Genomic DNA, 144,179 nt, shown 5'->3' with positions numbered 1-144,179 from the left:
CTGTTATAAAATATAGCCTTTAGGGATGAACATGCTTCAAAAAAGCCTAATAAGCAAACACATTGTATTAGTTTTCCGCTCGTCTCTTTACAGTCTTCAAGGGATTTCAAGGGTCAAGCAAAGACTAACCATCTGCCCTCCTTCTCCTATAATTAACATTAATGATAATTCAAACAGCTCAGCAGAAAGGATCCAAATGTACTCCCCTGTCTGAGTCAATTAAACACATAATATATCCCGCCTTCTCCAATTTGCCACTGACGTGCCACTTCCTTCCTCCAACTACCCAATGGCACATTGTCTTGGTCAGCATGTCTTTCTTAAACACGCATTGATTCGAGGCGTCGCCACATTAAACATTAACCGGGGCGCCTGAGCATCGTGTCATGAACACCAGGGGCAATTAATAGAGCAGTAATGGCCGGGCGACAGATCACTCAGACAGCGCTGAGTGATGAGCGGTCTGTTACCACCTGTTCAGTGTGGAGGGAAATGAAGTCGAACCTTGGCACCCCGCTGTGAGACGCTGATTGAAATTTACAAGGCTACATGCACGCCACTGACAGCCATGTCGGATTGGACTCTTTGAGGAAGGCCAGACGCGTAACAAGTAAAGCATGTCGTGCTAAAGACTGTAGGCACAGGATGGGCTGTGCGATATAAGTGAAGGCTCAAGAGAAGAGTAGAAATAACTTATTAGCATTGTGGCGATTGGTCACGCACTAATTAGACATGATATCCAACACACACAAGGGGAACAAAGTAAACATTAGGGTGTTTGATGATGTATATTACTTATTTTTGTGCCCAGAGTGAACTTTAAGTATTTAGGTATGTACTGTATACAAATGCTTTTTCTCTCAGACAACTCTTGGCTTATCTTAATAAAAATCTGTTTATTGCTTCTATCATGTCAGATAATTGTATTCCATGTACAGTAGCTCAGTATTTTCAACACTTCATAGACCGTCATGCAGTGTTTTACCAGAGAGCCATAAAAACAGCCTCTTGTTCTTAATGTCTTCCCTTCTTTTGTCATTTGCTCCCTCTAACCAGGCTTGACAAGTCTAAAGTGGCCCTGTTTGTTCTCCTTTATCAGGCAGGCAGCTCCCGGCCTCTTGTATTCAACACACACTACAGTGGAACCAGATGTCCTTTTGCCGGCGGCACAACTTTCAAGTTGACAAGGTCCCCCCAGAGGATGGGGGATGGATCGGTGGCAGGCAGAATTTGTGACTAATAGCCAGTTTGATGTGACAGGGCCCCGCCGTCTGGGGAAATTGAAGCGCTCTCCGTGTCGATACCTTTTGTGTCTCGCTCAGTTGTAGGTTATTGTTGGCCAGGCCTTGGGGACCGAGGGCCGGGTAGTTTACATTGCAGACACTACGTGGTCAGCACCAACTTTTTTATTGTGGCTATTGATTGGTCCTGGCCGCCCCGCTGTGGCTAATTTGCTTGTTAACATCAACCTGAAGTGTCCCAGCCTCCATTTTGTCCCTCACCACTCCTTTATCTCCACACACTGTCAGCTCAGACACTTTTATCAAGCCATCTTTTTTGTTCCTCTCCAGTCCAATACACAGGGCCTATTTATTAAACAACTAGTTCTTAAGCTGTCATTTAATCAATACAGCTCCCCCCCCCTCTCACTGCCTAGAATTAAACACGAGTTAAACACAAACCAGGCATAATGACCTTTTTATGGGGCCCACTCAACCAATGAAATTAACACCAGGGACTGACCATTTATACCTATAAGCCTGTGTAAGTTATTAACTTCAGAAAATATCATTTTAAATGACAACACATGGCAGTCAGCGGGGCCACACACTTTCTGCTCCCACCCTCGCTGTCATATGTTGAGTCTGTCAGCGCGCCGAGGAATGCCGTGGCTTTCTAACTAACAACAGACTGAATATATCTGTGAGAGAGAAAAAGAGAGAAGGCATGAATTTTATATTAAATTCCTTTGGCTAATCCAGTTCGCTGTTCGGTCCAGACTGAGTTTAGGCAAAATATTAATAATGCATTGAAAGGAGCTTATTTTCTTCCTGCTGGAAAGGGTTTAAGGAGACTGGTACTTTCTCAAGTTATGCATCTTGGTTATTTGTAAGCACCCAATAACTAAGCAGGTGACAGTTGATTTTATGAGATCTTAAGCCCTTCAAAGCCTGAGAACGCCCCTGGTTGGATTTCCTAATACAATAGAGAGATGTTATGAAAAGGAGATAATGAATTGGAGGTATATTTTCCTCTTGTATCTTTGCAACCTTGAAGACTGCTGCCTGAGGCACTTCCTTAACCTTTTACAAGCCAGTTTACGTTTTAGTAAACAGCAGCGTCCTCTGATTGTCTCATCATATCATATTCCACATTTTTCAATTCAAATTCTCATATTATCAAACTTTGTTTTGTATTAATCTGTCACATGATGTTGTTGATCTACCCACTGAGGGAAGCACTAAATGGATTTGCCTGGCACGGACGCATGTGAAAAACAATAAACACTACTTACTGTCACAATGTTGAACCGCTCTCACATGCCCAACAGTGTTTTGGACTATTTCTCAGTCAGACTGCACTAGTTTAGCTGTCTTTGCCTCGGCTCTGGGAAGTATAATTTGCGTTTTGTGAGCCGCTGCTGTCCTGTGGTAGGGGGACATGGCAGGGAAGCTGTCTGATACGGCGCACTGTCTGTGCCCCCCAGCATGAAACATGTGCACAGACTCATCCCATGTCTCCCTCTGTGGATGGTGTAAGGTTTCCCAGCATGCCGCAGCCTCTGAGAACAGGGGAGATCCAGACACGGTGGCGAAAGCCAAGGGTGACATCAGCAACAACTGCCGCGAGATACCATAGAAACATCAATAATATTTATTTTGGCATTTCAAGTCAATCCTATCAGGGTCATTGTTAAGCTATAAGCCAGGGAGAAAGTTGGAAATATTAGTGTGAGAAAACCCACAATCACAATACTTAGCAATTATGTTGTCATAACAATAATAATAATAATAATAAGTTACACGTTAAATACCTTTTATAAATCAGGGTAAACAATATAAATCTAATCCATTTTATTTATATAGCATATTTAAAAACAACAGAGTTGAACAAAGTGCTGTCAACAACTGTATAAAAACATAGCCTAAATACAAACAGACAGGACATGAAACAAACGTAAAATACGAGACAATGAAACCAGATCAGAAGCCACAGACTGAGAAACTCTCCTACATGACGTAAACACAATACAAAACACTCGTAAGATAAAAATGTACCCAAATGCACAAGTGTCACCTGGACTGTAAATGCAAGGGAAAATAAGTGGGTTTTTAAATTAGATTTAAAAACAGGCAGAGTTGGAGCAAGTCTAATGTGGAGGGGCAATTCATTCCATAATTTTGGAGCTGCAGCAGAAAAGGCCTAACTGCTTTAGCCTTGATTTTGGGACTACCAGAAGTAATCTGTCAGCCGACCTCAGTGACCGTGTGGGTGTGTATGGTTTTAAAAGACCTGCCAGGTACGGTGGGGCTAAACCGTTTAGGGCTTTGTATGCGAACAGTAACATTTTAAATCGTATTGTAAAACTAAAATGTAAAGAGGCGAGTACAGGCGTAATATGTTCACGCCTGCTTGTCCTTGTAAGGAGGCGTGCAGCAGCAAACCAATTAGTTGCTGGTGAGAATTTTAAATATTGTATATTGATTACATTAAATATTAATTCAGGCTGCAAGAAAATATTTTCTAATAATCTGACAATTTATTTTTGATTCAATGATTCATGCTTTTGTCAACAAGATGTCCAAAAATATTTAAACATTTAAAATAAAAAAAAAATGTAAAACAACGTTTGAAAACCCAAATGCCTTTTTATGTCACCAAAGTATCAATCCAAAATATATTGTAATTCAGAAGCTAAAACAAGCAAACTTTTAGCATTTTTCTGGAGTTAGTATTACTATTACAAAAACAATTATCAAATATAATGTCTCTGCTGCATAGCTTTCTGTTTCACACACACAGTGCCAAACATTCCTTATATTGAGGTTCTTTGGATGACATTGCTCTAACTGGACACTAGGTAAACAGTGACCACTTAAATGCCGCCCTAAGGGGGTTGGATACTCTGACCTCACCACGGCCACGACCCCTACCCGACCATAACCCTGACCCTCACCTGACCTCCAACCTCTAGATTTAACCCTAACACCCGCTCTCAGCCCGGCCTGCACCCTCCAACCTGAAGGCCCGTGCCTCCGAGGCACATCTGCTTTGGGATACAGCCTCTGAGCAAGGAGAAGAAAGACGACGAAATCTGACTCCCAGATTAAATCCACTCAATTTCTCAGTGATCCGCTACCGTGAGACAAATGTTGATCTTTCGTCACTGAAGCAAAAACAGTACAGCTCCTTCTCTGGCTCCTCCCAGAATGCATCACGAGCCAGTGGCTGTCTCTGTGGTGCGTTGCTTTGCTGCCTGCTGGTTCGTTCTTTTATAAATTGTCAGGCATGAAATTAGGCTTTACTACAACCTCAACATGGGGTGCTTTTGTCAAGACATAAATAGGGATTTCATGGATAATGTATTTCATTTAAATTGTGTTTATAAGAACATGGATTTCAGGTATTAATCAGACACCAACATATTGGATATAAGGGTTGAACAATCTTCAGTGTGGCTTTATTGTTTAGCTGAAACATTTTGCCATTTTACTTCCTTTGCTGAATTACTTGACTATATTGTCACTGGACCAATACTGATAATATGATTGATATAAAAACTATAGTTAAAGATAAAAATGATGTTGATGCCCCATAACTCTTGTTATAGTGTTTAAATCGTAGTCGCTGCACCAGAAGTCACTTACTGTATAAGGACAAATATGTATATGTTTTTGTAACGTTGTCTTTGCATTAGCCGCTTCACCAAATCTGCCGAAGATTACATCGCTCTCTCCTGTGTTGGGCTTTCTGCCATGGATCGGCCTACGGGCTCATCTCGAATGCGGTGGTCTTTTTGATACATGGGCCTGCGGACTGGCCCAGGAGCAAGAGAACAGAAATACATTTCCCTTCCTTACCCTTCCCTCCCTCTTCTCCCTTCCCCTGTGTCCCTGTGACTCCCAAGCCTGAGCCGTACTTTTCATCCCAGCCGCGGAAATACTCCCCTACGGCTTTTGGCTTTAGTTCCTTTGCAGCCTAAATCTCTGGACCCCAGAGCTAGCATTGGTCCCGGGTTGCATTGGGTGGTCAGTGGTAACGTTGTAGACTTTCAGCATAGCCAGAAATATAAGAAAGAGAGCACACGTTTTGAGAGAGAAAAAAAAAAAGAATAACGCCGCATTAAGCAGACATCCTGTTAAAAACCCTCCCTTTTTGAATCCAGATGCTCATATGGCATCTGACAGTTGTTGGGCCGTAAAGTTCAGGCTTTAAAGCAACTGGCTTTCTGTTTCTGTTTTCAGCTTTAGCCTCCTAGACTGTAATGAAAGCAAAACAGTAGAAAATTCCCACATTATTAAATAAAACATGTCCCTGGCCAGAGGCCAAACATTGTCACGCTAACAGGAACAGAGCACAAAGACTATTCTGTGATAATTTCAACATGATTGGAATGACAGATAACATGTAAAATGTTGCAAGTAATTAAGATGTTAATACAAATATGTGTATGCAAGATGTCAATATTAAAACATTTTAGAAAGCTTGTTCTGGTTATGTGTATGTGGATTTCACAAGATTAAAGCTAGACATGAGTCCAATTTCAAAGACATGAAATACATCTCACCCTTACCGACATGATATCTGGTGTCAATACTACACTTAAATGCCCTGTCCAGACCAGAGACCCGATCAATTTGCGGTCATGTAGGAGTCGGTCCGAGCCCCCCAGGCCAGTGCAGCCAGGGTCACCTGGGGGTCACCATCACACCCCCCTGACCTTGGCCGAAGCAGTTTATTAATAAGACAGCTGTGTGTCTGCATCAGATGATATCAGACAGGGTTTAGCATATTAATATGTTGTGAGACTTCAAGGAAAGATTGAACTGCCGCCTCTACAGTATATCTCCTGCTTCATGAAATCCATTCAACAAACAGTCCAAAACTTAATTTGACTGAAATACCTTAACGCTTTGATGGACAGAAATATGGATGAAACTGTGATGAGAATTAATTGAATTGTTGTAATGTTTTAAGTTAATCAATGGTATATATTACAAATTAATTGCAGCTTAATTATTGTATCAGTTGGACCAACAATAACTATCATGAGAGAAAAGCATACAACTTAACAATTAAAAAGCTTACAATAAAAATAAGGCGTAGGCTTTTTTTTAAGTAATAAAATGTTTGAAAGTATTAATTTACTATTAAGACAGTTGAAGATAACTTGTTAATTCACTTATTGCTTAATAATTTCAGCACCACAACAACTATTCAACCCAAATTGAGGAATGTTTTCCGCATGGTTTGGATTTATATGCATTTTATGAAGTAGAAACCACGTAATAGAACTGATTATGCTGGTTAAAAATGAAACGATTGTAACTCAAATCACCGAGTATAATGACAACAAATATTTGTATTTTATGTACGAATTGCTTACCTGCTATTTTGCAGGAAACATGTTTATGCAATAAGGAAGTGTTTTCTTCCATTCTTGTAATCATGGCTTCAGTGTGCTCTGAGGAACACGAATAGTTTTTACCTCTTCCCTTTCTCCCTTTTTCTTTTTCTCCACTCCTGACGGCCTTATCAGAGGAATCCTGTCTAAGGAATCCAGATAAGCAAACACCAAAAGGAGACAGAGATATTAATTACTTTTCTTAAAGAGCACATTTTCCAAGATCTGACTGGATGAATTTAAAATAAAGATACAAATATCCATTTATCCCATTTTCAAACACTTTTGGGCCAGCTGTTATAATATCAGAATGATAAAATGGTGCTACATTCAAAGTTATATTTCTCAGAGGGATAGTCTTTTTCATTTTCTGTTCCCAAACGTTAGGGAGCTAAACATAATAAGGAAGACAAGATATAGAGGATTTGTAGTGACATAAAATAAGTCTTTGTTGTTGTTTGCTGTGAATTTGATGATTTTATTATGATCTGGCTCAAGTCAAAGACATTGGAAATGGATTCTTTGAGTGATAATATAGTACGTTTCCTTGATAAAAACATGGGTTTGTAAGAGAATCAGAGTCACAGGTCATCTTCTTGAAAATCCCTGCATGAAATGTACAGAAGCTACATTGTAGGAAAATACCATTACTTTGAAATCCACAGTATTACAAAGGGAAAAGAAGAATATAGTACTATGGGCAGATGAGTGGGAAAAAACATGCCCTCCCCCTCCAGTTCCCTCTTTTCCTGCCTGTCTTCTTCTGCTGGTATCCTCAACACCTTTCTCTGGGATTTACTTAGAAAATGAAAGGATTGAGGCTTCACCTGGCTTGACAGACACTGTGCTACTTTATTAAACCTCATGCGCCAACTACGGCACTGTATTAAAATTGAAAGGGAGGCAGTGAGAACCCGATTCCTCTGGATAGAGGGTGGCAAATCCATGGTCAAATCACCTCGGATCTGTCTCTCTCGCAGTCAGCTCTCTCTGAAGCACCGGGAGGCCCTATTGATATTTAGATGACGCTGTCGTATGTATAGGCATTTTTTTTTTTAAAGATATTGATTTTAAATTGCACATTAGGCCTATTCCATGCTGCTCGCTATATCTTAAAGATGGGCCACTTCTCCCTTCCCCAGACGCTATTTTACGTGTGGGAATTTGTATGGATTTTTTGGGTCTTGTTTGCAGTGATGGGGGAGCGAATGCAATAAGTGCTCCATTACTTACACAATCTGTGAGTGCTCAGAAAATTAGTCACCAGTGACCTCTTGGCCTCGCTCTCATACTCATTCGCATTCAAAAGACCTGATGGGAATAAGAATAAAGTCAAACTAATGGGATGATGCTCTGGAGGCTACGCAGCCCTCGCAGCAGCAGAAGCAGCCAGAAAATATTAATCTGCACTCTGTGGGTTATATATAAAATCATTCACCATTTCTATTGATGAAATGTGACAAATATACCGTATAAACTGCAACCACAAACACATGCATTATCGAACTAATAAAACATAGCACCTGGCGCACCATAACACCTTGTGATTTATTTATTTTTAATATTCTCTGCACTAGCTGCATGAACATGTCTGCAAACATCATTTAAAGTTTTTAAAATTGGATTATGTCTGCTTGTCGAATTTGTAAGGTAGCTCAATGTTTAGTGAGTAAAATAGTGACATATGCTTAACAAGTCATATTTAATTTGAAAATATGAGTTAACATAATTGTATTCTAGTGTAATGTCAATAGTGTTTGCCTTTCTGGAAGTCTCAAAAGAGCAATGACCAGTCAGACTTTTGGTGATTTCAATTAATAGAGCCCTAGCTTTTTGGGGTTTTCAATTTCCTATAGTGTATTTTAGGCTTTTGTGCATAAATGATCTGCAAAGGCTACAATCCCAAAGTTCCTTCAAGAGAGAGTTTCTAGGTCGGACCTCTTTGATTACTTCCATAACATAATGACATCACTATGAAACACTCTAACTTCTATTGTCTAGCGCTCAAACACATTGTACGTGATAAACTAAGGGGCGGGGCATCTCTAAGCTGTTGATCAATTGCAACAGAGCCGGCCAGCTAACCAATCAGAGCAGACTGGGCTCTGGTTTCAAACAGAGGGGGAAAATGGTGAAAACACGTTTTGAACATTAAAGCATGCCACTATTTAATAATTGTCCTGTATCCTCATGTGCATAGAGCAAGATCTCAATCAATCAACAAGGAGCTGCTAAAAACTGTAATATCGTATGACGTTAAACTGTAGCTTTGTGTTGAACTTGGCATATTGAGTGTGCGACCAGCAATAGTTCAGTTATATGTATTTGTTTGCAAGGATATATCACACAGAATAAGTAGCCTCAATATATTGCATGCAGGCTTAACTTGCCCGCGTATGGAAATTCATAGGGGAGGGAGGGCAGGTGGTGTAAAACTTAAAGCACTTCCTCCGAGTTATTTTTAATGAAAATAAAGTAGGATCAGCACAAATCGAACAAATGATGAGAAACGACCTGGCAGGAGGTTGTGTTCTCCCTCTGAGGTGATACTGAGGGAAGCGAGGAGGCGCTGGAGGGCCTCCATTGCCCTCCCTTTTCCTGCCTTTGCTTATTTCCCACTTTTTCCTCTCCCTCTCTAGCTTTCTCTCCCTGTCTCTCCCTCTCTGTGCTCCTCTTATCCCCTACACGTCTTTCACCCTCCCTTTCCACTGTCTCAAAATATGAAAGAACTCGCATTGTCTCAGCCCTGAGTTCCCCCCCCCAGGAAGAAAATGCAAGACAAATCACTGTGATGCATCATTTAATTTAATAAATGAAGCTTGAGAAACCTGATCACACAACACACTTGTCTCTAAAGTAGCACAAGGGGACTGACTGTTGCCAGATGCCGCTAGATGTCTCTGAACAAAGAGGACACACACATGTGATCCCTTTGGGTTTGGGGTGACACTGTCTATTCGATGGGTGCCAACAGAGCTCTCACTCTGTATGACTGACTGTACTTCAACATCACAGGCAGAAAGGGAAATATACTCCTCTTTTTGAAGAGCAAGATGGAAAATCCATTTACCCAAGCTGACTCATCACCAGAAGAAGAACAAAAATGTTAGTTTTTAAACTGTGTCTATGATGAAACTTTGCTGTATGTATGGAAATGTGGAGGCCAACCCTTCTAAAAAGTTCAATCTTCATTGATACCAAGTTGTTTAAGCTGAGCAATAGGAAATTACCTGCAACAATAACACTCAGCCCTTAATCCAAAAATAAATATGGCAAATATGGTCAATAGAGTAGAATAGAGTCAAGGTGTGTTCACAAGATATTTAACATCTGAATAAATGAAATGTTTGGATTCAACTTTGTCCAACAATTATATTCTATTTAATTAAAATAACAAAATAAAAGTAAATACAATTTCAAGAGTTAACATAATACTTAATTGCGAGGTCAATCAAGTGCCTAGACATTTGTCAAAGTGCCAATACAACAATATAAGCATTTAAAAAATACAACAAGCAGGATTTAACCCCATCATAAAGTGCGACATTGATGCAAAATACTTAAACTATAAGTTTAACTGAACCTGAAAAACAGATGGAAGAACAGCTCAGAAGTGCTTGAGTTCACTTGTCCTGCTTTCCTCCCTACTGATCTAATAAAACATGGACGGACTATAATTGATACTCTTCATAAATTAATATAAGATGCTTACTTCTGGAAAAAACAAGACTTTTGGAAGATCCATGAGCTTTAGAAATCATAGTATATCTTTTGTTTTCTCCAGCCATGTTAAAAGCTGGAGGCCAAACTTTGCCTTGAAAGTGTTTTATTTATTTATTTAGATTTGGCCAGGAAAACCACCACAGACAGAAGTCGTTCATTTTGTATCTCTGAGGTTTGGTGCTTGGCAGGTAGCGCACAAACGGTATATCTGAGCTTTTTCACGGAAAATAAGTTTAATGAAAGTGGTGAGATTTAGCTGGACCAGTAAGTCACTAGCCAATAAACAAAAACAATAAGTTGAAAGATGCTGAATTGCCTGCTAAGGCTAAGGGGAACTTTAGTGCTATTTCTGTTTCATTAATAAATGCGGCCCCTTTTACATTACCTGTAGTGATTTTAGTCATTAATATAAATAGTTCAGCTTCAAAGAACGTTATTCTTACAAAAAAAGCTGCTATGGACCCATGTTTTTTTATATATTTTTCATTTAATGAGAACAGAACATGGACTGAATTCAAGGTAACACAACTCGCTCTGTATACAGTATGAAGAAAGTTTTCATCTTCACATTGGTTAGTCCATCAATGCGTATACCATGACTGAGAGAGAAAGATCTGACGAAAATTCCTTTGTCATGGGTGGGGAAAGAATATTATTTATGGTGTTGTTTTCGCTTATGTATTCCTTTAATTAAAACATATTGGCTTCCAAAAGCAATATAAGAAACAAATTGCTTTGGCATGGCTGTGGCAGTTGGAGGACAGACTCTGCATATTGGCAGATCAACTGAGATGGGATTTGGAGTCTTTGAAACTACATTTGTGCTTCAGTTCAGTCTATGGTAATGAGGCCCTCAAAGAGTGATATCACCATCCCCACATATTTAGTTTGTAATTGTGTGGTTACAGGCCCCTCTGTGTGTCCATGTGTGCAACATCAGCGCTGGGTGCATGTGTGGAGCAGCTTTGGATTGCTGAGTGAGCATTTGGGGTTTACTTTCACTCTTTACATATGATGTTTAGAAGATTACCTGTTTCACAATGTAATTATTATTGGAGAAGAGTTCATCGGGAAAGAACAACCAATGTGATCCTATCTTTATGTAGTTATTGTTGTAAAGGGGCCCTATTATGCACATGTTCATGTTTCATATTTGTATTTGTGCCTCTACTGTGACATGTCTCCATGCTTTAATGTTCAAATGTGCTGCAGCACCTCTTTTCACCGTGGTAGAGAAACTCCCTCTGGAAGAAACATTGGGATTGTAGCCTTTGCTGACCATTTACATGCACATAAACCTATAAAACACACTAAAGGAAATGTATAACCCCAAAAGGCATAATAGGGCCCCTTTAACTACTTAAATCCAAAATATTAGAAAAATATTCAAAAAGGCTTTTTTCTTTTACCAATTTACCTCTGCAATAATTCTGTGACGTGTAATCTGGTGCTTTTTTGATTTGACAATAACAATTTGGCTGTGTGTGTGTGTGTGTGTGTGTGTGTGTGTGTGTGTGTGTGTGTGTGTGTGTGTGTGTGTGTGTGTGTGTGGGTGTGTGTGTGTGTGTGTGTGTGTGTGTGTGTGTGTGTGTGTGTGTGTGTGTGTGTGTGTGTGTGTGTGTGTGTGTGTGTGTGAGCACATGAGGAAGACTCGATCGGTTGACTGTGACACTTTCAGCTGGGACCAGGAGGAGACAACCCCTCCTCAAACAACAGTGAGGGCTGGCGATACGCTGCGGCGGTAATGGCCTCTTTGAAAACAAAAAGCCCCCCTCCCCCCTCCTGTATTTTGGAGGGAACATATGTTTGCCTGTCTCTACTTCTGTCAACAGCCTCCACTACAGTGGCAGAGACCAGAGAGATCTGCTGCTCGTGTGCTGAGGGGAGGAGAGCCTCCCTGTCAGGCACGGCTGATATGACGACTCATTTCACAGCAATGCCCTGGTGTGGTTTCTCCGTAAACACGGGGTATGAAAAATGCTTTTTGGGAGGTAGAAGTTTGTGGTGAGGACAAAAACATGACATAAGCCCTTCCAAAAAAACGCTTTAACTAAATTGGCAAAAGTTTCTGTTGGGTAAACCAAGTCGACCTCTCTCTACCCCCAACTATGAGTCTCAGTCTTTCTCTACTTCTGAGAGTGGATAGTGAAACCAGATGTTTTTTAACAGATAACAAATGTCAGAAGCAATAGCTGACAGCACACCTGGTACAGTACAGACAGGGTGAGTGACCCGGGTCATGTGAACAGTTTGACTTTCCCAACTCGTTTCTGATGTGTTGCACAATTGATTAAAATGTGTCGTAATAGAAGACAAAAGTTTAAATGGTAAAAACATTTTAAAAAACACTGATATATGAGTAAACCACTTCTAAGGTTAACAACCTATTTAGTTTTGATGATTTAATCAAATCTAAATAGGTTGTTAACCATAGAAGAAAAAAGGACAACAACAATACACCAATTAGGATCACACATATCCCATACACATTAAATCACATTCAATATAATAATCACACTTACTAGTGGCCTCTCCTGATTCCTCAATCTCAATGACGTTAATTGATTTATCCCCTCTATTTATACACATCAATAAACCCCGCGAATCTCCATCCAGATTTAAAGTCACACTCACATAAACTGAACCCCATTAATTCAACCCTCATACACCCAGCACAAACCATGAGTTTACAGCACAACCACTCTAAGTTGCTGAAGCTGTTTTGGTGGCCAAACCCCAACCTTTCTGTAAGGTTTTCCGCCATGCTTGTAAGGCCCTTTGGGCAATTGCAATAACAGTTGGTCGGTCCATCTATCATTGCCTATATCACATAACAATCAGCTGTATTTGTAGGCATAGTTTTTTACAAGGGTTTAGTATGAATTAGCGTAGCATGTCAATATAGTATACTAAGATGGTGAACATGGCAAACATTATGCCTTCTAAATATGACATTGTTGTAGCATTCCCAATATGAGCATAGAAGCATACTAATGTTAGAATTAAGTTGCTGTGTACAGCCCAACGACAAGTTGTATCGAGCACATTACAGAAAGTAATCTGGGGGTAGAACGTGTTACAGACCTTTGCAGCTCACTCCTCATGGCTGCTTGAGGCTACATTAGTTTACACTAGCATAACACATCTTAATATCTTACTGAACTGACAATGATTGAATTGTGTTTATGTTATGCCACATTTCATTTGTATAAGGTTACCCTAAATAAAGATTTCAGATTTAGTTCCTTTATTTTTGCATATTAGTTTTAAATACACATGATTATAAACACAATTATAACCATCAAACACAATACCAACATTGCAATTTGTCGAAAAAAACACACTTTATTGGGGAGCCAATCAATTTCCCTGTGACCCAATCAAAAGACCACCCTTGGGGATCACTTATTGACACCTATTAACAACACTGATGTGTCCATATCACTGTCTCATTTAGGCATAAGTCATATCACACTATTATTTGTCCATGTTCTCAAATTGATAGCACAGCCTCAAGTGACCCTGAGCTATTATGAGGCATCGTCTCTGGTTTTCTTTAGGACTGACATCATACAGTATGTACTGTACATAGTAATCCACCCATACTGATCAGGGCTTGTTTGAGCCAGCACAGAGACCAGTAGGGGAGGGTGGTCTGCTCCCCCAGTCTCTGATGATTGATGACGCTTCTTGTGACACTGACACAGGGGGATCAGCAAAACAACCAACAACTTCTGCATAACTCTGCTTGAGCCAGACGCCAGCCACACTATTGTGTCATCAACACTGGCGCACACACACTGAGACACCAGTAGACACATCCGCCCACCAACTCTCACACATATTGAGTCACTCAAAGAGATGGGGTTGATTTATTATCACTGAGACATAGTTTCTCATACATAATAAACTGGACATGTTTGCACCCTTATAAAAAGGCTGATTATCTTCTGTTCAAAATGGATTGGATTACTCTTACACCTGTGCTCCCAAGCTCTCCATTTTGGCTGTCTTCTAGCCAAAATCAGCTTCTAGCCACCTGTTCTGATGACCATAAGGGTCTCTGGGAACCAAAACATCCACTGCTTGCACTGCAAAAAAAATCTGTCTACTGTTTGGCTAGCTACAGTATCTTGGCATGACGTCTAAAGGGAGTGGACTTTAAGGGAAATATGGTTTACTGGGTTTTACTGGTTACAGTTATAGTAATAACTCGTATAGGCTATACTAAGTTATTTTCAAGACCATCTTGAAATGTAGCAAAATGGAAATAAACAAAGAAAATGGGGAAGTTAATTGGCAAGAATCTGACAAAATGATACATGTCATGATACAGGGGTATTGGTGTAATACACTGGGCAAAGTAATGCATTGAAATGTTTTTAATTCGCACACATGGAGATTTCAAATAACATAACATTTTAACATTTGGTTTATGTGTTGAATATTCCAGGTCAGAAACACAACAATAGAAGTCTGATCCAAGTAAGAAGAAATGACTGAATATGGACATTTTTTGCAGTGTGTTCACTCATAAATCGTCATTTTTCAGTTTCACACTTGCAGCTGCCCTGATGTATGATTTACAACATTAATGTCTTTTTTATTTTATTGAGTTATCAATTTCTCCTCTTAAAGAACTCTAACGAAATCTTGTGACAACTCCCAGCACATATACCGATGACATTTAAAGCGCTGGCCATTAACAATATATCTGGTTGCATTAGGAATGGACTATTTTATAGCTGAGTGCATATCAAATAATGGCACATGGACGTATACAGAACACATCAATATCCCAGCAACAGCCAGCGGGCCACATAGACCTTCCTCCAGTCGTTCCCATTCGGCGCCAGCCATACAGACCCAGAATTCCTCACTTCATAAAAAAGTATTCGGGCCCATTCACAGTGTCCGGTAATCAATACTACCGGCACAGCTGTTGGACCATAAAGCGGCCCTTAATTTTTAACAGCCCCTTCCTCTCTGTCAGTCGGCTTCAGTCTGTACTCTGTAGTGAGAAGTTAGCTCACCTAGACACGGATAAAGATGACAGTGACAGGGCTAATGTGCAGTGCAATGGGATGAAGATGGCGCTAAGAAAGTCAGGGCTTTCGCTCCTCACCCTCACTGTATGCCGATTTGTTTTATTACAAATGTATTTAACCACTAAAGCTAAAATGTAATTGAGCCTTGTTGGCGGACCCTATTTCGGGCTATTTTATGTAGTTTTATTTATCTGAAAAAAAAACATATCAGAAGTTATTGTTGGGGTTCATTGAGGATGCAACTAATGATTATTTGAATTATTAAATAATCTTCCATTTATATTCTGGATTATGTGTTGAATTGTTTAGTCTGTTTTCAAATTTCCAAAAATTGAGATTTTTTTAAGGGACAAAGGGAACTCCATAAATGCTTTGTTAGTCTAAAACCAGAATATTTAGTGTAATATCATATAATATGTCTATATGTTAGGGGCACAAAACAGCCTTTTCTGTTATTTTTGCTTGAAAAAATATTTTTTTAAAGTAATTGCCTATAATCTATATGATGATCGACTAATTGATTAGTCAACTAATGGTTTCAGCTGTATGGTGCCTATTTTGCATCAAGGAAATACTAATTACAATAATTATAGATGATGATTGCTCCCTTAAAGTGAAGGCTTTTTTCCTGGCCAGTGTTTCCTTCTTTACATGAAGCTCAGCAGTGAAATACTGTACTACAATGCAGCAGTGCAATCTGATACGTTTTAGAGGAGACCTTGAAGTAGGCCAGAACCACATCTATCAGTGACTAAATCTGTCCTTGCATTCTCGGGGAAGACTCTCAAGGATGAGGCAAGTCTTCAAAAGCATCTCTTCCTTTTGATGTAAACTTCTGTGACTGGTAGGGTGCCTCTTCAGCCCCGCCGTCTTTTAATTGATTATGTGAGGCAGAGGGCACCGTATTGTAAATGAGGTGATAGACAAAGACCGCAATGCTCAGTAGCTTCACCCTCTGTTATTTTCCGCTACAGTAAAGAAGATCCCGTTGTGTCATTCAGGAAGAGGTCATGGGAACATTCAGTACATAATCATGTGATTATGTACTTTAAAAAATGCACAAGCACAAACGTGAAAGAATATATTCAAAGTAGAATCATTTATGTTTGAATTCGAAAATATTACCAATAAATTAAGCTGCCACAATTTCATAGAAGAAAGTGCAAATCTCCTGTCAGCTATATATGTGCGTCAGAGGCTGCTGTAAATTGCAACACGTGCATATTCATTACACAGGAACAGTTAGTGCACACACACTTTTAGCATTGTCCTTGGACACTCACTGGTAAAACAAGCAGAAGAGTCTGGACCTCCTTTTCCCCCCGGTGGTAAAAGGGACGTAAATGCTAATAGACTGCAGCAGTGGAAATAAAATAAATCTTTGGACTCCTCCCGCAGCTCATGACATTTGACAGTCTTTTATGGTGCGGAGTGAGACATGTTTGGTAGTCGAAGAAATTCAATTGTGGCGTATTGATTCTCAGCCCCCTGTCATTATTCCCAGGTTGATTGACAGGAGAAAATTGGTTACGTTAAGTATTTCATATGTTATAGGGGCTGACATTTGTTTGCCTGCTCCCTATGTCAATGTTGTTAGAGAGATCTGTAGCTTTATGAGATAGCATTATACACTGACTGTGGCTTTTGTGTGATGTTCCGGTATTTTTCCTGACATAATTTAAGATATATTAAAAACCAGCAGAATCTTGAGGTGTTTAATGCCAATATTATTGTCTTCCGCCAGGGGATCGTGTATGTGCATAATCGGTGGCAGCTGTATGCATGCGCGCATATGTGCACACAACAGCACACACACATCTAAAAATATATTCTCTGCATGCTTTTAGCCATCGAGAATGCCAATGACAGTCAAATGGAGCTATTTTGATTGAACTGTGTTGACACTTGAGCATAACAAAGCATAAGAGGGAACATAGTGACCTCATTATGCTGACAGTTGGCTCACCTGACAGCGGTATTTGATCCACATTAGCACTGACATATCTCTAGTTTTGAATTCATGTCAACCTGGTTGCAGCGCCAGTTGGACAAGGATTTGTACTTCTTATCCAGATAAAGTGTCAGTCATAGAAATGTGTTCAGAAGTTTTTTAATACAATCTTGTATTCACTTTTCTTTCTGCGTTAACAGGCAGAACTCATTGAATCCAACTCCTTTCTATTTACTATGAATGGGATCAACATCTATTTGAAGTACAGCTTTGTTTGCTTGGAGAAAAGGCCTTGAATGGATTTGATTGTTCATATTGGTTGGATGATTTTTTCAAGATATATCTTTCTGAAAATCTACCAGTCAATAATCTTTTAGCATACCATGGTATTTGTCCTTGCACCTGTATGTGGTGGTATTTTTTATGAGTGTGGTTTTCAGAAGCCTATAAGAGGGATTATCACATGCGGTTAACAATATAAAAACAAATCAAACTCCAGCGAGTAGAGAGGCGCAGAAATCAAGTAACTCAATAGACGAGCTGTGAGCAATGGGAGTATGTGTGTTTCATTTGTATTATTTTTGAACCAAGTCACAGCATGTTATTATTCAATTAATGAGAACCAAATGCACGCTGTCGATCAGAAGTGATATTTAAAAAGTAGTCAAAAAGGTATCCCAGGTGATGAATGTTTCAGCTACAGCAGACAGATTTCTCTCTTTGAAGAATATCAGCTTTTCAGCATGATTGCACAGTAGACATCACTGTCATGGGAACAATAATGATGTTCATACTGGAGGGTATATGCATGATTAGTCACATGTTAACATTCACATTAGCTGATCATTGTTCCTGCTGGATAATTACCTGGCTACAGTAGAGGTGCCAACAAATAGTAGCAGGTTTCTTAGATGAGTTTTCAAGCTTCAACTTGTAGTAAAGGGTCAAAATAATGTGAGCACACTCAAAAAGAAGCTTATTGGTGGAATACATGACTTCAAGAAAACACAGCAAGATCTGACTTTAAATGGCGTAACAATGAGATTAATACAACTGCAAAAGCCTCTATTTAACACAACTGTCACCACTGGGACTGTATGACACACTTGTCATGTTTATTTGACTTGTTCGGGTTTATTTAAAGACTTTGAGTCTAAATAACACAGACCCACCTTAGACAGGTAACGTCATACATTGTGCTTGCCATCTATTGGCTATTTCAGAGTTTTTCTTTGCTGGTCAAACCCAAAGACAAATGTTTAGATTTTACTTGCCCATCCCTTATGCTACACTGACAGAAGCACTGTCCATATAGATCTCCAGTCCTGGGTCAACATTAGCTCTTAGCTGGACTGAGCAGTGGGGGGGTCAGTGGATCAATAGTTCTCCCTACTTGCGTATCATGTTTTCTTTGTAAAACAAGGTATTTTTCTAGAAGATATTAAGAGTTTGTGTAAGTCATTGAGACTTCCAAAACCTGTACTTTGAATTTCTCAATATATATTTCTCATAAATGTGCCCTACTTTGCAGGTAAATCTAGAAAATACCCCGAAGCATTGACTTCACAAGCTGCACAAAACATCTTATCTGTGCACAGAAGCTCATCCTTAGCCCGGAGCCTCACTTGTTGGGTTTAGTACCAACCTGTCTTCTCTACAGTTTGACGGACATCGCCAGGTGTTTGAGTGGCTCAAGGGTGCGGCGGCCTCTTTAGTGCAGGCTGTTCCATTGTTGTGTTGTAGTTGAAAACATTTCTTTGTAAGCACATGATAACAGGCCTTGGGCTGAAACAATCACAGTGTGGTGGTTTCCCCTTTGTTGTGTGTGTTGATGAAGTGCTGTGGCTTTAAAAAAAGAAACTTTTGTTTGTCAAACTGATACATAGCACTTCTATGTATTACTGTATTAGATGTAGGCTGTGTTCATGGGCCAATAATTGTACTACATCTACAAAGGGCAAATCATTTATAGCTTGTCTTTTTGCCAGTCATTTCATTTCAAACCTTTATTTAACCAGGTGAATCCCATTGAGATCATTGATCTCTTTTTCAAGAGAGACCTGCAGCAATTAGGTTACACATGAAGACAGAAAAACAGAAAACAACAGAAAAACAAAAAGGACATCAATAAATAAATTGGTCTGATGAGTTCGAATAACTTTGATATAATACTGCTTATTTTAAATAGATCACATTAGAGATATTGACCCATCTTTCCCAAAATGTAAGGCAGTTTCCGTGCACAGATTTTGATGACAGAATTCATTTTATTAAATCTTGGCACTGAGTTTAAGAGTAGGTTTTTGCTAGAGTATATGGACACGGGTGTTATTGCAACAATAATCACATTCTAAAAATAATTAATTCATATTATTTGTTATATGCCTCAAGAGGTTATGCCTTCTTCAAGTCTCCATTGAAATGCATTTCAATAGGCAAAATAGACAGGTCAGGGAGCCATATTAACAACATAGCGAAGTTATGACAATTCTGATTTTGGTGAAGTATAGTCAATTCACTTTGGACAAATGATCATATTATATTATCAATCTAAATTGACATATTCAAACAAGACATTGGTCAAATCTGCATTCCTTTTACAGACCACATTAAATAATACGATGATCACATGTGATGACTGGACATCAGGCCTGTTCTGACCCCGGGCTCATTAAAGATGAATGCATACCTGTGGGATATAGACGTCTGCTGGTTTGTCGTTACTAGTCTGTGAATTCTGGGAAACCCTAAGTGGGGGGAAATGTATTTCATGTAATCCCTGGATTAGCATAGCAACCAGCTAATGGCAGGGGATGGACGCCCTTCTTTGAGTTTTTGTGTCCATTTAACCTGAGGCAACATGGTGGGTGGACTGGCTGAGGGAGGACTAAGACCACCAGCTGCCACCGGAGGCTTTAAGGAGGAGGTGGGCAACATCATCCAGCTGGGACTCGTCCGTACACAATGCAACCGCTGACTACAATAGGTTTTACAATTATACAAACATTGATACTCTTATTTTACAAGGAAATGTACTGCAACTGACTCTTATGCAGATTAACACTGACAGATTAATGTAATTGTTAAAGAGACTTTGGGTCAAAAGTGGTTAGAGATTATTCTGCTCAGAAAAAATGAATCCAACAAATAACTAGATTATATTATTAATTATTTCCAATAACAACTTTGGGATCAATTGAAATGGAATAGAAGTTTTTTATTGCAATATGTGGCCAACATTGTGCAAAACTTAAATAGATACAAGTTTTATGTTTTTCACAAACGGCCTACAATTAAATTATTTGGAAACACATCCTTATGAAATGTAATGTCAAAGGTTTATAACCCATTAACATTGGGATTCCCAAGCTTCCTCAAACGTTACTTATTACAATATATTGTAATTTGTCATGGCGTTTTAGGGCTAGACTAAATGACTACTTTCACTAATTACTCGTTGCACTGTTGTTATATTTTGCAGAATTCACCCAATGATATTATGACATTTCTTGAAGAAATTTAACCGGTTTTATAAGAAACACATGACCTAGATGAGAAGTGATTTTACAGTCTCTTACTCACACACTCTTGCTCCCTTTCAAACAGTTAACTATCTGTCTGTCTTTCCAGATGTAAAAATATAAAGGAGAAATAAATGTGTTTTCCTGAGTGCATTGATTGTGCATCATATAGTGATGTGTTAGCACAACTGCATGCAAATGTGTGGTCAAACTCTGCTGTCACTCTACAGTCCAGAAAACTAATATAAGTGGTTTCTAAATTGTTCTCACTTGAGTCGTCAAAAGCTCTCAGAGGGTTTTCATCACCAATCACCACACTGATCTTTTCGCATTCAGGCAAAACCGACAGAAAAAGAATGTGACAGTTGGATCATAGCTGTCCACAAACGATGCCTCATGGCTTGAAGTGTGAGTTCAACCGAGCATAACATTTCAGACGTCGAGCTTCCAGGGAACGACTATTGGCAGGACAAAGTGGAAACCCGGCTAAATGTGAGGGAAAGGGAGAGGACGTTTGGTTTGTACTTTGCAGTTTGCGGATGGCTTTGCGTTCCTCTCAAATGTCAACCAAGACAGTCTTGCAACACTCCGACCAGAAACAGAAGTTGCAGCCTATATTTATTTTCAGCCGGGTGATTATTTATGTACCTGCCATGAATTTTCACTCGAGCTCGCCGTGTACCAAAACCTCCCACGTCTCCCCCAAAACCAGATGGAACAAGACAGAGTAACCACAAAGAGCAAAAGACACTCAATATTCTCCCTTTTCTTGAGTTATGAATTCACCATATGCTGTGCAAAATTATACATGTGAATCCAAAGGCTGAGGTTTGTTTGTGAGAAGCTCTATGAGAATAAACTGCAATCCTACTTTAAGACCACAATCAATTTTACCGGGTAGTAGGCTGGATTTGCATGATAAAAACAATCAAATGTGTGTTTGACAGATGATTGCTCATGGTATCCGGCACCAACTGCATTTCACAACTATCGCTAATGCAGCATCATACACTGGCTTCAGAATCCATTAATAGTATATTCCTATTGAAAAAAGAAATCTCAAGCACCATAATGTTACTCCATCAGCTTATCCTGTTTCAGCAAAGCAACGCTGTGCACTGAAAACACACCATCACTGACAGAGAGAGCCTAATCCAGTGATTGGTTTTACCTTATCACACAACTTAAGGAGTGTACACTTCTAAGCTGACGGATTGAACCTCTGTTCGATACAGGTTTGCAAAACTGAATCTGTTGAGCCTCCAAGATTTGATATGGGTATTTAAAGCTCTGTGAGGCATTAACCGCGGAGCACAACAAATAGCCTGCCTTTTAACAGGGCTAGGGAATCCCGGGGCCAGTTGGGATGCAAATTGAAATGATCCAAGAGTGGATTGAGAAGGTGAGGGTGGGCTGGGATGGGGCTGCGGAGGGTGGATGTGGGAGTGGTGAGGAAACAGGGTTGTAGGAATGTGGGAATGAGACGGGGTGGTATGAGGCTTGTGGTGAGGTTCTGAGGAGTTAGCTGTGATTAGCCTCAAAGACTTACTTATGACTTGAGTGACAACTGTAGTAACAAATAACAACGGAGCCACCATGCTCCTTTTCACCTCCTCCTCTCCCCACGCTTAGGCTGACAGTCATTTGGTCAGCAAACAGTGGATCACTGCTCAGCCCTCCTCTGTTGATGTGTGTGTTTGTGCTGCTGTGTGTTCCAGTATGGCTGTCAACAGTAAGCAGGCTGAGGGGAGAGGCAAATGATGTGCTTAATGTTCCAGTTACACATTCACCATGTGAGGATTCGTGATGTTATCTCAAATTACATTATAATGATTCAAAATCAGCAGTATCATCACTGTCTGATGCAGCTGTAAGGTTTTTTCCTCATGCTTTTTTCATAAGAGAAAAAGGCATATTTTGTCAGCATTATCGCTGATCGTAAAATCGCTGTGGCAGAGGATATTCCTCCACGGACAGGCAGACAGACTGAATTGAAAGCATGTTGGCAAATGTTGGGAGGGAAAGAGACTGGGTTTAAATGATACGTGATAATCAAAACCATGTCGGGCCTTGGCCAGAAGAAGCAGCAATGAAACCAGGGTAGTGGTTGTGCTTACTTCATTCATTGGGTACACAGTCTGATGACCAGAACATCTGACACCACTAGAACAAATGGGATTATTTTGACTCTAAATTGCCATCATGTTACAGTGCAATATCACCCCTGCCAAAACTCACTGACTGTCTTTTAATGTAAACATCCAGGCAGCCATTTTAATTGTTGATGATATCGGCAGTGATGTCATCATTTGCAGACTTTCCTGCTTACCTCCACACACAAACTAATAATATTTGTACTGTCAAGCAGCTATGATAAGAGAGTAACCTGCATACTTTTCATCATTGTAATTAAAGAGGAGGAATTAACGCAGTGGACATGAAAAGAAAAAGACTCCCCCCATTGACCCTGTTAATCAAGATGGGAATGATCTGCCTAACTGGGATTTAATTGCCTTCTGCTGTTCTCTTCCAGCTATAATTTGGTTTGCATTGGCGAGGCTGTGCCACTGTAGTAAGCCAAGCCCTGTTGGCCCATTAAAAGCCAAGGCACTCTGTTTTGGTGTGTGTGGGTATAGGGGGTGGAGTAGGGCGATGGCAACGCACACGGGGTGACTCATGATCGGGAGTCCATGGAAGTCAATGCAAGACTATAAAGAAAGCAGCTTCCCTCTCTAGGGTGTGGTGAGGTTTAAGGGCTTTTACATACAACTTTAAAGAGCCCAAGTTTTAAATCCTAGGATATACTGTTAAATCACATGGGAGGCTTATTGTTTTCAAGGCTTCACATATAAGCGCCGTTAACCCTCCAAATGCCACTGAAACAGGCCCGATGTACGTACGCTCATTATAGAGCATGAGCAATCATCAGCCGGGCAGGTGTGAGTGAAATGCGTCTGTGTTATGGCATACAGTTCATGTCACTCTACTATGTTTACGGTTATTATCCAATATCATATTACGTTCTGTTGAATAAGTGACTCTTGCACTCGCAGGCCTCCCCTCCACCCATTCCTCCAATCTGAGCGTGTCTATGTATGATTGAGCGTGCGTTTGTGTGACCACCAGCTTGTTCGAAACCACCTCTGACATCACCGAGTGCTTTTTGCTTCATGTGCAAAAGCATCCAGCGGGCCGGGATGAACCCTCCTCATTAATCTATCATCAGCCGCGACTGAGGCTGCCTGCAAGACATCGCTGTGTTTCGGGCATGCTGGGAATAAGATGACGGAAATAACATACTTGCTTTGTTGCAATGACAAAAGAAAAACGGAAAGAAAAAAATAATCTAGCGTTTTTTTTATCAAAATACATTACAATTATTGCACTAAGTAACAAAACTCAAATAAGGACATATTTTATGATGGACGATATATCTCACTCTTTTTTTCTAGGATAAGGTTTGATACCCAGACAATGTTAACTGCTACAGAAGAAACCAATTACCTCTCAGTCCCTTTGTCTCTTTGTTTTGTTAAAATAAAACCAATGAAATTGCCTCTCGCCATTTAAAAACTGGTAGTATTCATGCTGGTTTAAGTAGTTCAGAAGTCTAAATCCATGACCCAAAAAACTATAAATTATAATTATAATCCTCGAGAAATATTATTTTCAGTTACTTTTGTTTCATTTTCAAACATAAACGTGGATCCAACCTGTATTTTCTTGCTTGTTTTCATTTACCCGCCCACTGCTCATCCTCCCCAGTGTGATTCTAAGACAGTGTCAAGGAGTAAGATATGATTGTATCATCAGATATCGATCCCAGCCCCAACCTGCTGCATTGCCTGGTATTGATTCCTCAAACTGGCGCAGGAGGCCTGAAATTGGTCCTTGCAGTGAATTTCACCCGTGCTCGTTTTTTATTTGTAAAGAAAACATTCATGCACCGCTCAGCCGTGTGAGTAGAGCCGGTCTCTACGTGCATCACACTGAAGCTTCTGGTTGTTATACGTTCCTGCAAAATATCTAGTTTACTGGAAACCTGCTTTGATGCTTTTCATTTTTATGTATTTAAGTAGAATTGTGATGCCTATGTAGTTGCAACCTTGGGTTTATTGGGTCAATATAATACTTTTATTGCAGCAGCAGCAGCAACATCTTCAGATGCATTTTGTAACCGTGAAGTGCACGTCATGATCATGTTTAACTAATGTTTGGCAAATTCAGAAGCAAAAAGTTATTATTAAGACCTCTATACATTGAAATGGAACCTATTACATGTAGGCAAGGCAAGGGCAAGGCAAGTTTATTTATATAGCACTTTTCAACACAAGGCAATTCAAAGTGCTTTACAAAAAATGAAAGAGATTAAGAAAATGGCATTTAAACATGTACCTGTCTAATAAATGGTAGGTGATTGAATGAATGAATCATGCAACATTGTATACAATGTCTGCATTTATTTCTCAACTGCAGCCCTTACATGATATGTCTTTATTTCTTCAGCAGAGCTGTCTGTATCTGACGGGGTAAAAGCTTTGGGGTAATCGGCTCTGCCAGCGTGTGGCATGGCATGCTTCTCACTATATATCATTTCACTGGAAAATATGACTTTATTGTAGAAATCTGTTCATCTAAAAGCTGAAGGGCTGCAGTGTGAGTCAGTCGGTGGCGCTGCCTGTGCAGCTCTTCTTCTCTGACTTTAATTTGTTTTGAGCAAAGATTACGTAGGAAGTTTTAGGCCTTGATCTATCAAAACTGAAGGAGGTTTGGCTGCGAGTCTGCTGCTGAAAACGGCTACACCACATTTGATCTTGCGCTTAAATAAACATAAAATAGTACTGATGGAAATAAATGCAAATTTACAATTCTTAACAGCAAATAGTAGACACACTGGCACACACATATATTATTCAACAGGCATTTTAAGGTTTTTAATTTGTGTATGGTGATTTGTATAATGCTGCCTGCTTTGAATGTCTTTAACATGCTGTATAATTACAGAAATTCATTATCCAAAATTAGGAATCTAGTATGTTTTTTAATAACATATCAATTTAATTTAAATAGTTAAGAAATTAAACCAAAAACTAAAAACTTAACAGAGCTTTACTACCATCCGCACCCATAATCCTTTGCTACAGTAGCCTGTGTGTGATGTAGCTTAAGTGCTTACACCACTGCTGATAACACCTATTATTCAGAGGAACACCAACTAAACAACATGACCCTGCTCAGCCTAATGAAGTCCCTAATTTAATATGCCACTGTGCTTTGGTGGCAATAGATTCAAAATCTAATCTGGGCCAAAACTGATTAGGCCTATTAAGTGGTAATGGAGCGAGGGGCACTTAGCATGCTCGGAGGTTAAGCACCTTTATCTAAGGCGTGGCTGCTCTTTTGTTGTCCTGTTGTTAAGCTGATTGCATAGCCGCGGCCATCTGTCTACTTGTGTGGTCTTCATCTTCGGTCAGATTCTCCAAACGTGTTCATTTGTAACTCTGATGTTCACACACTCGGATCCTACAGATGCACTCTTGAAAAGGACATTTGAAAATGTTGCACAGAGGCTGAAAAGAGAAAACAATGGATTTGAGAACAGCTACATTTGTATTTCCTACACAAAATCAAAGATTACAAAACAAACTCATAATGGATATGTCATGTGGGCTTTGACACCAGTCAACTCTCACACAATTTGATTTGAAGTGTGTGTACAATAATTTGTAGAAAATATGAACACCTGAAGAAAATCATATTAAAATCAAAGAAAAGTCTTACAAATGTAGGAAGACTTAACATAACATCTGAAGTGTTAACACATGGGAATACATTTTATCAGAGACATATTTAAATTATAAAACCCCTTTTTAAATAGTACAGACTCCAGCTTAATAAAGTATGTGCTTAAATCTCCCCAATGGCAGTAGGCTATTCCGTAGTACTTAAATAGAAGAATAGGCTTTCAGCGTCTTTTGATGCGTGAGTGATCTGCCGACCAACACAACCAGAATGCATTCCTGACGCAGGGAGCCGGCTGCGGAGCCTGCTCTCCGCCAGCTGAACGCTCACTGCCACGGCACGTTTACTCCTCACTCCCAGAAGGCCTTGACACTTTTCTGGCACGTATGAAGGATGGATCATGGGACATAAAAAAAGACAATGTCCTGCAGTGTTGGAAATGTAGGGCCGGACAGCTCACGCAGACTCATACGTTTAGGAGGGGCGACGGGGCCGTTCCTAAAGCTGCAATCAAATACATCTCAATTAGAGGTTTTCTCATAGTATTACCAGCTTCAATTTGATGGGATCAAGACAGACTGCATCAACAAAGGCATTCAAACTTTTGACATGGTATTTGCGTTAGCCCTTTGTGGAGTTATTTCTCCTGTGAAGGTTTTTAACTTTGGCCTAATTCTTGAAAATGCCCAACAAAACGTGGAAAACTACTTTTTTTTTAGCACAATATTGTCTTTTGAATGTAATGATAGGAAGAGTTACTACAGCTTTTAAAGAAAATTAAATCATAAATGAATTATATTTTATGCATGAAACTAAACTTGGAGGATGAGGATAAATAAGTGAACCCTTACTACACTAATATATGAAAGACTTTGCAAAACATCACGGCTTCATTCTTTCTTCTGTGTTTTTAGTTCTATTTTCATTATTCCTTGTTCTTTTGGTGTAGATATGAGAGGCTTATGTCATCTTACCTAGACAATAGTGTTTAATATATTATTTATTTTGTAGGAATTTGTCAGTTATCAGGAATCAAGCAGTAGATTTGCAGGGAGTGATGGTGGGACCATATCTAAAGCAGGTATCAGATGCCATCTACTGGCGGCTTGAGCTGCTTCATCCTTCAACAAGCTGTGTACTATCCACATTCTCACACAGAGTACTGTATTTAAAATATATGGTGTGTTTTAATACATATTTGAGGCTTAAACAGTTTCTTATTATTACTTGACATTAAAAAGTGTAACATAAAACCAGGGCTTTGTTAGAATAAAGTGAAAATTGCATGGAAATATTACTTTTCCTTTTATGATGAAGGCAAATGGGGGAAAAGGGAGCTAGTGGATGAAACCATTATACTATACAGTATACTAGCTTTCTTTGCTAAAAATAGATTTCCATGTTGACAGGATAAATGATTTATTTGAAATGACACATGATTATATATTATATGAACAAATATGTAAATACATTGAGTCAACCCTTTACTCTAAATCATGAGGAAATGTTGAAAGATTAAACCATATGACCAAAAAAAAAAGTACATTTGTTCAGACAAGTCAAACAGAAACTATACAGTTTCAATTCCCAGTTTTAATTCTGTTCCGAACTCAATCAGTTCCCTCCCCCAGCCGCGGCAGTGCGGTCTTATAAGATTTTGAGGCTGAAAGCACAGACACGGAGCAGCTGAGCACCATCCTGTCTGTGACTCCACCATGTGACCCCACGGCCTGTCTATCCAGATGGCCACTTCTCAGCCTGTCTCTCTGCCTGTCTCTCTCTCACAGCTGAGCAGGTCACTGAGCTATTCCTCTGACAGCTCTGAGCCCCGCTGCTAACCAGCACCAAAATATCGAGGCAGGCCTGGGTTGCCTGCAGTTCACTGTGTGAGGGATTAAATCAGGCGTATGCGTGATATGGATGTTTGTATGTGTTTCCACAATAGACAGCTGATGCCAACTCCAATATAATCTTGCACTCAAACTGCTGACGGCTGTTGTATTCTGGCAAAAATTGTTCTTCTAACCATCATGGGATGTTAAAATAGTGATAAAAAACCCAAACATCCTTCAAGCAGTTTTGGAGCACTTTGAAGTGGCACTGTTTAATGGAGGGAGAACTGTGAATGTTATACTCTCTGTACATAAATAACTTTGCCTAACAAAACATATAAAGTGGACATAATGACAGAAGAATAACTGAGGCTTCATCAAGACAAATATGAACCTGATATTTGAATATATAACCTGTATCAAGTTATTCTAATGAAGATAGTAGAACAATTAAGCTTTGTGCACATGTATAAGGAAGCTTGTTTTTGAATATCCCATTTTACACCACCCTCTTTTGAAAAATGGCTCTCAAAAGGTGGGGAGACAGCAGTCCTCAGGTGGGCGTCCTCCTCACTGAACCACGCCCCCGACATGGAGGAACTCCATCGAGACGCGTTTTTATCGTTTCTGGACTTAAGTATAGGCCACTTAACTATCTAAGCTTTCGTAGTGATCATCCCATTTATCTGGGATTATTGCAGTGAATTTACTGTTTGGTCTTCTTCCAGGCCTAAAATGTCAAGTCCAAAGTCATGTATGCAGTAGCTTTATTCGGTAAGACCTTCGCAGATCCGTCCAAAGCTGGTAGCAGTTGATCTTTGGATAGAGCATGAAATAAATAAATCCTCTTTAGCAGATCAATATTCATCCTATTTAATGCTGGATGTGAAACTGCTGGATTTGAGGTGGTAATGCTGATGTACAGCTAATCGTTGGAAAATAAGCAGCGGGGCTTTGCGATCCTCCAGCAGATAGTTTAAACAGGAAGCCGGATGAGTAAATGCCGATTGTCTAGGCAGTGAAAAACCTGGTAGTGATTACTTGTAATTTATACCTTCCAATTAATACGTAGTCTGTTCTGGAGTGGGAGGGGATGAAGTGTAAGGACTCGTGTTGATGAGTATTATTGAAGCGGGAAAATGAGCCGGTGACACATTTCCTGCTGCTGATTCACAGTAATGACATTGTACACTAATGATATTAGTTGACACCTCTTGTTCAAATAGAGAGAGGGGAAGTGAATTGATACAACAGACAAGCACGCTAGCTTTCATTGTTATTCTTACTCCTTGTGTATTTCATTGTATAAAGGGCAGGCGAGAGGACATGACCTCTGGTTGGATTGGATTTTGTCCTGAAGGAGGAACAGGCTCTTCCTCCATGTGTACATTCGCTCTGTGGTAGCAGCACTAAAGCACCTGTGACAGAGTGGGACAGTTGGGAACCCTGCGGACAAGTTGTGATAAGTTTGCAGTGAAGAGTATAAGGCCGGTTCTCATAGCATAAAATACATTAAAACATCAGGGAACTTGACCAGTGTAATTTACGGCTGAACTCTCTGCTCCCTGTTGTGAGGAGCCCCGCCCACGCAGGCCCATGATTTACTCCAATTGTTGTAGCTACTATGAATTGAGCGCTGGAGTCTGCATACCGACTCTGTTCAGTCCTCTGTCTAACATTAGCAGGACTGCAGCTCGCTGTGATGGATCGTAACAAGATGTGCTCTATATCCTGCAACAAATGAATAAGGAAATACTTTGGAAAAAATATGGCCAATGGCCCAATGCTTCTTTGTGTTATGGATTTTTATGATGAAAAATGAAAACTGCTTTAGTCACTTGACTTCACAGCCTTCACATGGATAAGCGGGATTTAAACGTGTTCCTGTTTAATAACATGAAGCCAAAATTAATGTTTTCTTAACATATTATGGGACTCTATATTTCTCATGTCAAACAATGTGTACTCCCAACAGGCATACACTTTTATGGCCTTTTCCTAAACTTGCCACACGTCTGAAAGTTTTGCTTAAAGAAATTGCCATGCCTTTTTTTTTTTACTTATGGTGTAAACCAAAAGAGTTAGTCGAATAAATAACCATAAATCATGGCACTTTTAAAAGCAGGACTGTGAAAAGATGACAGAGACATTAACATTAGGCTGTTCAACTTGTCTTTGCCAATCTGGGATTACAATAAAAACCTAGCGGGTACAACATCTATTCTCCTGGCCCAGGAGATACTCATATGGCTGCAACTGACGTGAATACACAAGCAGTGAGTTTTAATATTTAGGCTTAAAACACCTGATTATAGACCATCATTTTTGAATTGCTGTATCTCATAGTTGAATATTTAAGAGAAAAGGAAGTCTTGGAAAATAAATTCATAAGAGAGAAGTAGCAGGTCACTGAAACTGTGCTGGAAACCAGAGATCCCAGTGCAGAGGGGGGGCGCTGAGAGGAGACCGGCTCAGTAAAGCTGCAGAGCCGGGATGTTTACCAAGGATTTTTGGCTCACGAAGCTGAAGAGCTACGAGAGAAAAGAAGAAAGGCAAGACGAAAGAGGAAGAAGACAAGAAAAAAAAAGATATTTGGCATTTCTGACTTTTCCTCAACAAACACCCCAGGGTCTAAGAGTCTCATTTAAATAAACAAAACCAAGGGGGTTGGATAAATTTGTGGACAATAAGCTTTGCCTCTGGGCCCCGTGCTCTGACAAGCTTCGAATGTGGCGCCGGACTGTGTCTCGCTGAGTCAGAGGGAGAAATCCCATCCTTCAACAAGTTGTTGTGAAGCGATGTTCACAGGCTTCACTGGTGGCCTTGCCCGCCTCTGCTCAACTTTGAAGTTATAGGAAGCAGACATGGGCTGCAAGAAGACAAACCTCCACGTACAAAATGGCAGCTCTGCACAAAGGGTGGAGGAGTGGTGGAAAGATTGGATTGAAACCCCGCCTAGACCAGATTTAGGAATCTGACTCGAGCACCTGCAGGCTGCATCTGCCAGGTTTCTGTCCAAGACCTGTGCAAAGGTCATGACCTCTCTTCAGAGGTTTATGAAGTGGTTTCATCAGGTGTTGTCTTTGACAGCACAGAGAAGCCAGTATTCTTGATCCATTGTAGCTACTGTAAATGACCAGCAGAGGGAGACCACAGCCCTAAAAAGCTCCAAAGGATCCTCGGCAGTAGTTTTAAAATGGACACACTTATTGCAATAAATCATTATTACTGCACGTGTTTAGCAGTTGTAGCTTGTTTAGTTATGTCTTACACACATCAGAAGAGTGGTTTCTGTTCCATTAGACAGAAATTCAATTGTGAGACGCTGCTGTGTTGCCTAATTCTTAGTGAAGGATGTGAGCCTAAAAACAAACAAAGAAAGCAAATACCTTTTTAGTTTCACACTTGGTTTAAACATATGTTCACATAGGCAATATGTTGTTGCAAGAATAAGTAATAATGATACGAAGGAAGATTTATATTTATATATAATTTATATATATTCATAATAATGATCCATATATGTATGGGCTTTTGTCTTTAGATCTATAGTGGTTCACAAACACTATACATTGGGGTTTTGACAATGAAGTATTGCATTGTATGTGATGATTCAGATATACCACATCATTCAATGTTATGCTACTGTTTTTATTCTGTAATTCTGGTGTATTGTTCTGGTCTATTTTATTGTAGGCTAAGAAGTTATTAATTTATAGGGAATACAAATGAAAGTGATTTTGAATACAACAATTTGAACGGCAGTAGGACCAGCGGTTTGCTGTGATGTGTGTGCTACACCACTAGAGACTGAACTGCGTCCACTAAAGAAACTTTATTTTTAACCAAAAACAAAGCTTTGAACCCAAAAAGGGGATTGGGGTTTTGACAATGAAGTATTGCATTGTGTGTAATAATTCAAATATACCACATCATTCTATTTTATGCTGCTGTTTTTATTCTGTAATTCTGGTGTTTTGTTCTTTCATTTCATCACAGCATCCTTTCATTTAATAATCGGATGGCTTTATCTGATGTTTACCAGATGACCTGCAGGAGTTTGGTAACTTGCTTGCTGTGTGGACTAAATCTAGTACAGTAAATATATGTTGCTGTTCCGAAAAGAAGCAGGAACCTGTTGTGTGCAATGTTAGACTGCAAAGGAAATGAACAACATATATATCAGAGACCATGATCACCCTGGTGGGTAATTCATTTGCAGATACAGCTGTATAGAAACAGTAATTATGCATGTGATATGAAAAGATAATGGGATGCTTTGACATAGTTATTTTTTTGTGTGCAAAATCTGCCGCTATAGTTCTGTCAATTTCCTAATTGCAACTGAGGGAGGAGGTTGTCTCTGAACTCAACTGCATGCATTTTATAAAATGTATATTACATATATATACTGAAGGTACTAAAAGCTTTAAATAAACATATTTAATATAGACTGGTATTAATAATACTATGACTAAATATTATCTGACATTTCAATAGAGACAATTTGGTCACATTCTGAAGTATCATGAGCTTATACCCACAAATAGAAACATGTTTTTGACTGTGGATTTAGTCCTTTGTTCTAATAATAAATACCTAAACATGTTTTTGGAGTAGTGATGAACTTCAGAGCGGGCCCCTCTGCGTCTTATCTCCCCTTCAATGCTCAGCCAGGGGTCACATGGGGTCACTGACAGTCTGTTTGACACACTACTCCACAACACAGTCTCCAACTCTTATCGAGACACGGCCGACATTTCCTTAATGTATGACTGTCCATAAAAGGTTAGAGCCCCGAATCAAACCAGCCAGATAAAATATCACATTAGCGCCAAGGCGGGAGAGAAGAGTGCGATACCACCACCAACGCTGTCCATCTGCTGTCAGGTACGCACTAAAAACACCACTCCCTCTTATCAAGGAAATGAATTAGTGCCTTGGCTGCAGTTGGATTTGGCTACAGGAATACATTAACACAAATAACAGATTCAGCGGGAAAGATAAACAGAAATGTTTCCCAGCCTGGGCAGTGTCTGAAACACAGCTGACGAGATGTGCAGTGTTCAAGATTTAAAAGGACTATCCCAAAAAAGTATATGACATGTTTCAGACAATTAATTAATGTGATAAATACAAAATGTGTGAGCTATTATGCAAACGTTTATTCCTGAATTAGTAATGCGAAACAGGAATAATTTCATTCATTTTTATTTGCTGAAATTGACTTTCCAAACGTATTCCTAGACGATCTCTCTCACAATTGTTTAATTCTGCAATGCTTAAGTAACGTCCTCTTACACTGATAATGTAATGGTTATACTGCTATTCTGCAACTTCACTATATTACCAAAGAAAGATCTGAGAATTTCAGGCAGTTAAAAATCTCCAGTCAACAGTTCCTACTCTGATTCAGGGTGAAGACTGCACTTCATAGCATTTTAAATACAGCTATACACTTTAAATGTCTTTCACATCCCTGGAAAGAGTTAATAATTCCAGTATTTGCTCATATTTCATCTCAAGAAATACATTTAAAAAGTTGTTAAATTTGTCAATTTCCTGTCCTCAAAAAGCATGTTTGTTGGCTTTCGCTTTAGGTGTTAACGTCCTTGCATGGGCGATACGACATGTTCTTCAGATTGTATAAATGAGACTCTTAATAACTTTGATCCCATGGCTTCCTGAAATGGCCGGCTTAAACATTGTTCTGCTGTTCTCTCTCTTCCCACAGGAGACTTTCCATCCCATCCCAGATACTGAACGAGCTAGTGTAAGCCTCTCTAAGTCACTCTCAGCTCCGCCGCCTCAGTTTGTGTAAGCCAATTCATGCTGAATAAGACCATGTTAATCTGGGGTTTACAACGGGACTAAGTAACTTGATTTCTCTCCTCTGTTAACCTGAAAATGCTTCGATGGCCAACTGGACTCATGGCTACTGGGTTTTTTGTTGTAACTGTTCCCGAGACAATGTGTTCATGTTTTCATCTCCTGTTGGTTCGTGTTGCCCAAAAGGAGAAGGCTCATACACACAGCTCCGATTCATGTCCTATGTAAAGATAAATGAAATCACAGAGGGCTTTAACTGCTTTAATATCATAGAAGTGAGATTAAAACATACTCCTAGCTAAGTAATGCTGTGATCTTTAAATGGAAATGTACCATGAGGTGAGGCTAATGAGAAAACACATCAATGACTTTATTTCCTCCCTAAAGAAAACACAGGATTTAGTCTACGCATATTTATTTCTGCACCGACCATCGACGACACTATGAGGAGAACTAAACAACCATTTTCGTGCTGCAAATTTCATTTAAAATGTATAAGATATATTTTCAAATGTACAGTGCTACAGACACACCAAAGAAGAGTTTAAAGTATTTGATTAGACTTAACTGCGTCACAAAGCAAGGCTATTTTTATTCTCTGAAATTCCTATTTAGTTTGACAAGAGTTTATAGATCAAACTGTGGCATTTTATATACATCAGCTGTAATAATCTTTATTTTTAAGGCACGCTTTACATTTTCAAAAATATGTTGGAGTCTTGGAAACAGTCAGGGCAGCTGCAGCTTTGAAAACATCAAGTCAATTTTAAATAAAGTTCAAGCCAATGCCTGTAATGTGAGTTTTATGATCCCTCCAACTTAATCATGAGACCTTTTTTGAAAGCAAACCTGGTGTGTGTTAGACCTTGGCAGCTTTGACAAGGAGTTGAAGTTGATGAAAAGCTGTCATCAAGGAATCCTCAGATTCAGGTTTGTGGCTGCAGGAGAGTGGACTAACCAGCATCTGTCTTCACATCGTGAAGTATTACAAGACTCTGATATAACAGCTAAATACACAGGGGAAAAAACATCAATTTACTTAATATGAAAAATTAGTGAAATATATTGTAAATTAAACTGTTTGCTATTGATCAACCCAGTTTCTATAAACATTATATCATTTTCGAAGTACCATATTTCTGTTGGTCTTTTATGGGAAATGTCTGGCGCTCAAAAATTGGTATGTATGTTGAATGAATGAAAGAGATCTGCTTTGTGATCGACTAAAATTAAATCATAAATAATCACAAGAATTCTGCACTTAATCACCCACCCTCCATCTTGTTGTTTCCATCAGTTGGTAAAGCTAATCTGTAGGTATGACTAACTCCAAAACTATGCCTGTTTTCCAAAAACTAAATTCAGGACTTCAAACACACCATGTTTGCTCTCACTGAATCCCTTTCATACAGAAGATCCATCCGTAATTTAACAGACTCCAAAAACACTTCTGCTTGTTAGTCAAGGTTTCCAGACAAAACACACAGAATCATTTCAGATGTCGTTTTTTAACAGCTCTTTACATAAGCACACAAACACTAATCCACACAAAGTGTCCAACATTACTCAAAGGTACTTTCAGAAATGCAGTTATCAGAGGCCCAGTGTGGAGTACAGTCAGAGAACACCCTGCCTTCTGCTGCTTATCTCTGTGGCTCTTCAGTGAGGGTGAGTGTTGGGTGGAGGCAGATGGGGGGGAGATGAGAGGTTGTGTTTGGGCACTGGAGCCTCTCGTGACTGGACATTGTCAAGTGAGGTCAGCTGCAGGGCCGACCCGCGAACTGACCAGGAATGCAGTCGTCTTATCAGTTGTAAAGGAGCTGTGGACCCTCGGAAAGAAAAGTAAATGTCTCTACAGGAAGACACAGATGGATCCTTCGGGATATGTTTCCTCTGCGCTCTGGTTTGACAGATTTAAAGCTGTGGTGCACATACCCAGTGACTCCGACTGTCACGGAGGCTGTGATTTAAGACGTTTCCTTTTTCTTTCTTTTTGTATCCCTTCAGCTCCCTTTCTGCTAATGTTCTGATAGATTTATATAACATGCTGATAATCATGTTAGCTCTTAGACTAGGAAAGTAGCTATGCAGAAGCTCAAAGCTGTATTTCCATTTTCTTTGACAACATTAAATTTCACATTTGTAATTAAGAAAGTAAATAAATGCATTTTATTGCTGAATTCAGTACATTATTGGTGTAGACATGTCTGTTAGTGTTTTCCACTGCAGTTGATTTTCTTCTAACAGTTTAGATTTAGTTTGTCCTTAATATATTTATTGAAATATTTGTCAAACAAGTCTGAGCCATTACATATCTGCAATCAGATAATTGTTGCAAAGCTGATGAATTATGTGAATATGAGAACATTTTAAGAGTCAGTTTATTTTACTTTATATCTGCAGTTTTGTAGGATTGCAGAACTATTTGGTATTTATCACACGCCTTTCATCTCAATAACAAAACTCAATAATGCAAAAAAGATCCAAAATACAAGCAATTGAAATTAATATTCTCACTGTGATGACTTATATCTAGAGCTGACAGTAAACATGATACATTTAGATTTTGTTCAAAAGTTTTGGTCATTAAGCTCTCTGTTGATGTTGCATTTGGCTTTAGGAAACTGTGGATTAACTGAATAGTTGAGAACTTCATCCATGGATTAGATATTTATGTAAATAATCGTCAATTGCAGCCTGACTAATACCCAATTGAGACTACTTTTGAATTGGTGAATGAAGTGGTAAAATCTGATAATAAATGTGAACATATTACTAATCTTGTTAAATGTAAACAATTCAAACTTTAAGGCGGTTCAGATATCAGCTTGAGCAGTTAGTCATCCACAAAACAAAACATGGACAAAAGTCGACTAGAATAAAAACTTTTCCTTTTCTCTTTTTTTATCTGCTGTGAAGTTGCCATATTCAGATTGAGTTTCCTCTCCTGGGCCTTTTCTCATCCCATAATCCCTTGCTCTGTCTCGTTCGTGGCAAGCCTGGCCAATCAAAGTCCTTAACTGGATGATTGACAAGATGTAGGGTGAACCAATCACTGTGGTGACGACTGAGCCCCTCCCCTCTAACAGCAGAGTCACTAAGTCTCTGATTTGTTGCTCAGCGGGAAGCGAGCGCTGCTGGATTAGCACCGCAGAAAACAGGCACAGGGGTCAACACGGTGTGGGGCTCTGACCCCACGAGGGGGGGGGGCAACACCTCCATGTGAACCTCATAAAAAACAGTCCATCAGGAGGTAAAGGAAGCCCCCCCTCATACTGATCTGACCAGCAGCTTTGCATTGTAAAGACTGGCGCGGTGACGCTGTTAGGTGGTCATGACCCCGTCTCCATGGCGCTGAGAAGTTGACAAACCAAAAGTAAATCCTCCAGCTCACAGAGAGCAGATTCATATATAGACTCAATCTGGTTCTTCTTTATAGTCATCGTCAGTGGAATAAAGCGGGCCATGTGTGGTCATATAGTAAAGTCTATAACAAACACATTTGTTTATCTATGGCCCCCATACCTGCTGCACGCTCACTGACGAGGAACTGTCAGAGGGACTGTCAGAGGAACTGTCAGAGGAACAGGGCAGGTGCAGCTTTGGTCGTGTTGCAACAAAAAGACATCGACCCCTTCCGGATGCGTTTTAATTGGATCGGAAGTCATACTGTGACCCAGCGGATGTAGTGTGAATGGTTTACTGATTCAATGTGAAAGAGAAACAAGTAGGCCTCAGTGTCACTGGATAGGTGATGGGTCAGATGGAATGAAAGGGTTATGCAACTGTTACCTTCTTATAGTAAAGTACACATTTGAAGTACTTTAAATCAGTGAAATGTACACTTCTCGTAGGCAAGGCAAGTTTATTTATATAGCACTTTTCAACACAAGGCAATTCAAAGTGCTTTACAAAAAATGAAAGAGATTAAGAAAATGGCATTTAAAATCAGTCATTAAAAAGAAAAGCTAATAAAATAAACATTAAAAGAAAAAAGTACATGGATAAAAGTTACAGTGCAGTCTAAGATATGAATAGTTCAATTAAAAGCAGCGACAAAAAGAAAAGTCTTCAGCCTGGATTTAAAAGTAGTCAGAGTTGCAGCGGACCTGCAGGTTCTCGTAGCACTTAAAAAAAGGTTTGGCTTGTTTAAAACGAATGTACCTCCAGGATTCTTGCTGCTTGAGTTAGTATATTTATGGTAGACTGCACTTATTGTAAGTCGATTTTCAATAATTAAATGTAATGTCATTACCTTCTAGACCAGTATACTTCTACTTCACTCCATTTTTGGAGAAAAAATCTACCATTTACTCCACAATATTTATTAAGCAGCTTTGATTTTCCAATCAAAAATAAATTACTAAATCCAATGCTGTTTCAATAGCAGTCAAAATGTATAAAAGCAAACAAAAAAGAACAATAAAAGCATGTACAGCAGAGAAGGCTCCATGCAACAACATACTGTATATCAACACCTATTTAAATATCTAAAGAGCAACGCATCACTAGAAGTAGGTAATGAGAAGTAAGATTAATTGCAATAGAAAGAAAATGTTGGAGTGATTTTCACACATGTGATTGGATATGAGTTCGACAGTCATAGTCGGTTCCATCACTTTAACATTTGGTTTGAGACGTGTTTGATGAGTGGACTTGATGAAAGGTTTCTTTTCAACTCTCCTGCCAGGAGACAACATTCATTTCACTGTCAGTGCTAACAAATGATCATTACTTTCATCGGTTTTTGCAATTGCCACAAATACAAGCCAATATGTCCTTTGGAAAAATAAATTGGTGTTCTTATCCTGACTTGAATTCATATTTCACTTTAAGTGTTTTATGTTAGTTGTCTCACCCCTGGGCTTCTCTCCAATGTACTAGAAACTACAACAGACAGTCATAATCATGAGCTTGAAATAACACGTATTCACATATCATTTTTATGCGACTGCACATGTATACACTGCACATTACTTGACATTCTCAACACACAGACAACAAATTACACCAGACAACATACCTATCAGCATCACTCTAAACAGATTGCCACCTCGCTGACCTCTGCAGACAGAACATCTAAACACTTGTAGAGCTGTGTATATTACACATGCAGACACACATTTTCCTTCAGTCTAACGACCGTTACATAGATGAATTAGAGTGCCTATATCCTTTATATCCATGGTTCATATGTGTGCTTTATATATTCTGATTAACATGTAAATAAATGGACAGTTTTACCCTTTCAAACTTGCACGCAATAAGCTTATGCTTCTTGGAAGAGTGAGATAAATTAAACCTCTTGCAAATACTTGTTAACGCCTATTTGTTCACGTTTATTCTTGGAAAAATATTATTGGCTAATAAAAGGATTATGTTCTTGGAAAGATTTAACAGCAGCCAACATGTTCTGGTATTCTGTTGCTAAACTCACTGTACTTCTGTCTCACACAAAGCTCAAACTTTATATTTTAACATCATGACATCACTTTTTATTATACACGTATCAGTGGTCAGCAGGGCAAATATTTTCCATACTTTCTTCTGCAACCTACTGATGTGTTGAATTTGTAAAAAGTAATTTAAGTCATCCCAGCGGTAACTTAATTTACTTATTTATCCATATTCATTCATTTTTGCATTTTCAAACTTTTCCATACCACAGCTTAATAAACTGAAAAGTATCTTTAGCAAAATGACTAAGAGTGCAACATTTGAAGTTCCTGGCTGGCAAGACTGGATCTTTTTATACCTAAGAAAGATTGAATCCTGAACCGCTCGATTTCCAACGAGTTGTTATTTTCAGAACTCTTTAAAAAGGACTCAAGGAACGTGTTGTGCAGGGTAACGATGAGGCACAAACAGTCCTGTTTAACATTTCTGTTATTTAGTCCAAAAGTGTCACATCATTTGGAGGCGTGTTGGCACTCTGGTGCTGCAGAGCCAGAAACCTGAGCGATGATCTGCGGAAGCGCCAAGGCTCCTCTCCTTGCAGAGGAGAGCCTGGCCTCATCTGTGACTGAGTGGGTGCTAGAACGCCAAGCAGAGAAGTGCCGGGTCACAGTAAAGGTTAACAAAATCAAGGCAGGGAATTTACGAGCGTCCGTGCTTCACAAGCGATGTCGCCAGCAGCAATGGGGGAGTGTAAAAGACATGGGTGGATGAGAGGATTATAGAGTGTGTACGAGCATGTGTGGGGACGTATGTGTGTTTGTGTGGATTTGGTAGTGGGATCCTCGCCTACTTTGCGAGCATTACATTGTGACAGAATGATGAGGGTCTTTTACTGTGAGTGTGTGTTCACTTCACACATTGTTGGGCCAGTTGCGCTCTGTAAACTGACTAAAAGCAGCTGGACCTGAAACAGCATGTACATTATGAGCCCACTGAACAGGCGCCATCATCTGTCAATCTACCATTTCATTGTTGTTGTATACAGTTTATCTACCCGTACTACATAAGCTAAGTTTCCTCCACATGATAAACATGTCATGTCTGGAATGGCTACAACTACAATCATAAGCTCAAAATGCAATATGTCAAGGAGATACTTCATACTCAACAAGAGAAAGAAAGAACACAAACTGTACGCCACAGATACATTTAATAAATTGTTCAAGCAGTTATGGGTCCGATTCCAAACTCAGGACTAACTTCCTCAACAAATCTCTCCAGAAAAGAAGCAAAAATCAAGTCATGAAAAACTTGTTTTCATATTAACTTGGTTAAACTTACTTAGCTATCTAGCTTTTCAAACGTGCAAGTGTTTATTTATTCAAACAGGTATATTTAAAATGAATTCATTTTAGAAATCCTCAAGGCCTTAACATTTAAGTTGGTGACCATCATTTAAAACATTTCCAGTCCGAATCCAACCAGGGACTGTTGTTTCATATTTTCTCCTGATCCCTCCCAACATTTTCTGAAGTCTCTCTACTGCTGACTGTCTAATGACATAACAGTTTGTTACAAGAAGTTGATTGTAAAGGAGTAATTAGGCAGTTGCTTTTTTCTGAAAACATGTACAGTTTTGAAGGAGTTTGTTTGTGGAAACACTTTATTCTGCTCAAAGTGGCAATTTGCTGTACAACACATACACACAAGAAAACGACATAGACAATAGAGAACAAAAAGCAACAACAAAAGCCATGATAACAACAACATACTGTGTATAACATCCCACTGTATGGCAGTTCAAAATACTAATAAATAAAAACATACATGTTTTGCACCTCATCAATAAGGCTACCACATCTTATTTAAAGGTATTACAAATAACAATATGAAAAAGATAATTAAAAGCTGCCGTTATTATTTTTGTATAATCTATAACAGATTCCAAAGTTGCTTTAAACACCCTTTGGTTGTGAAAGTTGCCTTGCCTACAGGTTAACATGTTTTTAACTTCAAGTCACCAAAAGTGTTATTAATTGAAACATTGCAGTTACACTTAAAGATACACTATTTATAGTATTTTTATGAAATAATTAGTGTGAATGCTGTTACAACTTTAAAATGATCACAAGACCTCCAGCTATAAAATGTGTTCTTCAGATTTTTCATATCTTTTACACTTTTTGAGATATTTAACTTTGGAGCTTGGTAAAGAGGCCTTCTTCAGATTTTAACATGAGTGTGTATTGCGCAGCTCGTTAAGGGTTAGAGTGCGTGATGTCACATCTAGAGTGGAGGAGAGCTTTTAAACTGCCTTAATTCCCAAACCCTACACTCCTGGGATATAATTATATGCTTGAATTGTAAGAAAACCTTTCTTATGTTGAAAACATTTCTTATGTTGAAAAATACAAAACAATTAAGCAAAACAATTAAACAAAATTGGGCATGAAGTGACAAAAACTTTCAACATGTCTCCATTAAGGCCCATTGAAAATTCAGCCTGATCTATCCTGAGAGCAGCAGCTGCACACCTTTAGTAAATCTGCCAAAAAGGCCACATTATTGACCCGAAAGTGCACAAAAAGCACACTTCAGACGCTCAGGGTCCTTGACATGCTTCACGCGTTGACATTTTACCGAAAGCAGCTACCGTTTTTAAACTATAGTTAGAAATGTAAGAAGTTTATTTCTCATTCAGAACAATGGAAATCTCCATGGAAACCTTTGATCTCTGGGCTCACGTACACAGGTGTTTGATAACGTCGTCACCATGGTAACCTTTGATCTCTGGGCTTACACACACAGGTTTTTGATAACGTTGTCACCTAAAACACAAACAAACAGACTGGAGTTTAAAGACTGTCTCAGCCTATTATTTTCTGTCTGATGGAGACTTCATACTGACTTCAAAACGTTCCACATATTTTATACATTATTGGTGACGTTTGGTTTTAGTTCAAAAGTTTGCAGTTAAAATATTCTGATGCTTTTCAAGGCGTTTTTACTTTATTTTCTCCTCTTAATACACATTCATTCACTACTACTTACATTTAATATGTAACTCCTTCAGCCTACTTTCAGCTACAGAAACCATTCAACTATTAAATGATTCAGCTATTTCAGGACATTGAGGCTATACATGTTGTTGTTTATACCTTTTTTAAACCTTTTCTTTTCAATATTAAGCTTCTTCACTATTTTTCCTACTCTTCCAGTTTAACATTTCACTTTCAAGTGTTCAACAAAGTCATTGCAATGCGTTTGAGCTGTAACAATTTTGATTCAAATCATTTCACTTTTCTGCATTTCTCCGCTAAGTTTAGCAACACACTTACTTGGTTTTTGTAGCAACCTGTAAAAGCAGCTACAGAGACCATTCAACTAATAACATATTCAGCTTTTTCTGCATTTTCAGCTAAATTCAGCAACAAATGTTCACAGTTTACAGCATTCGCACGCATTTTCAGCAGGAAATGCATTTTCTAGTTGTCCATTATTTGACAGAAATACTATCTTAATTTGAAAATACCGATATGCAATAATGTGAGAAACACTTCCACACATCACCAACACACACACACACACTCACACTGTACAGATAAGATGCCTCGCCTGTTTTTCGCGGCTGTCTACAAGTGGACTAGGGGCCCTAGATTTTGGGAGACAACCGAGCGATAGGACACTTCATCACGGTGGTTTGTGGAGGGTTCTCAGCTCTCTTCCCCACTGATAGCTGCAGTTTGTCTGGAAGAGGTTATGCTCTGTGATAGTCGGGCAGAATCATGGATGTGTCTCCTCGGACCAGTTGGAACCCGTACAGTATATCAGGTTTTAGCAGCATGTGGTTTCAATTTGATCCCTCGCAAGGCTGCTTTCATTTCTCTTGATCAATGTCAAACAGTACTAATGCTATTATTCTATGCATTATCAAAGTAACAACAGATGATATAAGTGGTCGACTTCCAACCGAGTGCACAGCTGTGGGTTGCATTTGCTCGGTTAATGCCGCATCATATTCTGGCTCCATGAGTGGCTCCTTGCTGACATTTATTTGTCCTCACCACATGTAAAGATATTCATCATTTTCACATCTAATAATACAGAGCATTGAATTTCCCTTTCTTATTTTTACAAAGCTACCTCTGAGCCTGGTGCACAGTAGGCATCAGTCGGCCCGTCCATCTCACCCACTGCGGTGCTGATGGCTGCTCTAATTCAAGCAATATTTTGAGTTTCCAAAAAGCTGTGGGGGAGAGTCTGTGGCTGATGGCTCCACCCTGGGCTGAGCACCATCCATCTCTCCCCCTTCCCATCGCCCGCCGCCCCTCTGTCGAGCGCCGCCCCACTTGAGATCCATTCGGGGAGCATATTTGCCAGATGACAGCGCGCTCTGTGTACCATCCATTATGTCTAAGGCAGATACATTGTCATCACGAGCCTCTCACGCTGGCATAAATCCACGGTCAACAGTAAGTCTAGGTCAAGTGATTTATACACAGGGACACGTCCATACATACACTCGCCGTCTCTTCTACAGACATATATATAAAGGCATGCTCAAACGCACATCTGCCATGCAACTGCCCAATGCAAACTATGAAAACCTGTTACTGTACTCACAAGGGCTGTAATGGGAGTCTTGTTTAAAGTACAGAGGAATCTGGTCAAAGTCTAGCGGAGGTCACTTTTTGAGGAAATGCAGAGCCTTAGGGAGTGAGTGCTAGCAGTTCTCCTCCTCCCCACTGCTCTTCAGAGAGGAGGAGGAGGAGGTGGTACAGTGTGAATTGCACGGAAACACTTATACTCACGCATTTAACACATGCATGCATGCAGTGGGGAAGCCGAGAGTTGTGCACGAACATGGGAAGATGAAGTGCTAAATGTGTTGACTGTACTTGACCGTAATCTCTGGATGAGAATCAAGGAGATGCAGTGTGTCTCCCGAAGGCTTACTTGTAACATGTCTGTAGAGCCCCTGGTAATACTTGAGCATTACAATATTACAGAGGTGGACATCTCTTGAGTCAATTGGTTTTATTCTCAAGGCCACGGCAATATGAAATACACACAGAACCACTGTACCTCCATGATTGAAGAATTGATGCAAGATTCAGTCAATAAAAGGGGGTAGACCTGTGTCATAATTCACATATGAATCTTATAAAGTAAAATAACAGCACAGGATGTAAGCGCTATGGCCTAACTGTGGGTTAAAGGGGTTTCTAAAATAGCCAAATAATGTCCTTTCCATCACACAAACAGACAAGCGGTATGGCAGGAGTATTGGCTGTCTGTCGAAGTCACATCACGGCAGGGAGATGGACTGTTCTCTCTGATATTGTCTACTGTCTGGAGTTTGAAAAATACATCTGACAGTTGCTCGTTTTAGCCATTGTCGTCAGAACCCCCTGTTGTACATCATCAGACTTCAACGATATTGACTTCTGTTGAAGAGATTAGCTGTCAAGCTTTTATTTTGTTAAGGGATCAAGGTCCTCCGTGTTCTTACCTAAATATAACTTTACTCCGCTGCACGTTTGAAATTGCTGGTGCAGGTGGTATTTCATTTATGAGCGTGCTCGAGACCCAGAATGCCTCGGCTTGACCGCTGAGCTCTGGAGGGATTATCTGATGAATTCTTGTTTTACAGCAGCTGTTAGTGAGAAGTCACCGGGGGTCTAAAAGTGGATGCGAAAGCCCTCCACCAATTGTGCCTTGTGGTCACTTTCATTTTTTCCTGGTCTGATAACTTGCCATTATCCCATATATTTTAAAACTTCACATTGCCTGCCAGATATAACCGAACATGTTGAAGGTTTTGATTTAAATGCATTGGAAGAGAAACCGGTGATAGGGGTCATATCAGACTACACCCCAAATTAAATGTCCTTAACCCTGTCTCCACGAGCATCGAGTTAATCTTGATCTTCTCCAAGAAAACTATGCAGCACCTCTTAGGTCAGTGGACATTTTGATTTACGGGACAGAAAGGGCCAGGATTGACAACCCGATAATGCCCACTCAGATTCTTGGAACGCCATTGCCATTCATAAGAGGCCAGCAGACCAAGACTAAATGAGACCAGGATGGAAATGTCCCTTGCGTGCACAACCTTTTACGAGAGGGTCATTCTCAGAACTGTGAACTCTATCTCACAGCCTCTGACCACCACCATTGCTGGCTTAGGGCAGAATCCCACTAGCAATACCAACCCTCCCCCCACCACACTGTAAATCAAACTGCTATCTAAAGCAGCGGGACTCATCCTTACAGCGCTGGACAGTGACATATGGGAAATCCCCAGTGTTGTAATATACAACTGGAGATCCAACTAGACCATAAAGGTCACAGGCCACTCTGTGCAGACTGCGTTTGGATTTGTGTTTCATGGTGTGCAGGCACAGAGGAAGCCGAGCATCAAGCCCCCTCAAGCAAACCAAGCCTTGTTGACAGAGTTAAATAATTGAAAACTAATCTGCTCTGTAAATGAATGTTGGGTTTAAGAAGGAATAAGCCCAAGTACATCAGAAATCCTGCTTCTGGTCATGCCTCTGAAATTGTTTAACCTGTGAATGAAGTGTGTTTAGAGCCCATAATCCAAGATGAATCAAAGTAATAACTGGTCTTTGCTACAAGTGAATAAAGGCTTTCTGGCTCATCGGTATTAGATGTGTATTATATAGAGATTTAAGCATTTATACGTTGCATTCAAAGGTTCATATTGTAAAATATATGGGCAAATGCAGAGGTACACAAACTGTTCTTTCAAAGAAATGAAAACCTATTTACTGTATCTCTTATATTTTGTGTCGGGACACTATTTTGGTGTTCAAGGCATTTCTGTGTGGCTGGCTTTTTACTGTTTTGGCTGTACATATACTGGTGTACCTCCAGACTACTTTATTATTTGTATTAATGGTCACCATTGTCACAAAAAATTGCCAAAAGTATGATTTTTTAAATTCCTTTTTTAAATTGGCAATGGCCATTGAATTCACAGTGTAACTCAAGCCGTGTGACCCTTGAGCCTTTGCATGTGTAAGTGTCTGGTAAATACTTTCTTTTAAATAATCATGACAAAATAAGTATTTTTTCAGAAATTCCCAACCATTAAAAATACATTATTGTGAAAACACACTTTTAAAATGTAGTTTAGCTGAAAAGGTCACACTGCCCTCACTACTCCAGTTACCTCATCCCTAGACATCTCACATTATTATTCAATCCTGTGATGTTATGAGATATGATTTTATCATTTGTGTCAATCACAGACCATTATAGGCTTTCCAGAGGCCTCTCCATGCTGGTGCACTTTATCTGGATTCCAGAAAAGTCTTTGTAGATGTGATTTTCAGCTTTCAGCAGTGATGTGTCTGCAGCAGCTGGCCTCTGTACTGTGCCTGGCATTTCACATGCAAACTACCTTCTTTGACACTTTACACACACACACACACACACACACACACACACACACACACACACACACACACACACACACACACACACACACACACACCCTCCCCCAGACAAGCCTCTCCTGAGTAATGAGACATAGCTGGGCCTATGTTCAACGTCCCGTCACTTAATGTGACATGAATCTCCCTTGCTATATGTGATCGATCTATTTATTACCCTGTTTATGTAAAGCCAAGCAAAGTCTGCTGACGCAGGATTTCTGAAGCCTGAAATATCAATGGCCATCACTCACTTTTTATTGCTTTTTTCTTGTCCTTTCTGGTCTTGTGGCATTTGTTTTGTTGTGTATTGGGGGAAAGGATATAAGATATGGAACAACCCTGCAGAATATCCACAGCTGGCCCACTGCACATCTATTGAATGTGTGGTAATTGCCAATAGCCAAGTCTCAACTGCAGCAAGCGTTCAAATCAGGTCGGGGTGATGTTTTGACACATTTTGAATTACATATTGTACATGTTGATAAAAGCCACATGGCAAGAATATATAAATAGTATGAAACATTTATTCTGAAGAATCTGTACAACATCTTTCTGCCGATGACAGAGGTTTAGTCTGGAGATGGTGTTGATTGTCAGCAGCTGACATGTCCATTATTTCAGCAAGAAGACATTTTTCCACAGGTTAGCCAAACCTGATCAGGGCAAGGTTTTTGGCATTCACTGGTACAACGTTATACGCTATTTATTTTGTTAGGAAATTGTGGATTATTTTCACTTGCTCCTTATTATGTTCTGTTCATATGTTCTTGTTGTAAGGGTATGGAGAGATTTTCATTGTGCTGTAAGTTAACTACAATGCATTCAAAGAACATTTTCTGCCATGTTTTCTGCATGCTTGGTCCAAAGCGGCACACATCCCTGCAGTGTGCACCACTCCTGTGAGTGCCAGTGTTTTTGCATTGCTATCGTGCAGTTGCCAGGCCTTGCTAAGAGGGCTTCTCGGGGCAATCCCAGTTACAAGCTCTGGTGTTAACCCGCTGGAGGACTCTTATCAGCTGCATGTCATGTTCACATTTCCCTGCACTTCCGCCAACTCCCTCTCCGTCATCTCAAACACTCTCCTAAGCTCCACCTTTCAAGGCCACTTTTATCTGAAGCGCTAAAGTGGCAAACATATTTGTCCGGAGCTTTTCCACAGTCTCAGGAGTTAGAAAGTGGATGAGGGAACTTCATAGTTACACAGACCAGGACTCAGAGTCCACATGGAGCCCCAAGTTTCCAGTGTATCCATGGGGCCCTCTGTGCTGATGCCCCAGTTACTTTAGAGGACCAGATAGATAGGTTTATCATGTTTGGATTAAAGAGCCATACAGTTCTCTCAAAAATATGTTTCATGACACATTTTTAGATGGATTGAGATTCTACCGATTTGATTGCCATCGCTTTTCATAATCTGTTACAATAACCATTAGAAATCAAACTTTCAGCATTATGAAACCTGCTTGAGATAGATAATCTCTCTCAGTTAAAACTGAATCAACTTTTATATATATATATGTATATATATATATTGCAACAGTTATTTTACAGTTGCATGATTGCAGTTGCTTGCAGTATTGTGAAAATGTTGTTTGTTTGTTTGTTCCTTTTAGATTTTGAGAAACCTTGTTTTTTGCAATCCTTCCTAAACATAACATTTTGTATTCTTTTTTACACACAAGAAATCATTGTATTAATTCAAAATATGCCTCTTGTGTTTGTATCACCTCGAAATCTACTGATAAGGCTTGATGGACACGGACAAAGTGGGCTTTTAAATCCCAAACCCCCACCCACCATGACTCTCCTCATTACTGGGAACAATGAAAGAGAAGGATGGAAAAAAACAAGCGGTTAAAGTTGTATTGCTTGTGTTGTCAAGTCCAGTCATTTCTTGAAACTTTAGTTTTCATTGAGGGGGGAGTTGGCTTACCTCGCCTCCCTTTGCCTTTGAGTCCTGTCAGGCCTTTTCTGTTCTTCCTGTGGATTTTGGGTCACTGTCAGAGAAACTGAGGGAGGCTGTGAGGGAAATTTAAATGTGGCTTTCCAAAGGCTGCATGAGAGAGAATATTGAGTGGCTGGTTTTCATTTGGGGAAATACAGAATTTGTGTCCAAATTACTGGAGTTCAGGCCATCAACTGATCATATGTAAGTATATTTCTTTCTGTATTCATATTTACTCTATCATTTAATGTTAATATGTGTGTTTTCTCTCCGAGTTGTTACATTTCAATGTGTTTTCATGGGATAAGAAGTAGGTTTTATTTGTATGTTAAGATATTTGTACTCAATATATGATTTCATGAGGTGTAATGGTCTAGTTTTCCCAAATTATTTATATTTAAGTAAAACTCCTTTTTGTCGCTCTCCATTGTAATGACACCTATATTCGCACCTTTTTCCTTCCTTGGGGATTAGGAGCTGTCAATGGGCCCCTCTGCTCCACACACACACACACACACACTCATACCCTGCACACACTGCAGTAGCTGCTCAAATCTCTAGTTCTTAGGGCACTGTGTATGATAGTGACTGGGCGAGCTTGGGGCTTGATTAGTGCAGTTAGCCCTTCTAAGGCTCTGGCTGTTTACAGTGGATTACAGGGAGGGAGGCAGGGGTTAAGTCTACCCATGCCTCCCCCACCTCCTTCCATCCTCCCCCCACAGGAGCCACTGCAGCGGGGCTGGCAGCTCGTCTGGGCTCCCCATCGCAAGGCCAGGCTGACAGGTAGCGGGATTTGGCAGAGCAGTTTGCATGAGAGCCAACAAGAAAAACTGAACATGGCGGATTAGTTTGGGATTATGTTGTCAGAGTTAGCCTTGACGGACAAACTGCAGAGGAATAAATTGCAATCTGTTTGAGGAGCGCGCTGCCACGCAAACAGGAGAGGCATCGGCTCGTCTCACAGCCTGTCCAAAATGACAGGGAGGGGAGAAAATCATTAATAATTTATAAACAAAGTCCACGGCCATTACTGATGTCTGCCCACTCTGGCTGGACGAGATGTCTGGTTGTCTAACCCCTAACATCAGGGGCTGGTTCATGTTACATTTTAAAACCAAAAGTGACATGGCATGTATAAAGATAAGAGAAGGTTTCATGGGAAGGGCTCGTAAAAAGTAGCAGCTACTTCTGTGATTTAAAGGCTATCGACCCATCTCTGATAATGCAGTGAGTTAGGAGCAGGCAGGAAGGTCTACATCTATAGATGTCATAGGTAGCCTATAAGCTACCTATGGCATTTTTTGAATTGCAAATGTATTTTCATCAGCTCTGAGGTGGCAAATTGCCACCTCAGAGTAAGGTTTTAGTAAAGCCCTGGAAGTGGCTTTAGTGGCTTTTATGAAGCCTTGAGACTAATAAACAAAGCCCAGTGTTTAGGTTGGGTTCTTTATTTCAGAGAGCACTCTGCTGAGCTTTTTGCCAATGTAAATCTCAAAGTTTCTAGGCAGCTCATTGCTTCTGTGTGGGGCTGGTTTTGGTCCTATTTAACCATGTTTTGACATGATCGAGTTCATTTGGTGCATGCTCAATTGTCAAAGGTCAGCTGAAGTATAATCTTCTGCAGAATTGTTACAAATGTATTGTTTTATGTTGTACATTAAAGACTATAGTATATTATATATCCAGCAATCATAACATATTTCATCCCACTTCAAATTTACCGTGATGCTAATAAGCAATAGTATCATCAAAATAATGGTGTTATTTCACGTATTTGGCTGCACATTCATGAAAACATTCAAAACTTGATTCTCGCTCTCTAAATCTTTCTAAAACAAGATTTAAATCATGTACAAATTAAGAGGATCAATCTCCCTGATTCAACAGAATACATCTCGTTCATCATTGGAAAGGGTGACTGTTAATTTCTCATGTAAAGAGTTAAGAACAAAAACCTTCAAAGTTAAGTAATAGTTTTATGATTGAGAAACTCACCCTACATCCAGGAGAAATTATAATTAAAAAAGAACAAATTTACCACTGAAAGACTAAACCCAATCTAATTTCTCTCTGTTTTCATCTCACATCTGAGTCGTTCTTTATTGGAGAACTGAATGAGCTCGGTTTGATGCAGCGTTGTCATGCTGGGGACTGACTGGCATGGTAAAAAGTATTAATGAGCTTTATTGCATTCTGTCCTCTCCTACATCATTAGGAATGCATGTCTGTATGTTAAACATATGAATATGCATCGGCATAGAGCATTTGCTCTCAGAGTTAGCAGTGAGCCAGCGCTGTGCCTTGAATAATAATCGAGCAGAGAAATGAACTGCATTTTCTTTGCCTCTGCCTTGTAATTGAAAAAAGATAATAAGAACACATTTTGTTCTTCTAATTTTATCACGAAACTGATTGTGAATGTCAAATTAAGGGAACTTATTGTATACACGGTTATATTTGCTTATATGATAAAAACATCTTCAGTGTTACATTTGTATGTGTGATTTGTGCTCACAGTACTGTATCTTGTAATACATCAGCAAATGCAGACAGAATTATGCAGGGATCGTGTTAATTAAAAAACATAAGTTGGTGGGCAAATCCAGTGCAGTGTTCCCCGTCACACTGTCAGACTGAGGGTGATCCTGAGGGCAGCAGAGGTCACTGGATAAAGGTTAACAAATTACCCACAATGCCTCTCACACCTGATTGATGTTGGGTGGGGGAGGGGATTGTTTACAGGGGGTAAGATCACGATAAGGTAAAAAAGTCTGTACAAATAAATGTTATTTACAGCAAATAGAACACAAACATTTGACTGAATTTAATGCCAGATGTTTCTTGTGGTTGTGAGTACAAATGTTATGCACTTTGGCCACTTCAACACAGCTGTCTGATCCAAAAGAAACTCCACACTAAAATTAAGCAGACTTTTGTATGTGAAAAAGGCGTGTGTCGGTCACATTAAGTTAATTAGACAGACTGTTTTGAATAAGGATGGAAGTATCATAAAGAAAGATGTTGGACGTGTTTTTTTAAGTCAAGTACAGAAATGTAATGTCATTGTGGATTTTATTGGATATTTTATTATCTATAATTTTATTGAATGATGATTTTATGTTTAATTTAGCAACAGGACACTGCTATCTTCTATAAAACTGTGTTTTGTGTTGAAAACGCTCTTATGCAAATGACAAGCCAGGACCCAGCTCTGCCTGATTTGAAGAAAGAAGCATTTCATTGAGCCACTGCATGTTTTCTCTCTTCTCCCCTCAGTGTTACTGTGTGTGCTCTCACTGCACTGAGCAGGACCTGCTATTCATTCAACACACAAGTCGCCAGCGAAAACAGCCGGCGCTCCTCAAGAAAAAAGGCACTATCTGCACACATCAGGCAGCGTGTTATAAGAAAGGGTGACATGGAACAGTCAGGGAGGCTCCTGGTTTACTGACAGGACAATTAGAGGAAGCAAATCTGAGCTGAATATTCCAGATAGGGTGGGCATGCAGCAGTGTGACGGACCCTCCAGGGGCACGATGGGGGGGTGTACATGCTGATTGGTTTATCTGGTTGAAGGTGAGAAACATAGATGGGTCTGACTTCTAACATTAAAAAAAAGTATGAAGTTAAAGTGAAAGTTCTATTTCAAATAAAAGGGAATTAACCTACTGCAATTACTATATATCCTTTGGATCAACCCATCAAGTTTTAGAAAAACATGAAGATGAGTTCTGGGAACCAAAATAGTTTCCAGGATAGATAGAAAGCATTTTGGAAAAATAACCCCGGGAGGCCAGCTCATCTTCTCTTAATCCCCTTTGTAAATAAATGAATCAGATGTCCGTACATGCAACTTCTGACCTGTGGTGACTTCACTCAGTGGAAATTACAGTTTCCATCTTCTCTTTGATTTCCAAATGGTATTATCTTTTCATCCAGGGGAGGGAGAGTAAACAGAAGCAGTGGAGAGTCATATGTCTCTTTAAATAAACTGCATTGTCTGATGATGTTTTAATAGGCAGACCCCGATCCCCTGGGCCGTGAGTCCGTGACCCTTCTGAGTGCGCTTCAACTATGTACAGGGTGCTGAGATATAATTGCTATGTACATATAGGCTATTCTCTGGTTTCTACACTGCAAGAAATGTCCAACTGAACGTTTTCTGAGAAATAACTAGTTAGTACATATATCATTGGTGTTTGTTTTAGGTTGTGTGCGCACATAATGAATTTAAATGTACGTTATGTTTCTGCTGGGACAGCGCGACAAAAGTTATCCCTAATAGACACACGGGCAGTCATCTAACTGGGAATCTGACGTTGTAAAGCATTTGTATAAGGACTCCCATGAATCTGCAGTTAGTATTTGTCATGATTGGAATCACAGATTAACATATTGAGTGCTAATGTAAGGGGGGTTACCTCTTGCTTTGAGTTACGAGAGTAAATAAGGCAGCTCGGTAGCAAGAACCCTCATTGTACAATGCGGGAACCACACAGCAATGAGAAAAAAGCTGATAATGAGTAGGCAGGTTTGAAGTAAACTGAGTAAAAGATTAAAAGGTAGGCCTACTGTATGTCAAGTTGGAATCAGTGCTAACCTTAGCAAGCTAGGCTAGCCACTATTGTCTAAGTGAAATACAAACTTAGCAGCTTGATTTGTCATCTCAACATTGAATGATGTAAAGTGACAGATGTCTTACAATTTATGATATATAACCAACATTGCAGGCTTGTTGAATGGATAACAAACGTCTCGTATTAACATTGTAGGATGTAGGCTACAACGCTACATGCTCCAGTTTGTTAGCGCATCATGGTACATCGACAATGTGTTTCCTAGCAACGTTGGCCTTCAAATGTCAGACAACCATTGCCATGGTAAAGCTCCCCTTAAAGCCTTATGTGCTTTATTCATAAATACATCTTAAAGGGTTTGATTCTCATAAAAGGTTTACGAATACACAAAGGATGACATATTGTCGATAATATTGAATACACATTTCAGTCCGAGTTCATTATGCTACTTGTTGAAGTGGATATTTTTTACAGTGGGCGTCTGTGTATAGTGTTCTTCCCACCTTATTCCCACATGGGGGTCCTTTTCCAGTCAAAACAGAGTGGGTGTGCACAGAACAGACAAAGTGGTTAGTTTTCACCAGAGGCCCCGACTCTGAGCTTCAGTCATGTTTCTGTGGGGGAAAAAACTGAGATATATGCAAGAACAGTGGGACCACAAAGAGAAAAATAAATGTAAAAGGAGGAAAAAAGAACAGAGGATGTTATCAGATTGAAGGATTGAGCAGGAGAGAAAAGAAACAAGAAAAGTAACTGAACCCAATATGAGCACGACTCCCCCGTTTTCCGTTTCCAAGCTGAAACTAATGAATTTTTGCGGGAAGAGGAAATGCTTTGGGAATAGGTAAAAATGTCATCAAACACCGGATGTGTGCACTTGATTACTGATTCAGACCAAAGCTAACTTTGGTAAGACAATATTACAAGAGGGCTCAAGGAAATGGCTAATGAGCAGCTAAGCTAACTTCATCTTGCTCCAGAGCATACAGTCATCTGATTTTCTAGGCATCGAATCCTAATTGGATTGTGGAGAAGTGAAGAGGACAAAGAACATTTATCTTTCCCAATTATCAGGAATTCATATCTTGGGCAAATTTGCTAGCTTGCATTACAATTTGATAGAATTAACTATTGATGAGCAGCAGAAACCAATATAATTTCAATCTTCAGACCCTTAACAGTCAATAGATTATTCTGATTTTGGATAGTAGAGAATGCTTTAAAAGTATTTTTGCGATTTTATTAACCATATTTTTGGTCATCTTTAATTGTACTGACTCACTCTCTTTCCCTCTTCCCACCTGTTTTACATTATGTAGTGAACAGGAAGCAAAGCAGTGACATGCTCGACAGGCTTGAATCATGCACGAGACGAAAGTAAGGGCGCGGCCTGATGAAGATGTAAAGTAATATCCCTGCAGCTCACAAGGTCAGTCATCCCCCTTTTACAGGCAACATGAAAGAGGTTTGAGGTTCGAGAGCTGGTCACGAGACAGGGCTGAGTCCTTTCCGTCTCAATAAGGGTTCATCAGTTCAGATCATGTAACAGGGCGAGGCGGCTGCTGCAGGACAAGTCTAATATTCTGATGTAATTAGATAATATTGCATTAATTCAGTGACATTTACAGAAACTTTCAGGAGTGGGAGTTATATGATTACTGCCATGGGAAATATCACAATTCCCTAAGGTCAGCTTTCACCGGAATTAAAAGCTTGATTTAAAATGACAACCCTGCATTTTCTTTAAATTGTCAAAGGCGTCTCAAACGAGTTTAAAGTAATAAAACAATAAGGTCATATTATTTTTCTGCCCTGTAAACATAAATCCTGAGATTGGTGTTATGCATCTTATTGTATGATACACAAGTAATAAATGCTACTATGTGTTATAAAATGCATTTTGTACCAGCTTTTTTTGTTTCTTTTGCAGGTAATGGCAGTAATGCGTGTCTGTTTTTGACGTTTTTTCACAGGTTAGGGGTGCCAATTAACCCCAGATGGTAGGAGTAGCCCACACGAGAGGTGACGTGAGGTGATTCGCCATAACTTTGGTATTAGTCTCATAATGCAAGCTGACGGTGGGGATTTCAGAAGCAGGGAGGAGGGGGAGTGAGGGGTCCGGAGGGTTCGTGTTCAGGCCTCTTCTGTGAATCATGCAGCCTAGCGTGCGATCGGCACACTGCCCTCCTCTTGACTCCCTCATAAGCTCTGTTACAATAACACACTTGCCTTCTTTCACTCCGGCCCTCACCCCGAACCTCCCCTCTCCAAAAATCCCCCCACCCACCAGCACCAACACTCTCTGGAAAACACAGGAAGAAAAAAAAAGAAAACAGTGACAGTTTTCTGAAAGATAAAAGATTGAGGGAATGTATTTAGTCTATTGGCTATCTGTAAAATGTCCAGCATAACTGTGAAGACAAAAAAGATCGATGTTATTTGTATTATTATTATTATTATTCCCCCCCCCCCTTTAATTAATTTCTCCCCGGAGCTCCAGAAGCAAATAAGGAGCAGACATCGACGGTTTCTACTCTACTCCTCATCCTCAACACTGAAGCCTGAATACAGTGCAAGTCAAGGTTAACAGTGCCATCTACAGTAGAGAGGGAACCAGTCCATCCTGTGTCTTGCTGTCTGAGAGGTACAGATAGGGATATATCTGATCAGCCAACCTGTAGTTATTAGGGAGCGTACAGTAAAAGCAGGCCTCTTTTTAGCAAATGTTTTAGGGTACTGCTAACAAATATTCACCAACAGCAGTTGTGTGAAATTGTAGAAAAAATGTAATGCAACGTTTGATATAGATGTAGAACCAAGTTGTAATAGATGTAGAGTCATGTAGATATAGATTCTGAAAATAAATAAGGAAGCACAATATAATTTAATGATGATACAAATGTAAAATATTGCAGGATTGCTAAATGAAAAAATCCCTTGAGTGTTGCTAACAGCTTGATAAAACACAGCATTGATAATAATAAAGTAAAGAGGAAAAACAAAAAGGATACTGTGCATGAATGTTTTGAAATGTGATCAGTGACAAAATGGCTTTGCTCAATGTATATCCTATTCCTATTTCAACCATGCATACATGCCAGCACCCGTGATAACGTTACTAAAATAAAGGTGAAAGTGCAATGGCAGGTCGTGTTGTGGCAAGATTCCCAGGATAAGCAAGCTTTATTGGCAAATATCGAATATCAAACTTCAATTGTTATTTTATTAATACACTATATCGCAAATATTTCAATCTACAGGTCTGACTTACACCTCGATGGATAATATGAGAAGGTCATTAATTTAAGGGTCCTTTTCCAGTCTATAAGATCACACACATCCCAAGAGAGTTTCAGTATGACACTGCACTCGGAAATTAAGCTGATTCAAATAGTTGTAATACCCCTACTTAAAAATATCTAAAACTATACAAAGAAATCCATTCTTACTTTATTTCCTCAGTGTGATTATTATTAGAGGATTCCTAAACAGTTGTTTATCCATCAAAGCATGAACAAGGCTAAGTGAGTGACATGGACTAATTCTCAGTTTACTAATTTAGCTCATCAATGTCAGAGACTATACACAGGGATTCAGAGATTTACCCGTTTGCCTTTCAAGGGAGAGAGAAAAAAAAGGCTACAGACGGACCATTACTGTTTATCCTCAGCCTTATCACTAGTGGCGATGGGCTTGTAAATATTATCCTATTTTCCTTAATCCACTGCACAACGCCGTGCTCACCCACTTACCGGAAGCTCCGACATTTACCTTCGGGATTTGCTGGGGCTTGGGCTAGAGTGGCTGCGAGTGGGAAAGTGCTAATCTACAAGGCAGATTCAGGATTAGTGCGGTGAGCCAGGTGACCCAGGGGCCCGAGATCCTATTGGCCGGAGGAGATGTAGGCCTGTGGTCCTTGGCAGGGGGTGACAGACGAGAGGAAACTAGCTAAGTAAGGGGAGGGGGGTTCTCCCCAACTCTGCTTTCTAGTTGTTTCTCCCATTCTCCTTTTTTTATGTCTTTATCCCCCCTTTCTCTCTTCCACTCTCTCTCTCACTCTCTCTGAAGGAGCCCTGATGAGAATTCCACTAATCAGCTGAGGATTAACAGGGACTCAGATAACACTACATCTAATTCCCCCTTCACAGCCACTGGGGCAACCAGAGGGCCCCACGCAGCACTGCAGCACACTGAACATATCACTGTGCATGTGTATGTGAATACTTCTATTGTGTTATAAGGAATCATTTCACCTGTTGATTTAGACATTATGAGTCTTTACTATGAGTCAAATGTACTAATTTAGTTCTTCCTTTGTGCTAACTCATATGCTAGTATATGTTTTCCCAAGTAAATGTAAGTACTGCCTCGATTGTAATCAAGGGCAACATGGGGCGGTGGTGGCGAAGTCGATAGGGACTTGGCTTGGCAAATGGAAGGTCACCAGTTCAAGTCCCGGCAAGACCAAGTGCTACTGAGGTGTCCCTGAGCAAGGCACCGTTCCCCACACTGCTCCCCGGGCGCCTTTCAAAATGGCAGCACACTGCTCCTAACACTAGGATGGGTCAAATGCAGAGAAACAATTTCCCCACGGGGATTAATAAATCATATCATCATCATATCATCATCATATCATGTTGCTATGTTTTTGTATTAGTCTAAAATAGTAGGGCAATAAAAAAAACGTTGCGTACAAGCAGGAGATCTGGTTTTGAATTCGGAATCCTGAGCGTTTAGGCATCATAGCTCTTTGATAAGTCTGGGAAACTTTCGTTTTTTCAGTTATGCCATAAAAGTAATTCACTAAAAACATTATTATCAACTGCTTTGATGATTGAAATTGAAATTTTTCCGTCAAAACTTGCATATTTTGGGATCGGAAATGACTGCCTTTCTCTGTTGGATTTCTCATTAAACTGAATAACAAACGAGAATAAATTTAAAGACATCACCTCTTTGAGACTTTGAGAAGCTTAGTTGTACATTTTTTTAATACTTTCTGAATTTATAGACTAACTTTTAATCCAATAATAAAATATGAATTTGAAGATTAATTGATAATGAAAATGTTCATTACTTGCAGCCCTATTTCAGTTACATGTTTATAAAGCAAACATGTCCAAGCTTTTTCTCACAGTCACAGTTGACTTTATGAATATTTACCAACATGCAATATTACCCTAACCTCGTCAAAGCTCTATGTTTAAACATGATCATAAAATATGTTACTGTTTATTTAGTTATAATAGGAGCTTGTGAAGTATACATTCATTGTATTGTAATGTATATACTAACCAATGTATCCAAAATAAAAAAATCTTTAATTGGACCGCTAAAGAAGTTTAAGTGACTGAGCAGTTCTTTGTGTAAATGGGTGCAGGGATATAGCACAATGCTCAAAGACTACTTCCAAAGATGAACATTGAATGACGCATCTTGGGTCAAACACTATTGGCTGTTCAAACGCAGCAGAGCTTATTGTTTAGGCCTTAATGTTTTCCTATGGTTCTGTCCGAGATGAGCTTTGTGTGTATGGTGAGGTCAGCTTGTGTTTTTTTTAGAGTGACACTGGTTTCATGAACTCATTCATTTTAATACCAAGGCTCGTCACCAGCCAGGTCATGCTGGGCCACCCACAAAGCAAAGAATATCTGAACATCAAGAGTGTGCAGTTTCACACCATCAGAGGTGGGAATGTGATATTTTACAGTCAGTATGTCTGCATCTGCTTTATATTAATGCATCAAACTGTGCATTTTGCCTGATGCACATCACAATAATATATTAGAAGCATCAAGGGTAAGTGGGTTGCATTTCCAGCCTGGTTAAGTACATTTTGGCAGCAGTCCCGTGCTATCTCGGAGACATTGTTGGCTTCCCAGCCTCCCACAGTTTCACAGTAATGAAGGAGCTGTCTTACCCAAACAAACAGGCTCTCTAGAGATGTACCTCAACTACCTCCTTAATCCAGGAAGTCTCTCTTATCTCTGCACAAATGGCCCCGTTGTGAGGCACCAAACACTGCAATGTCATTCATCAGTTAAACCCCAGGGCAATGAGAAAGGTACGATTGCTCCACGTTGGGAAAGTGAAAAGTGACAGCAAGTGCTCTGGAGGCGTAAATCAGAGCTCCGAGCTCAGGTTTTTGTCGATCAGACGTCTATCTATGTGTCACCTTGCTGAATCCACAAAGAATGATGTGCTAGTGTTTTTCATTGGCAGATATCAATACCTCTATTACCCAAGTCCCCCTGGTGTGATGGTGTTGTTGTGTTGGTCATTGAGGATTTTAAGATTACTCTACTGCAGCATTCTTCATTAATCTTCCAAGACAAGAATCAGTTCAAACATTTTACAAGCATGCTTTTCACAGAACAACATTGTATCTATTACCCAACAAATACCTCATTTGTATATGCTTGTACTTATTTTGGCAAGCAAATGTAATTCTCTTTTTATGTTTCTAATGTAAATGTATTTTGATTTGGCTGGAATCTATTTCCATGAATACATTTTTTGAGTTGGTACCTTCAAAATGTTTGATGATGTCTGATGTCTGATGTCTGATGTCTGATGTCCGAGGAGATGGCAGTTCCTGAAGGTGTTGACAAGAAGACATGGGGTGAGGGGGGGAGAGAAAAGTAATTTGTGGAGGAGTTGTGACACTCGGCGCCGCTCATTAGACGACATCTTAGGGAGCTAAAAGCTTTGCCTCTCTCGCTGAACACTCCCACACAAATCTGACTGCTCCATATCAGACACACCGCTGTCAGGTGGAACCCAGGAAACTACTAAAGACAAAATATGCTTTATTATACAGATATTTTTAAAGATTATGCTATAGGGTTTTAAGAAATAGGAAAACAGAGTTAACACATTTCATCGTAGTCTCACACACACACACACACTCAGTCCAATTCAATTTCTTCAATGCTGCAGCAGTATTTTGTAATATATCATTTCATATTCTATGATCATATAATATAATGTCCAAATATGACAACTAAACAAATTCATTTTCTTCTTTTTAATATTTGCACTCCTAATAGTTTTAATAAAAGTCTCTGAGTTATGTGTGTGTGTGTGTGTGTGTGTGTGTGTGTGTGTGTGTGTGTGTGTGTGTGTGTGTGTGTGTGTGTGTGTGTGTGTGTGTGTGTGTGTGTGTGTGTGTGTGTGTGTGTATGTGTGTGTGTGTGTGTGTGTGTGTGTGTGTGTGTGTGTGTGTGTGTGTGTGTGTGTGTGTGTGTGTGTGTGTGTGTGTGTGTGTGTGTGTGTGTGTGTGTGTGTTAAATAGCCGAGCAGTTTCCCATTACTATCAGTTACTCTGAGGCAGGTTTTGAGCCAGTTGCTAAGAGCTTTCATCCAACAGTGTTGATCGTTAATACTGATCTGTACATTTTTTCCAGCTAAAGCTCTTATAAAGAGCTAAGTCCATAAGACTGTGTTTGCGAGTTTAGTGAGGACGCCAACAAGGCAACAAGGAGCTGGAGAGAATTGGAAACCGAGCGCGCAGCCGGTTCAGAAAGCTGAAAACAGCTGTGTTTTTACAACCACTGAAACACAACGCTCGAAAGGTTTTTTTTTTCATGGGCTACCCATACTGCACCTGCCATTTCCATCACAGCCATGTGGTCACAAAGGGAGCAGTATATCTGTCAACAGGATCAAGTGCTCAATAGACCCCGCAAGCCACTCAATCCTTCAAGACAACCCCTCCACTGGCCTCAACAAAGCCCCAAAACCCCACAACCTGGCCATCTCAGCCCAATTGACTCAGGATATCCTCCTGTTTTCTGTAAGAAAGACGCTTCCTTCACCTGTCCAAACTGTCTAAACTACCTGGGGAGCACTGTGTTACCAATACAGAGGCCATTAAGTAGCTGTTCTCCAAAGTTGACATCCAAGTCTGTTTTTAAACTTGACACTGAGACATTTATTTTGGAAAAACGTCCATATAAACATCCTGCTGCACTGAGCTGTTTTGCAAGAAATGTGCAGGTTGGAGCAAACCTGTCCCTGTCTGGTTTGTTTGCCGTTTCGGATTAAATGTCAAACTCAACACGTCTTGACAACAATAGTTACAAGTGTCATTTCACAGAGGAGGGAAACGGCAAATAAAGTGCTCACTGTCCCTCATAAAGAAGCCTGTCATCGTGGCTCTAAACTGGTATGATCCTCAGGTCCGACACAAGTGTAAGTATGGGGGTAGACAACCTCCGAAGTAAGAAACCAAAAGAAGAGGGAAGAAAATTGAGAGACTGGCTTGACTTGCTGGGGATTAAGGAGGGGTCACAGTGGATCAGCTGGGTCTTCCTCTCCCACAGAGAAGGGAAAACAAATATTAATCACCTCTAGCACTTCACACACAAAAGGCCCCGAGATGTAAGGGCAGGAGGGCCGGCGGAGAAGACGACACAGACTTCAATATGTAATGAAAAACTCCCGTAGGGGCCGTGGTGGGGCCGACACCTTATTGCGTGTGAATGTTTGTTTCTAGTGTTTGGAGGGTTGCATTTATACATGCAGGTGATGTTGAGTGGCTGGAGGGATCTATTCTCATTCATGATAATTCACCATTAAGTGTGTGCTTACATCTCTGAAGTGTATATGTTTCCACCGAGAGACTGAAAGGAAAGTCAAGATAGGGATAGAAAATGTGTGTGTGTGTAGCAGCGAAGGTAACTGCAATGTGTGTTTGTTTATTCTCTCCCTACTTGGCAACATGCTCCATCCACGCTCCTCTTCCTCCCACACATACCTCCCCCCACCCCCAGCCCTCGTCCATGAGGCATCTCACGAGTGGCAACGACGAACTCCACCTGGCATACTGGCGGCGCCGCCATCTGGTCGCGGCCAAGGCTCGCCATCGGGCCCACAGTCAGTACCCACAGTGCCAGTGTGGTATTGTTTAATGAGCGCATATGAGCAAACATTTGACTGCCAGGTGGCGTTTGCCGCCACGCCATGCCGACCATGCAGGGTTCTGCCATTGCCGTTCAAACCCGGGGGCATCAAAGGGGGCCTTGGATTTCCAAAGTAACTAAGCTATAATCCACCCCCTTATTGGTCCCATTCATATTGAAATACATGATCAGAGGAGCTGAGGAGGCCCTAATCTTGCCAATGAGCGGTCCGGCACAGCTGCAGGGATAAAGTCAGAGTATGAGACCACCAGTATATTAGAAAAACTCAGGCCTTGCTGATTGGATTAGGGGAGACGAGGGAGGGGGGGTGCCTCAGGGGTGAGGAAATGTCATCTCCCAGCATTGTGTGTGGCGTGATGATCTCGGTGTTGGCGTCCGAGGATCAGGAGGTGGGGCAGACACACTTTGTCCCGGGGTTCGGTGACCCGCAAAAGAGAAATTGGAGGGGCTGAGAGGAAGAATAGCGACAGCAAAATGGAAAGCAAAGGCTGAGTGTGTGGAGTCAGGCCCTGATAGATACTCCCAGCCGCCCAGCATGAGCTCGTCTGGTATTAAGTTGTAGCATGGCAGTTTTTGAGGAGGGAAAGAAAGAGAGGGAGAGAGGGAGGACTAAACCGGGCATTAGCTGTCGACTTAAAGGTTTGTGCTGGTTCCTCTGGTAGGAAGAGCCGCCCGTTTAAGTGTGATTGAGCGTGGCTTATATGGGGATCAATGGTTATCCTCTCGACTGTTTTGTTTTGAGGTTTCTTTTCTGTATTTACTGTGAGGGAAAAGGAGAAGCCATTTTGTTTCACAAAGCAGGAGCCAAATATTTCCATAGTTGTATGTCTGGCACCGGCAAAGTGATTTATTCATTTAAACCGACAAATACGTCTCAAGCGCAAATTACACTGTTTATTACTATGACACACTTGCTACTCCAGTGTAATCTCTAAAAAGACTGTACAATCTCTCAGACTTTAAATACTGTAAATCCTGACTGGATCAGCCCCTGATGCTTTTTGAGAGGGCCTGTAGAGTTAGTTTCAGAAGGAATATAGTATCAAATGCACCCTTTCTGACAATGATGGGTTCTTGAATTACATACGCAGGCTTTGTCTGTAAGTAGGATGTTCTGGTAGAAGAACAGCATTTGGGTTGTTTCAAAGAGGTGCTGATAATGAATGGATTGAAGACTTTATAACTTTCTTTTTCATGTCATGGTATGCCAGCAGTCAGCTCACTGAAGGTCACTCTGTGTTTGCTGTGGGTGGAGTTTTAATTAGAGCCCAGTCTAAGGAATCACTAAGCAGTATTTAAGTAATTATTTTTACTTTGTTTACATTATCTGACACATAATTAAACACACATATACATCAACACAAATATATGTTGGTGATATTTATTTTATTAATACAAATAATTGTATTTACAAAATCAATATAAATTGCCAATACAAATGATTGTATATACTTCAGCAAGTGGCAAGGAGATGTCATCCCGTTTTTACAGCATTTTTTACAAAACAGAATGAAATAAATTGGTAATATGTTCTAATATATATCACTGACCTCTTTAACCCAATGTAGTAATACCATACAGAAAAATAAAAATGTAGACTACGAAGGACATTTTTTAAATGGATAAATTAATTCAAGAAAATGTAACATGAATTGGACATAAACCATGTTTTAATATATACTGAAGCACACACATTTTGTATTTCCTTATTCAACTTCTGTAACATGTGTTTTTTCCAAATCATACTTTAGCGTATTAACCAATTCAACTAAATACTGTATTGATCCAGTAAAATTAAACAAACTGATACAAAACTAAATATATTTTCACATGGTTAACATGCTATACATTAATTAGGCCTTTTATTGATTTAATGCACATAATGTGATGAAAGTGCCTCCATTTCTCTGCTGACTGTCTGGCTGAGCGGCAGCACAGAGCCTCTCTGAGCTGACGCTGGATCTTTGGCTCTCGGTACACCTGCCCGAGATGTTTACTGTGGATTGACACTTAGCCTTCTGAGAGGATAGAGTTATAGAGACAGACTTGACTTTCCCTCATCTTCACAAACAGTTCACATCTTATCTGAATACATCAAAGGGGATAGTAAAGCCATAATTCAAATATTTACAAATCATTTATTTTCAGTGTTAATATACATTTAAAATGTTTCAAACCAAAGTGTTGCATACATTGCAGCTATTTATGTTTGGCAGGCCATTACAAATTATTTTAAATTAATATATCATTAGGTGTGGACATGGGTTTATGCCCCTGGAGGCAGAAATTCACAAACAATGCACATATACTCACACGCACACACACACACACACACACACACACACACACACACACACACACACATACATACCATGTATAAATCACTTCAGGGGACATTACATTGACTTACATGCATTTCCTGGAGACTTATTCTAACCTTAATCATAACCAACACATGCCTAACCCTAACCCTTACCCTAACCCTAAACCTAACCAAGTCTTCATCCTAAAATTAATGATTCCCCTCATGGGGACCTCCATTTTGTCCCCATAAGGGAGGCGAGTCCCCACACGTGACTGTGTAGACAGATTTAGGTCCCCACAAGTATAGTAATGCTCGGCCACACATACCACATACCACACACACACTGAGAGGGGGGATCTTTCTTAAACGTTTTTTTAGAATCAATCTGCAAATGCATACAACCATCCTGTGGACTGAGTTGTTGAAAATTCAAGATGTTGTCCCCATTGCCCAAAATGTAAATGCAAAACATAGAAACAGAGTTATTTTGGTCCTGGCCTTCACAAATGCACATAATTTGAAGGCTACATATGTGCAGCATCCATCATGTAATATCATCTCTGTGAGTGTGCTGTAATGGGTAACTCCAGTCTAAAACAAACGTCAACTTTGGTCCCTGTGGGCTAAGAGAGCTAGCTCAACAATGCTAGTGTCCATCAGACGGATCTACAGTTGATTAAGTACCCTGTTGAGAGAGTGGAGCTGTTGCAGAACAAATACTCAAATCTCCACAGCAACAACAGTCGGTCAAGTGCCAGCGCTCATTACCCGCTGTGCAGAGCGTTACGATTTCTATTTGGGAAATTAACATTTACAGGAGGCCTTTTAAATTGTGTGCAATATAGAGTTACTCACAAGGCCTGCAGTAGTACAGTATATACAGTAAAGTCAATGTTTGATGTTCAGGGTCAGACCACTTTTTCTGATAGAAAAATTATAATTCTATCGAGTTATCGTCAAATAACGTGTTTTAATACTTGAGATAATTAAAAAGGTTAATATGCCGTAACAACATTTTTAAAACAGTGCTGAGAAAAGTCTAACATTAAAGAAAGATTTACGTGTGTTAATCAAACAATCCTCAAATATGAAAATGAATTGACTGTCCGTTTTCCTGCCCCAGTGCGCTCTGGGAGTTGGGTGACAGTTTGTGTCAGCTGTGCTTCTACCTGTCGTTAAGGAGCGGCTGCCGTCCTTCTTCCTCTTTCCTGTTTGCTCTGGCGACAGGGGAGAAGATTCTTGTTTTGGCCGCTTGTACCAGAAGGCTCCTCGCTGGGGGGCATTCCTCTGTAATGCTGAGGAGCCCCACATCTATTTATCTCCATCTCTGCACCTTTTACAATTGGCAACATCCCATTAAGTTAGTGATCTCTCAATCAACAGCTGAGTGGCTGGGTATCTTGTTGTAGCTGTGGCAGTTGTATATTCTTACAAAGCTGAAATAGCAGCGAGCGAGTGAGTGAGTAGGTGAGTGAGTGTTGAATTTGTCAGGGTAACATCATGTTATCGTCAGCGGCGAGGCCTTCAAGGGTACAACATGGCAAGCAGGAGAGTGATACCACAAAATGTCCCAAATCTCCAGCAACGGCCAGGTCACTAGTTAGATTGTTGATGTAATGGTACTGCAATAAATTCAAAACAAAATAAAATGTTGATTTGAAAGAGTAACCCCAATGGCTACAAGCTTGTTGTTTGGGAACCTACCATTGCTCACCTTGCTTTTGAGAACTTGTTCATTAGTTGTTTAGAAGTGATAACACTGATAAGCTTCTGAAAACTGAAATGTAATTAATTGGCCAAATGTTTCAGTGAGAAACTGCACGGAAATGAGGAATTATGTTGAGTTAGCCAAGTTGTATATGTAGTGCAGTAATTCAATAATCACGTAAACTGTTGCCCAAGAGCTCACAATATGGTCGACAGAGGGTGTGTTGTGTCACCAAAAAGCCATTAGCTCTCATTGCTAAGATGGGAATTTAACTGTCTCACACTGAAATAAAAGCGCACCCATGTTTCATCAGAAGGTGCTGAGATTTCAATCAGCTTTAGATCCATTAAAGTGACACTTACTGTAATTAAAAGAGACAGGATGCTTTATATTGTATCAAATTGATGAACATACAGACTGCAGAGTAAACATTCAGAGGGTCTATTAAAAAAATCCAAAATCTTTAAATTGCTTTGTTTTATCACAGGAGCCTTAGATAAACTGGGAATTTAATTGACTAAATTGTTGTATGTTGACTCAGACCGTCAGACGGCACCTCCATATGACAACAATACCCTGAAAGGGCTCCGATTTTACTGTAACCCCTCAGATTATCCTAATTACACAAAACAGGCGCAGTCCTTTGAAGGTTAATCTTCTCTTGCTTCTCCGTGTAACCGCACGCACCGGGAAAAGATCATTGGAAACCCCCTGGAATTGTGTCAACATTTACAAAACCTGCACTATGTACAAACTGTGAACTGCAAGGAATGCTGTAAAGTCCAAGTACCCAGCCTCGTGAGTTTCTAAATGTATTTACAGCAGCTATTCGATGCCCTGGATAGTGCGGTGAAACCCAACTCTGAGTATTCTTGATATTTTGAGAATTCAGTGCACATTTCAATAAGCGAGATTTAAACTAAATAAAGATTTGTGTATATTTTGTTTATCCAAGATCTGTTCAGATTTGTCACCTGCCAGCTTGTTGTTGTTTCTTGCTGAAGACTGAGTCATTTTCAGCTCAGTGCTTATGTGATTTTGAATGCAATTTTGTCAGGCCTTTCTTCTAAATGAGAAAGACAATAAGGTAATCTCCCTGGGTTTACCTGAAGTACAGTTGAAACACATTCTCTCACTCACCTGCACACTCTCTCCTTTTTCTCTGCTGCTTCACTTCTGCAATGATATACTTCTCAATGACACCCTTCGTACATTTTTATGGTGAATTTAATTGTTTAATTCAGATTTTAGTGCTAGAACAGACACTTTTATGGAGTACCCACACACCTGCTGTGAGGTCAGACAACTTGATTGACACCTCCTCCACATGGCAGAGGAATCATGTGGTGAGCGAATGGATCCCGAGAAGAAGATCAAAGATTTATTGCACTTTCCTTTCACCTATGCCTTAAAATGTCGTAAAGGTTTACGATGCGTTTTCCACTGAATGCTTTTTAAGCACATCTCTTCCTGACAGCAAAGACATAACTCATCAGTGGTCATAATTTAGTCAAGACAGCTCTTGGTATGAAGCTGCTTTACATTAGGACTAAAGAGAGCTGGTGTTCAGGGTTAAAGGTAGACAGTAATGCCTACAGATTGGAGTTAAAGTTATATAAAAAAACAGGTTGTTATTTGCCTTTTATGTTTTTTTCTAAATTGCTTTAACCCAGTGTTTGACTAATGTAGTCTTCAAGTTCTCTAAACTTTAAGGGCAATTAATATAACTGTTTTATGGGACAACTATCGCGTGTCTGAAAAAGGTAGTAAATCATCCAAAAGATTTCACTTGAAAAAATATTGTGTAAGTAGATAGGCCAATCCCACCAAAATGAAAATGTCATACTGTGAGTTGTACTGGTCAAAAATAATATTTCACCATTTCAGTCAATCCTGGACATTTTTCTTATACATAAATCTGTTTTTGTCTATTTTTCTGTTGACAGTGAGTGCCTATCGAATAAGAATGTGAGTGTTTGTTTCATGTAAGTCATATAGAGTGAACCACAAATGACATTCATGCCCAAAAAGATCTGCAACAATGAAAACATACTGCCACATTTCAGTAAATAACAACTCATATTTTTCTAACAGTACGTTACATCACAATTGATTTCACGTCATAGATATTTATGGCATCTAAACTTCTAAGCATGATTATATCAAAGATCCTAAACTTAGTATCAGCTTGAATACAAAACATCTTACTGTATAAACACAATATACGGTTATATCTACTCGTATAACATCTGAATAATGCCCTTTCTATACATGGTGAGAACACACACACACACCTCTAATGCATACACACACAGCCTGGCAGGATTTTTTTAATGTTACACAATAAAGAGTTTTGGCAGTAAGCGTGTTTTAATTAGGCTTATATGTTTTGGCTCCCAGTTTAAACATACTCATTTTCATTTGGATCTGCAAAGCTATGGTTCAAACTTGTCCTCTGAGTGATACGATTGGAGGACACTAAATCCTCATTCTCTTAATTAAGGCTCAAAGAAATATTGTGCATGGCAGAAAATGTTTTGGCAGAAAGCATCAAAGAGTGATGCTCATGGGAAATTATTGTTTTTAAGTTAATAAGTAGTTTTACTCGTAGCAGTGAAAGAGGATTTAAGGAATTCAAATCAAAACTAACATAATGTCCAAATGAACTGAATCTTTGAAAATAAAAATTCACTTCACGCATGGTATGAACAAAACAAAGTTAAGAGGCAAACGTACACATGCACTGAATAGCACACAGATATACAAACACAGAAAGGCCAGTCGTAGATAAAATGACGGAGCGCATACTCTCTTCATGCAAATCAAGATAAATAGCTTCTACTGTAGCAAATTGAACAGGCTCCTTTTGAATTACATTTTCATTTCTTATCTGAGCATAGGCGAGCCATTCAACAAATTGTGAATATGGACGCTTGGATCATATTTAAAAGCTTGAATGCAGCCACATGATTAATGTGGTTACAGATAACAGAAGAGACTAATGGCTCTGAGGGGCAGCTCATATCTGAGCACCATGCCAGTTAACCCCGTGCTTTTCTAACCTGCTCCCTGGAAACACTTTTTTCCAAAATATTATGAAAAATGTTTTATAAAATCATTTATAATTTAAAATGGCAAATGTGATAACACGGATTCACTTGGACATGCACTTAAGAAATGCACAGAACATAATTGGACAAAGTAAAAAAACATTCATTTGAAATAAATAAAATAGTATTATGTAATTGGAATAAAACATTTGATTAGATTCACATGTGTAATATTATGAATATGATCACACATGACAATAAGCCAATAATAAGGAACTGTGTGGCAACAAAACAAAGTGACAAAACAGGTTAAAATAATTGTATTGTTATTATTTTGTCTGTAACCCGCACGGAAGATCTTTTTGAATTCCCTACTTTAAAGATTTTTTATTGATAGTACTTTCTGAAATACATTTTGTTATTTTGTGTGTTGACGGTTCTGTGACTGAATGCTATTGTAACTATTAATCCATAATTCATATTTTTCAAAACAATACAGACCTTTTTAAGGACATAGATCATAAATAGGGAGTCCTCAATAAATTGCACATGGGACAACATTAAATATAATATAGTATATATAGAGTCTATATATCATATTGTAATACTTTAAACAATAAAAATGATGACACCAAGATTTCAAGAATGATGCTTTTTGGTTGCACTTCCAGGATACTTAATATGGTTTCATTATTCTAATATGTGTTATTTTGTCATTTATATACCATAAAAGCATAACTGTGTACTATTATACACATTTGAAGTGTGGCGAAATAGTTAATATAATTGATGATAAAGTAGTTAAATAAAACAGAAAATATCTTAAAATAATGGCTAATATCTGTTTTTAATTGGACACGTTATAATTCAAATGCTTCTTTGTATGATATGTCTCCGTCAGTAGAAGACCTTCTCAGCTTTACCAGATTCTTTGTCTGAAACTCTTGCAGTGACACATGATAATCTGCAACACTGCGCCCCCTAGTGCATCTACTCCTCTACTGCATTACAAAGAAAACAGTCACACACATCTCAGCACAAGATACATTTGATTTTGCACAACCAGAACTAGTTGTCTCTTGATGCTCCTGTTGTGAGATTAGTAAAACACACTATGATGCTTTGAACAAGTGCAGAGCTGTAGATTCCAACAACAATAATCTCTCCTGTAATGTCTCCGAACTTCAACCTTGTTTCAAAGAGCGATGCTGCAACTGATCATTAAGCAACATTTTCCAGTTCAGGCTCTCCTTGAAACCGCCCAATTAGTGGTTAGAGCTGATCCCTCTGCACCGGGCTCTTCTGTTTCCTAATGAGCCGAGAGGTGAGGCTTTGGAACCGGGCGGGACAGGAACACACAGAGGCAGGACAATCAATCAATTCCCCATCCCTCCTATCAGTCATATTTACATTTCTCACACAACCATGCCACCCACAAATGAATGCTAGATTAGCTCAATGAATAGATGTGTTGCGATGATGAGTTTCATTCCAAGTATTACATGGTTCCTGATTTATAGATACACAGTTTCAAGTCCAGTTCACTTACTAAATGCATACACTTAGGTCATTATAATATATATTTAAATGTACAAAGATATGTTACTATAACATGTTCCATTAACTCTAGATTCTACTACACCATGTTCAACTTACTACTACTTAAATGCCAAAGATAAGATAAGTTACTCTTCAGATGTTATAGGTTTTCAAGTGTTTACAAGGAGAACCTATCATCATATAAAATATGACGCATTGTATACAGATTAAACTGAAAGTCAAAACAAATATGTGGTGGACATTTTTTTTGATGCAAGAACATAATTATATAGCACTTGTTTTTTATACTAAAGTGATATTTTGTTGCCGATTTATCAATTTATTTGCTTAAGTATGAAGTATTTAAATATGTTAGTATTGATACTTGTTAATCATTTATCTTGATCTATCTTCTATATTTACACATTGCCTTTTTTTATTCTTACATTCACGTTTATTCTTATCATAAAACAATTGAAAGTCACTTTTGGTTCATCTTGATGCCCTGAAGGGAACACAGAGTTTTGGCTGTGGGTGTTCTGAGGGCCCTGCAGTACACTAACTTGTCGGGGCAGGACGGAGCTCTGAGGTGGGTAACCCTGCCTCCAGTGCCCCGGGGACGAGGGATTACCCGAGGTTTTTTAGCTGCCTCCGAACAGGTGAGGAGCCGGGTTAGACATGACAGACTTTGTTGGGGTGTCCAGGGCTTAAGGTTATTACTTTAAAAGCAACTCGGTGGGTGTTCCTGGTGCTCTCCCTCCTGTCTTCCCTTGGTTGTTTGTTTGTCAGTTATTAGAGATCAGGCATTTTGTGCGGGTCTTAATCCGAGTGCTAGTGATTATAGGGGCGGTCAATAGAAGCTAATTGTGTGCACAAATCAGTCGGCTTTGAGTGATAAAGTCATCTTGTATTTTGTGGCAGGGCCTTCTAAGAAAACTAAAAAACTAAGCCTGTCACTGAAACAGCCGTCTGATGGAAGAGTTTTTTGGTATGCATATAATAATTTTCCAACATCAAAGCACTTAACTGGCATTGTTTCTGGACCCACTCCTCAAACATAAACCCCATAGGCTGGGGACTTTGTGTGCCTTAATAAAGTCCTAATCACTGGGAGGCATTGTTTATTTTCTGTCACACTCACCCTGGGGCCACACAAATGTAAACCCTATGGCACTGTGGCTTTCCCTTAAAGCCTCACATATCCGCTTAACACCAGCAGAGATCTGAGACTTTCCTCCACCGTCCCTTTCATTTATGTTTGTGTAGGTGAGCTGACACGGCCTGTCTTGCACCACTTTCATTCACTAATGCAGAAGCAGCTCTAGCTATGCAAAACATATGGAGTTGATCCTACAAGGACAAGAATATTATGTATACCTATTGTCAATATGTGGATCCGGTGCTTGCACACTTTGCTTTAATGTTTGTAATTTAGGATTTGTCGCTTGTTTTGCTGTAACTCAAACCAGTCTGGTTAAGAGCAGTCATTTAATGCTGAAAAATACAAAAGGAATATGAGGAAAATGTTAATGTAAAGCGAGATTTCTGTCAGAATACTGAGTACATAAGCACTTGAATAATTGACAAAGTATAGTTTCATAGATAGATTAACAAGCTTAATTCAAGTAAACATGGCAATCTGGAGTTTATTGTTGGACTAACTCTTCGAAAAGTTGGGTGTATTTGCAGTAGCAAAGAAATATTCTAAAAATATTTGATCGTATTAGCTAGGAGAATGTGAATGTGTAGATCTTGGTTATTGTGGATATCACAACACCACCTAGTGGATCTTGTTGTTTTTACAGCCAAATGACACTCATCTCTGAACTTAATGAAGTGCTCCTGAAAAAAGTCAATACCAAATCCTTTTAAAATGTATATCAGACCTTGCTTGTCACTTTCTGAGGTCTCTGTACACCGGACATCTCAATAAGGACCAAAACATCCCATCCCAATTGTCTTTGACTGTCACTGATATTCATAAGGCCAGATTTCCCCCGTTTGCTCAGGGAACATCCCATTCAAGCAAATGTGTTTGCTCATACTCTCCAGACATGTGGGCTGAGGAATGAAATATCAAACAGGACAACTGTTTAATGTGATGCACGCACACTCACACAGCCACACGTGCACACACACAGACACAATTATGCATGCATTCACACACATGCTGCATTTCTCAAACACAAGCAAGTGAATCTGTGAGCACACACTCTCTGGCACTCCACACCTCAGCCTCCTTAATGATAATTAGTCCTCTATCATGCCTGCTGAATGATCAATGACAGCACTGTAGGTTTTACATTAATAATTTGTGGAGGAGAGTGAGTGACAAAGAAGAGTGAGAGAAGCGGGAGATGTGTCCTGTTGTGTTATGGGACAGAGGAAGGCTAGATTACCCATGTGCCAGGGGAATCTAATGCAATTACGAGTGTTTGCTTACACCATGTGTCCCCTTCCGTCTGCACAGCGGCATCGGGACTGCACCCGCCACCATCCTCCATTCAGCACTCTTGTTTGTTTTCAGTATTTACTACACCCCTCCTCACCACCACCACCCCTCCTCATTTGCCCCTGCCTTCAATATCACTAATTAAAGTAAACCAATAAGGTTGGGGGAGGGACCAGATTGAACTCCAACTCAGAACTCAGAAGTCAAAAGAGACACTGAGGGGGAGTGTTGATGGTGTGTGTGTGTGTGTGTGTGTGTGTGTGTGTGTGTGTGTGTGTGTGTGTGTGTGTGTGCGTGCGTGCGTGCGTGCGTGCGTGCGTGCGTGCGTGCGTGCGTGCGTGCGTGCGTACGTGCGTGCGTGTGTGCGTGTGTGTGTGTGTGTGTGTGGCTGGCAGGCAGGCATTATATACATTATTTATAATGCAAGAAAGAAGGCCACATAGGGAGAGGGGAGGTTTGTTTAAGAGATTAGCGATGGCCTGCTTATTAGCTTTAGCTCTTATTCACAGTCATTTGCCTATTCTTCAACATTCACATGGCATCCACAAAGAAGTAGCCAGATTATTGATTAAAATCCAATTTGTCTTTTTCTTCTTACTATGGCTCCACTCGAATGCATCTGCCAGTAGTAGAGAGTTGATATTCTAACAAAGGATAGATAGATAGATATGATAGATAGATATGATAGATATGATGGATAGATATGATGGATAGATATGATAGATAGATAGATAGATAGATAGATAGATAGATAGATAGATAGATAGATAGATAGATAGATAGATAGATAGATAGATAGATAGATAGATAGATAGATAGATAGATAGATAGATAGATAGATAGATAGATAGATAGATAGATAGATAGATAGATAGATAGATAGATAGATAGATAGATATGATAGATAGATATGATAGATATGATGGATAGATATGATGGATAGATATGATAGATAGATAGATAGATAGATAGATAGATAGATAGATAGATAGATAGATAGATAGATAGATAGATAGATAGATAGATAGATAGATAGATAGATAGATAGATAGATAGATAGATAGATAGATAGATAGATAGATAGATAGATAGATAGATAGATAGATAGATAGATAGATAGATAGATAGATATATAGATAGATAGATAGATAGATAGATAGATGATTATTTGGGGAATAAAATGTTGCCCTTTGCACTTTATAGAGCAGGGCAGGCCTAGTTTGACTTTCTTATTTTGACTATACCTGGGACACGGATGACATTTCATTTTTGTGTATATAGTGCCAAGGATGATATTAAGCTAATCTGCCCCTGCTCCTGTTTGCTCTCAGGGATTTGGGAAGTATAGGCAAACACGAAGCACACCGAGACTCCAGCTCAGATGAGGGGCGACGGAGAGACTTCTGGTAAAGCGGCGGCGCTGCGGTGGCAGCAGCGAACTGTTGGTTTTCTCAGTGTGAGCTTGTGAGAATATTGTCCATGTCCAACCTCCCTGCTTAGGATTACATATTTGATGTTAAATCCGCTCCCAAAGTTTAAATCTGTGTGTTTTGCTAGCGGTGAAGTTGACCTTACAATGTGAACCTTCTTAAAAACTAACTTCCCAAAGGCATTCAGGATTTCTGCTGCTATGCTATTTTAAGTCAAGTTAGGAGGGGGTCGTATACTTTGGAGAACAACATGATAACTAACAGAATAACTACAGGGGGTTAAAAAAGGAACATCCTGCAACCATTAATCTATTGTGTCATTAAACCCCACTTACAAACATTATTTCCATTACACTATAGGCTATTGAAAATGATCTCAGTATTTCGCCTGAGAAACTTTAGCTATATATTTATATGTTCTACATTAACATGATATCCAAACTCCAGCATGACTTGTACATTTGTACTTCACTAAAAGTAGAGAAATAAAAGGCCTGTGGAGTTGCAAGACTGCAAACATACATACTTTTTTAATATATCATATTTATTTATTATGGCCTAAATAAAGTGATGTATATCGTTTTTAAATGTAATGTCCTCAACTTCTTAATTTGTTATTATATAGTTATTTTATTTAAAAATGTGTTTCCACCTCTTTATACTTTGTGTTGTACCATTGAAACATGTGAACACTGTACATGTGTTTACAAGTCTTATCTTGTCTTTTCTGTTGGGGTATAATTGTTTGTTATCAACCAATAATGATTGGTTATTGACGGGCTATCAACACTCAATCAGATTTGTATTCTGCAAAGTTCTTAACATTTAAAAATAAATGTGTGTTTATGATATAGACACTTGCTAAACTGTATCATTAGGGTTAGATTGATGCTCTCAAGTAATATGAGGTTAGTTAGTTCTTCATGTCAGCTGTGTAAACTCATTTGACTCTTTACAGGCTATATTTAAAATATACTTAAATATATATTCAGCATTACTCACTTCAATACTGCCTGCCAACATATAAAAGAAAACTGTGGGATGCTTGAGAATGAGTAATGGGCCCAGGCACCTATAATGGATCATTTCAGGTTTCTTTCTTTTTACCACAATTACCAGTCAAATAAGTGTTTTGACTGTTTTCAGTTCAAAGTCTATTTTTTTGCTTTTGGCCAAATCCTTCTGTGGCCTGGCAGCGGGCCAGGAGCAGTGATTGTGAGTTGTCAGGAGGAGCAGGAGAAAAACAGAGTGATGTACTTTACTGTGGCAGTATAACAAGAAACTATGACTCACCGCACACTCATTTTGATTTTTTTCTTGTCCTACCACAACCTTGAGAATCATTTGAAGCCACACTGGATGATATATCAAGAAAGACACAAATGTAACAAAGCAGACATAACAACTCAGAAGTCTTCAGAGCCAGTCTTGGTCAGGGCCAAACACAACAAGTGCAAAAACATTTTTCTCAGTGGTTCAAGGAAAAGTGAACTATCATCCATTTTAGATGACGTTTGCATTTTAGCCATTTACATGAGGTGTCACTCTCATCCAAAGCAGTTCAAAAAGAGAGGAGAGAAATACATCCCTATACCTGACACTTTTACAGAGCTGCAATCAGGCAAACATGATTTAAGTATTATTAGTGGTAGTAATAGTAAAATCAGACCATTTCAGAGTTTTCCGTCTTGATTGAAAGGGCCAGTGTGTTTTAGGGGTTAATCTGTTTAGGGATATATCTATTAGCAGAAATGTAATGTTCAATATTATCTCATAAATATCTTTTCATTTGAGTATAATCACCTGAAACTTAGAATACATTGTATTGCCTTTATAATGCAGCCTTCAAATCTACATAGGGAAGGTCTTTAGTGTGTTTTACGTTACTCAAAGGCCACCATAGTTCTGTCCAATAAAACTCCAGTAACTGCAGCCATTGTCTACATTTCATGGCTTTTTTCATAGCATTATTTTTAGCATGGCCTCTCGGCGAGTTAAAGGTCGTGAAAGTGTTTAATTCGGCTGCTTGTTACCGATGCATTGTCAAAGAAGGGATGAGTGAAGGGCTATTCAGTTAGATGCAATCTACAATCGCAATTCTTGATGTTGCTAAATCCTAAAATACGATAACATTAGCCCAGTTTAAGTATCCTCTTTTTGGCCTAAAGAATACAGTTCAAAATATATCTTACCAATTAGGTTTTTATGTACAAAGGTGCACAAAATAATAAAACACATATTTCTAAAGCCTATATTTGCTACCATGAGTATTTGGGTACCATTCACAGTCTACATTGCTACTAATGTATTTTCTTTTAATCTTACTGGGAAATGTTTTAATATATAGAAGTAACAGCATTGCTAAAAAAAAACGGCATACATTCACATTGTAAAGACCATTGTCGATTGTTCCATTTAAGAACGTAGCCTGTAATTGCATACCAATTATATTCTTACTTCGACACACACAAAATAAACATTCCCAGGAATTACCCAAGCCCCGTGTGGCTGTGAAAAACCGGGGAGCGGTAAACTGAGCAGGTTTGGGAGGTAGCTAAAGATCCCTGTACTTTACTCATGCTTGTGAACTTCTTCTCAGGGATTAGGGGGTAAACACACGGGGTCTGAGAGAAATATCTCCCCCTACCTTCAGCCCATAACCACATGAAGTGACTGTTGACTCAATGTTGGCACACGGAAAAAAGCATTGTGGCAGAGAGGATAGGGCTGAATCCAAATCTGTGAGATCTGTCAGGCCCGCGAGGTCATGAGGAGTATTATTGCACCTTTTCTAGGAATTTATAAATGATTTTTTACATTTATGACAATATTGATTCTTTTGCACCATTGTTTATTTATATTTTTATAAAATTATTGCACTGTTCCTTATTAAGTTGCATTGTTGGAGGAGCCAGGAATTTTTATTTAAATAAAGATTTATTTATATCTAAAAAACATCTGACGTTGCAATCCTGCCATTAGAGAATCAAGATATGAAATCTACCTGTAATTCAAACATTACATTGGACATTGTTTTGACTATAAATGCCATTTTTCGAGCAAATCCTTTACGACAGATTCAAAAGAGCTAAAATAAGGCAAACTACAGTAACAACCTCGATGTATGACTCCTTCCCACGCATACTAGTAATGTTCTCAGTGGCCAATGAGGCAGAGTTCAAATAAAGGAGTGCCATGATAGCACCCTACAGGTAATCTCTCAATTACTACTTTACTGCTGCTGTCAGACAATACACAACAAAAGCTTAGAGCTGTCACGCATACAGCCCTTATGTGTGTGTGCTTATGTGTCTCTCTGGTGATAGCCATGTGTGGTCTGTTTAATCCTATTCTTTGTTGTATATGTCTGTTGCAACTTAACTATAAAACACTGACACAATATGAATGACAAGTTTCAAAATAGGAAACACATGGCGTTGCATGGCTCAATGCAACGAGCATGATACAGTCACTATCAGGGTTAGGAGGGTTTATATTACCATAAGGCCTCTAAAGAGCGGGACTGTAGACATTTATAGTGTAATTATTATGAGTGCCAAAAACTGTCTTATTTTTGTATAGGATTTCAGGAAATAAGTAGCCTATATGTCTCAAACTATTTGTATTTTTGGCTTGCATAAGTTTGCTGTTAGTACTTCTGCATGAATTGTATTTGAAACAGTGCACCTGTGCCATATTGTACAAATAGACTACTCTAAAACATCAGTAGTGCACATTTAAAAACTTGAAAGTTTAAACCCTTTAAACTCTTGTAATGCCCTCCATGATGTCAAAAGGAGTTGTTGGAGTTAAAATGGGCCTGCCCTTGATAACAATACCTTACTGTGTCAGATTTGTTTCTGCACAGTATACTTATCAAGCGGAAAATGATTCCCCCCTCCGAAACACTAAGCACTGTTTTGTGCTGTCCTCAAGTGAAGCTGGGTGTATTCCACTGACACAGGAGCTAAAGCTAACCGTGTCAGAGAAAGACCGGGGATGTCACAGGCAATGCTTGGCATTAGCCGTATAATGGCCAGGATTTGCTGATAAAGCAGGGGCCTCACATTGGCAGTCTTTAGTGACTTAAGTGGGTCGCTCTTCCATAGCCGCTGGGGCCTTACAGTATATCCATCCCTCTATCTCTCGGCCTAACTGGCTGTGTCTCTTTCAGATGTGCTTTCCCCTTCAGCTTATTTCTCTGAGATGTTAATACAGAAGGTTTTTTAACTGATTCATGTGATTTCAGCAGCCATTCCACACAACAGCTTAGCCCTGTAATGAGCTTAGAAAACATATCTGCCTAATTGAAATGTTCTATCAATTATACAATAGGATCTTTTTACAGCAGACATTTGACTTGTCATTTCAGATACATTCAACATCCCAGTAAACCATGAGAGTGTAGCAGGGGGCCGGCATGCACAATACAAGGATGCTAAAAGTAGAGCCCCGATCAGATTCAGCCAGCATCATTTCTTTTATTTACACCGGTTATTTTGCTGAGAAGACGTCTCAAAAGTCATCGTTTCTTGTGCGGAGGCAACTCTATTTATATATGTTCTAAAATAAGTAATATACAACTGTACATATAGACACATACAAATCAAAATAATAACTCATTGGGTATACAACTAGTATGATTTGTAGTTTGGATACACTGCATGTATTTCTCATTAAATGAATTACCAGTTGAATCAGTGCGACCTTATTTCCCCTTAAAGATGTGCGTCCATGGGTGTCAGTGTATTATATTTTTGATTTGCTTTTAACAAAAAGAAAGCGGGTTTTAAAATATTTTTGTTCTCCCATTTAATATGCCATCTGTCACACAGGAATACGGTAAATTCTAAGTAAATAAGAGGACGTTTCTTAAAGTCAAGGTGACACCTTTTGACATTTTTTTCCAGACATGCTTTTATTTATGTGATGACATTTACCTCATCTGACATTTCTGTTATTTGTCAATTATCTCCATGAAGACTCACGCCTTAAAGAGACGTCGCCGTGAAGTGACATGACAGCAAGAGGGGGAAAAAATGAACCCAGAAATACAAATGTAAATATGATTTCAATTTGCAAATGTTAGCTGTCTCTATTTATGTTTAACGCTAACACGTTTCCTATCAAGAAGATATCTGCAGAAAAGTTACAGAAATACAAAATATAAGATTGACTGTTAAGACTTTTAGAAATGTATATAGCATATCCTCCATGTTGCAAAAAGCTAAGACAATTACAGAGGTTTTAAAGTTCAAACACAAAGAGGAAATAAAAGATAAGTAACTTTAGATTTTTCCCAAAGATAAGGCAGATATTCAGGCAAAAGGCCCCAAGAAAGCTTTACAAATCTGGAAGCATGTCACACATTTTAAAATGAGGATGTCTAGTCACATAAACACCCGTCACAACCACGGTCACAACACGTCCTCTGTCCGTTGATCTTACTCTCTTATCTTCCTCTACTGCTTTCGTATTCTTGAAAAGTTTCTTTGGGAGGAGGGGGTGTGGTCTAAAGTGCGTCATGTGTGATTGATAGCACGTAGGCAGAGGAGACCTACATGAGGGAGAGCACCAATTTATTTTCCAGTTTAAATAGAGACGGAAAAGCAGAGAGAACTGCCAAAGGTATTCATTTGATCTGAATGGAACTTCAATAAAACAAATTCCTCCGACAGCTATTTCAGTTCTGCACCGAGAGGCATTCCCCAAACAACCTTTTGTCTTGTGTCCTGACAGCCCACAACTGTTATTCTAGCCCTTCTCCCCATTAAATCAATATATAATATTACCAAGGACGAAATTTGGGAAGCCTGACCACATGAAGCAGATACTTCTCCACGGCTGATGACAGATTCAGCCATTTGTTTTCTGAGACTTTTAGCCCGTCTTACAAGGGTATTTAATTTGGACTATTGCTTCACATTGATATGAGTACCAGGATTAATGTATAGCTGCCAAATGTGATGGATTCAGAGAGAATTTGTCTTGATGTTACTGCAGATGATGTATAAATAAGTGAATTACATTTAGTATAATTTTGTGCACTTCTGTGGTGTTTCTCTCTTTCGATCAAGTCTTTGATAAATAATTTTAAAAAAAACCTCTGAATGTAATCTGAATAAAGATAAAGTACCTTTTGCATGTAAAAAAGTATTATTCATAAAGTTAGATGAATTTGTGGACACATGGACTTTTACATGCTATGAGACTGCCATCTAGTGGCCAATTTTGTACAAAGCTTAAATGATTGCCTACATTAAACATTAAATAATCAGTTGCATTCATTTCTTATGGCTCTATCTGCAGCTTTTCCAGAGTCATTTCTTATGATAACATTTTTCCACAGGCCAACAACAGCTTCAAAAAAACTATTTCCCTCAAAAAAAAAAAAAAACATGCCCTGCTGTCGTGAGAAATAAAGTGCAAGAGGAAACATCCATTAAACTCAGTGTGCTGCTCTGTGATGCACACTAAGCCAGATACTTGGCATCTCATCTTGGGTGCAAGTTCATCAATGTTTGGGGTCAGGCTCTGAGCTGAGGAGACCCTCAGGATGGAGTGAAGGTGTCCGTGCAATATACCGGCGGGCCAGATCTAATAGTAATTACAAATTATCCTGCGGGACGAAATTAAATCCACCACGGGCCTGATTTGGCCCGCGGGCCTTGAGTTTGTCATGTATGTTTTAAGGGAAAGAAGCATTTAGATGTTCACAAAAACACAGCAGAGATAAGCAAAATATAATTACAATGATATTGAATGTTGATTCTTCATCTGTCTGTAATGTTAAACTGTTTCCACTGTGGGTGTAGTCTCCTCTGGCCACAGATTGATGACAGTGCGGATGCTAAAAGAAGAAAAACTTTTGTGAGTAATACAAGGAGTCCCAAACACTCTCACTTCCAGAAAAACTTTTAAAACGAGTGGCAGCAAATAAACCAGGTCTTACCCTTTCCCTTTTTTCATATGATCAAAGGCCACATTGATTTTCTCCAGTGGGAGTTGGTCGGTGATAAACTCATCCAGCTTCAGCTTCTTAATCATGTAGTCATCCACCAGTTTAGGCACATCCTCCACACTCTTCCAATCTGAAGAAAAGGATACAAACTCATGAACCACTACATAGTGGAAATGAATAAACTCCGAGAAAACTTTTTGTAAGTTATATAATTTACCAGCGTCTCCTTAGTGAACTTGTTGTTGCAGGCTTGAGTGACTCAAGAAGAAAGACTTTACTTTACAACCTGAAACGTAAGATTAACTGAGAGGTATATGGCAATTTAGATGACCATTTTATTCTTCAAGTCATTATTTGGTCAAAAGTACGTATAAATATTTCACTGGTTATATCTTTGTTTTTCTGATTTATGTAATTACAAATGTAATACTTGGTGATTAGACTAAGGATTTTAAGACATCACCTTAGTTCTCTGAAAACGTCTCTTGTGATTGACCTACTACCGTTGTTTGACTATTAATATTCTTACCAATTATGAACACAAATCATTAATTAAAGCCTTAATCAAAATATTAAGACCCAAACAAAACGTTTCAGTTGCCAACATCAACTTTGCCCTACAAATGCGACGGCTGAAACAAAACATTTTATATTTGAGGGTGGATCTTGACTTGTTCAGTCTTCATGTGAACAATGATATTTCATTTTCAGTGTTCACTTATCCTTACATTTCATCATGCCACTAACAAACAATTGTTGATGAAGCATTGGCAATTTGTTTCCTTGAAGTAACAGGCCTTGTAACTTATTTTAAATTCAGCTCCAAAATAAGTCCCCTTCAAGGTGCGTCCCATCAGGATCTTTTCAACCTTGATGTTTATTGCCTCAGCCTCCGACCATCCGACAATGACACAGGTTCCCCAGGCATCTCTAGTGGACTCGAACGCAGAGTTCTAGGACAACACACAGAAGCCATTGTGTCAAATATTACTCCTTTTAAACGTATTAACAATAATCAAACGAGGATCAGTGCATCATTTTGACAAACTTCTTATCAAACAATGTGTACATGCTGTATTACAAACCAGCATGTATTGACAGAGTACTGATTCCCACATGATACCTACTCTACATTTACACCTGTACACCCACCATAACAACTGGACTCCCGACACACTCCAGAGCGTAGTCCACCCCCCCCACTTGTTATGTCCAGCAGAACCTCCTGGATGGTCTTGGCATGATCGTTGGGGTTGACACATTCAGTGGCTCCGAACAGTCTGGCTTTCTGAAACCTCTCTGGGTTTACGTCCACGCCAATGATCCTGCTGGCCTTAGCAGCCTGGCAGCCCATGATGGCCGCCAGTCCGACAGCTCCGAGGCCAAACACGGCACACGAGGAACGTTCCTCAACCTGGATGCACACAATGTGGGAGTCAGTCAACCAAAAGCTGTTTAGGAGACATCTGACGAGACAGCTTTATCATGTTCAGAGATAACTTTCATATAAGGATACATTTTCTTAACACATCGATTATAACATTTTTATTTATGTTATCTTTAATAGATCGATTTTAATTTAATGCAATCATGTGTTTAAGCCTAAAAACACACTGTATGTCAGATTTGTTTAAATAAACGATTTTTTGCACTTTTTGAAAGGAAAGATTATTATCAGGCACACAAAAATACTTTACATTATTTAAATTGAATTCATTGTTTTAGGGTTAGATTTTCCCCTACAATGCTATTGAGCAATCCCAAATGTATGAAATATTTAAAGTAGTTGATCATTTCCTATATGTTGTGTTTAGGTCGATGTTATACACATCATAATCTTTTCCATACCTTTTCAGTCTCTTTCTTATGGTTTTGTTTTCATCCTTTTTGTCTATTATATCTAGTATATAGGGGCTTTTGAATTATGTTCAACCCACTATGCTATGAAGTATACTTCAGATCTTATCAGACTACCTTTATGTCCCAGGGGGAAATTCGGTTATTTTACCCTTGCACCATTTTAGAATAAAATGTGGTGCCAATGTTATCTACTGACATCTAGTGGGGAAAACAATTAACTGCAGCCATGCTTTGTACCATTAATCAAACTGGAGAAACACCTGAGTAATGTCACATACAAAATACAACTTAAATGTTTTTCTTCTTAATGGATTTGCTGTGGCATGTTCGTAAATAATCTTTGTATCTGCATCCCTCTTGTTCACACTACAGGTAGGGTTCCTCACACCACAACCACAGGATGGTATCAGAGCTGGCGAGCATTCAAATTATAATTTGAATGCATCTATCAGGCAGATGTGGATCCTCTTACCTTGGCTGCTTTAACCGCAGCACCATAACCGGTAGAGATGCCACACCCTAGTAGGCACACTTTGTCAAGCGGTGCATCACTTCTTATCTTTGCTAGAGAGGTATCTGGGACCAGTGTACTGGGAGAAAGAGCTGACTCCAAGGAACTGGTACACCTGCTGGCCCTTGTAAGATATCCTGCTAGTGCCATCAGCCATTACACCCGCTTGTGTATTTGCCCTAAAAACCACCAAAAGGAAAACAATGAGTATTAAAACACTATAAACACAAGAAACATGTGTATGTGTGTAAATGTATTCATGATCACCAGTTCTTCCTGCACCGATTGGTTTTGGGACTCAGACATCGTTCACATTCCCCACACTGTGGCAGAAAAAGAGGAATAACTTTGTCCCCTGTGCAAACAAAAAAGTACTTAAGTCAGAGTGAACTGTCTTGTCATGTCCCTATTCTGCTTCTTTGTGTGAGCTGTAAGATTCACCTTGTGAGAATTTTGTGACTTCAGGGCCGACGCTCTCCACTATTCCCGCTGCTTCATGGCCGAGAACCAATGGGAACTGTCTGAACTGTCCAGTCAGGTATTCCTGGTCTGTGTGGCACACGCCTGAGGCAATAATCTGCACAAACAAGGTCATTCATGTGACTCAATTTTAGGAAGTATATGTTGTTGTTGTTGCTGCCCAATTTCCATTACAACACGGAACTAACCAAGACAGAGGAAGTCAGCTGTTTTCCAATATTTCCTGAGTGGTTACATTTGTCACTGAGGGAAATTCAACATTATCACATGTATCCATGTTTTTATTTCATTCTTATATAATGTAACACATTATACTACCAATGATTCCCACTCATCCATTTTCACCTGTTAACACCTGAGTGTTTGCTCTAAATACCTCCATTTAAAACCACATTTTGAGACATGTTTTCTTGCATTACAGACAACTTTGGGGTGATCTGCTGACCTTGATGCGGACTTCATGCACTTTAGGTGGGGCCACCTCCACATCCTCAATGGTGAGAGGCTTCCCAGGCTCCCATGCAACAGCTGCTTTGCACCTGATGACCTAAAAGAGAAAGTTAATGTGTATATTTCTCTCTATAATAGAGACAAATATAACCAACACATTCACTTTCTGCATCCAGTCTGCATTCATTGGAGACGGTAATAGACTATTACCTTCTCCAATGAATGCAGACTTGACAGGTGAGTCTTTTATTAATTGTTTTAGTTGGGCGTGGTTCGTTGTTTTTGTAATGACTGTGTCCCTGTTAACACACCATAGTAACCTACGAAAGAAACACAATGTTCGCTTCATAGCAATCAACTCAGTTTATACTACTTAGATATGAGATACAGGCTAGTTTCATTTCTTACCCCTGTTGTTGACATAGTTGGATGATGTTATTCACTAATTAAATGCCTGAACAAAGAAGAATAAACAATATTAGGAATATAGACACATGCGTACATCAACAAGCCTCACAGAAATAACTTTGTGCCATAATTTACAAAGCGTATATAAAGTTAACTTACACTGACCGAGTCTCTGTTTGTTTCGAAGAGACAGTTTAACATCTGCCCTGCTGCCGGTCCTGCGCCTTTAATAAATGTGCGGTAGAGAAGCGACTTTACGATAGTTCCCGACACTGGTGAAAACGTTTACGGCAGCCCTTGGCCACACGTGTTGTCATCGCATGGGAGTCCCTCGGAGTAAATAGCTGCAGTTAACCGTTCGCATTTGTGAGTAATCTGCTTTAATTGTGTGTAGACAGTGTTACAGACTTTTCAACGTGTATATGTTGAAACTAAACTAATATAGCTTAGTTTGTGGTGAAATGCAGCTGAATTGTGTAGTTTAAAGACATAATTGGGTTAGCATGTTAGCTAAACGTTTGCCTTGCTGCTGGATCCACGATGTTAGCTCGTTGAATGCATTGCATTCACTGCACATTGTTTAGCTTCGGTTGGTCAATGCTCACTTTAAACAACCACAGGTTTTGGTTTGGTTTAAACTAATTCATTTTATTTTTCGTGTTTATCACTTAGGATTTGAAGAAAAATGTCTTTCAGAGGAGGTGGTGGACGAGGAGGCAGAGGTGGTGGAGGATTTAGCCGAGGTGGAGGAGGTGGATATGGAGGCGGAGGAGGAGGAGGCCGAGGAGGTGGATTTCGAGGAGGAAGAGGAGGTGGATTCGGACGTGGTGGTGGTGGCGGCGGCAGAGGTGGTTTTAATGACTACGGACCTCCAGAATATGTTGTTGGTAAGATCATAAAAGCAGTACTTCTGTTAAAATGTTGCAAAAGCTGCCAGCATGTTAGAGGTGGGCCCAGCTCCAATGTTCATCCGTAGCACTAAACACTGAGATGAGAATATCAGAAGAAATGTAACACAAACAATTTGCTTCACGTTGTTAAAAACATTTTTGTGTCCTTGCATGTCTACCACTAGGGCAATTATTAGAAAGACACATATGTAGTAATGAGTTTGTATACTTAAAGGCTATTAAGCTTGAACAAAAATGTGTTGTGTTTTTGTAGTTTCTCTTTTATGGCTCACTCTCGTCCAAACGACAATTAATGTTTGGGTATTCAGAAGTATGCTGGATTGTAAAACTGTGGAAACCTTTTATTAATGGCTAATAAAGTCAACATGGGGATGTATATTGGAAATGGGTCTTTTTTGTGATGTCAGAACACCTTATACCTAACTAACTTGTTAATTGTATTTCCACTCTGCAGCTGTGGGAGAGTTTGTGCATCCTTGTGAAGATGACCTTGTGGTTAAGTGTACAACAGAGGAGAACAAAGTTCCCTACTTCAACGCCCCAGTTTACTTGGAAAACAAAGAGCAGATCGGGAAGGTGGATGAGATATTCGGCCAGCTCCGTGACTTTGTATCCTTTCTGTTGTTTTAGTCTTGGGTGTGTGGTGAAATAAAGTACAGGTCAACTTCTGGGAATTATATACAAATGTTAAGCTCAAATCTTGTTAAATCCTTAACCAAATATTGCAGTATTTTTCCGTCAAACTTTCTGACAACATGAAGGCGACTTCCTTCAAGAAAATGCAGAAGGTATAAAGACATTTATTTTCATACTTAAGAGATTTTCCATTCCTCTATATTACACTTTATCAACACTATGTCTCTTTTAGTTTTATATAGATCCAATGAAGCTCCTCCCGCTGCAGAGATTCCTCCCCAGGCCGCCAGGAGAGAAGGGTCCGCCCAGAGGAGGCCGAGGGGGTAGAGGTGGAGGTCGTGGAGGTGAAGCATCCAAACTTTCTCATATTAAATATTCCTGTCCGTGTCCTAATCTGTAGTTCATGATCCTAAAGAAGAGGTTTCTTCCCCAGTTATAGTGACTTAGAGCATGGCTTGTATGCATAGCTTTATTAATTCCATTTTTGTTTCAGGTGGTTTCCGAGGTGGTCGTGGTGGAAGCTTCGGAGGTGGACGTGGCGGAAGCTTCGGAGGTGGACGTGGTGGAGGCTTTCGAGGCGACCGTGGTGGTGGAGGAGGCTTCAGGGGAAGAGGAGGCGGAGGAGGACGTGGATTCAGAGGTTTGCTCTTTTTCAATGTTCTGCAAACTTAAATGTTTTTTCTGGTGTGAAAGGTAAACATTTTTCTGTATTCGTTCACTTTCAGGCTCAAGATGATCTGACAGTGATGGTCTGGTGTCATCCATGTTTTGCGCTACACAAGCAAGAAGGCTGCGTCTATGCCAGTGCGTTGGCTGTTGGACTCCGAATATGGACATTGCCTCTGTTTGTAGAACTTGAATGGATTATCCCTTTTTTCTTTGTTTCATTTTTTACTAGTTTTGAATATGTGATGGATTCTTTTTTTTAAAGGTTCATATGTATGCGTGTGTCAAATGTAATGAGGACCTTTATAGCCTTCATGGAGAGTTAAGGGGCTCCTTTATGTACAGGCTTATCATTATTCTGATACTTTCCAAGTGTTGGGCAATGAGATGTTTGTACTTTGACAAAGACTTCAAGAGATCCAATCACAAACCTCAATGTATTATTTCCTCCAATGTGTGGGAAATCTTATATGCTGTTGGTTGAAGACATTTTAATACCCATAATCTGTGTCATCTTAAACAGAATGTTGTCACATTTTTGTTAAAGGCCTTCATTAAAAAAAAAAACTTTGTAACTGTCCTTTTATTTATTCTCAGACCTTTTATCAGAATGACAAGTGTCCTCACACATTTCCTAAGTTAAAGAATATTCTCAAGTCTACCTCCATTATAAAAATGTTTTGCTTATTGTTGATTCACTCGTGTGTTTGAGCATTACTGTGCAGAACTCTGCACTGACTCCATCAGGTCACACATAGTTTGGATTCCAGTCATGGTAAAAAAAGACAGAACCAAGTGGAAACATATAATGCACATACAAATGGTTTTACAAGAGTACAACTTTTGTGGTTCAAAGTATCTGATGCTCATGGATTTTTATCATTTAATTAAGAAATGTATGGGTGTGTAAGTAGTTTGTGTAGTAATAAGTATGTTCTATAAACTGGATGTTGGGGCTTTTAGGAACTTCAATATTGTGAAATTATAGTAACTCTAGAATTAGCAACTCGTATGCAGATTATACCTATTTTTATACACGTAAATATCCTCACAATCCCACATTCAGTAGCATAACATGAAGACCTAACACTTCGCGGTTTTCTCCAATGTGTTAATGTCTATTTCCAAGGCTTAGGTTGATCTTTCACTTGTCTTGTAGCTGAATGAAAATAAAATACTTTTGTTTGTGGCGCTGTCTTACGTGATACACTGTATGAAATATATAGTTATTTTATTTTTAATTTCAAATGGCTGTACAATCGGCCATACATTTCAATATTTAAGAAAAACAACCCACAAATAGATCTTTTTTGGGACAGACTTGAGCAGCCAAACATCTCCTGACTGACATGCATTTCCTGCGGACTGCGTCATTCTTACGCCGTACATTCTCGTTTCTGATTGGTCCGGAGGTTAACTCCTTTACGGCCGCGCAACGCCCCTCCCTTTTGTGCTGAAGGAACGAACATGGAGACAGCTGGGAAAGTAAGTACTTTTCGCACACAATTCACATTTGTAATGCATTATTTCATCACGTATGTGTCGTAACGTTTGCAATAATACACCTATATCATGAAACATAAGGCACTGTTTACTAGCGTGCACCCATTCACGTTTGAATGAGGAAGTACAAAGAAAGAATCTATTATGGATCTGATTTTTGGTCCGTCATTAGCAACTGGTATGCTCCAATGCCTAGTGTCCAGTGAGATATCTTCCATTCGGACTGGTGAAGGAACCGGGAAAAGTAATTTTGGTGCAACATGAATCGCAGTTTCACTCCTTTAGCATCAGAAACTTGAAGTATCTCAAGGGATTAATGGTATTACAGCACAACCTCACCAAAACAGTGAACTGCGGATCTCTAGTTTTGCTTTGCATAAGCCTGGATACAGTTCAAAGTTCACTGTGCGAAAAGTTCCACCTGTCACCCAAACTGTGACACCTCATTTAAATCCAAAGCTACTTTTGATCAATTACTTTGTACTAGCATTGTTTGGAAACAAAACTAACAAATACACTTGCTTTGCCTTCAGGTCATCAAGTGCAAGGCAGCTGTTGCCTGGGAAGCCGGCAAGCCTCTCTCCATTGAAGAGGTGGAGGTAGCCCCACCTAAGGCCCATGAAGTTCGCATCAAGGTAAACCAAAGCGTTGCATGCTTGGCAATGCAACTGAGACTCTAGCTGCTGTGTTCTTTTCATTCACATGACAACAAGGAAATAAGAGACCACTGTTTTTAAGACTTGTATGATGTTGATGTTATATAACTTGGGTATGCTTTAACTTATATGGCATGTATTTAAGATAATGCTAATATCAGGCCTAACATATTTGATATCCCCCCCATGTTTAGCAGTTTTGTCCGACATGAAGTTGACCCTGTGTTTCTCAGATCTTCGCCACAGGGGTGTGTCACACAGATGCCTACACTCTGAGCGGCAGTGACCCCGAGGGTCTCTTCCCCGTCATCCTGGGCCACGAGGGCGCTGGAAAAGTCGAGAGCGTTGGTGAGGGTGTGACCAAGTTCAAGCAAGGTATGGAGCTGCATTACAATATGCAATATACATTATTAAAATTGGTTTTGTTTGATTTCTAATTATTTACAATCCTCTTTCTCCAAGGTGATACTGTTGTCCCGTTGTATGTGCCTCAGTGTGGTGAATGCAAATTCTGCAAGAACCCCAAGACCAACCTTTGCCAGAAAATAAGGTAATTCTGTCAGACTTATTTATGCAAAAAAGTATTTACTAAAGCACACACATCTGGATGACAAATACTAGGTATTGCACTGAAGAAGATGAAAAAGACAGAAACAAATAAAGTCTGAACACAAGATTTTGACCCAATAAATTAAACAATGTAATACATACATTATCATCGGTGCATTATATTTTGTGTGAGCTCTGTTTTTTTGTAATTATTTATGCAACCTTGAGATGGTTAGCAATCTGTTTCCAGCAATAAAACAGATGTTGTAAAGTATTTCTTTGTGGTAGAACTTGCAACCGCAAAAGTTGAACTCACAGCCTCAGTTGCCCCACCCCAGGGAAACCAAATCAAAGCTCAGTCATCATTAGTTGGAGCCTCCACCTGCCCTGCATTAAAGTCCAGAACCATTGGGTTTCACCATGCGTACATGAAAATAAATCCTATTTTCCCCGTGCTTTCACCCTGCAGAGTCACCCAGGGCCAGGGCCTGCTTCCTGATGGCACCTCACGCTTCACTTGCAAGGGAAAGCAAGTGTTTCACTTCATGGGGACCAGCACCTTCTCGGAGTACACTGTGGTGGCCGACATCTCTCTGGCCAAGGTGAACGACAAGGCTCCCATGGATAGAGTGTGCCTTCTTGGATGTGGCATTTCTACAGGTTATGGTGCTGCTCTCAACACTGCCAAGGTGGGTATCACAGGTGGTAGGCCATTAGACTGCCTTCTGATAACTGAAAAATAATGTTTTGCCCAAAGGCTACGATGAAAAGAGCTTAAAATGTTGTCAGTGTGTGTATGTGTCACTCTAAAATAGGGCACTTTATGAATCATGCTGATTTAATGTGAACAAAATCCTTTTTGCCTATTGTGTCTGTTGCCCATATTTTCGTGTTGACCCCAAAGAGAACTCTAATATTTGTATAACTAAATGTGACAAGGCTACAAGTATGCACACAACTTTAAAGTTCACTCATACATTACATTTGATACATGCAAAGTTATTCAGTGAATTCTCACATTGCTATTCTCCCTCATGCACTCTCAGGTTGAGCCTGGCTCCACGTGTGCTGTATTTGGCCTCGGAGCTGTCGGCCTGGCTGTTATTATGGGCTGTAAGGTCGCTGGGGCAACCAGGATCATTGGTGTGGACATCAACCCTTCAAAGTTTGAGAAAGCCAAGGAGTTTGGAGCCACTGAGTTTGTGAACCCCAAGGACAGCAGCAAGCCCGTCCAGGAGGTGTTGGTGGAGATGACCGACGGGGGGGTGGACTACTCTTTCGAGTGCATTGGAAATGTGCAAATCATGGTGAGACACTTAGTTTTAAGTGTAGTAACAAATAGCAATAAGCAACATTAACATCCGATCACCTGTTTTACCATCCTTGTTGTTTGATAGATATTAGAGCCAGATTTACATAGTGTGCATTCAATGGATGGCACAAGCAGAATATAAAACAGTTTTCATGGTTGGTAATTCATAGAAATCCTAAATAATGTCATTTTATTATTTTCAGAGGGCTGCTCTGGAGGCATGCCACAAAGGATGGGGTGAGAGTATCATCATTGGTGTTGCCGGGGCTGGACAGGAGATTTCAACCAGACCCTTCCAGCTGGTGACCGGCCGAGTGTGGAAGGGCACTGCCTTTGGAGGTGACCTACTGTGTTAAATAATGACTTGTTATAATGAGCATTAGTCTGTTCGCAGTTCCAACGTAATGCAAGTCCAAAGGTTTACATTTTACTGGGCCCAATGCAGGAAGCAGTAAACAAACACATTTCCTCTTATATTTATTACTATCCATAATTGTTGTTATTTATAAGTCTAATTTAATGTAAGAGAACATTTGACCAGTGGTCAAGAGCACACTATCCAAGAAAATGCATGTTGTCCAACACGAGGAAACATAAGATTTGAGAAACATTAAAATAATGCATGATAAACATTTCGTAAATGTTATGTTTTATGGTAATTATAATGATTGGTTTATCAAGTTTGTCTGCTGCAGAAATACTGTAAATGCTTTGATCCTTATTATTAACAATATAAAACCCTTGGATTATAATTTTGCATACTCTGCTTTTGAATGGCTTACATACGGCTCTTAGATTTCTGTCTGTTATTGCCCCAGCTGCTTACGTGACTTTTCTTACAGCCTTTAAGTGGCATCTCTCCTAACATGGGGTGTAGCAGAGTATCTGCACATGGTGCGACAGCTGTCCTTTTATAGTTTTTAGGGGACTTAACCTATGCTAATTTGGCATTCAATCAGCCACATGCCTCCAGTTTACGAAATTTAAATGAGCTTCCTTCTGCACACCTGGGAGAGAGCAGATTTCGATAGTTAATAACATTTGGTGCATCTGGAGTTGAATTCTTAACACTGCTGTATTATTCTTCCACCCTTTTTGCTTTTAAACTGTCAGGTCGTGTTTCCTCATCTTTGTGTTCTGCTATATTCAAACAAGTTCTTTGGTATATTCTCTTTTATTTTTCTCTTCCCTGTGAGAGTGAGCTCTTGCCCAAGCTACGGGGAATTATTTAATTCTGTGAGCTGTGCCATCAGTTCATCAATCTCCTGCCGCCTCTCCTTGCTGTCTTGCCTGATCAGCTTTAAACTTGGCCTTAGTTTACAGCTGGTCAAATGAATCCTTCAGTATCCCATGCTGCTCTCGAAGCTGATCCCACTCCAGTTTGGTGACTTCTTTGCACTCTTCAAAAGGCCTGAAGGATGCTTTGAGGTTGGACTGTCTCTGAAGCTTTTAGATTATACCTGCCGAGACGGTATCTAAAGGAACAGGGTTTGAAGAAACTGCTGGAGTCTTTCTGTCTCCATGGATGGTCCCTACCTGCTCAGAAGCAACTTCGAATTAGCTTAGCTTTCACCAATTATCAAGAGAAAAATGTGACAGTTCTTGTCTTTCTAAGGCTTAACTTCTCAGATGTATATTCAGTCCTCTTTGGTTACGTTTAATCTCCTCTCTCCAGATCTTTATCTCTTCTTTCAGCTGTTCGATCAGAGTTTGCAATCCTTGTCTGGCAGTTTAAAAGTTAGATATTTTATTTCGGTTAAAATTGCTTTGCCCATGGCCTTTTGGTTAAACATTATTTGTATGCAGTGTAATTTTGGCTAAAGGAAATGTTGAGTTATTAAACTCATTTGAATATTTACCCCCAGGATGGAAGAGTGTGGAGAGCGTTCCTAAACTGGTGGATGACTACATGAATAAAAAGCTGAAGGTGGATGAGTTTGTGACCCATACCCTGCCCTTTGAGAAGATCAATGAGGGATTTGACCTCATGCATGCTGGGAAGAGGTGAGTAAAGTTCATTCATGCAGTCATTTTTCTGCTGTTCTGTTTCATTAAATACCCTAACCTTATTGTGTTGTGTTTTCTCATTACAGTATCCGCACAGTGCTGACCTTCTGAAGTGCCAAAAAAATATAGACATCCTTCACATTGGCCTTTAAACAATCTCATTTCATAGTTGCAGCACTTGATGTCTTTTGCACTTGTTTAGATGACAACATTTCAGTATTAGAATGTCATTTTTAGTAACAGCATAATCATGTTTGAAACAAAATGGTTATTAAACATTTTTTGAAAAATAATCATAGGTTTCTTTTGTCTTTTCTTGCTCATGTGTTGACTTCTAAAGCCATGTGACTGCATCTCTTAGAAGGAACATTAAACAATGGGTCTCTTTCAGCTTATTTTAGTCACTCAATAGTTGAAAGTATGAACGACATTAATCTTATCCTCGTTACAGTACCACATTCATACTCAATGCACATTATGTAACACAATGTATCCCCAAAAACCTTGCCAGACACTAAATATTGCATTAGAAAATTGAATATGATCATGTTTAACATAATGTCACATTTAAAAAAGAACAAATAATTGAGTTAACATATTTTTAAATGAATGTGGAAGTAGGGTATATTTTGTATTGACTCTTGGTAAAGTCACTGTCTGAGATAGCATAACACAGGCTGATAGCATCACAGTCTTCATCCTGAATAAAAGATTTGTCATGGATGTAATCACACTAGTATTTGCTGTTCTTGTGTAAACATGTCTTTTATCACCCAGAAGAACATGGTTTAGCAGTGTATGTTTTCACCAAGCCTGCACATTTTAGACATGTAAGTATGGGCTAAGCCTCTAACATACTTCAGGAAGGGTGTTAGACAGACTGAGAATGGCCCTTGGGTTTATCTTATGTTGGTACAATGTGACCCAGTGACGTGCAGTAATCATCAAGCTCTCATTTGCCAATATGTCTTTATGCTGGCTGTGGTCTTAGCTGCTCTCATACATAATACATAACAAGTTAGAATTCAAGTTACAAGTAGGAATTTAGCCCAAATATTCTGCTACCAGTTGTGTGGTATGTAGTGGACATTTGCATCTTTATCGTCTCATTTTGTGCCATTTATACAGGTGACTTGGGTTGTAGGAGAGGATGTTTCATGTCTGCTAAGATGACCTTTAGACGGTGATTATAATCAAGGGCTTCATAAATAAACCTGATCTTGTGGCGTTGCAGGTATCACCTTGGCTCTCTGGGTCAACCATACAACATGTAATATATTGACATCATCATTACTGCTATTGGTTCATTTATACTGCAAAAAGCTCACATTTGTCTCACTCAAACAGATTCCCTTGCCTGGCCACATGTTCCTACGATATGTTGATATTCTATCAGTTTTATTGTTCTGTAAGCTTGGATTTTTACTGATAATTTCGTGTCTTAAATGATTGTTTTGTTGGGTTTTTTGTGTGCTACTGCAACCCAAACATTTCCCAAATTGGGATCAATAAAGTACGTCTTATCTTATCTTATTATCTTATTTCTATAAACATTTGTAAGCCACAAAAGTACATTTCTAGTTTTACTATTACTTGAAATAAATCTATTTTGCACACATTTCCACTAATATGATTGGATTTATTTGATCTAGTAAATGTAAAGTAAGTAGTAAAATATACTTAAAAGTACCAACAAAAAAATACTCATTATGCAAATTGACCCATTTCAGAATAATATATACCATATGTTTGAGTATAATTATTGATGCATTTAAGTGTTATCGAAGCTGGTAAAGGTGCAGCTAGTTTTAATCACTGTGTAGTAGGGTAGGGTAGCTTGTGAATGTTACTCCAGGTGTAACTAAAGTCTGATTTAAGTGTTGATTATATTTCACACCATTATTCTAAATCTGGATCCAAGTAACTAAAGGTAGTAAATAAGTGCATTAAAGTAAAAATACACGATTTGCCTCTAACTTGTAGTAGATTAGAAGTACAAAGTAGCAAAAAGTGGAATACAGCGAATAAGTCAAATGCAAGTCCCTTAAAATTGTACTTAACTACAGTAATTCACAATTCAATTAACTTGAGTAACAGTACTTGTGCCCCACTCGGTCCTCCTACAGATACAAGTTTGAATTAGTCCGTCTTTCTGCGCATGCGTCACGTGGAGTACCAGGTGGCCCAATCAGCTAGTTTAACCCTTTTTAACACAGGCCAAAAAAGCTCAGCGTGCTTTCGGATGTCTTTGATCCAGAAGATGGCGACCGCTCTGGTGGTGAGTGTAAAGCCCTCAATGTGGGCAACTTAAACTCTTCAAACTACTGTTTTCCTATGTTATAAATGCTACAGATAAAATACTACAGGTATGAGAACTTCCTGTTAAAAACGTCTCGTTTTTCTGTGCAGCACAGGTACTCGGTAGCCCAACGACGTTGAATTAGCTTAAATATGCGCTTTTTATCTAATATGTTGTACCCAAAATTCGTCACCCTTTCAACCGTCTCATGGAAACTTCTACACACAGAGAGTACACACACGTTAGTACTAAGCACTGTGAGCAAACATACTTAAAATGTTTGTTTGATTTATGCTATAAGTATAGGCAGATCATTTGAGCGCCTTTTTACAACGTGCAAAAAATGCTACATTATGTGACGACGTTCCACTTTAGAGGGACAAGTCAGTGGGTTACGTTCATTTGGAGTTACTTCAATCTACTTGATTCTAAGTTGTACCATTTATTTTTGTATGGTCCTTGAACGTGTCACTTGGTAAGGTGTATGTGTAGATACTTTTTTGAAATGTGTACAGTACATTATTTGCTAAAACGTAAGTACAAAAGCAGTCTAGTCAAATGTTAAATATTTTAAAATGATTATAAAAACAAGAATTCAAATGATACTTTTATCTAAAGATATTACATATTTAATACATTCTGAATTACCAAATGAGAATACACAGAAGCATTGGATGTATAAAGGTAAAACTGAGAGAAGAAGTACAACGGAGACTATCTGTAAAAGGAAGAATACTAAAATAAATGTTATCCTCCTACACTAACTGTCCTTTCTTGTTGTCTTACTTGTTCTCCCTTAACATGACTGTTTGAAGAATCCACTACATTTTTCGTCACTTCTGAGGTTTCTTTTAATGTTTTGTACTTTTTTGTTCCTAGTTGACAGCTTCAGTCCCTGCTAATCATGGAAAGGACAAATGTGAAACCATCATTCAAAAGGTTATCAGTCCTGAATCATACATCAAGCATCCACTGCAAAACAAGTAAGACCAAAGATCTATTCACTATCAACAGTCAAGCAGGTATTACTCACCATGAGATTCAATAGTATTATAGGAAATGTGTGAATCTCTTCTTGTGAAACCAATTGTGAATGAGAAATATCACTAAGGGAAAAACATGCGATTTGTGTAAATCTTCTTTAATTTGCAGGTGGGCTCTTTGGTTTTTCAAGAACGACAAAAGCAAAACATGGCAGGCCAACCTTCGGCTCATCTCAAAATTTGACACGGTGGAAGACTTCTGGGCGTAAGTTTATCTTTGAGATATGTGACCTTAGTAAAATATATAGAAAGCAAAGTTTACTAATGGGAGACAACTTTAATAAATGTAATTACCTGTATCACTCCACCAAAAAGCAGTGTAACATTTTGGAAACTGGGTCTTCTAAAAGTTTGTTTTGTTGAAGCCTTAAAGAGCAACATGCAGGTTAGAGACACCAGTGAATACATGTGTAGGAAAATGATGTATACACTAGATTTTCCCAAAAATAGATAAATAACTACAGTGACATCTGGCGTCGTTTTTGTAAGACATTTTTACTTCCGCATATAAAAAAAACTCCCCACGTGACCTCCCGCGTGTCACGTCACATGGGGGAGAGCGGTCGGTCTAACGTAGTAATAAACATGGATCACAATGCTAGTTTTGACACGGAAGAGGTTGAAAATAAATATTCAAATGCATATGACGGACCACAACCATATAATTATAAGCCTGCTAGGCGTCCAAGAGACCAGGAGCAGCCAAGGAGTAGAAGAAATAACGGCCATCGGCGAGAAATGGAGCTGTGGTGTGAGGAGAACCAGTGGAGAACAGGGCAGCTGTCCTGGTGAGTGACCGGCGTTAGCTACAGTTAATGTTAGCTAACGTCAGTCACATCACAACATTGTAAAGTTATCATATATCAGGCTATAACTAAAGTAGTATTGATAATATAGTAACGTTACTGGCAGGACTGTTGATACTGATCCATAACAGAAACGAATGCGCAAGTGTCAGCCGTATCTCGCGTTACCTAATGCAAATCCACACTACGTTACGGTGCTGTACCGGAGGGGAGAGAGAGAGGAGCGAAGGGGGGGAGAGAGAGAGAGATGTAATACGGTTTCCTGATAAACGTTTTGTTTGATAGGCCTCAGCTGTGGAGAGTATGTGCTGCAGGGAGGTGGATGCACAACGCACCCAGGAACAAAAGCTAGCTCTGGTCCTTTTCCTGTTAGGGAAACTGTGGACTCGATGTCCTGAGCAAACTCAAGCTCACCATGATTACAAATGATGAAATGCAATGTGAAATGACCGAAAAAATAAATCACAACCGCTCAAACCAACTACAAACTACTACCGCGGATTGGGCAGAGAAGGAGTCCGAGAAAGTTGCTCCCCCATGTGACGTAGTATGACACGTTTGACGTATGACGTTTTTAAAAAAGCAGTTTTTAGTAGCAGAGCTCAAAACGGCTCCTTTCTGTCTGAATTCTTGCCCTTATGTCTTGTAAAACATATCAAATCCTGCATTAACTTTTTGAATTGTAATTTTCAGGCAAGGTTAAGCATAAATCTAGTAAAAAAAAAAAACCCTGCAAGTTGCTCTTTAACATCTGTGCCAGTTAATGTTCTTTGAAACATATGGGCAAAGATATGTCTCATAATTATTTGTGTGAACATAAAAATAATTTGTGTGTAAATATGTGATTTGTAAATGCAAAACACCATCCCACAAATGTGTTTAAAAGATTTACAAGCTCACAAATAAATGTGCAAGTGTAAAACGGATCTGCAAATACGCTAAATATTTTCACAAATTTAAAAAAAGATCTGTGAATATCTCTTTAACATTTACAACTTTCGATCAGGCATTTGTGAATCCATTTTGTATTTGTCGACCAAAAATGCGCTTGCGGATCTCAAATCTCTGCTCACGGATCTCACATTTCTGAAAAATCATGCGGAAATGTCCTCATCAGCGGGCCATCACGTGGTTTCCGAAAATAACCGAGTGACACGAGTAGATTTTAGCCGAGACCGGCGGAAAATATGTCTCAAAATTCCGTGTGTGTAAAAAGACGATCCACAAGCAGAAATGTGAGATCCACGAGCAGAGATTTGAGATCCGCAAGCGCTTTTTTGGTCGGCAAATACAAAATGGATTCACAAATGTCGGATCGAAGGTTGTAAATGTTAAAGAGATATTCACAGATCTTTTTTTTATTTGTGAAAATATTTAGCGTATTTGCAGATCCGTTTTACACTTGCACATTTATTTGTGAGTTTGTAAATCTTTTAAATGCATTTGTGGATGTTGTTTTACATTTACAAATCACATATTTACACACAAATTATTTTTATGTTCACACAAATAATTCTGAGACATATCTTTGCCCATAGAAACAAGATACATTTGATCACTTGTCAGTTGTTTGCAATGCGAGAAGTTTTCTGAACCATGTTTTTAGCAAGCCTGCCAAAAAAGTTTTCTTTTGAAATGCAGCTCAGTATAAAATATCCTCCTTCTTTCCTAGACTATACAATCACATTCAGCTTCCCAGTGACTTGATGTCTGGCTGTGACTACTCGCTGTTTAAGGTAAGAGTGCTTTTATCTACCAACTGTGTTTTGTCTTAGCTTCCTCTGTTTATAGATATCACGCTGATGCAAGGAGATTGTATAAAGCGATACAACGTCAGTTTGTCAAGGGCTTTGTCTAAGTTAGACTCTAATAGATTACTATTTTCTACCTTTTTTTATCACAGCTATGTTCTGCCTTTGTCTTTTGTTCATTTCATATATATGTTGGGATGTATAGTGCAGTAAGCTCTGAACTTGTATGTTGCTGCAGGATGGGATTGAGCCCATGTGGGAGGATGGACGGAACCGAAAAGGCGGCCGCTGGCTGATAACTCTGTCCAAGCAGCAGCGTAGAGCAGACCTGGATCGCTTCTGGCTGGAGACGGTGTGTTCAGTCCTGTCCACACTGACTATACCTTTTGATTAGTTCTATCTTTAGGCCTTCGTTAGTACATTTTGTTGCATCTCAGCCGGAAAGGTCCAGGTGTAAACGATGGAATGAATGACTGATGAACTACATTTTGTTTCTATGGTTTTAGGTGTAGAACGGAGCCCTCGTTAATGGTATTAGTAACACCTGTGCATTTCCTGATCTGACAAGTCAAAATGTCTGCTTTGAAAAAACACATCAACTGCTTACTGCCATTGAACAGGAACTGCTTCTCAATATTGGTGTATTTTTAAATGATTTATTTTTCTTTCTTTCTTGCAGCTCATGTGTCTTGTGGGTGAAGGTTTTGATGAACACAGTGACGATGTGTGTGGAGCCGTCATAAACGTTCGCGCCAAAGGAGATAAAATAGCAGTATGGACCACCGACTACGAGAACAAAGATGCCATCACACACATCGGGTGACTGAACGATTCCACACCTATTTAAAAAAAAAAATAGATGCCGAAAAAGATACATTCTCTTATTGTAAAGGAAATATCTACCTATAAAAACCTCAAATGAGTTTTTTTTAAATAATATGGCCAGTTTTTTATAAATGGTAAAAAAATGTTTCTTTTTCCGAAGCTACCTACAGCACAGAGGTAGATTTCCATATTTGACAGCTGGTACCAAAACCCCCAGTATCGTGTTTCAGGTTTTCAGACCTGTGGAAACAAATCTTTGTTGCAAAAGATGCATCTTTTGGACAGCCTAAGCACACTAGTTTGCTACAGCAGATTATAGTAATGGTAAATGGACTGTGCTTATATAGCGCTTTATCCAGTCTTTAAGACTCCTCAAAGCGCTTTACATACTACATGTCATTCATACAGAGCAGTGTACCTTACTCTAGGACATTCACACACCGTTGGCCATGCCATCGGGAGCAACTCAGGGTTAAGTATCTTGCCCAAGGATACATCGACATGTTGGCTGCACGGGCTGGGATCGACCGCACTCCCTCGCAGCCACAGTGGCTCTGTAATAAAGGCATTAGTGAGGGAACTCTATTTTGTAGAAATGTTTCTGTGTACATTTGCTAATATGCAATATTTTTCTTTCTGCCTTTTCTTTCTTTTATAATTGTTTTTAGACAAGTATACAAAGAGAGATTAGGAGTCCCTCCAAAAGTGATCATCGGGTACCAGTCACATGCAGACACCGCCACCAAGAGCGGCTCCTCCACCAAGAACAAGTTTGTTGCTTGAGGAACACAATCCTCAACCATGTCTTTCGGTTGCCAGTTTATGTTTTCTGTAACCATTTGAAGTGAAGATTCATTTGTTTGTTTTTCTTTTGTCACTTTACCAAAGCTTGTGTTTACGGTGAGAGTATGTGCAGATAAAACGTTTTACTTTTGTCTAAAACACATATTATTTTTGTGGTGGTTGGGCTAAAATTAGTAAAAGATGTTTTGATGCCCAGATTTCATTTTCAAAAAGCAACTGCATATTGGTAAATAATTTATTTCAGTTATCCCCCCTTAGTGTATGTCAGTTATTTTCTTTAAGAACAAAAAAAGCACTGGCACTGTAACTCCAGACAGTCAATTTACAATATGTTTTGACATCTTTGTGCATTTGTTATTCAGTTTGACCAATTATTTAAATGTCCTTGTGTTGCAGAAAAGAGTTCCTAGCTGGCCCTGGTTCCTTTCAGGCAGCTTATAGGTAAAGAGCTGAATCAATGTTGAAGCGCAGGAAATATATTTAACAGGATTTGCTTTATAAAGAGTCAAATATTGTGATACTTATTGTTGGTTATGCTCTTCTGTACATTCTTCAGTTAAAATTGAACTTATGTCACCTGAGTTATGTGTTGTGTTGCGCTACTGATTACATGAAGTTTTCATAGTTTACTTCCACTCCAGATAAAATGTTGTAGGTGGTATAAGCAAACAAGTATTTGTTTGCAGGGACTGATATGAGCCTTAAATGTTACAACCTAAATGTACAAAGGAGTGAAATACAAAAATATACATGTACAATAAAGTGGCTGTTAAAACAAGTTTTAGTTTTATTTTCAACTGATTGATAAATGTAATATGAATGTTTTGGTAACTCTAAGTTGTGGTTTGGGAAAGTACAGGTATATCTCTTTGCTACACTGATATTTTGTGTTAGGTTTGTTCACATTTTTAGCTCTTTAAGGTATATAAAGGGATCTACAGTAATTTATGTCTCTGCCTTTGGACCTTTATTAGGTTTTACAAATTGCAGTTGGATTTAACGGGGTTTAAGTAATCTATGACATCCATCGATCGCTTACTTGAGAAGAATAGCAATACAGCTCCTGCTGCTCCTATCAAATAAGCCTCCCTGTAATTGACCCAATCAGTCAAGGCCCATTTTCACACGATAGACACCTAAAGGGAAATTAGAAGAGAGATCCACAGAGATGTTTCAAAGGTCTTAATGTTAAGGGTTATCCTCACAACACAAAACACAAGCAGCCTTTTTAGTGGTGTTGCTGTTGGTAAAAAACACTGTGGCTATTGGAAGAGCAGTAAACCTTGCCTGGTGGATTTATTTTTCTGGTGGTTCTATTCTCAGTTCAGCTGTAACACAAGATCAAGTAAATTAACTCACTGCAGGTCCAGTAAATCCTTCAGGCCTCAGATGTTTTCAGATGCCCTGCTGGCACAGGTTGAAGAGATTATTTGTCCATTTATTGCAAGGGTGTGTGTTCCTGTGTGTGTGTGTTACATAAAGCAATTACGTGTCAGTTTTATAGTCCCTCTAGATGAGTACAATATGTTAATGTAATTAACTGTCTGATAATGTAATAACATCTTCTGATGGATCATTTCATTATTGTCCATGATATAATAGCTCAAACAAGCATATATATTTCAATTATTGCACCAAGGAGATGAAAAGCAGATGAAACTTGTATGACATTCTGACTAATACATACATTATCTTGTAATCTTATTTCACCAGTTTCCTTTATAAAAAAAAAAGTATTGAATAAGACAATGATGCAGACTGATCAAATCAATCATATATTAGCAGTGACATTACGTTTTGATTTATGCCAAGTATGTTTTATTCCTTCTTGGCCCTTTTACAGATCACCTTTTGGGGCTGACATCTGAGGTGTGTTGATTTGATGCTGACAGATGGAAGTGCTAACCTGAGATGACACATGTAATTGGCAGATGCAAAAATAAATATGCTGCTTCTCTAGAGGTTGCAGGAGATAAGAAGATACAAGAAAAACATAGACTGGCCTTATACAGCTGATTTAAAGCCATGCACTCTCTTTAAAGGCATACTTAACATTTGGATTAGGTAAAACTATTATACAGAACGTTTACTTAAGTAAAAGGTGCTTGTAAATCTACATTAAAAAACTACTAAAGTAAAATATGTTATTAATAATAAACTCCTACTCAGATTGTTTCATTATAAATTCCTTAACATGTAAGCAGCTTGTTAATGTTGCAGCTGGTCCTGGTGGGTATACAAGTATATTAGTAGAAGGTTTCACAAAAATGTATTAATCAGGTCCCTTAATATAAGGACTAGGAGAACAAACCTGTCACTTTCAACTTTTTAAATAATGCTGCTATGAAGTCGCTCTAATGCGGCTATTAAGAGTGACTTACAGGGAGTTAGCTGGGGTTCACTGCCCATCTTATCAAAGAAAACTGTGATGTTTGTTTATTAGCATATGATGTTCAAGGAATCATAGCCAAGCCTCCCATACTGTAACCTATATGCTTTCCCCCTCATATGCACACAAAGTAGGCTACATTATGTGAATCATAATGGGCTGACATGCATCCACTTAGCCTAAGCTTTAATGCTGCACCATAAATAAGCATATAAATTACAACCTCTCCAAGCTGTGGTGTTCCTAATTTGTAGCAGGGCCTACATGGAGACTTTTTGCATGATATACTCAGCTGACCAGTGTTAAATATTGCGGGTTGGATTTATACTAAGGCAAATATAAACATAACCCATCTAATTCTAACCCTTATTATAAGATGCTACAAAATCCTCCACCTGGGCTAAAGGTTGTGACCTGGCAGAAGATCTTTGCTCCCATTCAGCTACTTTGCAAGTAACACAATCCTCTCGTTACTGTAAAATAAAGTAGTAGATCTTTTTTTTATCTCAAGTACTTTGCTACATTTTGTTGCATGCCAAAAAAACAGATGTAGGCCTAACATGAAACTGTCATGCTAAACTGTGTGAAAGGAAATAAAGGAGGTATACCGTAGTAAGCAGTTTCAGAGCTTGCTGTACTCCTCTTTCTGAAGCTGCAGGGTGTGTGTGCAGCCCTATGGTTCAGCCACAGGAGGCAGAGCTCCACTCTCAGGTGACACTGCTGGCTTTAATGGCCGGGTATGGGGGGGCATAGGTTAGGGGGGTGGGCGGTGTACAGTTGCATCCTTGCCAAGGAGTTTGTGAACATTTGAAAACAATACAATATGATGATTAGGAAAGTCCTTAAGTTTTCAGGTCAAAGTTTTGTTCCTCGACAAAGGAACACATGTGTATATTGCAAAACTGGCCCCGGTAATGGTACAAATCTCAACCTGTCGTTCAATGGACAGCTTCCCCCCCCCCCATCTATGTATATACTCGCATTTTAGACTCTGTTACTAACTGTATATCTGTAGACTTGGTATGTCTTAAATGTCCGGTTAGGATGTATTAGAACGAAATCTAAAATGAAAATTGTAAATAAGCAATCTGTATGTAAAAAAACACCTGTATGTAAATTGTAAATAAGGCATCTGTATGTCAAATATGTCTTAAATAATATGATGAATTGGAAATGGGGGACCCTGATGTAAACAAGACGAAAGTCTTTCTCTGGTCTGCATCCCCTTAACAATTGTATGTTTGAGCTGTAGGCCTACTGTACTGTATCCAATATACAAGCTGTTAATAAACTTTTCAATCAATCAATCAATCAATATAATATTGGGTCGATGCTCCACCTCGGTGACCCAAATCAAACACTCCCCTGATGACCAACAGTCGGACGCTGGATGTGGCTAGCATGCTAAATGCTAAAGCGCACGTGTTTAGTCCTCCAGCGGTGATTTCTGCATTAACTGAGGAACTTCTACCTTCATTGAGGTGTGTGAGGCTTTTATACTCTCTTTGACTTTGTATAACTGTCGCAGTTGTGACTACACAGTGTTATGATTCAGCTCAAGGCTACTGTTAAATGATTGAACACTTTGTCAGCTCAGAGGCTGAGTGGACTGGTGATGGATTGGAAATGAACGACGGCTGACCCTGAAGAGATGGTGGAAGATTTCCTGGTGGACAAGAGGAAGCACTTCAGACAAGTGAGTAAGCTACAATAACACACACATTGTGGTGATTGTCTCCAGATGAGCCCAGTATGGTTGTGAATACTGTGTTAAAACGGTTACTCTTTCTTGCTTGTGTCTTCATGGCTGCAGCCCCTGTATAATTTGTATTTGTTACATTTCTATGTGTTCTGCTTTGGTTGTGCATGTTTTCTTCTTCTGTTCATTCTGAAGTGTTATCTTATTAAATGTAAGTCTCATAATTCTGGTTGCACCTGCCATGGTGTCGAAACTCTTTGGTTGTATTTTACATATAGTTGAGTTGTTATCCTCTTATCTAGTTCAATTGATAGCAGTTGTATGCAAAGGCCGTGCCTTCTATTATAAATAATATTGTTGGTTTGGCCATAAGGTCTGAAGATTGACATGGATGTGGTTAATTCCCTATTTTCATTATTTGATTTTAATTATATTACCTACTTTTACTTATATCTATTGTCACTCTTGTAAACTGTGACTGGTACTTGAGTACAATATACATATCTCTGCTTCCCTGCCACAAGGACATTGCTAAAGTCAGGCACTGATGTTATTTAGAATTCATTCCAAATTGTTGATGTCATCCCTCTCTGCTGACCATTCCGTTTATTGCACAACAAACTCGGAACACCTTTTCTTTTTGGGCTGTGCATTGATCTGTCTAAATATCTCTACTCACTTTTTGATGCCATGGATGATAATTCATAAACCATTGTGCATTCTAATGTGACAATAGTACATTTATTTTGCACACACTGTCCACAGGGAGGCAGTATAGCTACACACTCGACTTGAGCCTTTAATTCTCCTCAAACATTTTGGTAGAGGATATTGGGATTCCACTGAGTGTGTCTATTGCAAACACTTGAGAGAGACAATATCTGTAAATAGCTGCTGTGTGTCTTATTTATTTATGTACCTATCCCACAAACCCACCCACAAAAAATTCACATTACTATTCGCCCCCTATCGCCTTAGGCACCTGCCAACCCCCTGCTCACCAGCCCCTGTACATCGCACAAAGGGGACGGGGAGAGTCAAGCCGTGCACCCTCCACTTGACTGATGCTTCTGTACCACCACGTGCAGGAGTTAGAAACCCCCTGACATGACATGTATGAAACCACTTTGGACTAGGCTGGGGCATAAGAGCTTGTAGATGGTTCTTAGCATCTGCAGGAGGTGCTGGTTCCCCCTGTGCGTCGCGACAGACCTGTCACTTAACTATATTTGTCGTTCATAATACCTCACCAGCTGTTTCCTCTGAGGAATCTTAAGATATGCTCAGCAGGTGGTCTGTTATCCGTGGAGCTGCTGACCGTGTCCTTGAGTCAATGATTTTGTCATCTTTCTGTCCGAACTACAGGAGGAATCCACCTATTTATTTGAGGGGGCTTCACATCATACCAAACAGATGCAAACATGTGAGCACACACACTAAACACTGCATGTGACACAGTCTATTTATATCAGTCAATATATTAGAACGTCTTTACTAAATTTCCATTGTTCAATAAGTTTCATACATACATTTCCACACAGTTAATAAACACTCCGCTACTTTGCAGACCACAGCATCATATTATTATTTATACAGCGTCTGTGCTATTATATCTGGTGACCTTTTACGTAGATGAAAATCTTAATTACATGCCAATAATAAAAGGAGAGTTATGAATCATACTTAATTTAAATAACACTTACAATAGATATACATCTGCTTACAGTGTGCATATCAAGATACTTATACTGTGTTATTCTGACATTTGTGACGGGTTGGCTAAGCAGCATGGAGGATTGCAGTGAATAATAAAAGACAAAATGCCAGTTTACTTTATCGGTATTCCTGAGGACATCTACATTTCTAAACTACACATGCCAGACCACATATTTGTGATAGTTATTGTATCAAAACACAATTCATTTGTTTTGTAACATCTCTTTTTGCTGTCTTTCTTTCTTTTAATCTGTACTGATGTGCTCTGTTCTGTAAACCACTTTGTGACAGATTTGTTTGACGGAGAAAGCTTTGCTAATAAATTTAACTTTTCTTGACTCATTCATTGTTTGGAAAGGCTGTAGGGCTAAAAGCAGCCAACAGGGAGACGTGTAGCTCATATTTGCTCTCATAATTGCTTCAAACAGATCCATGTTCAAGTTTGCAGAAAGTATTTTACTTTCCAAACAAGGCTTAGCTTCTGGTATTGCTTTCTGTATTGTCCATGCCTAATGCTCTGGGGTTCTAATTTATTCAAGAACTTATCTTTGACACACTGAGGCGATGTCTACTTTGTTTGTTCGTTTCCTTTTGTACTTGCAGAAAATTAACAGTTAATTACAGACCGGGAACAGACGGTAGAACTGCAAACAGTAATATGTGTCCGTGCCGTGCACCACAAAGGCAGGCTATGTGTATCTGTGCTTGGAAAATGGCATTGCTTAATGAAGTGAACAACCACTGTAAGCTAATCTATATAACAGTTCACTGAGTTTTAGAGTGAGAGTACAGTGTGCTCGTCCTCGATGGCCGCCCTTCTTTTAGGGCTGCTCGATTATGGCAAAAATCATAATCACGATTATTTTGGTCAATAATTAATATCACGATTATTACATGCGATTATTCATTGACTTTGAAAACATCCATTTATTGAACTTTAAAACAAATACAAATAATAATTTGAACAGTATATTTTTAACAGTTGATTATCCTGAACGTATAATTCAACTGAAAAACAATACAAAAATAAATGATACATTTATATTTACATTTAAATAAATAATATCAAAAATAATAAATACCAATAAACAAGATCAACAAATATTTTGGAGCGCACTTCAACAAGCTACTAAACATATATAAATATGATAAATACAAATTAGACTAAAATAAATTAGATCAAATATGTCACAACCTAGCAAAGCAAAATAATCGTTTTTTTCGATTATGTTGTTTTCGTAATTGTGGCAGGCCAAAAACGTAATTGCAATTAAAATACGATTCATTGCACAGCCCTACCTTCTATGTTGACAGCTGCTTCTGTGCCTACATTGCTGTCACACATCAAAAAGCATCTGTAATTAAGTTTAGTTTGTCTTTTGCATGTGCTTAGTTTTGATTATGAGAAACAATAATAAAGAATAATCGGCAAATTGTTGCAAGTTATAGCATAATGCAATATAATGTGTAGTAATTCAACTCTATGCCTGCAGAATAGCTTTTTATCATTTCTACATCTGGTTGGAGAACTGGTAAAAAAAATGTTGTCTCTTTTTCCATTGCCTGCCCTGGCATCTCCCTCGAGACTGGTCAAGGATGCAGCGTCATCATCGGTAGGTTGCAGAAAAAACTAAATGCTACAACCTACATGACAAAGAAAAAAACATCTTGCATACTGGTGAAGAGCAATATGAAAAATGCTATGAGTCAGCCTTCCATAAGCAGCCCAAGCCTCCTATATCCTGGTTAAACAAATAATATACAGAGTTTATCCTCATGAGCCTGCCTTTCTTTGCAGTACACACTTTTACTTATACCACAAAATAGTGCCAAATCTGCTCATTAAACTATATGTTGAAGTTTTGCACTTGCTTTTGTATTTTCTCTAGGTATATATCATATAATTTAGGATTGTTAAGATATGTAATATCACCAAATGTTTGCTGAAAAAGAGCCTCTAGTCATTTGTAACCTCTGTCTGTAGTGTATAGGCCTACCATCCTGTAATTAACATTAAGACAATCTGATACATCTCTGAGGCATGCAAATCACACTGAGTTAAACGGGTAAAAAAGTAGTTAGAAAAAAAAACATCCTCAGGTCTTCATTATACAGTAGGAATAAATATAATATATTCTCCATTTAAAGCCATGTTTTCATCCATGCTGATTTGTCCTTGAGCAAGACGATGAACTCTTAAGGGGCCTACACACCAAACTGACACCAAAGAACACGTCCTGACGGAACACGACTGTTGTATGTCTCACGTCGGCGGTAGTGTGTATTCGTCATTCAAAAGAGGCAACAACCGGAAGACAGACCGCGTGATACACCGAGAGAAGAACAGCAGACTGCGTGATATAAACAAACAACAAATAGCGTTGGCCGTCAGCCTACCGGCGGTGGAAGGTGTCGGCACGGCCGAAAAGACACGACTCGGCGGGACACACCAATCTTGAGTAGTGCGACAGGACGCTCATCGACGGCCAGACACCTATCGACATCTATCGACGGCCGAAATCGGCTTGGTGTGTAAGGACCTTTACCTGCTCCTGGCTGCTGTGTGCTCAGACCATCATGAAACAGCAATATGTGTTAGTCTATTACATAGTAGATGTTTTTTTTAGAAAAGCAGCTCTCTCCTTGTTCAGTTTCAGCACACGTGTTCAGTTTCGGGCAGAAAAAGACCCCTTGGCAGTTACTTGGTTAAATGAGCTTTCCCTAATGTCTGTTCAGCGGTAATCACTGATCTCATAGCTCCAGAATCGGTGCTATGTTAAGGTCTACTCCCAAATCATTGAGTATCCTCTGAGCCTGCTTCCCTGAAGAGTTGGGCTTTATGACCCATTTACATCGGGTGATTTTGGGGCAGAATGAGCTGCTGATATATGCTTCTTATGCTGAGGTTGATCTTGACTTTGAGGTCAGCACATCATACGTAAATGGTGTTTCCTTGGCAACATATTCCATACGAGAAAGGCTGATGAACGAAGTGGAGTGGAGATCTCTTATCGAGAAAACCACTCCTGCCTGAGTTTATGATTATTATCTAAGAGGGGTAATATTTTAGCATATAGGACACAATTGACATATAAAGTATTGTAATTCATGTCACACCCTGTATGTAGAGTTTTCCATCTGAGGGAGGAGAAATAGCAACATAAAGTGAGTAAATAAAGAAAAGCAATCAACATCCACTGGCTACCCCTCATCACTGTTTTTAAAGCAGATAAATAATCATTATGAAGGGAACAAACCCCACACTTTGTTTGTACAGAAGGGTATCTCAGATGGCAAACTTCTCTGCAAGTATAAAGTGTTTTTACTGGGATAAATAGCTTCACACCGCAGTAACTATTTGCGTTCTGCTCTAAATATTCAGGCCAAATCAGATATTGATATCCAATTACATTTTTTTCCAATTGCATTTCTTTGGGATGGATAACGAGCCGAGCATTGTTTGTGCAAACTAACAGCGACTCGCTCAGCCATCCTGTTGTTCAGGGCGGAGGTTAATGCAGGGAAATCCTGCATGTTCGACATTTGTAACTACAAAACTGCTGCTAATCCAAGTCTCCAGGGTTTAGGGGAGCGTGTGTGTCCTCTCTGTGCGTGTGTGTGCATCGATTTGTTAGCGGTGTAATCCTCGATTGTGACAATGGTCAGTGAGATTAGGGGCTAGAGCCACAGTGTTGGCCCTTTTAGGCGGGTAATGGGCAAAAAAGCGTGTTAATTGCCCTTGACTGGTGAAAGTAAATTAATTATTGATCGCTCTCTCGACTCCTCTTCTGTACTTACATACCCTTACAAATCCTTTTATCTCTGGCTCCGAGTAAGAACATTTCCTCTTTCCCCATCATTATGCAGGCTGGCGAGCACGAGGACCACGAGCCAACCTTTTGAACCAATGCCCTCCTGTTTTTTGTAGCTGTGCAGTGTGCTGAAAAGGTCTGTCAGAGAATCTCACCTCAGTAAGAGGCTTTATCTTTCCACTGATCTCTCGCTTCGGCTCTCTCACAGCTCCTCTCTTTCTTCTTCATCCTTCTCTAATTTTCTAATAGTTTATTTGTTCATGTTCGTGCCATCTCCTGCCTTCTTCCCCCACATACACCCACACACACACGTATACACCACACACACATGTTCTCTCGCTCCCACACTGCAGCTGTTACAAATAAATACGAGCAGATGAATAAAAACCGAGGTTGAGGTCTGAAGGCTTGTGTCGTAAATTCATGACAGTGGATGTAAAGGCGTGGAAGCGGCACAGACAACAGCATCATTATTCTGCCTATTGATTTTCTCCCTCTGCTGCTAAAGGAAAAAGCCACCTTGTATTTGAAATGAAATATAAACAAAGTCCAACATGATATAACTGCACGTGTCGAAAGTCTTTGGATTGAAGCTGTAGCTTGAAAAGAGGTGTGTGGTATGTGTGTGTGCTAGGGCTGTCCCGAATACCATTTTTCGGGCTCTGGATATTCGGGTACAGCCCTAGTGTGTGTATATTGTTAAAGTGTGTATGTGTTTGAAAGAGAGTGACAGCTGCCTTTTATTTGATCCTGTATTCACCGTTTTCAAACATTTCTACATCATATCATCTCAAGTCAAGCTCAGAGGTTCTCTGATCTTTCTGTCATTGTTGCCTACACTCAGTGCCGGATAAAGTCTTGTGCTGTTTTTAGATCCTTAGATAGAGGATAGAGGGAATATGGCTTTAAGGAACAATTCAGTGTGTTGCTTATTCATCTGTTCATCAAGTATGAAGATAAAGCCAGTAGGAAGTTTGTTTAGCTGAGAATGAAGACTTAATGCAGGGGGAAACAGCTTGCTTGGCTCCTAACTACTGCACAGTGACTTCCCCCAGAGTCTCGCGTGGTTACTCTGCATTGATGAATGGAGCAGATGTCAATCAAATACAGTGCACGGCCACACACTCCTGGCGTGAGGTCTAATCAAGCAAAACGAGTGCAAACACCTGTGTGTGGTGTTAAGGACATTTGAAGTGACAGCATAATCGGCATGATTTTTAAACAGCTGTTTTAACATGCTGTCATTTATAATGTTAACATGTAGGGATAATAATAGCATTCTAATTATCAACCATTTGATATGAACTAACAGGTATTTAGAAGAATACGTTTTTGTTTTAAATGTATTTGATATGTTTTACATTCTGATTTATGGCAAGTCATATAATATGAACTTCGCACTTCGCCTCATCTGCCTTTCTGTCTCCTTGTCTGTTTTCTTTGTAGTCTATTTGTGTTTTCCTAGAATGTGTTTAGTGTCCCCCCCCCCCCTTTGTAAAAGTGTACTTGGATATATGAAAGGCGCTATATCAATTTAAGTTATTATTATTGTTATATGGCTGGGCGATATGGAGAACATCTAATTTAACGATACGTCATATACCTCGATATTGTAGCGTTGACTATTGGTGCCTTGTTTTTACAAAATGATACACGATAAAACTTTTGATAAATAATAAGTTATAATGATGATATAATGACTCAGAGTAAATGCAAATGATAGAACACCTATAACAGTTTGGTTATTTCAGAATGTTGAATTTCAATGTTATGCAGCCTTTAAATACAGGCTAAAACACCAAATGTAGTTTTATAATGTCATAATATTGGTATATTGCCCAGCCTTACCTACTAATGTGGTTTTGAATGTGTTACTTATTTCACTAGATGTAGGATTAGAAAATTCCTTACTTTTGCAAAAGACAAAATGTATGCAGCTTTATTGACCAACCTTGCCCAAGACTGTCAGACAGCCAAGGCCTGTTGTTGCTGCACAAGATATAGATCTATGTAAGTCATTTGATACATGTCGGATTAGAGGAATTGGAAAAACACACACAAGAAATTGACCCCCCCCCCCCCCATGCAGTAATGGTTGTCCTCAACCGCACTGAGGTTGTACTTATGCTACCTGAAAGTATCTTGTTGCAAGACTTTGGGAGTCTTTTACCGAATGTTCCAGCTCAAATGTCACGAATAAAAATTCCATTCATATTCATTGCTCTTGGTGACTTGAGCTGCTCATACTGTGACATCTTTATCATACGAGGACCTTGAATACTTCTGTAGCATTTCTACTCTGATAATTGAGAGAGCGATTCAGACAGAACTCAGGCTTTTGTGTGTCCTCGGTTTTGGCAGGAGGGCGTTCATCTCTTTGAGGCTGGGATCTTTATGGTGATCTAATCTCTGGTATTTAGGTTTTTGGTCAGTTGAATTATGTCCTTTCAGTTTCTGAACAAGAAAGCAATTTCTTTTCTGCTGAGGTTTATGCACTGAACCATTTCAATGACTTGCCTTGAAGAAAGTTAGAGGCAGAAAGTTATCTATGTAATGACCACATTACTTCTACCTCACTTCATTCATATCAAGTTAAATACATTTTAATAGCTTTCAGAACATGGTGAGAAGAAAAGTAGACAATGGATAACATCGAGAGATTATATGAAATAAAGACAATAATTATACATGACAGGATAAGCTAAAGAAAAAGAGACGGGAAGAATTTTACATATTACAGTGCAGGGGGAATATAGTAGGCCCTTTGTTAATGATGGGCATTTGTCATTGTGTCCGCAGCTGATAGTCTCCTCTCCCATTGATCCAGCCTATACTAATATGCCGTACATACATAGTACTGTGGACATAAATGTGTTGGTGAGAGGCCTAGCTGGGATTCAGTGACATTTGTTCCCTTTAATCCTGTTGTTCCAGAGAAGTTTGTTTCCGTAAAGGGTTCCCTCTGTCATTTATTCCTTTTCCATTACATGACCCATGAATGATTCAGGAGCCACTGTGTTTGTTGCAAATAGTCATTCATTTTTTATAGCAGCTTTATCTTGAAAACCCTCTCCTGTCTTAAACCACCATGCGGGATCACGGTTGGATTTTCATCACTGGCGGATGAAGTGCCAGGGTTCTTTTTCTGACCTGCCTGGATGCATGAATTCATAAATTGTGGATGTGGCACTGATGGAGTCCCTTGTTTTCTCTGATGACATTTCCATACCCTGCTCACTGTGCAAAATGTCATTTTGGCTCACGAGCTTCACACCATTGCCTTTTATGGTGATACTGTAAGTGTTTCAAAATGGCACAGATACATCCGCACTGTTTGGCACATCCTCTGCACCGAGCCCACATGGTTGATTTTTGCCTAAACCACAAAGAAAATGCTTTTCAGTAGGAATACAAATGCATGTGTATCACTAATTGGCTGTGGGTGGTGGTTATATGCTCCGAGGTATCTGTTGAGTCAGCCTCATTTGATGCCACTACCTCTATAGCTGCTCCAGATAAGTAGCTATTTTCTGAATGACCAAAATATAAAACGAGATAAATGCCTTATATAACAGGTACTCTGATAGAAAGGGATAGATAGAGAGGAAGAAAGTTGATCCTTAGACCCCTTCCTATTAGTCAAGGTATAATGCAAACCACACATCAACTTATCATGGCTGCGGCTTATCACAAAATAAACACTATATTGAATTGAGGCATTTATACTGTGATGAATTGAATTGAGTTTTGCCCTCAAGAACAGATATAAAGCTGCAATGTTGCAGCGACCTGAGAGAGAGGTGGGATTGGGTGCAATGAGGCCATCCAAAATCTCTCTTGGGGCAGAAAATAAAAAAAAGCATGTGTCTGCCGGTGTGTGTGATTGTGTCAGAGAGAGAGCACACAGTCAGTGTGTCCCCAGCTGAAATGATTTCCCACAAGCCTCGACGGCACAGTCGTCTCCTTGACTTCTCTTTACCTCAAGCTAGTGGCAAACTCAACACCCAACTCAATCTGCAGCTGTGCCAGGTGAGAGTGGCAGCCTCATTTAGTTGAATATGTTATTGTTCCCAGACGAGCTACAGCTTGCAAAAGGAGTTCAAAGGGAAGTTATCTTTTCCTCACAGCACGTCACCCTCTTTCCATTCCCCCCAACCTTCCCTTTCTTTTTCTCCCTGTCTTTCCCTCCACATCTCAAGATTAATAATGCAGCATAACTGATCACCCCCCCCCTATTTTATCTTCAGCAGATAGTGCTCAGCCAGCACAAGCTAATTTTAGAGGATGACACTGCTGAGCGCCTGCGATAAGCATCTCACAATGAGCGGGACATTATTTTCTTTCTCTCAGGTTCAGTCCCTCTCAGGTGGAAATCACCGTAAACACAGCGTGTCCCAGATCCTGTAGATGGCAGAAATTGCAGAACACATTTTTGCATCATTACCCAAAGTTTGAGAGTTTGGATCTTCCATTGATCTTACGTCTGTATCATCCTTACTTCTTTAAAGGTGCAGATGCAAAGGCACAGTCTTTTAGAAATTCTCCTTTCATTTACAACAAACCCCGTGCAGATGTTTGCTTTTGAAAGAAGTGTATGAGTGTAATTGTGTATTGCAGTTCAAAATGTTCCTAAATGAGATGCAAATAAAGTGTCACAGCCTCTGAGAAAATCATTGATATTGCAAATTCAAAGCACATTATGCCCCTTTTTTCTAGGGATAACAAGTGCCTAAAGAGCCATTGTTTCAGCAATTAACAAAGAGGTTGAGTCGATAGCAGCAGGGGGCCCCAGATCCTCGCTTGGCACAGCAACACAACTATTTAGCATTCCATGCTTGGAGCCCATGGTGCTAGTGTTTATCACACGAAATGTATTATTAATTTTCAAGCCTTCAAAAATATATTGACCTCAGTATTTGTCTAACCTAATCACGTTTATTGTATCTTGCCCATGGCGTGGAAATCATGCTAAATCAGCTTTAATTACACTCGTGTGGAATTTTGTACAGTTGAGGTAGTAGAGATTAGATTCAAGGACAGGATTAGTTTATTGCTATCACCGAATTTGCGTTGCCTCCTGCTCTGTGTGTGTTGCTAGGCTGACATGTGGGCGTATGCGTATGTGATCTTCTCTGACAAGGGAGATAATTGGAATTTATAGGAGGTAATAGATAACGTGGATGTACATACAGCAACTGACAATAGCAGGAGCAGCAATATATGTCCTATCGTGGCAGTTCATTTTTCGAGTGGTTTGAAATGGGAAGCCAGTGGGTAACACGGTGGAATCTGTAGCGCAGACTGAACCTGCTGCACCTGGGATTTCTTCTTCTTTTTTTAGCGACGGTAAACCACATGCGTGAGTGCAGGTGGCGCTTGTTTGTAACCTGGGGATTTCACTGTATGCAGCAACACATTATCTCTTATAAAGTATTCTAGGGTCTCAGAGGACGTTTTAGAAGCTGTAATCTGTTCTCTCGTGTCTGTAGTTTATGCTTCTGCAACTGTTCCCTACACCCTAAGCCACTGTGCTGATTGCAGTGAAGAATTCTGTTCATTATTGTAAGCAGCACTTCAGAATGTAGTGCCAGAATAATAGAAAAGAGAGGATGTGCAAAGGCCCTGTCAGATCAGCATTTGCGATGAAATCAATCCATTTAAACGGCATCACTGTGATCTGTTTTGCTTGTGGAGGGCAAGTAAATCTGTGCTTATCTTGCTGGCTTTTATGAATGTAATGAGAGCCCCTAATAGCAGAAACTATTGTAGCCTATCATTGTCATGTTGCACCATCCACTTTAATATAACCTCCTTTTCCCAGAGTGCAACCTGCTTCTCACAATGTTTTAAACATTTAACAGACAGGAGTTGATGGCTCCTAATCTTGAATACATGAGCAGGCGAACACGTTTTCTAAGTGAAAGATAGCAGTCGTTAAAGCCCCATATTCTAGGGTCTAGGGTTCAGGTCTTGTTTTGGTTTTGACATATTATTACTAATATTGCTCCAATACGCTATTGCATTATGGAAAGGTTTTCACCCTACATTTTAAACAATTTAAAGTTTTTAATAAAGTCAAATGAAATAATCTGGAGCGCTTTTAATTTCAAAGTAAAGAAGTTAGATATTTTAACAATGATGTGCTCTAGTAACCGTTGTCATAACCTGTATATAGTGATGGCAGCAAAAAGTCAACCCCACAAATCATAGCATGACTAATTATGTCGGCAGTAACGTTCAAACATTGACGAATGAACATAACAATAAGCATGTTAAGGTGGTTAGCGATTCTGCCTTGAAGACAAGATTATTTAGATGAAAATACAGGTGTGTGTGTGTGTGTGTGTGTGTGTGTGTGTGTGTGTGTGGTGTGTGTGTGTGTGTGTGTGTGAATCCTTCAACTTTGTATATTGTACTATTTTAATAGATGCAGTACATCTAACAATACATGATCATGTGATCACTATCATCAGGATATAACATGTTCATACAGTTGTATCTCTGCCATCTGTTCAAACCACCATCAATATTCTCTTTTTATTTCAGATAAAAGGTGTCATTTCAGAAACCTGTGAATAAAGCGTTCTCCTACATCAGATATATTTAGTTTGAAGTAATCTGTCACAGCTTAAGGTTAGAAGAATGTATGCAGAGATTCTTGTCATATTCAAATGAATGTTTGACAAATGAGTTTACCTTGAAGACATACGATACATTATTAGCATTTTATTATAACTAATGATGTGGGTGATCAAGATTATGTAGAGCAGATAAATCATTTTTCCTTCCAGAGATTTAGAGAATGAGGAGGCTCTTTACTGGGCATTAAACCCGGGTCAGAGATTATTAATTTAGTCCATTTTTAAAGGGATATCTTTTACTTCGGCCTTTTTTATAGCTTTGCAATCATGACGATTGATCATGTCGAAAATTCACTGGAGCTATCGAGGCTCGCTGCAGAAAGGCCTAAGCAATTCCCAAAGGCCATAACCACAAAGTGATTAAAGCCTAAATATACACTATATGTGCCTAATTACCTCTACAGTGGCAGACAACCATGATAGAACTCTTCTATACTGCATCCATATTGCATTAGTACTATAGTGGTAACCATGGTAGAGGTCCCAGCTTCTTCATCTATATTGCATGCCTACTGCAGGGATAAGTCCCCCTCCCGACATCTATACTGCATTAATACTGTAATGATAGCAAAGGTAAAGGTCTTCCCACAATGCAACTGTCTTGCAAAAGCCGCTGCAACCTATTCTTCTAAAAAAGTGATAAATTGGAGTTGAAGACTTTCAGTATATTGCGACTGTGACCTCATATTTCAAGCAGCTGGGTGCTCAGCTATTCCTTTTGCCGCCTGACGGCTGAAAAGCAAGCACATTTGACTTTCTTTGACCATTTCTTCAGAGGGCAGGGCAACACTATAAAAGTGGTGCTGTGGTGTGAAGTGAAAAACGGTTTGTATGGCGGAGAGGGCCTTGGCCTGTTTTATAAGGCTGGCTTTGAGAAGGACTAATAAACATATAATACTAGAGAGACACAGTGTGAATGCACAGACCACTCTATCATTTTTAGCTCTTGGCGGTGTCTACAGTCCAGGCTGTCTTAAGGCTTTATCCTGGGAGTTGTCTTTGTAGGACTAATGTCTTCTAAAACTGTACTGAGAGACAATTCAAGTTTAAGAGTTGTTGAGGGATTTCAATCTGCATTCAAGCCTCTGCTTCCCTTCCTCAACCGCTTCCTTCTGTCCTGCGGCGACCACCAGAGTAAGCACACTGACTGACTTAATTGACAAGGAGTACAACACGTAATTAGTTTAATCAGTATGTGTTGAAATGTTCGCTGCTAGGTATTCACAAATCAGTCCCTAATGTTGCGCCATCCTTGAATTGTCTTTATTCTATAGGTCTTCATGATATTTCTTGATATAAAAAATGAAACTACGTTAATTATGTTGGCCAACAATGGGTACTCGTGTGTATGAATTCTAACATTGCAAGGTATTGGCATACATTTCTTTTTAACTAACTTCAATCCCAAGTAGCAAGCCCTTGAGCCCTCAAACCTGCATGAACCCACTGTTTAATTTCAAACATCCACGGTGAGTAAAAACGAAACAATACCTCTTTCTCGCTTTGAAGTGGAGATCCAACACTGCTTTTCATGGTGTTGCATTCACAATAATGTGGTAGAATGAACACATGGACATTTTGTTTCTTGACTTATCCCATGAATACTTTCATATATTTCACATGGTTCATTGCTCAAATGCACACCAGGGTCCTTGCTGTCACCCTAGGCATCTACTGAATACGCCATTCTGCTTTTAATGACCAAAAAATGAATGTGTATTTAGTCTTTTATGTTGGTTTGACACATTCATGACAAGCTGCTGTCTCTTTAGAATGTATCTACTTTATTTATCAGCAATCTGTGATGTTCGTTTCATTTGTTTTATGATTAAGTATCTCATATCTTCCACAAAGATTTTAAAAACGTTTTCAAACCGTGTTATTGTTGTTAAGGCAGGATTCCTACTCGAATATAATCTCAGACCCAATGATTTCTTTACATTTAACGCGATCACATATTTCTTTATCTTTCTGGACAGACAGCAGCATCAGTCAGCTATGGTTGAAAAGGTCATGCCCACTCTCTTTTCAACACCGCTGCACAGAGCTCTGAAACTGGTTGAACGGGGCTAAGCCTAAGAGCAGATCATGCCAGCTGCTAGAATTTTGAGCCACACAGCAGCAGTCAGAAAAAAGGTGCCCTCTATCTGAACTCAAACACAATTTGTATTTATTTACTTCCCCAGAATATAGGGGTTATTATCCTTTTTTGGTGCAAGACAGTGATATTCTATATACAACTATCTATCCTGTAAATAAATCCTTTCTGCAAGGGACATATTACATGCCCCCACAATCCTAATTGTGTTAAATGAAAGGCTGTCTGGCTGATGATTCAGTTGAGCTGTGGAGACTTTTGATTGAAAGATATGTTGAGAATTCTGATTGCTCATTTGTTCCACCGACAATGGTCTAATAATACCCTCAATCCCGCTGTTTCGTCACAGTGTTATTCTGAAAGATATAGTTGGCAAAGAGGTCAAAAGAACAGGAAATGAAATCACAATACAATACGTGAATTGGCTAAAGAATGCATGTTTAATATCATCGCCCTATTCCCATTATATTGGCGTTTAACTGGATGAACACCAGTTGATACTTGTACTCAGGTTCAAGATCCAGAGTCGGCACTATAAGATTTTACGCTGCAGTTTCATCAGCAGTCCTATCACAACTCGATCAAGCATTATGTCTGCCTGCCCAACGATCAGAAACTGCAGACACCATGGCTTTTCCAGGATGGATGTGGAAAAGCCTTGCTTGTGGGGTTAAAGAGTACTGCCATTCCATCATGTTGACGCCAAGGCACATGGTCCACATGGGACGTTTTAATTGAGCATTGTCGATTAAAAGCCCCAGAACCTCGTCAGGTCCCTGAAGTGCTTAGCTAGGCCTTTGCTTGTTGTCTCCGTACGCTACAGTCTTGTGAACAATTGTGTGACATGGAGTTGAATGTTAAGTTTGCTTCTGTGATTGGATAAAGTCCATGTGAGCTGATTACACATTTGTTCTGTATTGAAACACAAAATAGGAATCTTAAATCCAAACATCTACTAAGCTGTTAATATCTTAATAGCTAGCAAAATACAGTGTTACAAAGTATCAGGGCAATACTGCGGCGCTGATTTGACAAGATATACCAATTATTTCGAGAACATGATGCCCGCATACAAGATGGCGCGCGGGCGTAAACAACAACACAACGTCGGAGCTCCATTTAAAAACAAAGCTGACGGTCTATTACTTTTTATATTTTTGGAGTAAATAGGCAGTTTCTGACGAACAGAAATATTGTTTTCTGGCATTACTTTAAAATGTTACGGGGAATATTGACATTTGTGTACGAGGGCGCTCGCCGAAATTAAGAGGGCGCAGCTCCCCTGTTCCCCCGTTTAGACAAAACCCTGAAATAGTAACGTACATAGTTGAATTCTTTAAGGAATTGTGCATATTGCTAAACTATAGAAATGTAGAGTTATACTGCAAAACAAATAATGTTGATGAAACATATTCATTCTGCTCTCTTGTTACTTGTTTAATCTATCTGTGCCAAATGTGCAACCCTTAGCCTCAGCGCTGTCATTATAGAAGAACAAGCTTTTTAATTACTGATAAAACCATTTTCTGTTGTAGAGCTGAGAAGCTGATGCAGGCACCATTTGTGTCCATCTATTTGTTTTTAACAACATGTCTCAGTCTGTTGTTAATAGAGTTTCTCTGTATTTCTGTACCACCCTTGGTGTCCAGCAGATGTTCCTAGTGTATTCCGTTTTGTCTTTTGTGCAGCCATGTTTAAACCTTTTTCTATTTTTGTTATTTTCTTAATTAGCACAATACCCCTGGCATATGGTTGCTCTGATTTCATGAGGCTGATTTCTGAATATGTAGGTATGCACATATGCTGCAGGTAAAGACTAGTTTGGCAATAAGATCAACATTTAGATACCCCTCAATGGGGCTTTTGATTTAAAAACCTTTTGTAAGAGCTAATATAGCACATACTGATTCTGACCAAGTTTGTAACTTCCATGTAATACATAAAGGTAAAGAAATACCTATGTAGGGAGAGAACTCCAATAGTTTGTTGGCGGTTTCTTAGAAAAGGGTTTTGAGACCACAGATAATAGCGATCACAGTGTAACGGGTCACCTCACCCAAGTGACACATTTATATGGTTTCAGACCTGACACGATGTCAAGTGAAAATGTACCCAAAGAGCATATCCTCTGTCAACCCAGCACTATTATGTCTTGTCTTTGACTGTTAGTACCATATGTTCCTGTCTGAAGTAAGCCTTTCTGTGCTCTGTGGTTTAGTTTTCTTGAGAAAAGCTCATGACTTTTTTTTTCCTGAGAGCAAGTACAAAATCCAACTGAATCCTGTATTCTGATCCACACTAGTCTTTTGTTCTTGCATTGTACTTTGGCAATAATATGTTGTTTACATTCATCATGTCGGACAGTAGCTGTCAAACGATACTATCCTCTGAATATGCCTTTTGGGGCACTCAATTATAGCAAAGATGTGTGCAATGCTGACTAACATATTTCGATTACAATTGAAAACGACCTCGAAACCACAACTTTAAGTGGAGTTCTCTTCAGTACAAAAGTGAAGCTGCTGGTTGCACCAAACAGATACACTAGCTTTCCTTCTTTTTTATTCTCTGGCAAAGTAGTTGCTCAAAGCATGTCAAACCATAGTATTAAACCACAATTGCTGTTACCACGGTAACCACAGGTGTTGCCTTATAACTCAGGAAATTGTAATCTTAAAACTTTCAACACTACCTGCTGTGCTGTTGAACCCGGTTCGGCCGGGTGGGCAGGAAGGTGTGCAAAAACCTGCACATTTCCACATTAAGGGCTGTAACGGTATAAGATGTTCACAGTACGATACAACAGCGTACATTTAAAACATTGTCTCATAACCCTTACAAATAATAACAGCATTATTATGATAATCAACAGAATAATAAGTCTGATCAAGTGCATTCAACTATTTATGTTACTCAAATAAAGTAAACAGCTAATAAACATGTAAGCGTCACTGTAGCATGTAAAATGTTCTTCTAAATAAAAAATAACTTGTCTTTTTTTGTCCTGTGATTATTAACAATTAACATTTATTGTAGGCGCTTCTCCTGCCTATCTTTCGTCTTTAAAATATTGAGATAAGCCAACGTACACAGTATTAAAAACAACAATTTGTATACTAGGCTATACCGTGAAACAGCTTTGGCAGTGCTTTTGTTTGAGATCAGTTCTGCATGACGACTCAGTGCAGTGTAACAAGACGGAGAGATCTGCTTTATTACCCGACACTGTCTGCAGTGAAAGAAAAAGAAAATCACTTGACATTACTTGGAGTATTTTTCACTTGTTTTAGGGAAATAAGATTTGTAAGGATCATTACTGGAAGAAATTACTTGTTTGAATGGATATTGTTTGCAATAAGGTGCTGCCAGGGCCATCACCTGTAATGTAATAGGGAGCAGTGTTGTGATGGACTGCGATGAGGGCAGCTCCTGACGTTCACCTTGAGATAAGGGTCATACTTCTGCCTCATAATCCATAAAGGAGCCATAATAGCCTCTCCTTCTGCCAGACACGACCCCCTTTTTACACCAAAGTGGAACAACACTGTCTGAACAGAACTTTTATACTCTCACAACCTAATTGCACACATTCTGGCACGTAACACAACACAGACTCGTGTGCAGCATGCAATGAGAGACATGCAAACAAGTATGCACTCACGTATTACCTTTTAACCTTGGGCTTTCTATTAGAACGTCATGTTTTATTGTAATAGTACAAGGAATGGAGCACTTATGAGGAGATGTGGAGACAAACTGGGTTTGGTAAGAAAATCCTGCAATACTTTAAAAAAAGATTTCTATGAATATTGGAGAGCCTGTGTGTTTAAAAGAGTAAAACAAAGGAGAGACTGATATTTACTGAACTAAAGTATTTCATTTGCCGTGTTTATGGTTATTTGGATACCAATGCTTTCAGTATTTCTGAAAACATTGCTCAGCTTTTAACACCACTGATGCTCTTTCAACTGAGAAAAAAGACAGAAGTAGAAACAGAGTGAAAGACAGATTTGTTGACATGTAATGTTGTTATGCTTCTCTGAGAGGATTCAGGCACTTGACAGAAGTAATTACGACTGCTTCCTAGCTTTAACTAAAACAAACACTGCCATAAAGTTGAAACATAGCCAGAAAATGAATTTCCTTTGATGTGGAGCACAGTTTTTATGCCATATTTCTTATGAAGAGTACATTCACCATTACATTGTGATAACTAACTATATATAACAATCAATCCTTACACAGCTAATAAATTGTAGACTCCTTGAAAATGACTTTGCAAGGGCAAGTGTCTTGTTTTCAGGGTGGTGTATATCAAATTCATCTAAATGTATTCTAATTTTAGCTGTCAATCATTTTCTGAGAGCAGGTGTCATGCTTCTCAAATGACAGATGTGGTAACTCTCTCTCTTTCGCACCAAACTTTTTGGCGCCTCATTCTTTCAGGAAACTGACTTTCTAATTTATTTTTCTCTAAAATGTCCCATCGCCTGCAGCTATACTCTGTCCTTTAATGAATTGTGACGCTGTTGTGGTCATTATTATGAGTTAAGCTCGACCACTATAATCTATAGCCATGCCTATATACCAGTGATGGACACCACAGGTCTGACAAAGAATGCTATTAGAGATGGAGAGAGAGAAGGAGAGGAACACAGGGACAAAAAGAGAGCAGAATTGGACTTAAGTGAGCAGCCTAATGCTTCCACCAGCAGCTGTCAAGCCATCTCACAGCTCCAGTGCTAAATGAACTCCACGGCCCTATTGTTCACACTCCGCCCAGCTCCTCCACCCATCTCTGTCTTCCTCGCCCTTTCTCTCCTAGTTCCCTTCTCGTCTCTCGGAAAATGGGCACCGAGAATCCATTCTTCCCCCACAAATCAAATCATATTATATTGTCATTTTCCATCTCCACTTCGTCTCTCCCTCTCGCTACGTACTCCTCAGTCTATCATTCTCCAACTCACACCCTTTTCCTTCCTCTGCCTACCTTCCTCTCTCCCTGCCCCCCCTCCAGAGAGCATCCTATGTGATGAAAGATGCAAGTCAAGGAGTGGGGAATTTTCCCAGTGTAATCCCCTCAGATCAGCCGGAGATGTCGGGCTCAAAAAGACACAGGCAGCGTGGATGCTTCTAAGTCTGGTTTGAAACATTTCTTATCTCTGCGGTGCCTTTTGAATCCGGAGTCATGCGCGAGAGAAATACCCATTTAATAACGAGCATTTGGTTTTGTTGAGCACAGTCCTTCCTACCCGAGTGGAATGACATTTCAATGTCATCACAGTCTTCTCAGCTCACGGTGACCTTCCATTTTTGATGTGTCGTGTTCTCCACCAATTTTTAATGGCTTCCATCGTTTACAGAGAACTCAAAGACACACATAGGGAAAGTGTAGTATGAACAAACACGCATCAGTGTAGACACAGAAAAACACACAGCCACATCTCTCTGCATGAATGATCATCTCCAGAGGAAGTCAGAGAGGCTATTTCAGACGCTTTAGGCTGCATGCTGTGGTCAGTCTATTTAATAGAGGAGCTCTAAATGAAAATCTAGACTTCTACGAGGGAATCGACCCCCTCATCAGAAACACCTGCCTCTGACCTTGCAGAGATTAGAGCTTTACCACCCGTGGCCAATACTATTAAATAACTACCCTGTCCCTCTCACCAATCCACCTCTTCACTCCATCTCTTGGCTCTTTACGAGTGGAATATCAAGAGGGCCTCTCTGAATGCCTCCCCCTAGGGCACAGCTATGCACATATATCGGAGAGTCCAAATAGAGGAAAACAAGTGAATAAAGCCGGTCCCTGAGGGAATCATGACCACAGCCTGATTGTGTTAGATTCTGTGTCCATCACCAACTAGTGTCCTCGCCTCAGCGGGGAAGACCTGTGAAACCCCCTCAGCGTAAAAGATTGAGAGGTGAGGATTACATTCTAAGGCTTTGAACAAGTCACACGGAAGTTTATTACATGAGGGACAGATGGCTCAAGCAGCTGGAGAAAGGATAACGTTCACAAACCAAAACAGGCACAATGGAGAAGTAAAATAAATGGGTGGTTACAAAATATTATAAAAGAAGGGTAACAAAATGATTGATGTACTGTTATTAAATCCAAGCATTTATTGTAATTAATGTATCATTTAAATAAAGTAATTTAACAATCTGGATATTCTGTGATCTTCATTTAATGTTTGACTAAAACTTAGAACAAAGTACAAACATAAAAGGCATATAAAACAGGAACATAAGACATTAGTGAGTTTTATGGGGATTAAAAAGGTGTAAAGAATAAAAACAATTTCATTCAACTCTGTCTTCAAAAATGTTCTAAGAGGCAGTTTTAAGGATTATGTGGGTTTTATAAGCTGCTACTCCTCAAATGGGGTGTGCCAGTAGCTCTGGTGGTGCTACAGCCTATGGCCTTCAGTCTAGATCGTGCAATTGCCAATTAGTCCCTGTTTTCTTTAATTCCCTCATCGCTCATGGGAGAAATTAGTCACCCACTTGCCCTCCCCATCCATAACGAGGTCAAAGCACATGGTCAGCAGCAAAATGCCTCCCTTGCAGCGGGGAAGGATCCAATATCTTGAGCAGATCACAGCCTTGCGGTTATTGGCCTTGAACTCAAGCTAATATATTCAAGGGTGGCCAATCCAATCTCTTCCAATTTATGTTACATGCAGCATGAAGTATTCTGAAGTATTGAAATGCGATTAAAAGCAGGCAGTGTATTATAATAGAATGCATCTAAATGTCCAAGGCATATGAATAACTGAGTCTACGGCTCATCTTCTTGATTAGGTGTACTGTACTCTGCCGTGAAGGTTAGGTAAAGATAAAGGTTGAAAATGTAGGAAGTTGAACGAAATGTATGCTCTAATACACTCTCTGTAAAATATGTTGAGGGAGGTATCTCATTATAGAAGCTTGAGAGGGGTTGATCAGGCATCACAGACCCACATCAGGTAAAAGAGAATGTCTGTCGCCTGACTTGACCTGAACAATAAACTAAGAAGACACAGTGAAGCTTACACAACTGATTTGTATAATGTAAATTAGCAGGGCTGTTCCTGATACATTAACTAAAGTAAATTCTAATATCTATTCATTTGCCTTTGCTACATATTATTTATGAAGCTGTTGGAAAATCATTTACGTTCAAGGAGGTGACCACTGACCCAATGAAGTTAGAAAGGCAGTGTGACACTGTTTGACTTGAACTATAGAAAAGGAAAACACACTATTTGCGGATCATTTCAGGTAGTACAAAAGGTGTTGCCTGTTTACGCATTACTGATTACCAGTTTACTAATGTAAAACTACTTTACAACTACTACTCAAGATTCCATCAAAGTCTTGATTTATGGCCTTGCTTCTAACTGACTGCATGTGAAAAGTTATCAACCCCAATTTAACGTATGTGACATTTTAAGCTTTTGAGGTTTTGCCACTATGACTGTTAAAGGAGTGCAGGTCCTGTAAAGAACGTCCCCAGTGATGCTCGGGGAACATTAATGCTTGAAATACCAATTTGAATTCTGCTAAATGATTTTGGCGTAAAGATTGTTTTCTGTTGCTTTGGGATATTTGAAATCCTTGTTGGCATTAAACTCTTTCTGCGATTCACTCGGTGTCAAAGCAGCAGTATGAGGCCTAAGTCAGCTGCATCAGGGCAGCTAACAATATCAGTTCTGTATGCAAATATCTTCATGAGTAAAGTTTATTTTTACAAACGCCACAGGCCAAAGGCCAGCCCAAGTTCACTCTGCAAACAGAAGAAGCACACAGATAAAAGAGGAACTATACCATGCAGTTCGTACTAACTTTAACAACAGCTAACAGCTGGGAGGCACGTTGGCTGGATCGGATCCCCTTCCGCCTGAACTTGCAGTGCTTTCCTGTAACACCTTCCTGTTTGTGGTAAAGTTTGAAACAATGTAAGAAACAGAAAGAGACAAAAGTCCTGAAATCGTATTCGTCATGTATAAATTGCAACCTTGATAAGGTTTATTAAAGTAAAACATTATATCGTGACTTCTATTCATATCCGGGATCAGAGTTGTTTATGGTCACAGGTATACATGAACTTAAACTTGCAAGTCTTTTTATTTTTAGCGAGATTGTGCTGTTTTTATGTTTTTCCAATTTGAGATGTACTTGTATGGGTTTTCTTTTTTCAGCAACCAAAGAAAGAATACTATGATCCAATTACAATTATCGCTTAATTTAACATTTCAGTTGAACGGGGTCAACATTGTAATCAACTTGAACCAACCCATACAGTGTTGGCCCCTGGCCAACTTGGGGCCCCAAGCAACATTGTGAGATGAGGCCCCCCCCCCACAACCGACAGGAGTGAAAACATTTTTTTGGGAAACAAAGTAGGCTACTTTGCAAATATAATTCCTGTTCATTATTATTATCAACAGTTACTTTTTTATACAGTGAGGTAAATGGTAAATGTGCATGTATGTCGTTCAGTATGTGTTTACAGGTGAATACGTCTGCATTTCCTGCCAAATACTAGCCTCAAAAAGATTAAAATATAATTAATGCAAATAAACGACTTCTACTAATAATAATAATAATAATAATCAATTCAATAATATAAATACTATATTGTTTTATTATAATATAGTCAAGACAAAACATGCTTATGACATGCTCAAAACCTGATATTTCTTAAATCTGTATTCAAATGTAGTTCCCTCTGTCAGCAATGTATCAACAACTACACACACGTTTCAGTATTTCTCTGAGTTGTGGTTGACATGATGATGACTGTTAGGAGTTAAGGGGAGAGGCTGAGCATCACCATGAAATGTGCAAATTGACATAAAAATGAATAAAAGGGGAAAAAATGCTCCATGTTTTTTAGGCTGTAAACTTTAACTGTAATGTAAGCCAACTAGACAGACAGTTTATCACTCTTCCTCCTGTACATTAGCAGATAAAAGGCATAACATACTTGAATGAATGGTAAATAAAGAATGCTGGAAATAACTGCATCTCCATTAGCCTGTATGCTATGCAGAGACTGCCTTCTTCATGTCGTGAATTGCAGCTGATGTTTTAATATGGCAATTGGCAATTTGACTTATACAACATTCGCAAGTTGTACATTTGACTCATACAATAATAACCCACCTTCGAGTGATGCTCTAGTTTCTTCATGTTTTGTTTTTTGCGCCGGACTGAAACTGTCTTTTCACCGACATCTCTTCACCTGCACTAGTGGCCGTATCAAAGCCGTGATTGGTCAGATGTCGATTCATTGCAACGGTGTCGGGTTACAGACGTGCTCCCCTTGTCACCTCTCTCTCGCGGAGAACTGAGCGGAGAACTGCGCACAGCAGCTGAGGCCCTCTGGGCGGGGCCCCCTGCGCAAGGAGGGGCCCCATGCAGCCTGCGTGATTGGCCTGTAGGGAGGGGCGGCCCTGAGTACAACCAACACAACACCTACCTTGCAGCAAGGCATTAGCAGCCAAATGATTCCGCTACCTGACAATAAGTTGTACACCATATTGACCTTCTTAAAACAAAGAACGTCAATTAACAAACATTTTACATTGCATCAGAAGGTCCAGCTTCCTAACCTTTCAGAAGACCTGTGCTGACCTGAATAAGCTGAGAAGATTGCCTTCACCAACATCACACCATTCCCCAGCAACCTTCACCCTTCACCCCTCCCCCCTTCCCTATAAACAATCAATAAATATGCTATTTCAAGTCATGATGTGAAAATCAATATAAGGTGTTTTTTTCTTCCACCAACTCCCCCTATAGCCTTCTCTCTCATGCGTTCCCGCTACGTTTCTCGCTGTGCCTCCAAGGACCGGTTGGGAAAGTGGAAAGTATTTTCAAGGACTGCTCTGGATGCGATTGAATGGGGAGATTAATGAAGCTTGACAAACATAAGAAATGCATTGCACAGGAGAGCAATGGATTTAGTTTGATTTTTATTTTGGACAAATCTTAGGCACTGCAAAAAAAAAAGACCTTAACATGACCATGATAAATTGATCCCTGCTTTGCCAGAAAAAATCTCCTTCTTTTGTGTTCGTCGTCTTGGTGGTTGCATAAGAAATCCAATAGAAATCTTTCTACTGCATGTTGGCATAGGTCTGCTGCTAGTATGAGCATTACTGTTTGACAGTATTGGAGCATATCTTAATACGACACACATGAAAACATTTCTTATTACACCTGCACTAGTCATTTGGAGGCAGATTCAAGTGTTTTTCATATGTTCTGCATCATTCCTCATTCCTTGCACACCTGACATTGTAAGGTTTGTCAATATAGACTCCCTAGCATGTTCTTATATAAACACATGTAAGGCTATACTTTAGTGACATTGTTGTATTCTTTAAGAGAGAATGACAGCCTTTGGAACAAGCTGAGAGCTGAAATGACATTCAAATATATGAATTATTTATCAGGTGTATGTCTTCACTGTGAATGTGCCCTGAGACTGTACACATCAATGTATAGAGTATGTAGAGATCTTCTGATTCTGACGGGCATATAACTCGCACACAAAACGAATGAAGCCTATTGGTCAGAATGAATCAAGGCTAAAACGACAAATCAAGCGTATTTTGTCACAAAGTGATCCATCTTTTAAATGTGTTACATTTAAAGCAAAAATCATCCTTTTAAATGCAGATAGACAGGAAAACATTTTAATTATGGAAAACCTGAATGTGTGAGTGGAGAAACATAATGAATGCTTGCACATGCCTCCATACAGGGCATAAAGGGTCACTGAATGCTTTAATGATATGTAATTGATGCGAGTCATGTTCATCTCCAGATCTCAGCCCAGTTAAAATGCCTTATAAGAAATGTTGGAATGATAAATACCTTTTTTTAAGATGTATATTAATTTAGTTTTTACTTTACCACTTACCACTCATAGTTGTACGACATCATTTTCTCAGAGTACTACAATATATGGATTAGGGTTAAACTTCAAAATCGACTAAAAATGTTTTCAAAACTGGCCCACTGGGAGTTGAACTCTCTGGTTAAAATGCCCTTTTTGGATGAGGAAAATGTCAGAAATTATTTCAGCATCCTCAGTTCCCCCCCAAATCCCTCCGATTTTGTCCAAATTAGCCATGCCATTTTTGAACCCTTAAGCTAATTGTGAAAATTGCCTATCATTATGCAGGTTAGTATCTGCCAGTTTCTATTTGCTATGGACCCAAACTATTCATTTCTAACATAAAACGTTTGGGTACTCAACATTTCCCGGTAAGAAGACTATAAGCACATATGACATTTGATCATTCTAAAGAAATTTGGACAAAAACTCAAATTTTAAATGTGGCTTGGTCGGGTGAACTTACTATAAATCTAAACCATCACATTATCATTTAGCAACACAGTCACAGTATGAAGTGTGAGATCAACAGGTTCTCTTCTGATGCATCACACTCCACTAATGGCTCCTTTTCTGCAAACGTGTCTCTGCATATACTGTAAGGTCCTGCATTGGCTGCTAACACAGCTGCAGCTCTGCCTTCAGCCCTCTGCACCTTCTCTGTAACACCTGACTGTCATTCAACCATGGCAGCAAATTACCATGGAGATGAGCACTTGCACCACTGCTACATTCATTTGACACACTATTTAGCTAATTTGTAGGCAATGCACATGATGCTTGCAGTAAATGTGCCCACTGATGCTGTAAATGGGTCACTTCTAAACATGGATGCAGCAGTACAAATGGAAATGTAAGATTGTGGATTAACACAAGGGTCTGTAAAATAGATGCCTGCATTGAACTAAAATTGTCCATTCAACAAAGTCTAGTGTTTCCTAATTCAATTACATTTGAATCCGACAGAGAATATCTGTAAACATACAATTTAATGTTAACAAAGAGTAAATACTTAGAACATTATAGGCCTATATTGCAGCAAACCATTTTAGCCACTAATCAATAAGACTCCAACATTAAAAAGCTCGGTATTATAATAAAATCTGTATTAACCTTAATCATGAGCACTCACCTTTTCACCGCATGGATTTATGTCGATGCCAAGCCCATGAATTCACTTTATTGTCCCGACTGAATCATTTAGCAGCCAAGTCATACACTCTACACCTAAATTATTCACAGTCAAATAATAGGTTACATCAGAACATAGTTTCAGACTTATGGTGATCATCTCTTTGCAGAATTATGGTGACAGGAGGCTGCAACCGGCAGTGTATTATTTATATATACACACACACACACACACACACACACACACACACACACACACACACACACACACACACACACACACCACACACACACACACACACACACACACACACACACACACCCACACACTTCTGCACTTAACTAGATTTTTTGTACATGTAGCCTCGTTTTCAAGCTCGTTTTCTCCACATGCCTCCAGAGAGAACGTTTTTTTTTTTTAATACTTTACTATAGTAATGTAAATATGTTGGGAGTTTAGGTTGTTAAGTCAGACCACACAATAAACGTTGAAACTTTAAATACATTGTTACCTAGGAAATTATATAAAAAGGCATTTTAAAATGTTATCTTTTCTGAAAACTATTTAGTTATTCTTTCTGTCTCTTAGTTTTTTTTAAAATCATTAATAATAATAACTTGGATTTCTATAGCGCCTTTCATAATACCCAAGGTCGCTTTACAAGGAAGAACAGGAGTATAAACAGGGGTGCACATAACTTTTTTGCCCTGGTTCTCAAAGGAGCACCTGGAGATGTTGCTTGGTGCTCATCCTTAAAATGAAATAAACCGTAACTTTTGAGGGGGTCTTGACTTTATGTGCCAGACACACGGCACTGAACACACATGCAGAGGTGAACACAGAACACACATGCAGACAGAGGTGAACACAAGACAACATTAGCACGACCAGTAATCCTACCAGCTGTCCCTCCTGACTGTTCTCCTCACTGTCTTCCTCTCTGTCAGACATGGTAGCTGATGATGTAGGCCTACTACTTTCTCTCTGGTTGAGTCTGCGATTAGCTGCTTGCATCCACAAGTCAACAGCTGGTTTTGGGTCGAAAGTCTCTGTTATCATCTTAGACAAGTGGATGTAATCAAATAAGTATGTGAACATAACCAATAGCCTACCATAGCCAATAACAAATGAATGTAACTTATTTTATTTGTGTTGTTCATTCATATCTTATTTTACCTTAACATTTATTTATTTATGCATTTTTTTTATCTCTCCAGTTTTAAAGGATATTTTTGGTTACTGTCCTATAGTATACATTGGAATGATTTCAAACCTGTTTATCCCAATAATTATAAAGGAGTGCCTTGGAAATATGTGTTTACATCAATTGTGATCAAACTGTTTGAACTTAGACTAAAGTGAACTATCTAAACACTCAAGAGTCCTTTACCTCACTGAGCTGTAGTTATCAGCCTCTCAGTCTGACTGGAGAGGACTCTCCCTCCACATCATTGTAGAAACATCTTCTTATATCCGTTAGAGCAGCTAGCACGGCACCAGATTCTAATAACAGCGCCGGTACCGGTGCACCCTCCCTCTCTCCCTCGCTCACTCGCATTTTGGCTGTGAGCTGCGGGCGCCAGATAAGCCAACATCCCCCATTTTCATCACTTACAGCGCCCATTGTACAGGGCAAATGAATCGTGTAACCGGGGTGAAAAGGGTGTTACATTTAGTTAATTGAGAATATTGTTACATCAAGGCCGAAAATTAGGATGAGCACCAACGGTCAAAAAAATGTTTTTCCCTCCCAGAGCTGTCAGCGCAGCACCTCCCCAGATCTGGCGCCCGAGGCGAACATCTATAACGCCAGTGCCACGGGCACCAGTTATGTGCAGCCCTGAGTATAAACAAACATAACAAACATAACATAACAAAAGGCAGTCAGACAAAACAACAAATAGATTTGGGGCCGAAGTCCTTGGCAGACAGATGGGACTTGAGGGCCCTTTTGAAGTCGTCAAGTGTGGGGATGTTGTGGATCTCCGCAGGGAGAGCGTTCCAGAGAGTGGGGGCTGCCATACTGAAGGCTCTATCCCCGAAGGTTCACAGGTTGGTGCGGGGGGCCAGAGTCTGAAGACCGCGGGCTCCGGGGTAGGGCATGTGGGAAGAACAGCGAGCCAGCTAGCAGCTAGCATCATTAGCCTGGTAGAAACCGGACCTCGAACCTCAGCAGCGGTGATGGGAAAACCCCCCACTTGAGATGGCAGGACTGAGGGAGGGTTCGTGGGTAGTCCAGGGAGCGGGGCAGAGAGGAGCCCAATTGGGGTATTCCAGAGCGGGGATTCCACGGATAGCAGAGCACGACGGTGAGCTCGTTTTGCTAATGGCAGGACGGCAGAGGCTATAGGAACTAAACAGCAGCCAAACATAATCAGCTGAGCAACGGAGATGGCAGAAACACAAAACCAGAGCAGAACAATCTTTTCGCTGTGTATGTGAAAAAGATTTGACGGCAGGGAGTGATAGACACGAGGAATAAGCGTTGGCAAGAAGAGCGGCACGCCAGCGTTCCCTCTAGCCAACTTCATTCACATCGTACACACATTCACATAATGAGTGTTCCGGGTAAGTTTAACCTGAGTTGACCGTTTATTCAATCACACTGAGTTTGTCTAAGTGAGTCTGCCCTGACAATACTCCCATTCTCTTTCCCAAAATGTGTGTTTCTGCTTTAAAGCTTTAAGACAAAGCGAACTCTTTTAACGGTTGGAAGTGTTTTAAAGCCATGTGTTTGTTAATGCTATTTGTTTGTCTGTCCTCATCAGGTTATTGTGTTAATTTAAACGCTATGTGATGAAGCTTAAGACAATTTTCCACATCGTGCACAATGAAGTTTCTAATGAATTAACTAACTTCCCCTATTTTCAGTGTTTTACTTTGTACCTCAGCAGTGGGGTAACTCGAGCCAAATTAACAAGATCGATGTGAGAGAGCAGCTCATTCAATGCGTCTTTACTCTTTGGACTGAATTAACTCTTCAAAGATTCAACTCTGTGTTTGTGTATATGTGTGGACCAGCATACATTTACACTCATGGCTGTAGAGTTCTTAAACAAGAATTGACCAATAAAGAGAATACAAGTTTTAAAGGATGTGTATTTCAGTGTGAGCCAAGGTCATTTTTTAATGGGGTAGAATACATTTCGCTAACCTTAATCGGTCAGACTTCCTCTGTTTGTAAGAGTATTCCTTGTCCTTACAAACAGCCAACAGTGCAGAGTGCAAAGGTTAAAGTGCAAAACAGTAGCTAAGGGGAAACACATGCTGGCAGCAAGAGAGTAGTGAGGCCCAGGTGTGGAGAACACTTGGCCCTATAGGTGAAAGACTGTAAGGTTAGCCAGATCACTGGGAGAAAACATTTCTATCTGACAGCATATTTCTATATGAGCTACTATGATCTACTAATGCTGTGGACACACTTTTTAATAATCTCTTCAGTGAATAGTATGTCCTAATGAAAACGGCACACAGCAAAGTCTGTGGATTGTTATGTAAAACACTTAACTAAATAACAGCAATGGTCATTTGTTAATGAGACTTATGTTTTTTTAATATCTCGAAGAGCGATCAATTGCAGTCGTGCATATAATGGCTGCCTTCTGTAAGTATCACAGGCAGGACTATCATGACATTGTTTTACTGCTTTAAAACACCCAAAAGGAGGCGGATTAAAAGGATGTTTGTAGACTGCTAATTTGGAACTTCAAAAAGCTCTGAGAGATGCCTAAATATATTCAATAATTTAGAAAACAACTCATTGGTAAAGATCTTAAAACACCTTGAAGATTATCCATTGATGATGCCACTTAAGGTAAATGGGGAAAATCATCTTTATGATTAGTGACACTTACATTTCTTGACATCAATGATCCTATCACAAGGTGTCTCACTTTTTTCAGGTTTGCATGGCACTACATGTATGTGTCTGTGACTGCAACATGCTGCACAGATGCAGTGTCTTTGTGTTCCTGCTTCTTATCATGCGTCACGTGTCTCTGCACATCAGTCCCCTGTGCTGCCTGTCCATATCTTTAGCCTTGCACGTAGCCTTTACCATCACCTCTAATGACAATACAGTAATGCTGCAGTGAGTCCTCACTGATTGAATATCCTCGAGCCAGGCAATGCTGTCATTGAAAAAGAGTGAGGGAGTGAGGCATTGTGTGCGTGTGTGTATGTGTGTGTGTGTGTGTGTGTGTGTCTACACACATCTGCCTTTTGCCTTCTATAACCATGTTGCCTTGACAACCACGCCTCTGTGTTCTTTGTCCTTTGTCACTGTACAGAGCGGTAACGGGATGAAACCGTTTGTTCGATCAAGGTTGTCCATGAGCAAAAGATAAGAAGCTAACTGCAAATAAAGTATGAAAACTCAACATTTGACCCATGTTTTTATCCAAAAAAGTATCCCATCTGATACATAGAATATGCATTTTTGATCATATTTGATGCAATTACATTATGACATTTATAAATGTGTCACTTATAGGACGCCCTAGTGTGTCTGTTTTGTGTTGTAGCTGCTTTCTATTCATCAGGGGAGACTGGCATGTCTTTAGGGCCCAGTTCTCCTCTAATCCCAAAAGAGAAACACCATGGCAGGGAGTGCCTGAAGCCATTAACAGAAGAGGAAATAGCCAGACGTGGCCACTGGCAAATTGGATGGTGACATATGTCAGTTAAAGCGAGTGTCCCGGTGAGACAATCTGACATTTGCATGCAGCAGACCGAGGATTGTTTGCAAAAGACCATCAGCTCAGTGTGACAATCCAAAGTGTCTCTGTATGTGCTTATGAGTATGGTTTTTGTTCATACTTGAATAAGTGAATGAATACAAGTAGCATCTACAACTATTTTGTATCCCAACATCAAGTTAATTCTACATTTAAAGTTCAGCAAATATGAGCTTAACTTCACTTATAATAATAATAAATAATAATAAATGGAATTTATAAAGCGCCTTTCACAGGACCCAAGGTCGCTGTACATGATGGACAGACAAAACAAAACAGACAATGAGGAGCGAACAAAACAAGAAAAAAAATGAAAGATAAAGGAAGCCAGGGGACCGAAGGCCATGGTGAACAGGTGCATTTTTAGTGAGGATTTGAAGATGTCCAGTGAGGCAGCGTTCCGGATCTCGGGAGGAAGTGCATTCCAGAGGGTGGGGGCCGCAACACCGAACGCCATTTCACCAACAGTACGAAGGCGAGAGCGGGGGATGGAGAACAGGCCCGTGTCTGAGGAGGGGGTGTAGGGATGTAGGAGGTCTGTTAAGTACTGGCGGGCGAGGGTATGGAGGGACTTGTACGTGAGGAGGAGTGTTTTATAGTGAATCCGGGACTTGACCGGCAAGCCAGTGGAGGTGGATGAGGGTGGGGGTGATATGTTGCCATGGCTTAGTGCGGGTGAGAAGCCTGGCGGCAGAGTTCTGGACATATTGGAGCCTGGCCAGGGTTTTGCTGGGAACCTCGGACAGGACTCCATTGCAGTAGTCCAGACGGGATGTGATGAAGGCATGTATGAGTGTTTCTGCCACAGAGTCAGAGAGTGAGGGGCGGAGTCTGGCAATGTTTTTGAGATGGTATATGGCGGATTTGGTCATGGATTTGGTAAGTGCCTGGAAAGTGAGGGTGGAGTCCAGGATGACTCCCAGGTTGCAGACTTCAGTGGAGCAGCCGTCAATGGTGAGAAGCAGGTCACCAACCTTCTGGAGTTGCGCCTTGGGAGCCACAATGATGAGCTCAGTTTTGTTGCTGTTTATTTTTAGCAGGTTTGATGACATCTAGTTTTTGATGTCCTGGAGGCAGTTGACAAGGGAAAGAGGTGAGAGCTGTGTGGACGGTTTGGTGCAGAAATAGAGCTGTGTGTCATCGGCAGACGAGTGAAAGCTGAGACCATGTTGGCGGATGATTTGACCAAGTGGGAGCATGTAGATGGTGAATAGGAGGGGTCCAAGCACAGAGCCTTGAGGTACACCTTGGTTAACTGGGGCCGGAGGGGAGCTACAGTCACTGATGGTAACAAAGTGAGTCCTGTTAGAGAGGTAGGACTCAAACCAGGCAAGAGCTCTGTGACTGAGGCCAAGGTAGTCTGACAGGCGGTCTGAGGAGGATGCTATGGGATATTGTGTCAAAGGCAGCGGAGAGGTCCAGGAGGATGAGAATACTGATGAGGCCAGAATCAGATGCGATGAGGAGGTCATTAGTGATTTTAATGAGGGCAGTCTCAGAACTGTGATGAGGTCTGAAGCCAGACTGGAGGGGTTCGTAGGGCTCATGAAATGTCATGTGGTGTTGCAGTTGTGCGGCAACTGCTCTTTCCAAGATCTTGCTCAGGAATGGGAGGTTTGAGATCGGCCGGTGGTTGTTGAGGTCCTCCGGGTCCAAGCCAGGCTTCTTCAGGATTGGAGAGACTGAGGCAGTTTTGAGGCAGGGTGGGACTGTGCCAGAAGACAGGGACAAGTTCACAATGTCAACAATGATGGGGAAGATGGTGGATAGAGCTGCCTTGACCAAGGCTGTGGGCATGGGGTCGAGAGAGCAGGTCGATGTCTTGGCCTTAGTGACCAGCTTGGCAATTTGGATGACATCCACTGGGGTGCGGTTGGAGTAGGGGGGGGGGGGGGGGGCAGGCACCAGAAGCTGCTGGTGGATGGAATCAACTTTGGCCTGGAAGAAATCCAGAAACTTAGAGCAGAGATCGAGAGCACCTGGAGGATGGGGTGGGTCCAGGGGGCGGAGAAGCCGGTTTATGGTTGAGAACAGCATTCTCGGTTGGGATTGTTGGATGCCAATGAGGGTGGAGTAGTACGAAGACCTAGCCAGGGAGAGGGCTTCTTTGTAGGTCTTTACATGGTCCTGGTATGCTTCGCGGTGGACGGTGAGTCCAGTTCTTGTTTTGAGTCTCTCTAGCCGACGACCAGAAGCCTTCAGGGCGCGGAGTATTGTGCATAATTGATATTTGGATACAAATGTTGTTTTTCAGCCCTATTTCAAAGGCCTGTATAGCACAAACACACAGATTTAAAGCCATTTAAAAGCAAATATATTTATTCAGCTCCAATTAATTGAGTGTTGAGGGTCTTTACACAGGACATCTTTTCATAACTTTTTTCCTCGAATTAATTTAAAGGAAATCTTAACTAAAGGTGCTTCATGTTACCGGCCAATGGTTAGTAGCCTTATTTAGGTAAAGCTTACACTTTAATAATAATTACATAATCCTTGTTTTGTTGGACATGAGAATGTGATTTGTCCTCAGATCACCCTAGCAAAAGAGATCTTGATATCAATATAATATCTTGAATAAATAAAGCTTAATTTACTATCTAAGCCAGAAAGCATGTAGCATGCATTTATGATAATCACTGTAATATGCAAGCAGGCAGGTAAGTTGTCTTCATGGTTTCTCTTTTCCTCTGTGACCAAGTGAAATACATTCAGCATTTACCAGGGGGGGAACACAAAACACTGCTTAAACTTTAAAGAGTTGTTGTGCAATTGACTGAACAATTGGATTCAGAAGGAAGTGAGGCTTACGTTTTTAGACTGCCAAGGGCTAAAGAGAAATGTAGCAAATGGGCCGGAGAAGTTTAGAGAGACAATGGAATTATGTTGTTAAAAAACGTGTATTTGCCATTTTGTGTTAGTTAAGTTATATTAAAGGGTAGAATTGTAGCTCAGGGTACTCTGAGACTCCATCTCCACTCTTTGTTGTTGTGACTTTGCCTTCAGCTTTTATGTATTATACTTTCCTGGTGTTAAAATAAGAAACACATATATATGTCAGTACACTGCTGGCCATATTTCAACATCCACAAGCCACTGGCTGTCTGGTATGATGTACAGTGGAAAATATTTTCAATTCAGACAGGCTTTACCATCACTCGATATGTTTGTGTTTTCCTCTCAGTATCACATATCTCCCAGTTCGAGGCCGCTGAAGCCCGTTTGTTTGGCCACTCAGAAGTAGAGCAGAGCTGTGCAGAAGTGATGTCAATGCTGCCTCTATTGTTGTAGGCTCAGCAGGCCAAATAAACATATAGTGCATTGTGTTCCTGCTGTTTTTAGGTATAGGGTCTCAGAAATCCTAAAAACGTACCATACATGGCAGGATGACATAGCACCTTGATGGGATACTCACAGTACATGTGTAAGGATGTGTACATTAATCAAATATAAGGCATTTTTCAAGGCATAACAGAGGGGCCAGATTTTGAAAGATATAAAAATCTATTGGCTGGAATGGTTTGCCATGATATGATCATTAAATATATGCTTTCTGCTTTATTTAGTTATAGTATTTTCACTGCCTGCACCCAATCCTCTAATAAAGGTTAACGATCTATAGGCGTGTTGGTATATAAAATGTAATTTAATCCTTGAAATTCTCAATATATCAAAAGTCCTGTGTCACCATGAAGAATTCATCCATGTTATGGTTATTAACGACGTTATGATCCAGAAAAAACGATAACGATATGTTTTCAATCAATAGGGAATCAACACATAGTGGAGAAGTCATAATAATAAGGGCATGTACAATATAGGTCTAAGGATAGAGGGTGTTGTTTTTATCATACTGATATTCTGAACAATCTGTGCTGTTGTATTTGCTGTAGGCTATTTTTATTATATGTACAGCACTTTGGCTCGACCAAAAATCGTTTATAAATGTGCTATATAAATAAAACTTGATTTGATGTAGCCAGCAGCATGACCTCCATGGGAGTAGCTCAATGCCTGGTGATCAACAACAGTAGCCTATTCTCACATATGTATATATATATATATTCATTCATTCTACATACCACAGCCTACCTGAACTAATCAGAGCCTACTATACATATCCAGCCACAATAAACACAATATTCACATCATTGCTTAGCTGTGAGGGAAGCAATCAAGGCTTCATAAATAACTCCAATAAACACAGCCTGTCAATGGCAGCTTCTGCCTGCAGCATTTTCTCCTCTGCAGCAGACACTGTCAATAAATTGTTTTGTATCCACTGGTCTGCATCACAAAGACTTTCGTTCTTTAAGACAAGGATGACTTAGTGGATACTAAAAACACAGTACACGTGTTATCCTAGTGAGAATCAAACCCCTGACCCTGGCGATGTTAGCGCTGCTGCCTGAGCTGCTTCACAACTAACGCATGTGTTCTTGCATTAATGTGGAGACCGACTGCGTGGATACATGCAGGGAAACCAATGGCCTGTGCCACCATACACAACGAGTTGCTTTCTTCTGCCACGTTTTGAGCTTCTTTTCTGTTGTTTTTTTTACTTTTTATCCATCAGGAATCATTTAATTCTCCCCACATAATAATAATAATAATCCATCCATCCATCCATCCATCTTCTCCCGCTTATCCGTGGTCGGGTCGCGGGGGTAGCAGTTCCAGCAGAGAGCCCCAAACTTTCTTTTCCCTGGCGACATCAACCAGCTCTGACTGGGGGATCCCAAGGCGCTCCCAGGCCAGCGAAGAGATATAATCCCTCCACCTGGTCCTAGGTCTACCCCTTGGTCTCTTCCCAGCTGGACGTGCCTGGAACACCTCCCTAGGGAGGCGCCCAGGTGGCATCCTAACTAGGTGCCCGAACCACCTCAACTGGCTCCTTTTGACGCGAAGGAGGAGCGGTTCAACTCCGAGTCCCTCCCTGATGACCGAACTTCTCACCTTATCCCTAAGGGAGACACCAGCCACCCTGCGGAGAAAACCCATCTCGGCCGCTTGTATCTTATAATAATAATAATAATAATAATAGATTTAATTTGTTAGCGCTTTTACAGGTGCTCAAAGACGCTTTACAGATATAGTGAAGGGAAAAGAAAAGGAGAAGTGTTGCATTGCAATCCATTATAATAGGTTATTTTTTCACATCTATGTATGTTGTTGTCATTTCCAATCCAATTATCTCAGTGCTTTCAAGCACTTGTGCACATGTTGATAACTTCCGATAGAGTACGTCAAAAACAAATACAAGCGAACATATTGGATGCACCAAGGATGACAATATTTTATGTGACATCCAAGATGGTCTTATAAATAAAGGGATTCAAAGAATCGTTTTTATGTTTCTGACAACAGTGCTCCAGGAGGGCCATTAGGGAATCTGATAGCAACACATTAGGGGGCTTTGGTCATCATCTAACACCCCTGGGAATATAGATGGAGTAATCATTCTCACTATATGGCCAAATAGAGACATCCACAATATTCAGGACAGATCGTTAATGGACTGATAAGAGTGAATGGCAGCCCGCTGAATGACAAACCTCTTGACATGAACACAGTGAGCGAAAGTGTAATATATTGTCCTTTTTAAAGAGAAAGAGCAGGGATCAGTTAGAAGTAAAAAAAATGCTTATAAATCTACCTTATACTGCTTAGCTCAGGCAAAACACGCAGAGGTAATTTGGACTAAGAAGATAATACCTTTGAGAGATACCCAGTTGGTTTGGCTTTAACAGTATAAGTGCTTTTTTTATTTCAACCCATAGTAATGTGATTTGATAGGTTTTTATTTCTCTCATAGGCATTTTTATGTTAAAGAACTGTTATAAACCAATAGCACTTCATATAACTGTGGATGAAATAACAAAAGCAAGGGTCAACTGGCGGAGGATTCTTTATGAAAGTAAACGAGTTGCGTACATTATAAATGAAACACAACATGGGATATTGTGTCTTACATCTTGAGGTACTGCTGGAGCAGTCCCCGCAGCGAGCTGACGTATGAGGAGTCAAGCTGTCTCAGATCCTCTGTAACCTCCTCGTTCTCCATCTGAACCTGAAAGAAAGCGCTGAACCCTTTGGATGCAAAGAACACTCGGTGTAAAGACACACATATGCACATCATATTCGACATACTCTATAAATGTGTGCCTTATTTAATTGCCTTTCCACAGCTACATTAATTAAATGTACTTTCTGGGGGTCCTCATAAGTAATGCAACTATTTTGTGAATTGAAACAAACAGCTACTTATCATGAATTATTGCAGGAATACTTACATACTAGTCAGTATGATGTACCACTTTATGGTGCACAAGATGGGTAAATTATTTAAAAATAAATCACTATTTAATGATTGTTTACTAGTTTGGCAAGGCAGATTTATTTGTAAAGCACCTTTTAATGACAATACAATGTAGAGTGCTTTGCATAATACACACAGACGTCGACGCGTCGACTTCAAAATATCGTCGGCGACATATTTCCGCGTCGACGCGTCGCTACACACACGTGGGTCACCCAAAGCAACAAGCAGTTCGCAATCGCACTTCAAACACAATGGAGACTGAAACGGCTACCACCTCCTCCTCACAGGATTGCGCACGAAGCCCCCAAACGAAAACATCTCGCCCTAGGTCTTCAAAAGCATGGGAATATTTTAAAGTTAGTCCAAAACGCAAAGATATTTATATCTCACTGAGACTGCTGCATAGCCTAGCAGAAGCAGCAGCTAGCTGTGGTGGCTACCATTAGCAGCTAGCATTTGCTCTCCGATTTTTCATAAAAATGGAATTATGGATTATAAATTCAATCATTTTTTTATACATAGACGTTAAAAACCTATGGATTAACCGATTCAGCTGCGTTTTTTCTCATTTTAATGCCATTGAACACGTCTTTTGATCAGATTGACAGCTACGGTGGTGAGACGATCTCCCTAGAAGCTCTGTGAAGGTACGTGTTGTGATGACTGTATTTGCTTCCCCTGTCGCGAGTCCGGATCACTCAGTGATGATACTATATACCTACATAATCTGTGGAGTGTCAGCTTTAATCGGATATATTGTATGTGCAGCTACGATAAGTAATAAGGGTACTTTTATCTTGAGTTCTGTGCCAATGTCCGTTAGCATTTTTCGCTCAGGGGTCATTTAGATGCTTCTTATGATACTTGTGTTTTGTTTTGGTAAACATGGTTTGTATCGTCAATTAGCTGAGATTATTTCCGTTAATCTGGTATATACATTAATAGGTTCTTAAATATTAAGATCCCCTGAGACACAGTATCGTGACACATTTTTTTTTTACATTACGTTTTTTATGAATTGAACAACAGAAAAATAATCGTTAGATTAGTCGACTAATCGATCAAATAATCGCCCGATTAATCGTTTTCAAAATAATCGTTTCCCCCCAGCACTAATATATATATATATATATATATATATATATATATATATATATATATATATATATATATATATATAAATGATTTAAAGAGTGTTAAACAAATGTAGTACTATTTTGAAAATATTTAAGCTATGCATAAAG

At 39.6% G+C, this 144,179-nt stretch overlaps 3 protein-coding genes, 1 long non-coding RNA gene and 1 pseudogene across 4 annotated transcripts; 4 read left to right on the top strand and 1 right to left on the bottom strand.

Annotated features, from left to right (window-relative positions):
• Positions 1-49,141: 49,141 nt before the first annotated feature.
• Positions 49,142-58,049, top strand: LOC117553626. The gene is made up of 3 exons (XR_004570172.1): positions 49,142-49,277; positions 54,970-55,079; positions 55,624-58,049. It is a non-coding gene; the product is annotated as an uncharacterized LOC117553626 (long non-coding RNA).
• Positions 58,050-79,845: 21,796 nt separating this feature from the next.
• On the bottom strand, positions 79,846-86,454 carry LOC117553592 (annotated as a pseudogene).
• On the top strand, positions 86,080-88,513 carry gar1 (GAR1 homolog, ribonucleoprotein). The gene is made up of 7 exons (XM_034227596.1): positions 86,080-86,094; positions 86,401-86,615; positions 87,094-87,248; positions 87,368-87,427; positions 87,508-87,619; positions 87,769-87,915; positions 88,001-88,513. The coding sequence occupies exons 2-7, from the start codon at positions 86,414-86,416 to the stop codon at positions 88,009-88,011; spliced, it is 687 nt and encodes a 228-aa protein (XP_034083487.1). The 5' UTR covers positions 86,080-86,094; positions 86,401-86,413; the 3' UTR covers positions 88,012-88,513.
• Positions 88,514-89,378: 865 nt separating this feature from the next.
• LOC117553593 (alcohol dehydrogenase class-3) lies at positions 89,379-94,261 on the top strand. The gene is made up of 9 exons (XM_034227595.1): positions 89,379-89,426; positions 89,978-90,079; positions 90,334-90,475; positions 90,563-90,650; positions 91,119-91,338; positions 91,696-91,956; positions 92,165-92,300; positions 93,827-93,965; positions 94,055-94,261. The coding sequence occupies exons 1-9, from the start codon at positions 89,409-89,411 to the stop codon at positions 94,077-94,079; spliced, it is 1,131 nt and encodes a 376-aa protein (XP_034083486.1). The 5' UTR covers positions 89,379-89,408; the 3' UTR covers positions 94,080-94,261.
• A 1,886-nt stretch (positions 94,262-96,147) lies between these two features.
• On the top strand, positions 96,148-102,274 carry LOC117553596 (eukaryotic translation initiation factor 4E-1A-like). The gene is made up of 7 exons (XM_034227597.1): positions 96,148-96,246; positions 97,147-97,250; positions 97,420-97,515; positions 99,789-99,852; positions 100,106-100,219; positions 100,547-100,686; positions 101,361-102,274. The coding sequence occupies exons 1-7, from the start codon at positions 96,211-96,213 to the stop codon at positions 101,473-101,475; spliced, it is 669 nt and encodes a 222-aa protein (XP_034083488.1). The 5' UTR covers positions 96,148-96,210; the 3' UTR covers positions 101,476-102,274.
• The last annotated feature ends 41,905 nt before the right edge of the window (positions 102,275-144,179 follow it).

Source organism: Gymnodraco acuticeps, unplaced genomic scaffold, assembly GCF_902827175.1.
Source record: "Gymnodraco acuticeps unplaced genomic scaffold, fGymAcu1.1, whole genome shotgun sequence".
Lineage (NCBI taxonomy): Eukaryota > Metazoa > Chordata > Actinopteri > Perciformes > Bathydraconidae > Gymnodraco > Gymnodraco acuticeps.
The sequence above is the reverse complement of the archived record's forward strand: the minus strand, read 5'-3'. Positions and strand labels throughout refer to the sequence as shown.

What these genes read in the sequence shown, in the direction of transcription:
- LOC117553596 (XM_034227597.1), top strand. Translation starts at nt 96,211, where the DNA reads ATGTCTTTGATCCAGAAGATGGCGACCGCTCTGGTG. An exon ending in AAGCATCCACTGCAAAACAA is followed by an intron (nt 97,251 to 97,419) that starts GTAAGACCAAAG and finishes TTTAATTTGCAG; the next exon opens with GTGGGCTCTTTGGTTTTTCA. An exon ending in GATGCCATCACACACATCGG is followed by an intron (nt 100,687 to 101,360) that starts GTGACTGAACGA and finishes AATTGTTTTTAG; the next exon opens with ACAAGTATACAAAGAGAGAT.
- LOC117553593 (XM_034227595.1), top strand. An exon ending in CCCATGAAGTTCGCATCAAG is followed by an intron (nt 90,080 to 90,333) that starts GTAAACCAAAGC and finishes TGTGTTTCTCAG; the next exon opens with ATCTTCGCCACAGGGGTGTG. An exon ending in TTGGAAATGTGCAAATCATG is followed by an intron (nt 91,957 to 92,164) that starts GTGAGACACTTA and finishes TATTATTTTCAG; the next exon opens with AGGGCTGCTCTGGAGGCATG.
- gar1 (XM_034227596.1), top strand. Translation starts at nt 86,414, where the DNA reads ATGTCTTTCAGAGGAGGTGGTGGACGAGGAGGCAGAGGTGGTGGAGGA. An exon ending in ACCTCCAGAATATGTTGTTG is followed by an intron (nt 86,616 to 87,093) that starts GTAAGATCATAA and finishes TCCACTCTGCAG; the next exon opens with CTGTGGGAGAGTTTGTGCAT. An exon ending in TAGAGGTGGAGGTCGTGGAG is followed by an intron (nt 87,620 to 87,768) that starts GTGAAGCATCCA and finishes TTTTTGTTTCAG; the next exon opens with GTGGTTTCCGAGGTGGTCGT.